The sequence below is a fragment of the Colius striatus genome, chromosome 20 (assembly GCF_028858725.1).
Source record: "Colius striatus isolate bColStr4 chromosome 20, bColStr4.1.hap1, whole genome shotgun sequence".
Classification (NCBI taxonomy): Eukaryota; Metazoa; Chordata; class Aves; order Coliiformes; family Coliidae; genus Colius; species Colius striatus.
The window spans coordinates 6,162,127-6,300,886 of NC_084778.1; the positions used below are offsets into that span (position 1 = coordinate 6,162,127).

At 45.7% G+C, this 138,760-nt stretch overlaps 8 protein-coding genes across 26 annotated transcripts; 6 read left to right on the forward strand and 2 right to left on the reverse strand.

Moving 5' to 3' along the window:
* Nucleotides 1–12,041: 12,041 nt before the first annotated feature.
* CA4 (carbonic anhydrase 4) lies at nt 12,042–30,348 on the reverse strand. Its single transcript, XM_062012608.1, has 8 exons — nt 30,177–30,348; nt 19,721–19,774; nt 19,069–19,239; nt 16,890–17,047; nt 16,347–16,439; nt 16,013–16,076; nt 15,396–15,559; nt 12,042–14,344 (listed from the first exon to the last, which is right to left on the reverse strand). Exons 1-8 carry the CDS (start codon nt 30,232–30,234, stop codon nt 14,159–14,161), a joined length of 948 nt encoding a protein of 315 aa, XP_061868592.1. The 5' UTR covers nt 30,235–30,348; the 3' UTR covers nt 12,042–14,158.
* Nucleotides 30,349–38,150: 7,802 nt separating this feature from the next.
* On the forward strand, nt 38,151–39,283 carry LOC104555358 (lysophosphatidic acid receptor 1). The gene has a single exon (XM_010198737.2). It carries the CDS (start codon nt 38,151–38,153, stop codon nt 39,117–39,119), a length of 969 nt encoding a protein of 322 aa, XP_010197039.1. The 3' UTR covers nt 39,120–39,283.
* A 1,613-nt stretch (nt 39,284–40,896) lies between these two features.
* ZNHIT3 (zinc finger HIT-type containing 3) lies at nt 40,897–42,331 on the forward strand. Its single transcript, XM_062012391.1, has 5 exons — nt 40,897–41,005; nt 41,287–41,318; nt 41,388–41,465; nt 41,547–41,627; nt 41,878–42,331. Exons 1-5 carry the CDS (start codon nt 40,926–40,928, stop codon nt 42,066–42,068), a joined length of 462 nt encoding a protein of 153 aa, XP_061868375.1. The 5' UTR covers nt 40,897–40,925; the 3' UTR covers nt 42,069–42,331.
* A 24-nt stretch (nt 42,332–42,355) lies between these two features.
* Nucleotides 42,356–67,925, reverse strand: MYO19 (myosin XIX). 6 transcript variants are annotated; one of them, XM_062012370.1, is made up of 25 exons: nt 67,394–67,925; nt 59,604–59,678; nt 57,646–57,790; nt 56,755–56,903; nt 56,414–56,527; nt 55,532–55,664; nt 55,274–55,343; nt 54,859–54,961; nt 54,568–54,664; nt 54,005–54,081; nt 53,561–53,651; nt 52,459–52,630; nt 52,072–52,145; nt 51,861–51,982; nt 51,138–51,251; nt 50,607–50,783; nt 49,600–49,746; nt 49,101–49,208; nt 48,239–48,309; nt 47,496–47,605; nt 45,476–45,639; nt 44,750–44,879; nt 44,511–44,596; nt 43,853–44,155; nt 42,356–43,164 (listed from the first exon to the last, which is right to left on the reverse strand). In XM_062012370.1, the coding sequence occupies exons 2-25, from the start codon at nt 59,613–59,615 to the stop codon at nt 43,036–43,038; spliced, it is 2,898 nt and encodes a 965-aa protein (XP_061868354.1). In that variant the 5' UTR covers nt 59,616–59,678; nt 67,394–67,925; the 3' UTR covers nt 42,356–43,035. The 6 variants fall into 6 exon arrangements, with proteins under 6 accessions (XP_061868354.1, XP_061868352.1, XP_061868355.1 ...); XM_062012368.1 differs by having other exon boundaries at nt 59,604–59,688; XM_062012371.1 differs by lacking the exon at nt 67,394–67,925 and adding an exon at nt 60,312–60,742.
* On the forward strand, nt 42,416–63,338 carry PIGW (phosphatidylinositol glycan anchor biosynthesis class W). 11 transcript variants are annotated; one of them, XM_062012382.1, is made up of 9 exons: nt 42,416–44,299; nt 44,527–47,103; nt 50,325–50,476; nt 53,580–54,682; nt 54,820–55,016; nt 55,147–55,391; nt 59,986–60,166; nt 61,358–61,594; nt 61,794–63,338. In XM_062012382.1, the coding sequence occupies exon 9, from the start codon at nt 61,808–61,810 to the stop codon at nt 63,326–63,328; it is 1,521 nt and encodes a 506-aa protein (XP_061868366.1). In that variant the 5' UTR covers nt 42,416–44,299; nt 44,527–47,103; nt 50,325–50,476; nt 53,580–54,682; nt 54,820–55,016; nt 55,147–55,391; nt 59,986–60,166; nt 61,358–61,594; nt 61,794–61,807; the 3' UTR covers nt 63,329–63,338. The 11 variants fall into 11 exon arrangements, with proteins under 11 accessions (XP_061868366.1, XP_061868370.1, XP_061868365.1 ...); XM_062012386.1 differs by having other exon boundaries at nt 61,358–61,413; XM_062012381.1 differs by having other exon boundaries at nt 44,527–44,655; nt 46,644–47,103; nt 61,358–63,338.
* Nucleotides 67,316–87,998, forward strand: GGNBP2 (gametogenetin binding protein 2). 4 transcript variants are annotated; one of them, XM_062012376.1, is made up of 14 exons: nt 67,316–67,377; nt 68,585–68,713; nt 72,525–72,605; nt 75,105–75,358; nt 76,307–76,405; nt 79,546–79,659; nt 81,290–81,499; nt 82,518–82,692; nt 84,093–84,287; nt 84,901–85,051; nt 85,222–85,347; nt 85,846–85,997; nt 86,365–86,607; nt 87,288–87,998. In XM_062012376.1, exons 2-14 carry the CDS (start codon nt 68,621–68,623, stop codon nt 87,489–87,491), a joined length of 2,097 nt encoding a protein of 698 aa, XP_061868360.1. In that variant the 5' UTR covers nt 67,316–67,377; nt 68,585–68,620; the 3' UTR covers nt 87,492–87,998. The 4 variants fall into 4 exon arrangements, with proteins under 4 accessions (XP_061868360.1, XP_061868361.1, XP_061868359.1 ...); XM_062012377.1 differs by lacking the exon at nt 67,316–67,377 and adding an exon at nt 67,437–67,459; XM_062012375.1 differs by lacking the exon at nt 67,316–67,377 and adding an exon at nt 67,580–67,663.
* Nucleotides 87,999–89,232: 1,234 nt separating this feature from the next.
* Nucleotides 89,233–111,824, forward strand: DHRS11 (dehydrogenase/reductase 11). Its single transcript, XM_062012551.1, has 7 exons — nt 89,233–89,364; nt 102,767–102,976; nt 108,652–108,746; nt 109,196–109,325; nt 110,251–110,343; nt 111,007–111,072; nt 111,668–111,824. Exons 1-7 carry the CDS (start codon nt 89,233–89,235, stop codon nt 111,707–111,709), a joined length of 768 nt encoding a protein of 255 aa, XP_061868535.1. The 3' UTR covers nt 111,710–111,824.
* Nucleotides 111,825–118,032: 6,208 nt separating this feature from the next.
* On the forward strand, nt 118,033–126,019 carry MRM1 (mitochondrial rRNA methyltransferase 1). The gene is made up of 5 exons (XM_010195660.2): nt 118,033–119,114; nt 119,563–119,656; nt 121,459–121,579; nt 125,155–125,274; nt 125,421–126,019. The coding sequence occupies exons 1-5, from the start codon at nt 118,390–118,392 to the stop codon at nt 125,468–125,470; spliced, it is 1,110 nt and encodes a 369-aa protein (XP_010193962.2). The 5' UTR covers nt 118,033–118,389; the 3' UTR covers nt 125,471–126,019.
* Nucleotides 126,020–138,760: the final 12,741 nt, after the last annotated feature.

The window sequence follows — 138,760 nt, forward strand, 5'->3', positions numbered from 1 at the left end:
CTATTGTTCTTATTTGATGGCCCTTGAGGGTGCCAAATGGATATTTAAGCAGGGATTAGCACGCATCACTGTCACCAAGGATGATGCAAGAGAAGCTAGTGTCCCTGTAAATGAAGCCATCTCTTACTATATTTATCAGTTCACTGGAGTGTTTGTGCAGCATTAAATGATAACACTTCTCAATGCAGTTGTTTCTGCTGCCTAGTGATACCTTTTCAGAGCATTCACAGTGGTCATTCTTCACAAGTGTGATAATTCCACAGTTCTTCTGAGTCATTTGCACGTTCTCAATATTGAAAACTTAATTTGAATCAAAGAATATTGATCTGTAGTTGTTCCTATGGTGACTTTCCTCTTTTAAGGCTTGTAGGTACTGAAAATGCAATTTATAAAAATTAAAAATTCTGATTACCAAAGATGTTCATACATGCAGTTTTCAGTAGTAAAGCTTTTATTGATTCAGCAGTGTACCAAGGGCCATTAAATAGGTGAAGGTATCATAATGCTGCCAAAAGACTGCAGCCATTTTCTGCTGTTGAATGCTTAATACTTCTCAGATCAAAACTGTGCAAGGCTCAGACAGGACTCTCTGAAATTAGCAGAGCTGGTTTGGTAAGACAGGAGCAATCGTGAAATGAGCTGTGCTGGAATTTTTATGTGTCTCTGAAGTGCTAAACATACGAGGCCTAAGCTTCAAGGTAATTACATAGTCAACCTTTAAACCTTGAGTACAGTCCATGAACTGAATAGTCTTTCCTCCTGGGAGGGATTGGGAAAAACACATCAGAGGAAGCACCTTCTTACACAAAAAACTCACTTCCCCATTGTGATGGGCAGCAGGGATGCACCAACTGCTGCTACCAAAAGGAGCTGACCAGAGTCTACTCTTAAAAATCCCTTCAATCTTAAATGCCCAATTCCAAAAGTATTTAACATCTCCATCCCGCTGTTTGCCTCTGTTTTGGCATTGCTGGTTACGGCCAGAGTGTATGCTCCTGTTCCCTGCATTCCATTTGGTTGGCACAAGAGATCTGTACCATAGGTTGATCCATTATCTGCAGATCAGGGCTGGTATGTGTCCTGAGAAAGCACACTGCAGGCAGAGCTGCCCCGCTGGCCCAGGGCCTGGACTATCAGCCTATGTATTAATTGCAGCTTTTGTTGCACTTTTCCCCTGAAGTCTAGTAAATTGAAGCAAGAAGTTAGTAAGACACAGTCATTTGTGCTTGCTGATTTATCGTTTCAGGAAAATAAAAGCCTGACAGAAGCTTGGAAGATTGTGCCTTTTGTTTGGGACAAGCCTCCAACTCCCTTGTTTGTGTGTAAAAGATTTCCTGTTTCTGAAGATTAAAAGTGATGGTTGATAAGGTCCCTTTAGTAAAATCAGCCACAAAACAGAAAATATATTAAAGATGCTTCTGGATGGAATATAAATGAAAATTTTCTGACCACATTTGTAGAATCTAGAAACACTGCTCTCACTCACCACAGATCCTCCCTTCATGAGAGTCTCAGCAACTCACAAACAAACACATGGGACACATCCTGTCTGGTTTATCATACAGACAAACAAGCTCATCTTTTGGAGATTAAATAATGTTTATCACTGGGAGAGGCTTTAGCAGTTTTCCTTTTTTCAATTCAGTCCTTTTGTCTGGGCAAACAAAATCAGTAGGCTCTGAGGAAAGAGAGCAGGGCATTGGGGTGTCAATAGGAAGGTGTCATAGGCTCATTCATCTCAGGCCATAGTTGAAAGGGTACTAGACAATCCAGTTTTCTAATTGTATTTCAAGAGCTCCCGAGTGAGATGACTTTGCTTTCTGGGTTTTGGAAATCATTTGAGGCAACAGGTTTTATTCAATCTTAACATCAGAGAGAAGTTTGGCCAAGTATTTCAGTAGCTCTAGGTACAGGGCTAATCTTGTTTGAAACTTGCTGAAATATGGTATAGAAAGCACAGTATCCATCTAAAGCTCCTTTATGTTTAGTGTATGGTGGCTGAGATGGTTTGCAGACTAAAAATTGGCCCTTCACTCAATGCAGCATTTTGATGGAGAAAATATTTATATGTGTTATAAATAAACCTTGGCCTCCCAATGAGAGACTGCAGGAAAACTGAAGAGTGCATGTTAGTTAAGAACTGGATATCAACAAAGGAAAGCTGCTCCTTTGGAGCCAGAAATAGGATCCAACACCACCAGTGGCAAATGATGTTTGTATTACGATGTTTGGAGTAAGGACACAATGCAAGGAACAATGTGACTACAGAGATTTGGCTCTTACATTGTTAGATAGATCCCTCCTCCAAAGCACTCCATTGACATTTTGACAGTTGCCCCTGTATACCACTCTCTGTGCCACTGCCACACAGGTGTGTGCCGAAGAGGGAATGCAGGATTTGTGCAGGGAGACTTGTCCAAGATAGGGAGGAAGAGCTCAGCAATGAGGATTGGATGGTCATAGACCTGTGCTGTCAAGTAGAGATTAGGACAGCAAGTGTGGCAGGAGCCAGTGGAGTGTCCTGCCAGCAAGGAAGGCAAAGAGCACTTGGAGCTTCATTAGCAGGAGCTGAGCCAGGAGTTTGAGGGAAGTGATTGTCCCTGCTCAGCACTCATCAGGCCACATCTAGAGTACAGCGTGCGCTTCCCCAACCCCCTCCAGGTCAAGGGGGTCATTGAGGAGATGCTGCCAGCCCCTTCGGTGGTGCAAGCCAGGAAGATGGAGACAACAGACTTCAGTAAGAGTGGTTCTGACCTGATAGGAGGACAAAGTTGCTCACCACAAGGGCAGTGCAGCAGCGACACAGGCTGACACAGCAGCTACAGATTTCTGTCCCTGAGGGTTTCGAAGAACCACCTGGATGAAGCTCTTGGCTACCTGGTCTGACCACATACCAACCCTGCTCTGAGCAGGACACCTCTGCAAGCCCTTCCAGCCTGATTTCTCCTGCAGTTCAGACACATTATCAAACTCGAAAGGGCAGACCTGGCTGAATTTTTAAGCTTTGATGTTCAGGTGTTCACATGGCAATTTAAATCCTGTCTCAACGCATCGAGATGCTGGTGGTTTTCTTTTGTAATCCACCAACAAACAGAACAGAAAGTTAGATGGAATTTTGTTAGATAATGTTTTTCCTTTTGATATGGGATAAAACCCCTTTGGAGACTTTTCAGTCAAACCCATTCCCATTGTATCCATGTGGTACTTCAAGGGGCAGGAAAGGATTCTACACAGGAAGGCTGGAAGGACACACATTGACCATTAGCGTATGTTTATGACCTTGTTCATAAGCAAGTGACTTCTGAATGTTTATTTGCCATGTGGTCTTCCCTTGTAATCTTCCTTTTTGATTATAAAAATGTTCTTGTTTAAAAGACACACACAAGGGAATAAATCTTTGTGCCCATAGCCTCTGAGCATTGGCAGCCCTGGAATTCTACTTATAGCAAAGAGAATTTTCATGGGAGCTTCTTGATAAGAAGTTGGCAGCATATCAGAGGGCGAATTTGACCATGAGATGCGAACAAAGATGTCACACGAGGTGTTTAAACTTCTTACCTCTCCTTCTAATTCTGTTTCCTTAAAAGATTAGGAATGTGAGATAAGCTGGAATGTAATTGCCCTTAGTGTATATGATGTTTTCAAATAGTAACTCAACTAAAGCAATGATTACATTTTGCATTTAGCATAATCCAGAAATTTGGCTGCTTAACGAGACATGAGGCAAACTGGCAGCAGTTTAAAGTAGCAAGAATTAAGAGTGACCTGAAGAATGATTGGCTTCTAGCACAAAATCTGGTGGGATAAGAGGCTTGGACTGTTGTTGAACCTATTTGATTTAACTGGGACAGAAACACTAGCTACATTTTAAGGTTGCTTTCCCTTTCCTGTGAGTGACAGGCAGTCTGATACTGCAAAAGACAACTTGAATGTGAGGAAGGGTAGAGTTCAAATAAATAAAATATACTGAATTGATTAAAAGAAGATAAGTGATAGAAGGCAGATGTGAGTATCCCCTCCTAATGCATTTCACTGTGAGCTGGATTTGGTCTTGTTTTCCTTTCACTGCTGGGCTTTGATGTTTCATGGTAGAAAGCAGACAAGTACTTTACCTGAGCTTTTGTGTTCGAGGCAACATTGACCCTTTGTCTAACAAATGCTCAGGCAGGTTATAAATCTGTAACATTGCACTTCACCTTTTGTGTCTTGCTTAATGATCTTTTAAAAATAAATGCAGAATAGCTGAAGGAAACAGAATCAGTGATGGAAAAGCTGACACGTACGCAACCTGAGCTCTGATTTTTCAGATTGCTCCAGTCTGTTAAACAAAACTTCTTTTTCTTTCCTCTGCAGTAAAATAAAAGAGAAGGGGGACAGGGGAGTGTTTTCTTAGCTGGGTTCTCTGAATTCAGCTGTAAACTGCTTATTGGAAAAATGCTGAACAGAGTTAGTAGCCTACAGAAATAACTTGCAGTCATTCAAATATGAAAGCAGATTCTTTGCACAAGTATCTGCTATTTTGTGTTCAGAAATCTGTGCAAAGCTGTTATTTTAAGGGGTTTTTGCAGGAGCCATTCGAACTGGAGCTGTTCATTCCTCTTGCATAAAAATTACCATTTAAGAGTCTCATCAGGCTCTTTTTCCATAACACTAAATTTAATGTACATAGCCTTGATATGAAAAAATAAATGAGAACTTTTATCTGAGTTCATGAAAACATACATTGTTCCAGAAGAATGTCTTACTATAAGATGTTCCTCGTCTGAATGAAAGGAAAACTGCAGTTTCCCACCATTTCAAACTGGTACAGTAATTTATTTTGGTGATGATTATAAGGGGTATTTTGGATTCGTGTAGACAATAGTAAAACACTGATATTATTTTCTTTTGTTTATGTATTTTGCTTAAAATAAAAGATTACTCCAAAGGAAGGTATTTGAGGAAGAATACTCACAGAGAGAGACCAGATTTATTTTGGCTGGCTGCTCTGGCCCATCAGCTAGATAACAACCTGCATAATTTACAATTACATTGTTCTGCTCAACCCACTTACAGTTGCCTTTAGCATGATTACTTTTAATGTAGAACATCTACAGTTGCTGAACTACTTAGGTTGACGTTTTCCAATAATGTTACTGCTTAGAGTACCCAAATAATTGGAATACCAAAAATTGAGTGTCTTATGGAGCAGGTCACTTGTACTATTTGTAGTTTTATCACATCCACAGTTGTATGTCCTGGCTCAGGGTGAATAGATTCTGTGTGAACCAGTTTTCAAGTATCTCCACAGCCTTTATTTCTGCCAAGGTTCTTTAAATGGTTGGTGCTATCTATTCTCACAGTTTAACCGAAAGCCTTGCTGTTTGCCTGTGTTCTTCCTCAAAGCCACAGCACTCTGATAAATCTTATAAACTCAATCTGAAAAATGTACTTGATACTTATCACAGCCCATGGTGCAGTTGCTGGCACGGTGACTGTAAAGCTCTGCTCTCTGCTTTGCAGGAGTTCATACCCTTCGTGTGCTACACAACTGTGTTAACTTCTGGGTCCTGTGCTGTACCCTCTAAAGGACTTCTAGGGAGAGCCTCATGTGGCAGGTTATTCCCTGGCTGTGCACTTCAGTCTATCAGGTTTGGACCTTTGGCCTTTATATAGATGATCCTGCCTGGGTTACAGATTCACACCACAAATCACTTTTATTTGCAAAAAACTCCCATCTTGCACATTGATTTGAGTTAAAGTGGTGCTGATGCATTAAGCCCAAATGCATAACTCTGGAAACATGAACAAAAGAGAGTAGCTTTCTAGAAAAGAGGTGGTCTGTGGGGAGCAGGGCCATTCGGTGTGATTTACAATGCTGTCTTTGGGTTCCTTGGGTATCTGCTGGTCTCAGGGAGAGAATTAGGAACTCTAGGAGTCCAGCACACATTACTGCACACCAGTAAAAAAGTGAAATTTCCATCACAATAATAAATCTCACTGGCTGTGAGTTGTTTGGACTGCCTGCTCTCTACCCCATTGAAGACTTCATCATCTTTTTGAACAAAAATTTGATTTGGGTGTCCCAGAACATCTTGCAGAGAGACAATGAACAGGTAAGACAAGAAGAACAAACACCTCAAAGCCCAGGATCAGGTGCAGAAAGTGTGGTGTGGTGTTGGACTGAACATAATCTATTTGCCACAGAGTATCCTGGGGTAATTGAAGGCTCTGTAATCTGTAATGAGGGCACGGGGTGTGTTAATCATTCCATTGCAGCTCTGGTGACAGGAACTTGGCAGCAGGTTACAGCGAAGCAGGCACTGACACTGAAGGTTTTATTACCACTGCCCATGCGACTGGCAGATTTTATTGTTGTACAGTTCTTCCTGATTTTCTAAATGAGAAACAAGTTACATTATTTCTTCTATAGGCTCTGCTGGGGGCAGCTATTGCAAAATAGCTTTTGAAAAGTGAACTTTTACTTTCTCATGTGCTGGAGGCTTTTTGCCTATACCTCTGGTTTTTTTTAAAGCCTCTTTAATCCGTTTAGACAGAAAGTTGAGAGCTCTAGGCAGCTCTGTCTTCTGGAAAAGTTAAGATTTACTTAGCTGTATATCTCTTAGTCAAAGGAGAGGGAGGTGAACTACTGGAAGAGTTAATTCCATCTTGCATAGCTTACTGCTCTTTTTCATCTCTAAATGAGTTTCAACTGTCAGAGGTGCTTCTGTATACACTTCGGCTGCACAGGCCTTTTATAAACTTCCCATGTGTGTTGCTTTGTGTTAGCAAAACAAGCCACCAGATTTCACCACGATGACATCTCTTTCCTGAAGCTAAATCTGTTACTGAGATTGTTCTTACTGAGAAATGATCAGATGGGATTTTTCTTTTTAATAAGCTTTACATGAGGTGTTTGTAAATCATGAACTCTGGTTGCCTGTTGCCCTACCAATTCTTTTCTGTCACAATCTCAAAACATTCCTATGGTTGCAATAGAAATTGTCCTGACTTTTAAAATGTATTTCCATGTAACATAAATATTTGTGTTTTATGAGTCTTAATAGCTGGGGTTTGAAATAAATTAATGTTACTCTGTAACATGTGCATTCATATCTGTGGGATCATAAGCTCAGGCTTCCCGTTTATGCTCTGGCACTGCAGTATTAACAATCAGGACAATAGGAACCCATCTCACTTTTTTTAAATAACAAAAATGTAAAATTTAAATGACAGTGGAGTCCTTTTTGCAGCGCTTGATAAAACCCTGTGTTCTCTGTCAATCAAACTGTTGCCAAATCATTAAAGTAAACACAGCAAAACTCCTTCTTGAAACACAGCGATCCTCCTTGGACTGGGACTGTCCCAACACTCAGCTCACAAAATGTTTTAGTTAGATCTGTGATTTGGGGCACTGAAATTTTCCAAGGACATGGAGAATGGTGTACAAAAAGCCAAACAGCTGTCAGTTACATTGAATTTTGGATGAAGGGACTGGAGGAAAACTTCAGCACCTCAGCTACTGACTTCATGTCTTTATCCTGCTCATTTCAGCTGCAGCTTTTCCTTTTACCTTAGGGATCTTACTGTTTTTCTCCCAGGGTTATTCGTAGGTTCAGTAGTGACTGCTGGGTTCCAGGACATAAAACATTATGTTTTACTGCATGTAAGAAAGCATTTTGTGTAATGCTGTTTCATGCACAACAAATTCAAATTATTCTAGGTTTTCAAAGATACAGCATTCTTGAAAGAAAATGACTATGATTTATTTAGAACTTAATCTCAACATCAGCACAATCAGCAAACGTAAAACTTCTGCCTTCCTTTCTCTCTCATATATTCTTCGTAACCACACGTATCTGGAAACTAATCAATCAAGATCTCTCTCTCCTACGTGCTGGGAACAAGTAGTCTTAGTAATGTGGGAAGTGAATGGGTGTTGACATTATGAAGGTAATTTCAGTTGATAGAAACTAATATGTTTTTATGAGATTTTTTTCCCTATGATAAAAAAAAGGCACAGAAAACTTTAGCTAGGAGAGGATAGATTATAAGAAAGCAAAACCCATATTTATTAAAATAATGTCAGCTGTTTGGATTTTTTTTCATCAGAACCGTACTTGGATACTAGATGTCTAAATCATTTCAGAAGATGTTAATTGGTAAAAGATAATAAAATAACCCAAATTGATTACAATCTTATACCCTTTATAATATAACTTTAAATGCAAATTGCATTCAACTGCAAGAAGGGAAATAATGTCCCAAAGGCATTTAAATTAATTGCTGTAGTTAATTACACTCATAATTTTACTTGTGTGACTAATTATAATCAGGTTTTATGGCTGTATATGGATTTATTTCTGATACTAAAAGCCCTAAACATTAGGTTATTTTTAGGAAATATATTTAAACTTCATTAGGATAACTGCATATTCCCATTCTCAGTAGTTGGCTTGTATGTGGTGTGTATGTGTTCAGAAAGAGTTTTGGAGGGCATCAAGGAGACAAGTGTGTTGGGCTCCCCTCAGCCTGACTGCACAGGCCCTCAGAAGATGGCGGCCAGAGCAGGCGCCCATGTGGATGCCCAGCCCCTTGCCTCCCACCTCTGCCAGGCTCAGAGGGTCTTTTTTTTCTTTTAACCTCTTTTTTAATGATTTCCCCCTTTGTTTTTCCTGTTTTCCCTCCTTTTTTTCCTTTCAGTTCATTTTCACAGTGGCAGGGCTGCCCTGCTTGGCACTGCGGCCTGCCTGCCATGCTGCCCTCAGACAGGCCTCAGCCTGGCCGACCTGCTGCTTCCCACAGCCTGCCACCAGCAAAGCAGTGAGTCAGTCCTGTCTGCAAGGAGGATTACGAATGGGCAAATAACACTGAGAAAAACAAGGTGCATAAAGACTTGCCAGCTGAGCACTGCCACGGGGGTCCTCAGACAGGTACCCCGGTTACCTCGGCTGCTTTCCTGTGGGTGCATTACCTCCTGTTGGAACAGATGCCTTCACAAGACTCTGTGAGGAGCAAAGGAGAGATGCAACGTATGATTGAGGTGGGTTTAGATGCTTCTTGTGGTAGAATTCTACAGGATTTTGTTTGGCCATTTCATCTTGTGTCTATGGAGAGCAGCCTGTCAGGCTGAGTACAGTGGCAGGGGTCTACCAAGTCTCAGTTTACTTCTGTATCAATGCATCTCAGCTAGAGTTTTATTGGCTTTTCCACAGATACACATTAGTTTACTAGTAAATCCCACCTTTTTTTCCCCTTCTCTTTTTAATTGATGTGGGTTTTTTTCCCATATGAAATATTTTCCACAGCCACCTCTGGCTGCACAGAGCTACCATGACTTCTGTTTATAATTGAAATGTCTCTAAATCCCATGTCATTTATAATACTTAATAGAAGAAAGTTTCCTTATCCACCTTTACTGAGGAGTGCCTCATGTCTCCAAACATAAGCGTCTTTTGGTGGAGATTATCCCCTGTGCAAGGTACAGAGATAGGCAAGGAGCCTTCTCTGTCTCTGGATCAGAAGTGGTTGATATTACACTTGGTATGAACATATTTATTAAACTTCAAAACCAGCCTGGGAGGCTAACTAGGTTTCTCTGTATCCTTTTTTTACTCCAGGTGGATTGTAGAATCATAGAATGGCAGGGGTTGGAAGGGACCTTTAGAGATCATCTAGTCCAACCCCCGTGCAGAAGCAGGTTCACCTAGATCAGGTCACACAGGAACATGTCCAGGTGGGTTATTGAAGTCCTGCAAGGAAGGAGACTCCACACCCTCCCTGGGCAGTCTGGGCCAGGGCTCCCTCACCTGAATAGTAGAATAGTTTTTTCTTATATTTAAATGGCACTTTTTGTGTTTCATCCCATTACCCCTTGTCCTGTTGCTAGATACAATAGAAAAAAGTACTGCCCCAACCTCCTGACACCCACCATTTAGATATTTGTAAATATTAATAAGGTCCTCCCTCAGTCTTCTGTTTTCTAGACTAAACAGCCCCAGTTCCTGCAGCCTTTCTTTGTATGAAAGATTCTCCAGTCCCCTGCGTATCTATTTTACATGGATTTGCTATATGACATCCATTTATCAGGAAGGCTACTGGCTAAGCTGACATATGCTGTATTCCCTGTGAAATCTGCTTCTGGAAGGGCAAAGGAGGAAGGAGAAAGCAAAAAGCTTTATCCTTTTCTCCAAGCAGTTGTGGCAAATTAATTCTGTACAGAAGTGCACTTTGAGCTCAGTTTGTCAGCAGGAGTTGATGACCATACAATGAAGATAACAAATTTGTTAGAGTTCTTTGTGGATAATATAAATAGATTTCTTGTGAGTAATGGCTAGTTTTCTTTGTCTCTTTCTGCTTCCTGAGTAAATGTTTTGCTGAAAACTTATTGTATTAAGATTTTTTTCTCATGCCTGCCCCTCCTGTCACCCCCCCTGCCGATTGTCAGATGACTGTAATAGCAGTGAAGAGTCTGCGTTGATGTGGTAGATGCTCCTTCACCTCTTAGCCCTCTAAAGCCTTGCACTCAAATCAAGAAGTGATCCAAAACTGGAAAAGGACTACTTTTTGGATGCATTATACAACATCATGTAATCTCAGCTTGGTATACTCTTAGAAATGGGGAGCATTTACTGACATCTGATGAGTCCCTTGTTGCTGATCAACCTTTTGGTGAATAGACTCTACCACAACAGCCATTACAGGCAAACTCAAAATCAAAATGCAAACTGCTCCCAAAGGACAGAGTTCTCATAAGCAGAGCTACATTCAAACTTTGATAATCTCCCAAAATGTTTTGGCCTTTGCCCTCTTGATCACAATCAGTTCATACACCTGGGTTTCTGCCATGCAATCTCCCTCAGTTTCCCTCTGGCTGATTCAGACTGACAAAACCCTTGTTTGTCTTTTTTGTTTTAAACCTCAAATATATATGAATTTTAGTTTCCAGTGTTGTTTCATTGTCTTTCCTACATGAATTTTCAGTCTCAGAAGCAAAGCAGTCTTCAACTCTGGCTTCAACATATGTGAAATGTATTAGCAGAGTTCTGTGTTAACTTTTCTGTACGTGGGAAAACACTGTTCTTTCTGGGTCTTTCTAAATGCCTCTGTTCCCTCCTCCACCCTTTCCTGTAATGTCACAGCTTGGCTATTAGTTCTTCAGGAGTTACTGTTGTTTCCCAGTGTCTTCCCAATATAAGTTTCATGCCAAATGTAGTGTAGACACAATTTTTGAAAATCTGTGCCTGAAGCTACCTGTGGTACAGTAAAATTTCTTTTCCATAACTGTCTTCACAAAAGAAAACTGAACAGCCCACCTAAGCCTTCCTGTCTTTTATTGTTGTTTTTCTTGTTAATTTAATAACTTTTGCTGTAGGTTTGTATTTATTCACTGCATTAATACTAGTCCTGTAATTGTCATGTCCTGCAACAGAACAGAATGTGTCTGCCTGGTTGCAAAGCAGTGCCTCTGACAAAGAACAAATTGAACTAGATCACTGACACAGATGCAGATTATAGCATTTCTCTTTTCTTTGTTGGCATAAAATTCAGATCCAGACAGTAAAAATGATCATACTTTGCTCTTCAGGTTTTATTCATGCTGAGATTTGTGTAGAAGAGTATTTACAGAGGACTAGCTACCTTTTCAGCAGACTTTTTTGCTTCTTCTTCTTAATTATGTTGTAATATATTTCATAGGAAATAAGGTTCTCCCACACCTTAACTAATTTCTATAAATGATCCTTCCTCTCTATCCACACAGTAAACTGAGGCACAACCCACTGAAAATTTACCCCCATGATTCACCAACAATAAATGATAGTTGGCCCATATCCTCCTTAGTTTCTTCCAATCATGTTTAAAAGAGCTGCCAATGAAACAAAGAGCATTTCTGCAGGAGGCTATTTTGTGCAAAAGGAATTGCTTTCAGTGGGGGCATCCTGAGGAGTATCCACATCACTGGTCTTAAAAACAGGAGCTCCCAGGTCTGCAAGACTTCTGGATGTGATTATGCTGTTTACCAGGTTGCTTATAAATCCTGAAAGAGCAATAAAACGTGAGCCTTTCAGAAAAATTCTGTTTATTGCATCTTGTAAAACAGTCTGGAAACAAAGCGTCTTTCCTCTTAATTTCTTGATGCATTCTCTGCTCGTTGAATGTAATGGAAATAGCTAACACAAAAATATTCAACAGGTAAGTATGCAACCGTTTATCCTGATTGACAAACTAGTCCAGTATTTGTACAGAGGTGAAGTTACACTGGCTGAACCCATGGTACCTTTTCCTTTATGGTAAGAAACCTGCCTGTCCTCTGCCCAATGGACTGGGTCAGTGCACCAGCTGACTATGTCATCATAATCATCTGACTAGGGGCAGGTTACTCATGTGAAGTAAAATCTCCAGATACCTGCTGACATCAGACATTTCCCAGTATATTCCAAATCCCTTCCTTCTCCACCCCTCTCACACCCAAAATGCAAAACTAACCCTAAACATTGAGAATAGGGAAAAAAGGTCACATTCCTTTTCTGAATGAGTGTTGTGTGGATTCACCTTCAGCAAGGACAAAAGAAATAAAACCTCAAGGCAGTGAAAATATAGGTCTCTGCTCAACTTTAATCTTTCATTTCTGTTTCCTTCTCAGAAGTTTTTCAGTCGGCTAATAACTCAGTTAAAGTCTGAAACATTCCACTAAACTTAAAAAAGGTGAATTTACTTTCCCATGTGTTTTTTTTAAACTTATATTATTAATTCTTAAATATTAAAATCATTTGCTCTCCTGCTCTTTCTCCTTTCGAGAGCTGTGGTTAGTCTGACTGCCATGAATTTCCTGAAAATGGCCATTTAGCTGTAGCATGAAGTCCTCTCTGCAAACGTTGCCCTAAAGCAAAAAATACAAGTCTGCTACTATGAAATCCTATTTTGGTGTGGCCCAAATCGACAATTCTAAAAGAAGCTGTAACATATTATATGGCATTATCAAAAGAAAACTGTTGTGTTTGTCTTCAGACAGAGAAATGGAATAATGTAAGAAAATCACATTTCCCAGTATATTGACCTATTCTCTCAGTAACGTGGTAAGAGCTGAAGAAATCAATTCCAATCACAATTTTCCAATTCTTGTAAAAACTGTGAACCTTAACCATAGGTGAATATTGCAGGTATATTATAATTTAAAAAAAACCCCAAAACCCCAAAAGGAAACGCTCACACTGACATGTTCCAACTGACATTTAGGAACTCCTAAAATGTTACACTTGAAAGAGCCATTTCTTGAGCTGTCCCATTTTATCAGGCAGATGAAAATGGTAAAGAATCATCAAAGTCTCATGCTTCAAACACAGCCCTCCAAAGAGAGGGATTTTCACAGATGTGCAACTGGTACGTGTGGTTGAGCTTCCTTTTTTTCTTTCTAGCACATCATCTCAGCCATGGGCATCCCAGAGGAGGATTCCATACTAGGATAAATAAATAGGCTTAATAGAGAAACTTTTATAGAGAAAACAGAGAATCCACAATCAGTAGATTAGATGAAAGCAATCCAGTAGCCTTATTCTAAAAATAACTTTAGATATGCTGAAGGAAGAAGGGTTCAAAATCGTGTTAACACAGAAGAAATTTGTCACATATCCTTCACCAGATAGAATGATGTTGTTCAATTGCATGGGAGCAGTTTTTCTTTGCTCTGTATTGTACCTTCATGTGGGACAATGCAAGGATGACAAGGATTACTTCATGTGCTACTTTCTTCCTGATTTGTAGTGTTGCATGTAAACATACTCCAAATAAAACCCTTCATAGGCACTTGAAAACAGACTCCTCTTGAAGGTCCTCTTGCAGAAGTGGCCTTCCAAGTGTTGTGTTAAAATCACAGGCTTGCAGATAATCCAGCCTAATGTTTTCTTGAAGTGTTGGGGGTGGTTTTTTTACTAATTTGAATCTTTGTGGTTTTATCTTATGGTTTCTTTGAATTCTTGTGATTTAGTGAATGGCTTTCATCTTAAATACGAGCAGCAACAGGAATCCCTGGTTAGTGTCTGGAGGAGAACAAGGTTAAATTCTGTATTGAGATATGATTCATGAGTTGGTATTTAGAGAGACTACTTGATACAAAGAACCAACAACACCAACAGCAAAACACCTCCAAAAATCTCAGAACCTTGAATGAGATGAGAAGTGTTCATTGGGAAAAAGAACTCAGGATGTACGTAAGCGCAAGGAGCAGCATTAAATGAACAGGAGGCAGGAGGATGCTGGCACTGGACCGGTACACCTGGCGTTCGTTCAGAAACTGGGCAGGCCGGAAATTTTCAACCATGTTAGTTGAGTTCTTCCCCTTAAAGTGGACTATTGAGAACTGGGAAATCTGCAGACAGCAAAAGAAACAAAAAAAAAAAATAGATCATCAAATCCTTTTTCCACAGAACACTGGAAATTGTGATATGATAAGCCTGCAGTGCCAGCCTTACTCTGTGGCATTGTTTTGAACTGGATGGATGCATTAAATCTTGCAGGAAATAATGTGATGGAGGCTACTGCCAGAGGTCACCAAAAGATGACTTCTTTTAGCCTTAGAAATCATGGGGACTTCCTTTCTCTGTGAGCCAAATATTTTGTCCAGCTCAAAGACCTGACTACACCATTCCTGACGCACACAGTCCTGTCCTCGTCCGTCACTTCACAGTAACACAAAGTAAGAGAACTCAGATTTCTTTTTTTTGCTTCAATTTTCTAACTGCTTCCAGCATGATGCTCCTGTGCACTGTGCCATGCTGTCTTGTGCGTGCTGAGCATCACCCTGTGACTGAAGCGATGACAAGTACACTGCAGGTAAGGAACTAAACTACAGATGCTGGCTCTCAGCCAGGCTGTGCTGGCTAGCAGCAGTGCTGAAATTCCACTCCAGGACATCTGAATTTTTTAATCATACGCTCTGTCAGAGAAACGATTTGTATTTTTGAGGTCGCCATTATTCAGTCTCCTGTTCTTCTCTATTTGCTTAAAGCTGATGCTGGTAACTTCAACGTTTGGATTTTGAGGTGTTCTGTTCTGCTGTCCTGATACTTGAGACAACAGGAGAAAAGCACTGAAATTTGAGAGTGTGTGGATGAGAGCAGTGGAAGTGCTGCAGGCAAAGCACTGAGTTAAGTGATTACCTGTGGGGGTTTTTGGCTTGCTTTTCACATCAGCATTTCCCCTTCCTTCCCCTTTCCTGCCATTTTTTGAAAGATGATTTAACAGTCAAAAAACCTGGCTCTAGGGACTATGTTTAGGCTGACATCAAGCCAAGTGTGTGTGTGTCATAGGAGAAAGCAGTGCAGCAGCCGACCAGTTTGTGCTAAATTGTGTGCACAAACAGGCAGTAGAAGTGGCAATCACCACAAGCAGACCTCCCAGGCTATCCCTCTGCCACTTACCTGAAAACTACTGAGCTCCACTGGCGTCTCAAACACTGTCCAGATGACACCTTCGTGGCAGTCGGGAGTGGTGAGGGACCCCTCATACCGATAGTACATTTTAAGTTTTTCCTCAGGTGGGAGAAGAGAACTCAGCGCCAAAGGCTCCATCTGAGCTTTTTGCCCTAGATAAACCACATGGAAATACTGTTTGTAACAAGTGTGGCTGCAGAGTTTGTTCATCCTTGTCTCCAAACGTGGCTGCTGCTCGTGGTTGTGCAGAGCCTCATCCCCTCACACCCGTCCTGCAGCGCCTGGGAAACCTGACTGCCAACTGCACAAGCTACACACACCTCTCCTGTTAACATGCTGCGTGGTTTTACCTTCTCAGTTCACTTCCTCCTGCAGAAGCAGGAGTACTCATTCTGCTTCTGGGGAGTTTTCTTCACTGTGAACAGGAAAACCAGATTTTCTCCCACCTGCAATGCTCTGAGTGCTTGACAAACTAACATGTGTCTTTTGACCTTCAGGTAACAATCTCTCCTATACTTAGAACAAGACTGAACCATGAACTATCTGGCAATATATATACTCAAAAGTAAATATATATTGTATTTTGAACAACACTAGTGTCTTACCTTTGTATCTGACATTCTGCAGCTCATTTACCAGAGTGACATAGTTTTTATTTTCTTCTTCAGCCTGAAATGGAAATATTTTTATGTGAAACCATGCATTTTTCAACATCTGCTTGCTTTAAATTAATTGTGAATAAAGCAGAATTGAATCACATGGCTAAAAGGTAACAGCAAGCAGAATATAGAAATGGGTGAAGGAACTAAGTGCTGGCACTGAATGCCTGCAGAAGATAGGAAAGCTTAGGTCTTGGACTACTGTAACATTGACACAATTGATCACTCACACAAACTGATGGTAGATTTGAGATGTGCAATTAAAGATTTGGCTACCTACCTTTATAAAGAATGCTAACACAGCCACACCATCTGGAACTTCCTTCGCTTCTGCTATATCTGAGACATCTTCTCTTATGTGAACAATATGAAGCTGTAACACAATAGTCAAGGCCGATTATTTGTTGGTTTTGTGCTACATTCTATGTGAGTGCAGCGTGGCTGCTGCTCTGCACCTAAGCTGAAATGGGGCTGGAGCTGCTTTGCTGCTCACAGGCAGGGGACAGAGAGCTCAAAGCCCTTGACCTGAGGCAGGAACTGTGCAATAAGCAGACTATAATTTGAAAATGCATTTATCAACAATTGAATCATTTTGTACATCTCCCCAGACAGTGTTTTGCTCTGTGGGCTGCTGCAGCCCTCAATTTTCAGCCTGTGCCGTGGAACAGGCATATTTTTCCATCATTGTTATGTCTGATGGGTGAGCAACCAGTCCTCAGTTTCCACTGTTAGGGTTTCACAAGAGAACTAGACAATAGTTTTTGTACAATAGTATCTTAGACAGAATTCCCGAGTAAGAGCTGTAATGCACAGTCTCACCTACCTCCATGGCTTGCTTTTCTCCATCTATGCTGTGCTCTGACCCAGGAAGGTATTGGTGCACATCTTGGACTCCCCAGTGTAAATGAAATTCTATTGCCTTGTATTTTCTTCTCAGACCTCCGCCTCCAATTTTAGGGAATGTGCCAAATGTTACTTTAACTGGAGGAGAAAAAAAAAGTTTAAACTTTAAAAAGCTCTAATCAGATCATACATTAATGGTGTGTGAGAGGAGAGATGCATGTTCACGGAATTCAAGTTTATCCTGAACGTCTGGCTTGGTTTTTCATATCAAGTGTTCCAGAAGTTCAACTCTGCAGAAGCAGAACTCTGACAAATGGATAGCTGAAACTAATTTGAAATGAAAGGGAGAAATATCATAGCCCAGTTCACAGTAATATGCAGCAGCTTTTGGGCATCTCTCTATGGCACAGCTCTGATCTCACTTCTACCCAAGATTTGCTCTGTGAACTTGAATGACTTGTGTACAGCTTCACTTGCTGGAGAGCTTACACATCACTTCCATTGAATAAATAATAGTATATAAAAATTGATGCTACTTTTGTCCTTTTGTAAAATGGAGGAAAAAGACAAAGCACTACTTTGGATTGTTCTGGGGTAAGTACTTTATGGCACAGTCCTTTTCTTTCCATAGGAAAGATTGTTTTGATCTTGATTGAAGCTCCAGAGATTTCATTTCTGTTTTGAAATCCAAATGAGCTCAAAGCTTGTGTTAGTCATTTAGTTACTTTACTATTTTATCTGTAAATGGATGAGTTAACATACATTTGTTGGCTTTTATTTATTTAAATTGTAGGACTTTGAGACACTGACCTTTGCTATCATTGAATATAATGATGTCTAATCTCGTGTAGAGCTTCTAATTGCAGCTGTATTTTAAACAACAGTTTCAGTGTTTGTACTTGTGGTTTAGGAATTGGTTGCCCTCAGAAGGAAAACGTTTTAAAAAGCCAGATTAAAAGCCTAATCCTTTTGCCTAGCTGGGAAAGATGAGAGTTCTGACCAATCCTTATGAATATTAATTTTTGTGTTAAAGATATTTCTACACACAGCAACTGTAATAGAGATATTCTAGAACATCATTCTGTAATGAGAAAGTCATTAACCCAGATACTAGTGAAAAGTCAAAATGATCTGTCAAAATGCTGCCGCTTTAAACTAGAATCTCTGGCTGTGAAAATCTACCCAGCTGTCTGCCTTCCTACCTTTCCATTTTAAGTTAGGAAAGTATTTGCCACTTGCTACTTTCCATGTCAGGTATTTGTTAGTTAATCCAGGATTATAAGGACTTTTTTTGCTAAATATTTTAAAGGTGAAAGAACTGAGCATAACAGTGTTGTAGCATCAACATTAATATTGCTTTTAGAGAAGGAAGTGAAACAGTGCTAAATTACTCTTCCCTGATTCACTCAGTTTACTGATTTGCTCTTCCCTGATTCACTGTTTACTCAATCAGTAGGTAGCTGATAACAAGCTCAGATTAAATCACTTCCCATGAAAACAGGTTGAAATCTGAGATCATTTCAGCTCGTTATTTAAAGAACTAGTAAGATACACACACTTCAAGCCACTGGTTGAAGGACCTTCCCAGGCTATGTTCCTCTTCAGCAGAATTCTTCTTTGTGCAGAAGCAGGGTCAGAAAAAGCAAGCCCAGATGTGAAGGGTATAGGAATATTCAGCAGAAATTATATACCTTGGCCAAAACCTTTGTGCTAAACCCCTTCACTCACATCCCTCCTAGTCCTAGAGGTTGTGGTTTGACTTAGAGGCTCCCTAGACATCTCAAACTCTCTTTCTGCATATGCACAGAATCAATTTATGCTGAGATGCTCAAGAACTACGTCCAGAATGCAAAAATTTAGACCATAGAATCATAGAATGGTAGGGGTTGGAAGGGACCTTTAGAGATCATCTAGTCCAACCCTCCTGCAGAAGCAGGTTCACCTAGATCAGGTTGCATAGGAACATATCCAGGTGGGTCTTGAAGACCTCCAAGGAAGGAGCCTCCACAACCCCTCTGGGCAGAAACTATCTCATTTTTGCTTCCTTGCTTTTAAATAGTGGTAGTGATATCTAACACCTTGCCCAGGACATGGAAGAAGTGAATGGATGGTTCCAAGTGACAACATAAATATACAATAACATATCTGACAGTACTTGCCTGTATGTCCATTATTTTCTATGTTCCATTTTGAAGATCCCTTCACATCATATCCTTCAAAATTCAGTGGCTTAAGGTTCTTGTCATAAACAGCATTTTTGGTGACAATATTGATAGGTGACTGTTTGTTTCCATTGCAGGCCATGTCTGTTTCATACCAATGTCGAGGATCTATTTAAGGATAAAAAAGATCATTTCCATAGACTGCAAATCATTGATAAAGCCAAATCACATAACAGTCACTATATTCTCACTTGGGAAACTGGAGATATCTTTGAAGGAAAGGCCTTTGGATGTTGGAGTTTAACAAAGGAACTTTCTTGGCATGTGTTTTTTTTTAGTTTTCAAAAGATAAATATGCTTCTAAAATGTTCTGTTACCCTTAACAGGAAAAAAATGCACATGCCAATGTCTGTCAAATAGAAAATAGACTACCACTGAGGCTGACTGAACTACAGAAACTGGGAAACTATAACAAAACAAACAAAAACCAGTGGTGGTGGTGCTGGAAGTGAAGTGCCTTCTCGTGCACTCACTTCCAGGGTAAGCTGGGCAAGACACTGGGGTGAGCAGGAGAGCAGGCAGCCTGGGAAGTTATTACTGGGAAAACAAAAGCTGCAGCTGTATGTAGAACATGAGGATTGAGCATTACCTTCACATTGTGGCTCTTCTTGCTTCTGTGACCGATAGCACCAGTGGCCTCCAACTGAAAAAAAAAACAATAACAAATCCCCAAACTATTAGATATTCAAAATTAGATTAATTAAAAGCTATAGAAATTATCCCTCCCAAAAGCAGATGTGTGGATTCACAACCTGCAGTCCTCAGGGATCAATAAATCACCACACAGTTTAGACAGCTTCTTGGTTTTGTCTGTGCGATTTTATTAGAGAAATGTATGTCATGAATATAGAAACAACAGTGGCTGGTAAGAGGTGACTACTTCAGCAGTAAAGAAATCTTCAGTTGCTAAAGATTCGTTAGCAGTATGGAGCATGTTACCCAGCAAATCTAGCTGGGTTCTAAGATCAAAGAATTCAGAAGAGATCATAAAACTCCTGCAGCCCTGTCCTTTCTCAAGATCTCTTCCTGGTCTTCAGTGCAGCAGCTTCTGCCAGGTAATATTCCCTTCAAAAACTATGCTAGCAGTGAATTCTAGAACTCTGCATGAGTGGCACTGCTAAATAACTTGGCTTTGGAACCTTGGCTTCAGCAGCTACTTGAGGCAAAATTTCCACATCTAAATATATGTAGTATTAAAATACATTACCTTTGATCAGTTCTGTACTTGCCATCCTTTCATATACTTGCAAATTTGCATATGCAGGATGACTTATCTCCCTCTGTTCCAGGAACTGTGTTTGAGATTACTTGGTGCAATAAGGAATTGTAAGAAATGAAGGATCTCATGTTCCCTGTTCCCAAATGTGTGAAGATTCTCTACTCTAACTCAGCTGTGATCCTATACAGATGGTTGTGGACCTTTTCAATAGCACATCTTAATCTTGCTTTTTTATTGTCAGAAGAAATATGAAATTCAGAGGAAGAGAGCTGATTTCACTTCTGTGGATCTAGTCAGGAAACTCAGGGCTGTTTTGTTTATTGCAGAATGCTTCCGTGGCTGTTTATGAGAGTTATAAAGTTCAAATGAACTTTAACGGGAATAATTCTCTTTGGCTGTTTAATCAACAGTTCAAAACTTCTTACGAGTCACAGGATAGCTTCTGTTTGCATGTGGTTACTAAATGATAGGCATTTTAATAAGTGGCTAATCAATTTTTAGGGGTTATTATGGAGGAGTCCTGTCATTAGATTGCTAATTACCATAAACTGTGATCTTTTATAACACATCTACAGGAAGGCTCTTAACTGCTTTTAATACCTTTATCTTCATATCACTAGGACAGTAATACCATCCATCTAGTAAGTATTTAGAAATAGTTATAAATAGAACCTAAATATAAAATGGGGCTGACTGTAATAACAGAAGGAGATTTGGATGAGCTCATGGCAATTAGCATAGTCTTGAAAGACTGGAACTGGCTCATCTCTCACAAAACTTAAGTGTATGCTGAACTCTGTAAATAATGATTAATTTTCTGGTTTAGCAAATGTTTAGTAATATTGAGAAGAAAAGTAAACAACTCTGGTACATTTGTATTGTAAGAACTGTAGGAATTTCTATGTTGCTGTTCCATTGATCTTTTGTAATCATTAAAAAATTGGTTTTGTCAAGGTGGTTTTGGGTTTTTTGACACACTTCTAAACATAACTGAAACTTAGCTTTAAGACTTGCCATTTCTGAAATGGATTGTTGCCTTTTTTCAGGCCTGGGTACACAAGAGAGTGGCCAGACTTCCAGCAGCACCGAGTCATTTCTCAGCTCCACTGGGAAACAGCAGAACCAGAAGTTCCAATGGAATATCTCCAGGTGCCTTAATCAATAATTTAATCAAGAAACACCTAGCAAATGCCAGGTGAACCAATCTTCATAATGCTTGGTTATGTTTCACGTGTGTTAGTGTTTGCATGGATGAATGACTGCAGACATATTTTTGGCAGCTCCTCTAGTCCAGTGGTCAACCTATTCTTTAACAATTGTGCCAGCACTCTGTGATTGGGAGTGGTCTTTCTTTGCAACCAACCTTTAGGAGGAAAAAAACTGGCACTGCAGGAATAACCTGGACACAAATGTTTAAAGTTTGTACCATCCATGTAGCATGAGAGGATAGTGACTTACAAACAGCTCCTCTCAAACCCTTTGGGATGTGAGTTAAGCTAGAAAGTTGTCAGGTGAGAAATCAAGGTCATTTGAGGCATTCTGGTCTGTTTGCCATAAGTTCTTAGAACAAGGACTACTGTTCTGGGTTTGTATAGTGCCTTGCACAGTGGGAGTGTGATCCTGACTTAACACATCAAAGCGTTACTGTTATGCAAATCAATTCAATACAATTGACAGTTATGAGTAAGTGCGGTAAGTTCATTGTCCCTTGGGTGTAAGGCCATGGAACTTTTAGGCTGTGACCACAAAAATCAGGGACAACCACAGGATACACTGAGGGAAGGTAAACATCATCAAATCATGTCAGGAGCTCTTATACGGTGTCTCTGTATCAGAGGAGTGAAACGGAAGTGGGTTATGGAGCCTTTCATTGCTGACTCTGACTCCAACCCTTCTCAAACAAGGCAACCACTGGCTCTACCAGTTGGTAGGTGTTTGACAGGTTCTCTTAAATAAGCCTCTGGGTTTCCATCACAGCTTGTAGATCGATGCATGAGCACACTAAATATCTTTCAGCCTTCACATCAAGATGATAGGGAGAAGTTTAAAAAATTAACACAGAAAAAATATCCATCCTTCAGGTGGCTGCTGCTGCCTTACATCCAGCACTCCTGAGTGATCTTCCTTCTTCTAGTGAATGCAAAGTGCACCAAATAATTGGCATCTAATTTTTACAAGGTTTCTGCAAAACTCCCAATGCCTACAAACTAACAAAGAAATAGTGGGTTCTTTAGCAAGTACTGCTCACAGTTGTGGTTTAGAAAGTTGGATGGTGTCAGTGAGATAAAACAGGATGTTAATTCAGTGATTCTTAAGAAAAAGGTCCTTAAAGGTGTTAAAACCTTAAACAATGAGCTAATCCAACATTTCAGAATGCCTGAGCAAACAACGAATCAATGTTTATTGTGAATAGGGTTTTTTTCTTTTTTGGTTAGCAATAATGCAGCGTTAGAGAACAGGCTCTTTTGTACATGTGCTGTTCAGGAGGAACCAAACTGCCATAACCTGTGCCACTTACAAGGAAAATTTGCATTTGGCTTTCATTTGAGCCCGATGTGATTCCTCTCTACCTATAGAGACCTTGCATTTACAATGGGCCTTTTTTTCCCCCTGGGCTTTCTGGCTCTATTTCTGAAGCAAGAAGGAAAGATACTTGTCACATCCAGTCAGTTGTCTGTGGTCTTAGGCATGATTATGCCCTAAGGTATGTTGCCTAATCTAGTTTTAATTGTCTGAGAGACTCCTGCCACTTCCCTTAGGAGACTTTTCCACAGTCTATTAGCCTTCACTGTCAGGAAATGTTTCCTGTTTGATAGCTTACATTTTCCACTTGCTTATCTGTATCCCATCACTTCTAGAAATATCACTGAACCACTCTAAACAATTCTTTTGCCTCCCTAGTGTTTATAGCATTCAAATAGTTCCTGCATATTCTGTAAGTCCTGTTCTTGCTTGGTCCATCCTTTGTCCCATCTCTTGACAACATGACCTTCACCTTTTCACCATTTCGACTCCAAAGCCTTTTGTGTCTCTTTCTCTGAAGCCCCTTTCCTACAGGGACTCTGTATGTAGCAGATCCCATCCTGCACTCATTGCACCTGACTGCTCTGTCAATCAGACCTCAGCCTCCTCATACTCTGCTGAGGTTATTTCATTGTCTAAAAAAAAATGCAGCAGAAAGTGGAGGTTTTGGTGTTTGGTTTTTTGGGAGGTTGTTTGCTTGGTTTTGTAACTGAGGTGCTGAAATCATTACTGTGATAGGAGCTGCCCTGAAAGGTTCCATAGTTTACTCCCATACCTTGCTACTACACATGAGTTAAGCCAGGAGCATCCACACTTTGCTGAGCATAGTATTAGAGCACAGCAGCCAAGATTTCCAAAAGCTCCTTGCCTAGCTGGCATTAAATAGAGACATTTACATTATTGTCACAATGGGAAGTAATATAGTTCAGTAAACCTATGCCTTCAGTATACATCTACACCTGGGCCACTGCATTATCAACTACATCTGGCTCTTCTGTCGTATCACAGGTTCTGGATTTAAGTGGCAATGCACCATATCATAGGTGTCACCTTGACTTTACTGGGTTTTAATTTAGAGTGGGGCCGAACTGGGCTGCAAGGCTTCCTCTTCCTTCACAAAGTTCAAGACAGTTAAATTTAGGGAGTCTCTGTTGGCAAGTAAACAGTCCTACTTATCTCTGTTTCTTCCTTGTCAAATTTACAACTGGTTTCCTGACCAAAGCTGTTTCTTGGCACTAGAATAGCTGGAAAACAATACAATTACGTATTGTTTTCATTTTATTGTAAACGTTTTCAATTGTTTTAGCTATCAAGCCCAGCTTGGAAACTTGCAGCACAAAAATTCCTTCAGTTGAGAACTCCCTCTTCTGTTCACTTACGCAGAAGGATGGGGGACAGTGCTTCTGGCTGCAAGCCAGGGCGTTAGCAGTTTGCCAACGGGCTATTGTGTGATCTAGGAAAAGACCCTTAAGCTCTTTGGACCACGGTCAGATTGCTTGAATTCCATAAAAGTTCCTAAATCTACTTTGTCCTAGTTGTTCCCTGCTTGCTGCCCTACTTAGACCTGCTGAGTTGCTGCTCAGAAGCCCACGTATCCTCTGACTCAGTGCCGTGGGACAGGTGGTACTCAGGCTAGCTGAAAGTTGCCTTTTTATTTTGTCCATCCACATAGAGTTACTGAAACAGGTTTTATCCTTCTGGATAAAGTGATTGGAAGTCCATAGATTTTCTTTGTTGATGGTTAGTTATTTTTATTAACCATCTCTTTGAAGTTTGAATGCCATTTATGCCACTGAAGTGCTCAGCCTGAAGTGCTCAGCCTGAAGTACTGAGACAGTAAGAATATCCTCAGTTGCTTTTTAGTTAAAAACCCTTTTCTCTCTTTCACTGACTGGCTCTTTTGTTTGTCTGTTTAGATCTCTTGTCACTCTCTTTCAGCCATGTCCTCACTGACAATCGTTTTCTGAGGCTCACAGCTGATAGTGCTCCACTGCATTGCTGCTTTTCAGAAAGCCTGAGCTGCCCTGAACGCTATAGTTGTCACTACTGCTCTGCTGCCCACTGCTTTCAAATCCATCCCTAAGCTCTGCTGTAACCATGGCTTTGCAGCAGAGGGAAGGTTGGCCCCTTCTATGAAAATGACAGCAGCTAGTTTTGCATGTGGTATATTTTTAGCTTTGGTTTGTATTGGGCTTGTTCTATCTTTAGCCTGCTTTGTGAAACTTATTATCTCCAGTACAAAAGACAAAGCAACTGGAATTTAAGTCTGTCTTTTTAATTAATGAGATTGCTGAACACAAACTGAGCATATATACTGAAGTCTATTTATACATTCTTAAGTATTGCACATCCTCAGGAAGCCCTGATCAACTACTTTGACAGGCAAAATCAGCTCCAAATGTTTACTTCTGGATTTGTGTATCTCTAATTATGTAAAAAGAGATGTTTGTGACCATTCACCACTCCTCTATTCATTTTTACCTGGAAAATTTACTTTTCATAATGATTTACATCTGTATGTATGTACACTCCAAGATATTATGGGGAGTTAACCTTGAAAATAAGCTTTTTTATAGTACTGAAGCATTACAACCACACCTGCTCGGAGCACAGAGTTTATAATTTACACAGGTATATATAGATCACATGCTCAATTAGGTCTTTGTAACACATATAAACTGGAAAAGGAAGTAAAAATACAGAGATTGGAAGATTCTAGATATGTCCTACAAGCACTTGCCAACTACTTCCTTTGTGTCAGAGAGTGAGGAAAAATGTTTTTAGCTGTGACTTGAGATTCTTTCGTAGCCTCTGTCATATATATATGTGTCCTCAGAAACTTGCTGTATCAAAGGAAGAAGCTGGTCTTTAACAAAAAATGAGTATCCAGGGCTAAGGTGATTTGCTTCTGTGAGGCATTTTGCTTTGCTTTGTTTACAGCAGAGGCAGCATCAAATACAATTCAGGAATCCTTTTTAAAGTATTTTTATATTATATTATATATTTTATAATTAAAACAAATTACTTTGTGGCTTTACTATCCTTTGTAGACTGTTTTGCTGGGATTATGATAACTGATCCTATGGCTAGAAATATAACTGAAAACCTAATAGCAAGTCATTAGATTCTGCAACATAACAAAGCTTCTCCCACGATGCTACAAACAGGGGGAAAAGCCTGTTTGTACAGACACCTACCTGAAGAGCTGGACCTTACAGTATGTCTTGGAGACCTAAAGGTTTAGGCTGTTTTTTTAGACAGCTAAGAGAAAGGTATTCCACAGCAGCCCTTGTCTCTGAAAATGCTTTTCTGATGCTAAATCTTCAAAACTAAATGTAAGAACTGGGAGAAACCATGACTCCAGTTTTCTTAAGCATCACAGTGCACAACTTGCACCATGTAAGGGATATTTCAGTTCTTATGCTGGCCCTTTTTGCTATAAAAGAGAGTAATTCTTAAGCTGAAGTAACATCACTTGCACCTGTGTATGGCTTCTGCCACACTCTTTTCCTTCCTCCAGACCCCAAGGGCAGCAGACAAGCACTCTGGCTTGGATGCCAGAGGATGAGGTGATACAGCACATTGCAGTTCTACATGAGGTCAGCTAAACAGAGAGTTAATACAAATTGATGACAACGGAGTGTACCCACACTAGTTAGGCTGGTTCTTAAATGAAGCATTAATAATGTGATTGGGTCCACTGTGTACGTGGAAAATTGCCCACTCGTTGCATGTCACCTGCAGAAACAGGCTGCAAACAAATGAATGGTGGTTTTTGAAATAAAGAGCTGTGATGCCCTTGGATGCATCAGCCTGGTAAAAAAACGCCTGCTTCAGAACCTCAATGCCACTTATACACAACACTCTCTCTGCCTTCCCCAATGAAATAGGCTGTTGGAGCAAACTGGAGAGCTGCTCTCTGGCTCCACTGCTTTACCTGCTGCTCTGCCACAAGTGAAATAATTAAAATGCCTTTGTGCCTTTACCATAAACTGTGGAAGGAAATAAGTATACTCTCAGATAACATGATCTGCAACCTTAGACAGCCTGGATGAGGAGTCTGTGTCCACTCCTCTCTCAGCCATAAACGCCCTCCACTTGTAATCTAAAGATGACAATGGATATGACAGTGACTAAACCTCTGTTCAGTGTAACAGTCCCTCTTGCAGAGTTCATTAGCCAAAATGTAATTGCAGCATCCACATTTAGTGGGAAAATTTATTAGTAAAAAATGTCAGAGTTTCAAAGCTATTTAGTACTAAGTGCTCCTGCTACTGCCTCAACACAGGTGATAAAGCTATAAAACCCTCTGCTGCCTGCAGCCTGCTTGTGCAGCTTCTGTAGCTGTAGGAGAGGGGAGCACACAGTGCGGGGTTAGTGGGTGTCTCTTGCTCGTGGTGCACACTCAGCAACCTGACGAATGTAAGCTCTTGTTTCTTCTTGCATGCAGTAGATCTGACAACGATGGCATGCACTGATATGGCTGGATGACAGTAGGCAGACTCAGATAAGGCTTTAAAGTTATGTTGGCAGCTTGAATGATTACACAGAAGACAGAATCTCTAAGTGATATATCCTGCATAAAGATCATAACTTGAGATCAAAAGTCTGTCTGTACTGAGATAGTCAAGGTAATTACTTTGAGATAATATCGCTGATAACTTACTATTTACATATTTAATCATGTATTGGACTAGGTGGGTGGAGAGAAGGAAATTTAGGCATACCTCCCAGAGCACCTATGGGCTACTAGTTGAAGCAGCTGTGGCTCATCACCTTTTCTGTATGCCAAAGGTCTCATATTGCAGTTCTTCTGTCTTAAACAAATGAAAATACAATTTTCCATCCCAGAGTGTATCTAAGTGTACCAGCATCCCCGTTTTGCCAAAGCTAAAATGAATTTGAAATACAACTATAAATATGTGTGCAGTCTTTAGTGTTAGAACTGGAAATGGAAAACACTACAGCATAGGTTTTATGCTGCTTATAGAGGTATCAGATATTGTCTTGTATTTGAATGGCCCTGAGAAAACACCAGACTGAGGATGAATACTGACAACATCAATGTTAGCATAGTTATGTGAATTTTAAGTTTGTGAAAGTTTAACGTATGTAAGTACTCTATATATAGAATATATGTAATAAGGAATAGTAAGTAATATATAGAAAATTAAAGGAATCATGTTCTATCAGTCTTTTGGAGCACTAGAGCATGGGCTGTGGGAGAATGTCTTCTCATGGCTGAGTCCTGGTCTGTGATAAAGAAAAAGGCTAAAACATTCCATTCCTCTTAAAAAGACCTGATTTTCAGTACCACTTAGAGCTCCCTATAGCCTCAGCACAAATCTTCTAGCTGGATATTTGTTACCATCCTCTGAAATTCTTGCTTTCTGAATGTCACTAGACCGAATTTAACATGAATAAAGCCTCTCTCTCAAAAGCTTTGGAATATTCCTTTGGAACACTGCAGAGATTTTGCCTCTCTTCTGCCTGTCTAATGCCAATACCAGAGGGTCATGGATATCTTGAAAGAATGAAGCAAGACATTTAAGGTGCATCAGTGCAGCTATTAATGGAATATGCCAACCAAGAGCTGTCTAAGCCATTGAATGAGGTGCTGGACAGAGATTTAAGCTAGATGGTTTCCCTTCCTGGTGCTGATTGATCTCTAGGCAGGTGGCTAGAGATTATTACTAAAATTTAAAAACATATGTGCTATGATATTAAAATGGGTGAAGGTTGAAAGCAATTTGAAAGACTAGTAATCAGTCATATTGAATGTTTAAGTGTGGTGAACTATGAAGCTGCCCAGATTACAGTAACAGCCCAGGTAGAGATGTGTTAAATGAGCTGATAAGTGGTTATTACTCCAACTAGTTCTGAGAAGTGGTGAGATGGAAAAGAAGGTGGGGGAGAGAGCAAGTTCCTTGTGCATTAATGTGCAGTTTGCCTCTACACTCACAGAAGAAAGTGGAAATAAACACGGTTGAGAGAAAACCAACAAAACATATTGCATACATCTCTATCTCACATCCATCTACTAAAGCACTAATTACTAATGCTAATCTAATAAAGCACATAAGGGTATTCTAAATAGTCTTTCCACATCCTGTAATAAATCTCTTAATAGAGCAGTAAATTTAGCAAAGTGTTAATCAGTCAGTAATCAATATCAAGCAAACACTGGTTGTAGACTTTGGAAGCACAAAGGTATTTGGAGTTTTTGTTCACCTGTAGGACATGTAGGAAGCTTCTGGAGAGAGAATATCTATAAAATATGTGCTGGAGAATAGGGAAGGTATTTGAACTGCCAGGTAAGAAGGAAAAGGCAAGCTAATGGATGCAGATACAGAGAATTAATTAAGAACAGATAAATAAAACGTGAGAAACACTCCCATTTCCCCAGTGTTCAGGCTGTGTTCCTTCAGGCACTTTCTGAGCATCTCAGACCTCTGTTACTTTAAGTCTGGCACCTGAATCATGATTTGCTTTAAAACCATGTCCCTTTAATAGGCTCTTGGTGCAGTGCTTCTCTCTGATACCTCTGATAATATAGTATCTCTTTTTTTTCCTTAATGCACTCTGTCTGTTTTAGTGCAAACAATAGACCCTTCATTACCATTAAGAACTGCAGTGTTTGTCTTTAATTTCGAGGCTGTGTGCTGGTATTTACATAGGAAAAGTGATTTATCCAATGTTATAGCATTGCTGGTCTGATAGAAGCATAAAACCCCCTTCTGCATTTTTCAATACTAATTATAGATTGCTGTTTAATCCAGTCATCCTAAGTGCATAGTGTACTTATGGACATAGTGCACAGAGTGCAAAAATAGATGGATCTCTGGGCTAATGCAGCAAAAGACATATTGTTCCTTCTCAGTAGGCAACAATAAAGATTTCATCTTATATCACAAGCAACAAAGTACTATGAGCAGAAAACTAAAACAAGCTATTTGAAGTCTTAAGAAGTTTACAGATAAAGAAATCATGTTTTTATTTTTAAAATTTGTGTATATAATTAACAAGAGAGATCAAGTCAAACCTCATTCATTTTGCTTGGAGAAGGAAGGCAGTTAAAATCTCTGAAGATGAAAAAAAAAACCCCACTCGTTCATTCATGAGGAAAAATCTGCACTTGATATTTTACCACAAATAATGAAAAACAAGGAAAGAAATAAAACACTCTTCATCTGTAGCACAGAAGAATTAGAGACTCTGTACTGTATGTACTGGCACTCAGGAACAAATAATAAATAAGAGTAACCTTAGTACATGGGGTTAGAAAGAGCAAGCAAGGACTTACCTACTGCCTCTGTCTTGAGAATGTGCAGAGATAACAGAACAAGGAACAGCAATTCCATTATTTATTTTAAATAGGCTCAGTGTTGAAACCAGAATTGATTAGACTTCTTAGTATGTGATCATATTTCTGCTCTCAGTTTTATACTGGAGTAAGTAGTCCTGGACTGACCTGAAAGCCATAGCCAGGAAGGTGAACTCCTCCCCTTTGTAATTTCTCCAGATTTTCCCTACTCCTGATTTGCCTAATGTTTTTTCATTTCTCCAAGATGAATGGCAAAAGGACTAATGTTTTCTGGCACTAAGGAAGTAGCCTGTCATGAGTAACTGGTACTTTGCAACCTATGCACATTTAGTAACCCATAACTAAAAAGCTACGGTTTTTCTGACAGCCTACAAGGCATTCAATCAATGCATGCCTTAAGGTTAGGGTTTTGTTGCAAAAAAACCCTGAGGAAACAAACTAAAACACAGTTTTTCACCCTCCCATCCCTACCTGGAAACCTCCAAACAGCTGCTTAGGGCTGGAGTAGATTTGTGAGACTGGAAAATGTTACTGTGTGCAGTAGCAGGAAATGTTTATTAGGTGGCATGCAATACCTTACTTATATGCCTTTGCACTTAGTGAAGTAATTGAGAGCTTTTTTGGTTTTTTGGGGGTTTTTTGGGTATTTTTTCTTTTTTATAACACTTTTTCTTAACTTTCCTGATTCTGGTATTATAGTACAAGAAATGCTGGTTTAATCTTTCTTATCTCCCTTTTGCTCTCTTACTTGAATGCTTTAATTCCACGTGTCTGGTTCAGTGACAGTTCATGCTTTATGTTCAACAAACAAAGCTGTGTACAGAGAAGTGGCATTTCTCCTTTTTGCTCCATAGTCTCTGTTATAGACACATTTTCATCTTTTCATTTGAGGGTGGATTTTGACACAGTTGAGGAAAACAAAAGAGGGAGTGCAAATTCTTCTTTCCTTTCCCTAAACACCTCTCTGTCTGTGAGAGTTGGGTGCAAGAAGAGTAGGATACTTGACCCAGTGCTCCTCCATGGGGGGGCAGAGTGAAACGACTGAATGGTCATCCAGAAAAGACTGAATTAAAGAAATATGCCAAGAAAGTGCTTCTTGCTGTCAACACGAACTGTGGGCTCCCAGGTGAAGAGAGTGGCCATTCTGCTGTTAGTAGCCAGGTCACGCAGGATCGGGACCTTTAACAACAATGGGAAATCAGACAGCAGACTTGGGAGACAGTCTTTATTCATAAAAAGGATGGCTATAAATAACATTCCAACAATGAAGATTTGCTGGGTAGTGTTTTTCCACCCTGGATTAGGTAGATTAAAGCACCAGCAGACTGTTATTTGCCTAGCACATGGTGCAAAGATAAATAGTTACTGCAGTGACAAGAACAATACGGGAATTGGTTGCATTTTTTAACTTCCTAGTTTGGCAATCTTGGGGGAGTTATCTAAGCAAGGTGCATGCTGAGCACGTAGGGAGTGCCAGGGACATGAACCCAGCAGGGTCAGGCATCTACAAGACCATCTACAAGACCGTCTACATGACGATCTTCAGTGGAGGAGATGAACCAAAGCTCTTTGATGCTTGGTTTGGGTGTTTTTTTACTTTATTTGTGTTTAGTTCTCTGAAAGCTAAGAGCCTGCTAGAAACCCTCCCTTTAGGACTGAAAAATCTGAGTTAGAAATTTTGATCTTGAAATTCAGGATTCTTGGGTTTGGAGTTTTTCTTTTTCATTTCATTTTTTTCCCTTCCTTTTGTAAATCTTCCAGCCTGTCATTATTAAAGTGGTAATAAACTGAACTGCAGTCATGTTAACTAAGTCTTTATTTGTGCTAGAAAGCAAAGGCAGACTTACAGAAAGATACTCTCCTTCTTTATAAAGTCTGTTATCTAAATAAACAGGGTAGATATCACTGGATTTCCTTCTTTTTTTTCTAAGGACACTTATCTGGTTATTAGCTGGGTTATCAGTCCTCAATGGCATCTGTGTACCTGGGGATATTTTTGAAAGGAATTGCACTGTAGTTGGGTTTTACATCAAGGCCTTTGGACATTGAATCGAAATACATTTGACAATCTAGGTCAGACAGGATAAGAGACAAAGTTACTTGGGGAGTCTGTGGCAGATCATTGAAATTAAGGCTATTTTTTTCTGGCATAATGAGAGAGCCACAACAGCAAAGATTTTGGAGATGTTCCCTCCAGGCTGGCAGTTTCTGAAATGCATGAGATCTGACATGAGCCTGCTGCTACTGAAAGGGCTTCATGGGAAGTTTGGGGGGGCTGATGTGATGGCTAATGAGGTTTGCATGTGTCTGAGCCAAATGATCCTGCCATGTGCTGATGAAGGAAGTCCAGAGCTGTTCCTAACATTCCAGCTGGAGTGGCCCTGTGTCCCAGCAGCACAAGCAGGAGAGGATGAGAGCAGGCTAGGTCTGACCCAAAAAAGGCACAAGAGCATGAGTCCCAGTCAAAGCCAAGCTGGTAGCACAGCTCTTTGTGCTGGGAGGCTGAGTTGTTGCTCTCAGAAGTCAAATCTAAGGTTTGTTGAGGGTGAGACTGACTGGAGTCCAAATCCTGTTCACCAATGAGCTGACCTGGGAGGAATCATTCCTGTAGTGAGAGAAGAAAGCACTTCCAAGGGACTTAACACACAGTCAAATTTCATGCTTGGGAAACCTACCCTTCCCAGTGAGAGTACACACTGCGCGCTCTTTATTTAATTGTGTGCTGTGATTGTCTTCATTAAACTTCCCTCACCACTGAATAAGAAATCTGGAATTTTGTAGCTCTTGGTGAATCAGAAACATTATCTGTCACATGAAAATGTGGGCTGACTGTGATTTTCTCTGAGTCTGCTCTATAGTGGACCTTTTTTTAATGCAAAGTCTTTTCCATGCAATAGTTGGAAATACCTGCAGTGGTTCTTTATTTGGTTTTCTGCTCAGTTCTGATGCATTAACTGCTTACTATCTATTTTAGGTTGTACATGGAGATTAGATCCTGTGTAGTGTGTTGTCATCATTAGTAAAGCTGAACTTCTCTCCTGTGCCCAGTATTGCTGTGAATATTCTTTATGTGGGTAAACAGTCTTCATTTGGTTGAGTGACAAAACACTAGTGGTGCATAATTCATCATTTCCTAGAATTAGGAAGCTGTGTTCTGCAGGACATGTGTGTCTGAGCTGTGTACTTAACTCTGTGTTTACAGCCTGTCTAGCTGCTTTGCCCAATTTTGAAGCACACGCATTCCGGCCATTGCTTTCTTGTAAGGAGTCCTCAGTGCCTCTTGCAACTGTTTAGTCGAGAAGGAAAATGCCCTTTGTTTAAAGGGATAAGATGAACAGATGGCCTTTTCACATTTAAATTATCAGTGGAAGGCTTTGTTTATCATACAGCTTTGGTTTCAGGTATTTATCAATGTTTGTCTCCCTTCAGATAGCATAATACAAGTTCCTCAAAGGTGAAAATAACAGTTCTGGCATCTGAGAGAAGCATTCAGGCTCTGCATAGGCAGAGAGAGGGCCTGCTTTGGGGCCCTTCTTACAACAAGCTGTCCTTGCCAGTATTTTGTGGCTTGTAGCTAACATAATGCTAAGCAGCAGTTGGAGACATTCAAGCCTGATAATTGTCTTTGCTTTATGTTCCTGATGAAAACCATGAAAGCATAGCTGGGATGTCAAATAAAACCTGTGAGACAAAAATTCCTCAAAGAGAGTGGGTGGAGGAGGAGCAGAGACCTCTGTTTTGAAAACATCTCACAAAAATATTGGAAGGAGATCATACATCCTATTTGTGTCTTCCTCTCCAAAGAGGAAGACTTTAATCTGCATAAATTGAAACATAAATTGGAGTAATAGGATGCTTATTTGTATTACTCCCTTTCCTGAATGTTCCTTATTTGTGGGCCTCATGATGCCCACTGAAAGACTGAGCAGATGGATGTTCTTGTCTCAAGGCTTTGCTGAAGTTCATGGCAAGAAGGAATTAATCTTCCTCAATACTTAGCCAAACTGCATGCGATTTGCCATTTTTTTTGGCTCGGGTTGTGTATCGGTAAATTGTACAGTTGGAGGGACAACTGAAGAGAAAATGGAACTGTTGCATTTCACAAGAAACATGGTCTGATGTCTCAAGGACAGGAGTAAGAACTGGCTGTGAGTTCAGCGAGAATGTGACAGGAAAGAAACCAGACCAGTAAAATCCCTTATCCTTCCAGTGCCTTGTTTTTCCTCATGTGTGCAGTGTATGTACGTGACTTTCAAAGTAATGACAAGTAGTTTAATTGTGCCATAGAGTTCTTCATTACACGGATGCTACTTTTTCTCCTCAAACTCATTACTCATTTCTTGGTGTATTATCAACATAAAGGACACAGAGCATTGGTGTTGCATTGCACTACAGTAAAAGTGTACTCTGCCCAAGGGTTACTGTACAGAACTAAGATTCAGCTCCTGAACCTAATTTCCTGTTTTGAAATCAGCCTCAGCATGTCACAGCAGGGGCCTGTTGTTCTGAGAGCTGCTGAGCACTTGTGATTCCTGCTAAAGTCTGAGAGCTGCAGGTTACTGATATTTCTGAAACTGCCAGCTCAGTTTTGTTCAGTTACATTTTCCACAACAGCCACTTGAAATGAATAGTCCTTAAAAATTCAGGCTGAAGCTTCTCATGTCTCTTAGTCTCTTCAACATGTTCAGTGATTGCTGTCTTCTCTGCAGGCATAGTTGTCACATAATTATTACTGAACTCTGTGGTTCTCTGTGAAATAATGCCATTTCTAACACAATAGCAATTTGGGCATTCAGATAAAGAAATATAAAACCAGCTATAGAACTAAAAAGTGTTGTAGAAGGTGAAATCTCGATAAACATCAATCAGAGGCTTGCCAACAGCTAGGTACAGACAGTGTTTGAAGTGTTAGCCTGAGACAGGGGAGATTATATTCTGTTCTCTCTGTACCAGGCTTCAGTGTGATCTTAAGCAAATAATGTGATTGTTCTTTTCCCACTTGTAAAACATAGATAACGTTCTTTACATGCAGGTGTGTTGTAAGCACAAATACAGCAAAGACTGCAGAATTTCCAGAAAATGGGAGTGTAAGAATACCTTTGAATTGAGAGTTACACATAGAGATCTGGCTATGTGGTAGCCCTCTGTCTCATACAGGGTTTTCCATTCAAACTACTTTTCATCTGGTTTTGAGAGGTCCAACTTTATTAAAGAGGGTTGGAATATACGAATCTGGGGTTTTCTGTGTATTGAAGCCCACTAAAAGTGTGGTTTCAGTAATAATATTGTCTCCTTTAATCTAGCAACGTTATGCAAGTTTTAATGCATTAGGGAAATCAGATTACAAGGTTTTTGTGAAGAGCTATTTATCCTACTTGATATTATTTTTAATTACATTTTGATCTCCTATCATTTAATGTTTCGTGCTTGAACATCAAATTTCCCAATTAGAGAAATTTCAAGTAGCATTTTCAGGAATATCTGGGGCACTTTGGAGTCCAAGCTGACAGATTTACTCTTCTTAGTAACTAGGATATTTTTGAAGATATTTTACTTTGTGGACAGCCTGCTGTTCACCACAGCTCTTAGTTCTCAGAACTACAGAAAACACAATCCAAAGAGATCAGGAGTGAGTGTGGCTCGGTCTGGTAACCTCTGCCACTCCTGACTGATGCTCACCTGGTCTTTACATTACCTGCTGACATATTTGCTGTTTTTAAAAGGAATTGCTGACTTGTGCTGGCACTTACAAGGTGATAGAAATAGTAGAGCCCTTGTTCAGCAGCAGCCTCACACCAAAGGTGGGGTTGGCAAGTCTGTGTGCAAGGTGGATTATAGGATGCAGGAAGAATGGTTTATCTGTGACACCTGGAGAATATTTTACAGGACATTAATACATCAGCAAACTTGAATAATCAATTCTCAGCCCTTACTTCTATATAGTCATTGTTTGTACTTCCTCATAATAATCTGAAATATGTATTATTTACTTGCATAAAGTACTCCTAGTATATAATAATTGTGTGCTGTTAATTGCACACTACCCTGAATATACTTTCATAGACTTCAACTTTAATAGAAAACAGAAGCCATAGGATTTTCCTTTATAAGCTCAGCATTGCAGTACAAATGTTGTACATTCTGGCAGAGCTATCACATAGTTCATGGATTTGCAGTTCTAGAGCTGGAGTTGCTGCTGTAACCATCAGATGTCAGTGCTGAATATGGAAATCCCATCAACCTACTGAGCTGCTTTGCAGTATCAAGGTACAAAATTGTTATTAATGCAAATGAATCCTTTATTAGGATAGCAGTGAAAAACAAATGAAATCAGGATTACCTTGTCAGTAACATGCCTTTACCTGGATAATTTTTCTAAAGGAAAGCTGCTTGGTTGCAAAGAGATGTCAAGTAGCAGCCAGAGTACATTGGAGATTTCTCCTTGTATGTGGACATTTTGAATAAAAAGTGGAGTGGCACAAATGCAGCCCATATTCAGCATTCACAAACAAAAGCAGCCACTTCTGGGGAGAAAAATAATCTCCGTGGTGCTGTTGATACTGAGGTTCTGCTCTCGCTGTTCGAAATCCCCGTAGCCCCACCACACTGCATTGCTCGTTCCAGAGGTGCCCTCTGCTGTCTGACAGCACTAGATGTATCTCCAAAGGGCTTTCTGCACCAAGGCTCAAGGATTTGAAACCTAGTTCCCAAAAATGTTAAAAAAGATGTAATGGTATTATGTCGTTTTGTTAATGTAAAAGTTACACATGAACTTTAAACAAGCAAACACAAAATATCCCATAACAAAGCTACAGGTATGAATGTCTGTCATTTTCTAGATACGTTCTCATCCAAGGATTAAGGTTGGGAAAAAGGCATTTTCAGAACTGCTTAGGCATCTTATATCTCCCATATGGTTAATGCACTGAAGGACTAAGCCATTCTCCTGTATTTCCCTGTTTGAAAATTAATTCAACAACACATTAAATGCATCTGGGTGTTTTAGCTTGTAAAGTATCGGTATCTTTGCTGTATAGAAAGAAAGGCCATACAATTCCAGGTGCATTGTGCCAACTTCTGAGTACTCCAGTAGTCAGTACAGAGGTGTTTCTGGTGGCTGAAGCACAAAAGCATCTGGAGAAACTGGGACTCTTACCTTTTTGGACCCCTTTTGAAGGGCTGCAGTTCACTGTATGGTTTTGCGTACAAGTTTGGGGTTTGTTCCGTAGCTATGATCTAACTGTGCTTAGAAAAACAACCACTGCTGGCTGCATCAATTTGTAATTGTAAGCAAGAGATATTGAACAACTAGGTTCTGTTGTCTCTTGCTCATTATTGAGCACTTTAGAAGTTTTTTGATGTCACTGGAGTTCATCTGAAGTTGAGACTTAATCCTCAGTGAACTGAGATCCAGGTTAGTGGCACAACAGGGATGGTCTCCTTTGAGTTCCATCAATCACATATTGCCCCCTCCAAACCCTCACAATTACTGCTCTCTATTTTCTCACTCTCATCCTTTATCCATCTAATTAATTTAGGAATTAAAACTGAATTCACATTCATTCCATTTTAGAATATCCTTAAAGACTTTTAAACTACCAATATGATAAATTATCGTCACAAGAACTGGCCAGATTTTGTTCTTGAGAAAGATGGCTTGGAGCGGATCGCCTGCATAGTAGTAAACATGTTTTCCACTTTGAGATATCCTAGCAACTCAAAGGTAATTGTCTATGCTCTCAGTTGGCAACTCAAATATTTAAAAACATGAGTGGTTAAAGTTTAATCCACCGTCATGGTGATGATGTGACAATAGAAGCTGTGTGTGTGTGTGAGGATTCGTTCTTTGCCTGGAGAACAAGGTGGCAGTAAGGCTCCTGTAGCACGGTCTCTTACGGAACATGGGATGAGTAAAGCTGACCTCATTAATGGTTGAAAACAGGATTTTCCACCATGAATGGATACTCAAACTGCTCTGCTAACCACACTGGCATTTGGAATCCTTACCTAGTACTTGCACTGGGCATCCCTCAACTGACCATTAACATAACATCTGTGATCTTCAACTGCACTGTCATCTTCACCAGAATCATGACAAAGGATCTGCACAAGCCTATCTCCATACTCTTCTGCAATTTGGCTCTTTCTGATCTCTTCACCAGCTTTTCTGGCTTCTGGATTTCAGTGCTGTTCATCACCAATCCTGACATTACAATCTTTGGATCTGAGGATATGCTTGCACCATATGCCTTATATACTGCGTCTATTTTATCCACCATTTATAACTTGGTAAGCATTGGGATTGAACGCTATCTGGCTGTGGCCAAAATCATGAGGACAAGGATCAGGGTTACTAGAAACCATTCCATAGCTGTAGTTTTAACCAACTGGGTCCTCGCTTTCCTATTTGGCTGCTTGCCATTGATGGGCTGGAATTGCTTACATTCAGAAAAATATAGCTCTGTCCTCTACAGTCCATTTTGTGTCAACTACCTCATCTTCATTGCCATTCCCAATGTTGTGATAGCTTTTCTTATACCTCTGTTCACTTACCTTAGAATCATTATCATCTTGAGGAAAAGAAAGCTGAGAATGAAAGCATGTGGACAAGCTACTGGCACCTACAAATCAGCTGAAATCCAGGTTGCCAGAACCAGTATTTTTATCTGGCTCCTGGCGTTGATCTCCTATGCTCCTTTTTTCGCAGGAGTCATATTAGATGCAACTAACTATCAGTGCCACAGTGACCTCTACCCAGGCATCTACATCTTTCGAAACTGCACGGCTATGCTGATAACCATTAACTGTCTTGGAAACCCCATAATATACACCCTGAAAAACAAAACTCTGGCGGCTAAGCTCAAGGCTCTGAAATGCATCTCTATCAACCGTCTCCGAGCCTGCACCATCGAGAACATCTAGAACCATCGAATGATTTAAGTTGGAAGGGACCTTAAAGCGCATTCCAACCCCTTGCCATGGGGCAAGGACACCTTCCACTAGACCAGATTGCTTCAGTCTGCCCTTGAACACTTCCAGGGACAGGACAGCCACCACCTCTCCGGGAAACCTGTCCTAGTGCCTCACCACCCTCACAGGGAAGAACGTCTTCTTATCTAAATCTCCCCTCGTTCAGTTGGGAGCCGTCTGCCCTATCCCCCGGCCCAGGACTGCTGCTGTGCCTGCTCGGGGCAGTGCGGAGATACCGGCGGGTTCCCGGGCGCTTCAGCACCGGGCGAGAGGACAGCTCCGGGGCGCGAAACCTGCGCGGGCGCGGGGCCGTGCGCGGGTCCGTGCGGGGGTCTGTGCGGGGGCAGCCGCGAAAGCAGGGGCTGGAGCTTTAAGACTTCTCTCAGCAGCTTTCACAGTCCTGGGCAGCGAGTGGCAGGGCCGCGGGTCCCCTGCGTGGGGCGGCCGGGAGCTCCGCCGAGCCTCCGGGGGCAGAGGGGTTTCGCTGGGAGGTGACGCAACGCCATTAACCACGTTTACCTTGCGTTTGTACGTAGCCTGCTGTCGTGCTCGCTTTGCTGCTGGGATTCACACCCCTCTTGTGTTATTTGTGCGGTTTTAAAGACGGTTAAATGGCTAGAAAACAGTAGTGTGGTGAAAAGTAATTTTACTTTCTCATTTACTGCAGTCAATTGTATGAGTATTTGATGAATCTCCTTATTACCAGGGGCTTGGGCACTCAGCACTGCTTTACTGTGGCAATTTTAACTGCCGTGTGTATCTGGTTTGCATGTTTTTGTGAGGCATTTGTGACTACACTTTCCATATTTCTGCTCATAAATAGAAGCACATGAGCCCACAGCTTCTGAAATTTGCACTGTTCTAGGAGAAAAATCTGACTTGAATTGCTTAGTGTCAGAACTGCAGCCAAGCTGCCTGTGTGAAACAAAACTAAATAAAAGTATCAAGAGCAAGTGTTTTGTAAAAGGAACGTTTTACCTGCTTCCTCTCCAAAAAAGAAGTTGGCTACTGAATAGTTACTGTCAGATCCCAGAAGAGCTGAATGCTGCATCTGAGTTACACAGGGATACTGTCCAGAAGAATTTAAATGCTTAAATCTCTTATCCCTTGCACTGTTACCAGTCTAGAAGCCTTGATCATGCCTGGTGGCATGAGCTCATCTTTCTGGTTTTAAGTTGTGCTTAAAGACTGCTCCGCGGCGTTACACCTGTGATAATCCATACCGTGACCGTGTTCCCACAGCCGTGACACTCCCCCACTCCTCATTCCCACACAACCTGCAGCTGTCGGGGGTTGCTTTCCAGTTTTTGCTTTGCTGTCACCGTTCCAGCGTTTCGAGAGGCTTGAGGGCACTAAGAACCAAACCCTGTCACGCTGCTCCTGTCGGGCACGAGAAAGGAGTGTGTTTGTGCCAGACACGGTCTCGGCCAGCGCCGCAGGGCACCGTGAACACAGTCACCGTGCTGCGGGTTTGTGGCCACCCGCCGCCCCGAGGGCGCTGCCGCGGGACAGCTCTGCCACAGCGTCCTTCGGCGGGGCCAAAATGCAGGCGTTGAAGGCCACGGGGGGCACTAAGCGATCCAAAATGAAGTGGATTGTTTAAACGGGTGACGTACCCCGGGCAGGATAAACCCGCCTCCACATCTTCCCCCGGCAAACTGCCGCGGGCGCACAGCGCCCCGAGCCCGCTCGGCGCTGGACTAGCGAGCCTGGGTGGAGGCGCTCGGCGCTCGGCTGCGCGGAAGCGGCGCGGGCGCCATGCGGGTGCCGCGGCCGTGCGGGGTGTGCGGGGCGGGCGGCGCGGCCCAGTACCGGTGTCCGCGCTGCGCCGCGGCCTAGTGAGCGCCGGGGCCGGGCGGGGTGTGCGGGGCGGCCCAATACCGGTGTCCGCGCTGCGCCGCGGCCTAGTGAGCGCCGGGGCCGGGCGGGGTGTGCGGGGCGGGCGCCGCGGCCTAGTGAGCGCCGGGGCCGGGCGGGGTGTGCGGGGCGGGCGCCGCGGCCTAGTGAGCGCCGGGGCCGGGCGGGGTGTGCGGGGCGGGCGGGGCGGGGCGGGGGCCGCCGGGCGAGGGGCCGCGTCCCACCCCGCCCGGCGGCTCTAACGGTGGCTCCCGCCCCACAGCTGCTCGGTGCCGTGCTGCAGGACACACAGGGGTGAGTGACCCGCGGGACGGGCACGGGCGGGCCGCGCCGCGCCGCTGCTAACGCCGTCTCTCTCCGCAGAGCGATGCACTCCGGAGCCGAAGCGGGAGCAGGAGCGGCCGGCGGCAGCACAGGCCCTCCCTGGCGGGCAGCAGGCAGGTTGGTCGAGCGGGAGGGAGGGAGGGCTGTGAGGGCGCGGGGCGCCCCGGCACCCTGCAGCTCCGCTGTCCTCGCCCGCAGACGGCCCCTGGTCGGTGGAGGACATCCTGACAGAAGATGACGAGCAGGACCGCGTCCCACTGCAGAAACTGGAGCTTTTAGGTAACTGTGAGAAATCAGAAGCCACCTGGGTGGTGGAGGAGGTGGGGAGGCCTTCAGCAGAGTGAGCAGAGACACAGTTCCAGGATCGCAGCTTATTACAGTTGTGGACTTCACTGTAAGACCTTAAAAATCTAAACATCAGCTACCTGGCCTTTCACCACATCTCTTTGAAAGTTCATTTGCAAAATAAGGATGGTCTGAACTGCATTTGTAACTGCTCAAGTACTGTGGTTTTGGTTTTTTTTCTAAGGGGAATCAGAAGAACTGAGAGCCTTGCTTCTGAATCCACATCTCAGGCAGCTGCTGCTGACAGTCGATCAAGCAGAAGATAAAAGCTCCCTGATGAAAAAGTACATGCAGGAGCCCTTATTTGTTGAGTTTGCAGACTGCTGCTTGAGAATTGTTGAACCTCCAGAGAAGGAGAACATTCTTCCTGAGTGAGCTACTTTGGAAACATTGTTATTTCCTTGAGGTGTTTTTCACTCTGACAGCTAAAGTTCAACATTCTATGCCTTTCCTTAAGGCTTGGTCACACTTTGCTCATGGTCAGTGCTCTACTTCACAATGTAGAGGTGATAAGCAGTGGGCATGTTTCTAGATACTAGGAATTAAACTTGGTGTTCTGTGGGTACAGAAGTACTGTCAGTCCTAGGAAATGTTGCTTCTCTGTGACAATATTAAATGCATTTCTTTTAATCTAAAAACTAATGTTAAACGTTGAGTCTTTTTAGCTAAACTTGGTTGCAGATGGTCAGACACTTTTACAGGGTATTTCATGGTTTATTTAAAAGTGGCACACAGACAAACTGAGGACCCATGTGAGCAAGGAGACAGTACAGAGTGCCTCTGAGGAGAGATTTGGGCCCTTGGTATGGGCAGTGCCAGGAATGCACAGCTGTTGTGAGAGTGCATATGGTTTGGTCCTGTAGGTAAAGAGCAAGAGTCCAGTCTCACTTCTGCCCATGGCATCTGCCATTAGTGTTAGAGCTGACTGCTCCTCACTTCCTGAGTCAGTGTCAGAAGTGTCACGGTGTTGCTGACCACTCCTGGTCTGTCAGAGCAGCTGTAGTTGTACCTCCCAGTGAGGATCCTGATTTCTCTCTCATTACCAGCCGCTTCCTGCTTCTCGCAGCTAGTGCCAGAAGTGTTGAGTCCATATTGCTTAAAGCACTTGATCTATTTGAATTGAGTGTTCTCATGGTACTGATATTTCCTCTAATGTGTGTGTGAGGAGGAATGGTCCCCCATACAGTCTGAATTTGGATTATATGATAGTATACATAGAATGCATCGCTATAGAAAGCTCGGGAGGTAGCAGCAGAGATGGACGTTGAGTAACTTGAAAGCAGCAACTTGCAGACAGTCCTTCCCTGAAGGAAAAAGTACAGTATGTGCAGATGGCCAAAACCTAAGTGGGAAGGAGGTTTTTTCTGTCCAATAAAATCTGGTTAAGTCCCTTGATGGAACAGGAATCCGTGTGGGGGCTGACGTTGGCGTAATGCAGAGGAGACTTCTGACAGTGGAACCTGATGGAGCCCTACGAGAAAGAGGTGGAGAGGTCAGTTGGTGTTTTTGACAGATCTTGAGCTAATTTTGCTATGCAAACTAAGTAGTGCTTTAGTATATAAGCAACTAGTGACTGTGAATAAGGGTAGAGGAATGTCTCCAAGGGAGTTCGAGTACAAATGGCCTGAAGAGAGATGATTACTACAAAGACTACCACTACAGTCATTGGAACTGGAAGTAGGTTAAATGCTGAAGATTTCAGTATTCAGTCAGTGCTGCACTTGGTGCTGCTTCTTCCTACTTGCAGTAACTGTGACCAGGCACAGGCTACAGTCTTAAACACCTCATTTTATGCAGCCTCAAAAAATTATCAATAACCCTCCAAGCAGAGGAACCAGGTGGTTTGTAACCAGAGTGCAAGCTCTGAGAGAAGCCAGTGTGGGCTGTGATGTGTTTGTAGGAAATGGGATCTAAGACTGTTCTGCAGGTAAGTAGGAGATGAAGTACTTGAGGGCTGCAGCCAGTGAAGTTAATACACAATTGCAGGGGTGTTCTTCATACTCCCAGTGGCTTTTCTCCAAGTGGAAAAATCCTCACACACCTAAACAGTGGAAAAGAGTGTAGCTAGAGAGCAGACTTGGTAGTTGCTCAGCTCAGTGGTCCCTCAGGTCCTGGCAGGTTTAACTGTGCTGCTGACCAGAGCACATGTGGTTTGTTACCTGGGGGAGGGCTCTGATGGAGGTGATGCCACAGCCAACAAAGCAGCTCTCCACCCTGCAGCCACTGCTGTGCTGGAGCACCCTGAGGCACGCCAGCAGGGACAGGTCTCTCCGAAGTCCTGTTACAGTAGTGGGTGCAGCAGCCAGTACGAGACCCAGGGGCCAGAACTGAATCATTGCATGGAGCGGCCAGGTTCCTTCCAAAGAACAAGCTGGTTTGGCTGAGATCACTCCAGGAACTGAGAATTGCTCCTTTTCTTCACCCTCATCCAATTCTGCTGCTGCTAACGCAGCCATTTTTGCCTGATGAAGAGATGCAGAACAAGGTTCTTGAACAAGATTCTCAAACATCTTGAACACAATTTAAAACTGCAAAACTACAAGTCTAAAAAAGAGGTCATCTTAAAGGCTGGGGCAGCCTGGGGGTCACTCTCCATGTTTAGCAAGGTAAGGAATGAGTTTATTTTGCAGCCTCTATGCTGCCACCCTCTAGAAGCAGCTGTACAGGACTGGCATCCACCTTCAACTCTACAGCTTGAGAAGTTTCCTGCAGAATTGTCACTATTGTTTTTCTGCAGTTATTTGACAGAGGTAGATGCTTCTCAAACACTGAAAAGCCTCAGCCACTCCATTTCAGTGCTTTCCTGTACCAACTTACTTTCCATTTCCTCCAGCCGTGCCCGATGACATTTGCAGCCCTGCGCATCCTTCGGAAGCGGCTCCTGGCCAGCCAGGAACGGACGGCTGGAGAGGCAATCAGAAGAAATTGAGTACAAAGAGCCTTGGAGGCTCTTGCACACAGTGTAAGAGATGGCATTTGAGCACTTCTGCCACTTCACACATCCACTGGAACTGTGACCTGTTACCCTGTGTTCAGCCACACCCTTGCCAAATTACCTGCTTGGATGACAGTTGCGGACCACCTCTCCCTCTCTAGTTTCTTCTGTTTAAATCTTCTCCAGCAACACTGAATGCAAAATGCTTTCTCATTTAGCACCTCTGTCCTTCTGGCTTCAAGCTGCTCTAGCTGCATTGGGGAAACGAGCACAAGCCTGCAGTTAGTACTTGAAGACAGAGTTGTGCTCACGCTCTTCCCTCTTCTGCAGTCTCTTGGTGTTTGTCAGAAAGCCACATAACGTTTCAGTGTCCTAAAACTGCTGGACTGGGGCTTAGAATTTGTGAGGGGACAGAGTTGTGGGGAGGAAATCTGGAGTCTTCCTAAGTCACAGTAGCAGCTGGCTTAAAACTAGCTCCATTGAGTGTTCTCTTAGGGCTGTACCCTCCAGTATGAACCTTTACAAAAGCGTTGTCTCCTTCAGCTCTTTCACAAAGCAGCTGCTCAGGCCTGTCAGGCTGAGTCTGTCAGCTGAAGCTGAGGACGACTGTCACGGTTAGCAGAACTTGGAGGAAACTGACAGCACGAGGCAAAGGTGCAGCTCCTGCCCATTAGCAGCAAGGACACCACTGAGCAAAGTCCTTCTCATAGCTGGACCCTGATGAATATTTGACTGGGTTTAATAATTTGAAGGAGAATGCCAAATCCTGGTCACGGGAGTACAACCTAAACCATGATGACAGTCTGTGCCAGAGTGCCCATGTGAGCCCAGGGAACGGCCCTCTTACCGCAGAATTGACCATAAAGACTTTGGTTTTGCCACAGTACACGGGGCTGTTTTCTGCTCTGTTCCCTGCTTGCTCAGCTGTAGTTTGTCCCGTGACAACATTCTGAAGGATCTCAAAAACGACAGAATGTGATGCTCTGTCATGATCCACCGCTGCAGTCTCGCCTGCAAGTGAAGCAGTGAGGAGAAGGTATCACCACACTTGGAAACCAGGGCTTTGAATTGTCTTGATGCTGAGACTTCTTGGCTGTTTAGGGGGGTACACCTACAAGAGGGGAGGGGGTGATGGCTGAGCCATCACTAGATCTGGCTGTATTTAAGGGGAAAATGTGACAGCATAGATTTCACCATGAAATTTCACCACCAGTAACTAGAAAAGCAGCGTGGTGTGTTTGATCTCAGATGCAGTTTGGGTGCTGCCTTATCACCTGCTCCATGCTGTCACTCGGTACCAAACCCCATTTTGGGTAGCTCTAAAGAATAAAGCAGACAGGGGGGCTCAGCTTTCTCCCATTGTTAATGCATCCTACATGGGAACATTGGAAAGCAACAGCAATGCAATTAAGAATAGTTTTGAGCAGTCCTACGAAAATCTGGTGAATTACAACTGAAAGCCATTGGGAACACAGAACAAAAAGGCATTAGACTTGTAGCCTTTATGTACTGAAAGATGCAGGACCAGAAAACAGATTCTACCCAATTCTAGAGCTTTCCCAGGGCAGCAGCAGCAGCTGCAGGGACACACGCTAAGCAGGAGTTTATTGCATCAATCAGAGGTCATTAAAACCATTTCTGGGACATAGTACACAATTTTTCACGTTATTGGACAAGCAGGTTAGGCAGATTAATCTATTTGGAAATAGGGGTGGATTTAATTCAGACCTGTCCTCGAAAGAGATTGTGTTGTTCAAGGCAATGCTGCATGAGCTTCTGCATGCCCAATGCCGGAACTTGATGGTCATTGTATCTTTCCATCCTGGATACTGTTTGCTTTTCTGCTATAAATATTTCTAAGGAGATGAGAGCATTTTAAGGCACTGAAAACAAATCAAAGCGATTCTTGCTTACAGGAAGACATCTGGTGACAATGATGGTGTTCATGGGGCTGGGCTGATAAAAGAACCAAAACCTTACCCCACATTTAGGAAATTATTTTGCTTTGTTTGCAGCTTATTACCTGCTGAAGATAACAAGGACGAGTAATCTATCACTGTGAGGTATTCTAGCTAATGGGTTTATAATTGAGGGAGAAAGATATGGTGTGTAAGTAATTTTCCAGCCTGTACTTGGTTCCATTTCTGCAAGGTGAAGAGATTTCCAGCCATTCTGTTTATCTGATGTAGGCTGGAACTTACTGGTCCTGCTTCCCACTCCTGCTGGTTACACAACACACCCGTGAGGTGAAAATGGGATTCATCTGGGAGGGAGAAGGGAGTTGCAGCAACTTCCAGTGTTAAATGTAACCACCTGAGGAGCTCCTCCTTTCAGGGGTTCACACCAAAGACGTTACCTTGTAGACTGGATTGTGGTTTTTACAGTCCATCCTCACTCTTGCTTACAAAAAAGAATCACATACAGAAGTTTGCAAAAGGCAGAAGAAGAAGCAGCAGAATCCAGGTAAGTGAGCAGGTCAGTGCATTCGGTAAGAAAACAGGGGATGGGGGGAAAAAAAAAGGAAGGAAGGAGAAGGAACAAAAGCAAAAGGTAAGTGGTTTTCAAGTCTACTCAAGAACCAAATCTATATCAAATTATATTGGGGGAAACCCCAAGCACTGTCATAACTAACTGTTCTACCCAAGAGAAACACAGAAAAACAGCAATCAGATGAAAGATTTGTACTTTTAAAGAGAAGTCAGTTGTAAGCAATTCAGCAACTCATCTTGGTGAGAGATTAGAAAAAGATTTTGGCAATAGTGGTGTCTCTGGTGCAGAGGACAGTAACTCAATGTGGTCTGTGTGACACCAGATGGGTGCAGGGATCATTTTACCTGATGGCAGAGGCCTCAGCTAAAGCAACGTACCTGTGTTCTCAGCACCATGACAGTTGCTTTTATCACACACTCTCTTTTTATTGGACCCACGTGGCTTTCTCAGAATTTCATAGCGCTCAGTGAAGCTTTGGAAAGGGATCCTGATAGACAAACATACAGTCAATTCCAGGCAAGTACCATTTACTCTCCTTTGAGGGGGTAGAAAGAGCAGAATGGCTTCCAAGGCCCAGTGCATAGTATGCAAACAGACCAGTGCCTACGTAGTCACCAAAAGGCAAGAAAATGTTACAGTGAAGCCACATCCAGTAAGAGTTTTAGTACATGACAACCCACATCAAAACCCCTATTCCCCAGCTTCTCAGACAGGACAGGCACAGTGAGCTCATGGGCCAGAGGTGTGTTACAGACACATCTGGACTTTGTTAGTATTTGGTATATTTTTACAAGTCCCACTGTATTGAATGGCAGTTGTGCAGCACTGCCTGCTGTGCTGTGACTGCACTTTTGGACTTGCTGAACAAGCAGAGATTCATTATCCAAAACACAGAACAGCCCAGATTTATGACAGGTATTTTTGTCTCCAAAACATAAAAGGGAGATGCTTAAATAAGCTTAAGAGTAAGCAGTGAGCAGAACTCTTCTGATACTTTGGAAGAATCAGTAGTTTTGTGGCCTGAAACAGACTGCTTATAAGCTTTTCTGCATAACCAATATGCCACTGACTGCCACAGAAGTAGATTAGGGAAGACATGGCTTGAGAGTTTGGGACTTACCTAATAGGGAAGCCCGCGGCGCTGATGGCGATGGCTTCCACTATCCCACACGCCTGAAGCTGACTCAGAACCTGAGGCATAAATGCAGATGGTTGAAGTTACCACTGCCAGGGGCTGCACAGGGGCTGCTCATCCCACACCAGCACCACACTGGCAGCTGAGGAGCAGAGGAGGGGTTGTGCAACCGTGGGCTACTGCTTTGGGGAGCAGCGTGAAGGCACAGCAGGAGCAGAGGGACAGTGCCTTCTCTTGTGTCCACACCCCCTGCACTGCCAGAATGCAGGAGAATGTGAAAAGCCAGTGTTGCTATTTGAATACTACTTGCAATCAGCATATTCTCTGAGTGTCTAAAATGAATGCAGCACTACTGAGGCTGCATGTTCTCTAGTTAGAGTTTTAGTGCCTGCTGCTCTGCTCCCAAAGACATACTTGGCTGATGTCATCTAGTTTGTTCTAGACTAGACTCCAGGAGCAAGCAAAGTTTTGTTGTGGGCATTCACCATGAAGATATTTGTGTGACCAGGACTGCTGAGCAGCCTGGTCACCTTTGGCTGTTTTGAAGGCTGAGATGGTGGCACCCTGAATAACCCAGGAGAGCTCTGCTAAGAGAGCTTCCCACACAGCAACAAATAAGTTGTATCTGGAAGAGCTGCTTAATAGCTCAATTTTAGACAAGGATCAGCAGTGATTCTGAAAGGACATTTATCTTGGAAGCTCCAAAGCAGAAAAAACTATTTCAAAATGTGCTGTGAAAAGAGCTTTGTAAGTGACTTAAGTTATAAGAGACACAATGCAAAGCCCCAAACAATGCCTCCAGGATGCTTCTCATTGAGTCAGTGAGGAAAGGCTTTTGAAAAGTTACCTCTTCTCTTTTAAAAGTCATTGCCTTGCAGTCAGGATTAGGCTTGATGCAGCGGATGTAATGAGGTGTGGTACTATTCAAAATCTGCATCAGATGTTCAAGTGAACCCTGCAGAAAACAAACCCAGGTTTCATTAGTGACTCCTCCTCCACAGGTAGTTCAGCTCATCAGTGGTCTTCCACAAAAACAATGAAGCCTTTTTTGCAAGGACAGCTTTACAGACTGGGTACTAGCAGAGCTGTTCTGTCAGGACAGCTTGGCCACCAGCTGAAGCTAACCCTTCCAGAGAAACAGAGGACACCTCCAAAAGGCATATATCTAACAGTTAGAGGTAAAAGCCAGAGCGAGTTAAAACCCAGAGTGTATCAGGAGTCTGAAGCTATTTCTGGTTTACAGCTGTTTCATTTGCATCACATTTACTGATCTTGGTCCAACGATACTGTTTTCTCATCTAGTTATGCAGACAGCCGTAGAAAGCAGAAACTTGAATAGGATGTACCTTGAACTTTGACACCACTGTAACAACAGCTGCTCTCTTCTGGGGTTTGATGTTATTTTGGTTTCTTTCTGTCACAGGAAATAATTTTTGAAGCAAAGGGTCCTTAGAATCCTGCAAAACATGGACCAGCTCTGGTGGAATGGGGTCCTGAAAACACAAACACAACTCGTTAGTATTTAGACTTAGGCAGAAACCTGCCTTTTGGAAATGACTAAAAATTCCACATACATAGATGGAACAGCGTCTCTGATACCAACTCTGACTTAACCACAGCTGTAGTTTCAAATCTGACATTCAGAGTCAAGAACAGAAAACAGCACTTGGCTGAACATCCAGCAAACGTAGTCAAACATACATCTGCCCCCAATGTTGTTCTCACTGTACAAGTGAAGGGAGCAATCTCAGGACTGTTTAATCCTCACAGGACAGTCTGCAGCAGATATTAGAACATCTGTTAGAACGTCTTCCTTTTAATTAAGAGATGGTGTTTTACTGCATCACCTAATATCACTTGCCATAATTGCTGGTGATGTCAGAACTGACAAGGGACCCTTCTATCTGCAGACTATTTCACTTATTCCCTGATGGCCCAACCAGGCCACAACTTGAGTTTCCTGCTATTTTCAGAACTTTCTTATGCTTATGTGAACTCTGGGCAGAAATCAAGTGCTGTATTTAAGGTTACAGAAACGCCCTGATGCCATTAACACTCTATGTTGTTTCAGGAATGGAAGAAGCTCTGATTTGGTGATAGATGGTCCACTCAGATGAAAGGTCTGCTAATAAAGCATCTGCTTGTACCAGCAATGGTTCACTGGCAATCAGACCACAAATATTACCCAGATTTACATGGCCTGAAGGATTTATTTGGAGAAAGGTATGTATATCCAGCAAGAATCACTGAATGTACTTGTTAGTGGTGCTTTGATTTAAATTGCTTTTGGTCTGTAGGACTTTCTGGGGTTTGGTTTGTTTTTTTTAAAACAACTCCTTCTGATAACACTTACCTTATTTTTCTCCACCATTTCTGCCAGCTGATAGCAGACCTTGCCAGCATAATGTGAAATAATAAAGTTAGGCTTCTTACTGAACTTGTTTCGACTTAAACATGGATTATTAGCCAGAGCTTTCTCGATCCGAGTTTGAAAGAGGTCAGTGTTAGAGGATCTATTCAGACGACACTCCTGCACAGCAAACAACACAAAACTGCAGCATCTCTTATTTGTCATAAAGAACTGTTTAAAAGCTGTTTTTAAAAAGACACTTTAAGATCACAGCCATTTACTGTTCCAGTTGCTTTGGGGAAAAAAAGACAGCAAAAAATGCAATTGAGGCTTTGATTTGAATCAGAGCAGTTGAGATCAGAAGAAAAAAGACAACAGAACAGGAAGCAGCAAGGTCCTAATTGTTCTGAGAAATAAGCCCTGGAGAAATTTTATAGCTGGCAAGTTTCCTACTAATTTAGTGCTCACGTTTTCTTTGGTGGCATGAGATGGAAAACAGACAACTCAACATTAGGAGTTTAGATCCACACTTACCTCGTTCAGCAAAGAAAAAATGCTGAGAGGATTGCCCTCTATTAGATCAAGGCAGTTCTGGTTATCCTGGTAGTTTATGAAAGACCACTGTAGGCCTTCAGCTGCATATTCTTCCTGAAGTCAGAGAGAAACCAGTTAATTCTGCAGCAGAGGGCACTGGAGCTGAACTAAGCATATGCCCTGTGCAGTCTGGCACAGTTAGTGTTTAACAAGTTCATCCCTGGCTCATCCAAAGCTCAGCTCAAGTCTGACAGCAATCTTAAAAAAAACCAAAACCAACCAAATGAGGACACTGAACCACAGGTACTTTTTGAGATGTAGCAGCAGATCCTGCTGGACCAATTTGTTTAAGTAGTTGGGAACCTCACAGATTTATTGGAGAGCTGCAAGGCAGTGTTAATGTGAACAAACAGGCTGCAGTCACACCAAGCCTCTCCTGGCTGTACTCAGCTTTGCCCTGAAGGGCAAGGAACACACAGAACTCCTTCCTTACACCACAGCCCTCAACCAAGCATTGCATGCCAGACTTTACTAACTGGGCTCCATTTAAAGCAAAGCCTGATCCAAAAGGAAGCAGAGAAAGATACTGGTTTCTGCCTGATTTCTGTGACATTATTTACTCACCTGAAGGTTGCAATCTGATCAGAAGCACAGAAACACAAAGAGACAAAAGGTGCTGTTTTAAAATTAGCTATTTAACATGTAATCTTAGTGGGGTATTACCTGTTGTGCCTTCAGATAGTGTGCTACAAAGTGCTGCTGCAGTTTCTCGTTGGCATAGTTAATACAAAGCTGTTCCAAGTTGTTTTCAGGGAAGGCTTCAAAACCATAAACATCCAACAAACCTAGGAGGAACATAAAAAGACAGTGCACTTGGGTCTAGGAGTAGCTTGAAGGACTTCTGGTTAGTCAGTCACACCATGAATGACCATACCTATGAAGCTGGTCCACACTGATGGATCTGCATAGATGCTTTCATTGATGACCAAAACAAGCCATTCAAACAATCTGCAGACAATGACAACTGGATCAGTTGGGAAGTGCACACTTAAAACAGAGTAGTGTTCTTTTACTGCTGTTCATACCAGTATCACATGGAAGTAACAAAAAATTATGACATGCTCCCTCCTGAGAGGAAAGAGCAGCTCTCTTAAGATCTCTGTATTGGATACTGTAGTGACTGAACGTAGGCTGTATCAAAAAAAGGAAGGGAGGGTTACACTGCTCCTGAGTCCAAGCACAAAGCCAGGCCAAGTAAATCTCTCACAGAGAGATTCCCTCACAGAGGTTCTAAGAATCAGCAGAGCAGCTCAGTCCTTACTTTGCATAGATGACTTTGGCCAGGCAGTCCCTCCTGGTCTCACATTCCGCCCTGGAGCAGGGCTTCTTGAACACTTGCTGTTGTTTTCCAGCAGTTATTGTTCGAATTCTTAATGATTCCAGTAGTTCCTCGACAGGTATCTTCAGCAAATCCCCAGTGGTCTTCAAACATTCTTGTTCAGGAATAAAGAAAAATGGCAAGGTTGTCTGGAGTGTCAAACGAGTGCAGCGCCTTGGAAGTTACAGACCGTCTCGAGATAGGATAGAAAATGACACCCATTGACTTAAATGTGGATTTGAGACTGTTTCACCCAGACCTGGGAAAAAGTTTTGCAAGACCAGGTTCTGAATTTGGATGTACAGTGCCCCTAGAATTTTAGCTACTCTATCCAAAATGAGACATTCCCAAAAAGTCTGAAGTTTGCCACACCCAAAGAGGCATTTCAGAGAGCGCTCTCTAGGTTTGTGCTTATTACTTGTTCACAAGGAAATGCAGAAGAATGAGTGTTTGCTAACAAAGCATTTAAGTTCTTGCTCACCCAAGCTCTATGCAAAACTATCTGAATATTAAGTAGTGTGAATTCAGAGCATAAGAGTAGGAAATGTCCCTGTTCAGGACAGTGGTTTAGTTCTGAACAAAACCTGCATCACAAACCCATGCAGGACAACCTATGTCCTGCCCTGCAGTTGAACAGATTTGCTGTTACCAAGTTTCAGTCTTTATCATGAAAACTTCAAAGCTCTCATTTTTAAAGCCCTGCTCTCCATTCTGGGTCAGATTTCTGGAAGTCTTACGATGTCAGCGTTAAGATTACAATCAAGAGCAACAGTTCTGCCAATACTACTTCTGAAATGACTGTCTCATGTTGCAGTTGCCTTGACCTGTAACGGAAGGATGTTATCTCTCAGAGCAGGGAGCATTAGGGGTTCTTTTGTTCAATACTTTGGAACCATGAAGTACCAAACAAAAACACACGTATGTTTTGTTTTGCTCGTGACCCTGACAGTCTCCCATCAAGCAGAGGAGCACAGTAATGCTTTCCATTAGGCACCTGCACTGACATTACATGGCTGTCTGAAGCATGGCATGCTTGTTGCCTCACCTTTGCTTTTGTCTTCTAGGTCACAAGGTTGAGATTCATCCACTGGATTAGAGAATTGAACATTCCCAAGATGGAGAAGGCCTGACAATACCTGAAATATAATCAGTCATGGGTTTTCTAAAACAGAACTCCTGCAAGGCAGTGCCCTCACAGCCTTCCCTTAGCCTTGGGAACAGGACAAGTCAAAACATTTCTGCACAAAAAAAAAAAGCAAGTGGATTCCAAGCTTCCATGTTAATTCCTAATGCTGCAATGGCTGAAGCAAAACTGAAGCTCATGGGAGCTGGTTTTTAGTTGAAGTCTAGTATTCAGCTATGTAACCTATGGGGCTGTAGGCCCCATGCTCTGTACATCAATACACATTTACTTCTGCAGAAATCCCACACTAAAAACCCATTCCAAACATCAGCAGCAGCCTCGTGGTGACAATGCTTTGTACCTGACCTTGAAAATATTGTTCTGCGTGGAGCGGTCAATGCCCAAGTGAAACATTGCATCTCTGGTCACCTCGAAGCAGTCCTCTGAAAAGCCAAACAAGTGCTGTTTAAAGGAAAGCCATGCACACAAACACAGGCAAGCAGAACACTCTACACCACCTCCAGTTCAGCTGCAGGTCTCAATGGAGATCACACAAGCCAGATGCTCCTTTGGTAATGCCAGAGTACAAGCTGGACAACCAAGTCATTGACTTAATACTGCCTCTGTGTTGCTCTGATGTTAGGCAGCACGTTGCTGAAGCACATCTGAAGACAAGACAGTTTCTAAACATAGCCACAGAGATGCAAATTCACTAGGCCAGAAACTGCTGGTTCAACTCAGGTGAAAACTCTTAATAGTGCAAACTGAAACTTAAGAGAATCACATCAACACAGGTGGCTGTGCAAAAGGTCTGCTGGTGGCTGACCAACTGTGGGTTATGGGATTGCATAGGACTGATACATTGTTTTCCTGCCTCCCTTTAAAGTTACAGCCATCATTAATGGCCAGTTTGTGAAACTAATCTTTACCATCTAAGTTTCTTTCAGAATTTGGCAGCCAGCGGTAGTCAGCTCCTTCTGGAAGGTTCCATGACAGCCTCTCCTCTGCAGTAGCACCTTTTGTGATCTGGAGACAGAAAATAAGGTAAGGACTGAATCTGCAGCTCACAGACAATGAATAATAACCTACTGGGAGCAAAATTTCATTTGGAAGCATGGCAGACAGGGAAAATGTTTCGTAAAGTTGCAACTGTGCTAAATCTAGTCATTTCATCCCCACAGGTTGTCAGAAACTTCTAGCAAAATTAACTGAAGACAAACCTGATAAAAAATATGAAAGTTTCTTTCATTGGGGGCCTGATAGGCAACTCTGGTCTTCTCCAAAAGGAAAGTCTGAATGGAAGCACTAGTCAGATGGTGGAATCTAGAGGGGAAAAAAAAAGCACAAGTATTTCAACAAAACCTCCTCCCAGAATCTGGTAGGTGCTGTGTTATGACAGCAACTGCCTGTGATTGCTCTGCACTTCACCCTCAGTTTGTGTAAACTTAATGTCATATTTTATTCAGAGTTCTTAACTGCATCTCTGGTTTTCCACCGTTCTCTTTTAGAGACCAGGGTGAGAGCTTGCAGAGAAAAAAAAGAGCATAAGAATGTAAGCTGCCAGTAAACCGAAAAAGGCTTGTAAAGATTTAAAGGAAGAAGACAACAGACAGAGATTTTCACGGTGATTGTTACCTGTCTAACTGAAGCTGGATGTATTTTCCAAACCGGCTGCTGTTGTTATTGCGCAGGGTACAGGCATTTCCTGTGAAAGTGCAGACACAGCATCATCACAGTGGTTCCACTCTTCCAGGTAGGGCATTAAGGGTGATTTGTACACAGTATTTGAAGAGTTTATCATCAAGCAGAGGACCAAGAGCTAGCTTTGACTTGTGTATTAACAAAGAAAATTCCCACAGTGGGGATTTTTGTCGTTAAAAAAGCCTCATTTACCAAATGCTTCCATGACAGGGTTGGAATCCAACACCCTCTTCTCTATCCTTTCCACAGTTTCGTTGTCTTTTGGGGAGACAACAGAAGCAGCAACAGAAGCATAGAATCTCATAAGGCAGCGAGATGTCCAGGTCTGCAAGACAGAGGCTTGACAATAAGTCTGTTTTTACCATGTTCTTAGTTATGTCAGTTAGTGAAACTGCTAACTTCTGAAAATGCAGTATGCAGCTGGTGATGATGCTAAAGAGAGTAATGTGTCAGGTTTATAGCTCTATTTCAGTGGAAACTTTTTGTGCATATGCTTATGTGCAACAGACATACATTTAAAAGCCCTTGGAGTGCTTTGCTGAATGGCAGTTTTATCAAGATGTAACCATCTGGAAGCTCAGCTAGAAGTATCAGCTGAATTGAATATAAATGGACTTTGAGTCATTAACACTCAGCAAATCATTTTGTTGTCAGCCTTAGAAATGTCCTTAGTATCTTCCTGAAAAGGGATGGACCATTCCAGAAGGGCCTAGGACAGGATCTGAATTCTTCACTTCTTTGAAGTCTCTATGTAGGGTCTGCCAAGACCCACACTGGCTCCCTAACAGCTGCACCTGAGACACTGACTCAGGTGCAATTCCTGTTGAATGATTCAGATCTAGTCCTCAGAAATTACAGATGTCACCTCAAGAGCAGCTATATTAAGTGGAGTCTATTTAACAAGAGTATTTAATGCTTTACATGTCATTCAAGCGAGTCGTGCTAGAGCAGTCTGCCTACGTGCTCTGTCACTGGCTTGTTTTTCTTCATCTTCCCCTCTTCACTGACATGTTTTGCACTACAAATCCCCAAAAAATCTCAAAACAAGAGCAGTGTCAGAAGGAATCTCCTTACCTTCCCAGCACCACTTTCTCCACTCACAATTATAGACTGGTTCACAGGGTCTAGCTGGCTTTGGACATTTCTGTAGGTTTGCTCAGCCACTGCAAAGATGTGAGGTTTTAAATCCTGGCAGTAGAAGAGAATATTCATGTTTAAGAGAACAGTAATTGAACAGTTCAACAGCAACAGGCAGAAATCTTCTCATCTTTATCTGAAAGCAGTACTGCTCTTTTAACAGAACTTGTATTTCACTCAAAATGGTTTTTAGCCTTTAGGATTATTTTGCTTATACAGATTTTGAAGAACTTGACATCTTGTTCCTGCAGGACAGTTATTTCAAACACAAGGATTACCTGAGGACGAAGTGCATCATGGTACTCTCTCATAAGCTCAGGTGAATAGAGGCAGGATATAGGCTGAAATGGATTTAAAGCCACCAGGCTGCAGCCAGCATTTGTATAAAACAAGTTTACTGTATATCTTGCTTGAAGACATTTCAGAACTGAAAGACACACCTTCTGTTAGCATCTTTTGAAAAGTGTATTTGTCTCTTCCTGTTCCTGTTTGTAACAAAAATCTTCAGATATGTTACCTATTAGGTTTAACAGAGAATGAGGTGATCACAACAGTGACAGAGGTCTAACATACACAACGTCTCTAAGGATTGCCCTTATTTTTAAGAATCTTAAGGGATCTGCTAACTGTTCCATTCAGTAAATCCTGTGCTTTTATGAGGTTTCACAAAGTCCTAGAAAACAAACCTGTTCACTTGCAAAACAGAGGCAAGAACTCCCCCTCTGCACCAGGAACAGGCCTCAGCTTCTCTTAACAGGGTCAGCTGTTAAAGTTGAGTGAGGAATTTACCTCTTAAAACCAATGTACTTTGAATCTAAGGTAGAGCCTCATATCAACACCCAACTGTAATCACAAGGGCACACGGGAGTCCTTCAGCAGCACTCACAGCCACAGCCTGGCTGCCTGAACCAACACCACAAACGCTGCTCTGCGTGCAGGGCTTGGTAAGGGCTCAGTGTGGCTCCATCTACCATCGATACAGAAAGGTATTTGGAAAAAAACCCTCAACCAAGCCAAATGTGACTTTCTAAGGCTCTGAATAGACTTTAAAAGGCTTTGAACCTTTAACTACTGTGCTCATGACAGTATTAATGCAATGAGATGTATTGGTAGCCACCAGGGAAAGTGACTCCTCAGGAGACACGTCAGGAGCCTGGCTGCCTGCTCACCTGTGGCAGTTGTCACTGGATTCACTTTCGTGAGGTCATCAAAAAGATGTAATTTCTCTTCATCACTGAGGAATGCTCTCACTTCTTCTTCAAATGACTCATGGAGGTCATTCTGGATGACAGAATCTTCTTTTTGGCCATTTTCCTGGAGAGGATGTCAGATTGGCACCAGTCAAAGGCTGAACAGGGCTGGATTTTCACCTCACCCGCTATAGTTTACAGCTCTTCTACTGCTTCCATGTAACAAAGTTCAGTGTCAGCAGGAGTTGTAACGTAGCGTGTTTGAGCTACTCTTCCTCCCAGTTGCCACCCCCATGTATCAATGGTTCCCATGGGGTGCTTTGTTTCTAGACCTTTATCTATACCTTTATTACCTAGCAGATGAGAGATGCCAGGCTTGACAACACCGTCTGTAAACCGAATTCATTGCTGGCAAGTCTGGCTGTAGGCAAAGGCACTTGGAAAGAATGTGTCCTTACACTCATACTATGTGGCCCTTGCAGTTTTGCAGGTTGTTGATCCAGGCACAATTACACCATGTTCTTAACTGGCATATTTCTAAGCCTATGGATGTCCTGCACCCAGTGCACACACTGCTGTGGGCAGAGGGGAGTAGCAGGACTGGCTTCAAAGGCCGAAGTAGAGCTGAAAGCTACTGTGGTCCAACACATGTTTTTCCCAGCAGAGACTTTCATTTTTAGATCAGAACTTGAGGGCCCCTGGAGTGAAGTTGCAGACTGCACACAATGCAGCCAGGGGAAAGAAATGGTGTTGTGAGAGCTGGCCTGCATTAGGTGAGGATTTGTCCCCTCTGAATCACTTAATATTAAATCTTAGCCTTTGGGCTCCTGTGTCCTTGACAATATTAGTTGGCAGGACACATTTGTTGGACAAACAAATGGAAAACAGCCAGAAGAGAGATTTCAGGTCATCTTTGTCATTTCTGAGTGAAAGAAGAGAGAGCCTAGAAGGGCAAATGAAGAAGGCAAAAGATGCCAGTCCCAATCTCTGCATTCTAGATATTCCTTTTCTGTTCCTCTTCTTGACAGAAAGTCCTCCAAAGTAACCCTACTTGTTTGTATTTAGTAGCACAAATCTGCAGTTCTTCACAAGGTAACCAAGTCACTGAGCAGGATCACCTTGTTTATACAGAAGAAGTGCTAAATTTAGTTAGCAGCATTCCCACTTGGATGAGTTAGGCTCATTAATAAAGGGTAAAAATATTGTGCAAAATCCCATTAACACATGTCTACTAAAAAACACAACAATAATTTCCTCATTCAGGAGCATTATCATCCTTTGCAGACAGCAGAAGTAACTCATTTCCAGTAATACAAAATTTTACCCAGCAAGGGGAAAAAAATTGCTTAGCAACACAGTTAAGCATTGCCATCCAAGTGATTTCTGGTCTCCTCTGAAAGAGCCCTAAGAAGCTCGCTGCTTTCACAGAGAACAGACATGCACAATTATGAAACACTCCACAGATGAGTTTCTGCCACTTGCCCATCCTCCCCGTGCCCTCTCGTGCCTTTGCACCAGCAAATCTATTTGTACAGCTGATACTGCAAGAAAAAGCTTTGTTTTGCTCCCCTGTTCAACCTCATTTCATGTGGAAGGGATGGTGATTGCTTAGCCAAAAGAAAAGCACTACTTGAAAATACAGTTGCTTCTGATTCCTGCACTGCACAGCTCTCCATTAATTGAACAAACACCCTTAAGGATGCACTTGCTACATGCATTAACACTTGCCCCGTTAACGCCAATGGCACAACGAAAATCACTACCTGGTGTTAGTAGCACAGCTCAAACCCACAGCTAGTGGGGCTGGTCAGTTTGTGAAGCAGGGCTGAATAGACAGTAGTAGTTACCTAATCTTGACTGCGTGGAAACAAGCCAAGAATTCCTTCCTGGCAGTAAAATTTAATTAGCACACACACCATTCCTGTTTTTCTTTTTACCTGTGTTGGCATCTTGTCCAGCCCTATGGATGGGATCGCTGGGGAGGTCCTTCAGGGCAGCTCATCCAAATCACACTGAAGAATGCTTAAATTAATACAATGTTTTGAGAAAAAGACATTTAGAACAAAATAACTCTGGACATGTCACTGTCTGAAGTAGATGCAGAAGTACTGATCCTGGTGAGGCCCGAGTAATGCCAGAGCTAGAAGCTACCTGCACTGTCAGTCACACATCCTGACAGCCCCTACAAACACAGCTTATCTGCAAAGAATAATGGATCTTTCCTTACTGCAGGAATAAACTGCTGTGTTCCTCTTGAATTGATAAAGCAAGGTTTCTTGGCAAGAAAATGCAACTTTTTTGTTCAATTTCTCCTGTTAGGACAAATAGACAAGATCAGTGGGTCTGACAGCATCTGAGAAGCTGGTGCTCTGGAAAAGGAGCGGCTCTGACTTTTGGATTGCAGCAGAAACAAGATCTGCTGGTGTGCTGTGCTGGTGTGCTGTGCTGGTGTGCTGTCCTCTTCCTGCTTCCTCTAAAAATCACTGGAAGCCAGCTCAAGGTGAGTCAAGTTTGCCCTCTCAAATTCTTTGACAAACACAGATTCCAGGCACACAGCCAGTGAGAATTCTGTTTTCTTCCAACAGCTGAAACTGCCATTACTTCCATTCCATTCTAGTTCTATTCTATCCTAAGCCCACTCTTACCTGGCACGAGAACACCATTTATGCGTTAATGCACGTGAAGCACACGGAGCTCGCAGCACACACAACCATCAGACCCTCTCTGCCTTGAAAGAGCTTCTGATCTAGTGGCGCTATTTTCCTTTCCTGGAGAGGCGTCGCTTCCAGCTGGCAGGAGTGCTTCGTGCCCGTTAAACCAGCTCCCGAAGGACACAGGCTACCGCAGCTCCCTGCTGATGCAGCCTCCCCCGGGCTTTGCCAGAGCAGAACCCGACATTCGCCCGGCCCGAAGGTCACTCTCAACGGGACTGTTCCCCCTGCCCAGGGCCTCGCCACGGGGCCACCGCAAGACCGGGAGTTCTCGGCACAGAGCCCGGGCCTCCCCCCGAGAGCTCTAGGAGGGAAGCGCGGCCGCTCCGGGACGGGACCCTCCCCGGGGGTTGGGGGCGGGCGGGCTCCCGGCGGCGGGGGCGCGCAGAGCCGCCGCGATCCCCGCGCTGTCCCCGGGCGCCGGGCCGGGCCGGGCGAACTCACCGCGGGCGGCAGGCGGGCGGCAGAGGCAGCGGGCGGCAGAGGCAGCGCGGCTGCCGGAGGAGGCGGGGCAGGGGCGGGGGCTGCCGGCGGCGGCAACGGCCGGCGCTGAATCGGCCGCTGCGGAAGAGCAGCCGCTTCCCTCTGGCGAAAGTGCGGGCGAGGAGCGCGGCCGCTGTTTACCTGCGGGCGGGACGCCGGGGAAGCGCTGCGGCACCGCGGCGGAGCGGCCCGGCCCGGGGGCTGCCGGCAGCCGCAGCGGGGAAGACACGAAGTGACACCGGGGCAAACTGTAAGCTGCACCTCGGCCGCTGAACGGGACGGCGGCAGGTTCGTTCCTCTCCCGGCAGCCGTCTCCATTCGGTGCCGCTGGGCTCTCCCGCCTCTGCAGGGCTCAGGGCTGCCAGGCCCTTGCGAAGCAGCGCGGTCAGCTGGCAGAGTCTGTGTGACTACCCATGCCCCGGTTAAACCAACAAACGGGTGATTTTGCCTTTATAATGAAAGTTTTTGTACAGTTAACATGTATTCTCCTGAAACAGGTCCCACAGGCAGAGGAGTCCATGATCGCTGCGGGACTCGGACTTTTTCTTAAGAGGTGCTTCTCTTGCAAGTGGGGATTTGAGCTGCTGATGTTATTGCATGCTTCACTGACCAGGAAACAGAAACTTGACGAGGGTCACATTTTCACACACCCATTTCATTGATGCTGTAGGGAATATGACTAAGAATGTCACCAGAGAAGGACGTACTGTAAGGTTATTCACTCCTGGGGCACGGTAAGATCTGTAACGCTGGGGATGGCTGAGCGGCAGCCAGGGCTGTTGTTTGGCACTCCTGAGATCGAGGAGTCACTGAGGAACAGATGGCTCTGATATCAGGGTCTGTTTAATGAACCAGTACCTAAGATTAATTTGTGATGAAGCTCTAAGAGCCCTGTTTTACAAAACTAACTCAAGTTCACGTTTGTGTTTTCAGGGGAAGGAAGAAGCATGTCACAAAAACATCTGAAAGAAGCCTTTATCAGCAACTTAAATGGAACTAGTTTGCTGGAAATTTCCCTAGGCATGTCTCTAGCTCCTCTCTGCCTGCTTTGCAGAGGACTCCTCTTGATTTTGTATTACCTGCACTATGGGAAACCTCTCCATTCAAGGAAATACTGTCTGCTGCTAGACTTCCTTGTGCTGGTATCTCCCCTCCTGTTCTCCTGTACAGTCTTGTCTCCAGTCATCTTTTTCATGCCAACTATCATTGCAGCCTTCTGTGCCGGGGTATTTTCTAAAATATACAGCCAAAGGAAGCAAGAGACCAGAGTGCCCTTGAGGCAAATTGTAAAAGACTTCCAGAAGATGTACTTGGATTCAGAATACATTCCAGCAATAACTGTGTTTCGTGTTTATGTCAACATGTTGACATCCATCAGCATTTTAGCGGTGGATTTCCCGCAGTACCCGAGGCGATACGCCAAAGCCGAGACTTATGGAACAGGAGTTATGGATTTGGGGGTTGGAGCTTTTATTTTTGGGAATGCTCTTGTCTGTCCTGAAGTTAGACAAAAAACTTGTGTGACACAATCACAATTTTCCAGCGTGGCCAAGCAGTTCTTTTCCGTTTGGCCGTTGGTTTTCCTTGGCGTTGGACGACTGCTCAGTGTGAAATCTCTCGAGTACCATGAACACACTTCAGAGTACGGCGTGCACTGGAATTTTTTCTTTACCTTAGCATTTGTGAGGCTTGCAGCATCTCTACTTTTAGCCATATTTCCAAAAACTAGTTCTTGGATTGTTGCTGTAAATCTTGCTGTACTGTATCAGCTTCTCCTTAACACCACCTCTCTGAAGACATTCATCTTGCACGGGAGTGACGGCAGAGACACCAGGATTGGCTTTCTAAATGCCAACAGGGAAGGCCTGCTCTCTCTTTTTGGCTATCTAGCCATATATATGGCCAGCGTCCAAGTGGGCCTGTGGCTGCTGAAGTGCAGGAGCTCAGTCAAAGGCTGGATGGGAGCAGTGCGTGTGTTGGTGCTGACCGTTCTCCTGCTCTTCGCGTTCCTTCACGCCTCGCAGGCCTACGCGGACCCCGTGTCCCGCCGGATGGCCAACCTGTCCTACTGCATATGGGTGGTCGCTCACTGTCTGACTTTGTTTCTCTGGTTTGTAGTGACTGACCTCATGCTGGTGTTCACCAAGCTTCTGGTGAAGGGCTCCAGCGTGCCCTGCTGCTGGAATGCTGTCGAGCCCCCTAACGCCAGTACAAGGCGTGAAGTGAAGGCCGTGCCCAGCAGGAGGGAAGGCAAGCAGCTGCCTGTTTGCCTGATTAGCGCTATTAATCAAAATCAACTACTGTTTTTCTTGCTAGCAAATGTCATGACTGGTACTGTGAATATACTGATAGATACAATCCACAGCAAGGCTGCATTTACGTTGTGTATACTACACTTGTATATGTTTTTTAACTGTTTAATTATGCATATATTGCATGCCAAAAACATAGTATTAAAGTTTTGGTGATTCCACTCTGTCTCAAGCAGCCAAGTTGAGCTTTGTTTCATAGAATCACAGAATGGTAGGGGTTAGAAGGGGCCTTTAGAGATCATCCAGTCCAACCCCCCTGCCAGAGCAGGTCCACCTAGATCAGGTCACACAGGAATGTGTCCAGGCAGGTTTTGAAGACCTCCAGAGAAGCCTCCACATGCTCCCTGGGCAGCCTGGGCCAGGGCTCTGTCACCCTCACAGTTTGCTGTTCACTTGTTTGCTGTGGCTGAATGATGCTATTTTAGTGGAAAAAAATGCAATACATTTTTACTATATTGCATTAATTCATAATAGCTTTTTACTCTTTAGTGTTGATTGTTTTAATGGTTTGTTGTACCAAATTTTACAGCCCACGCTGTTACCTGTTGGAGTCGTTACGCATTTTCCTAAAAACTTGGGGTTTGAGATGGCTAAAAACTCCTGCTGCTCCCATAAACACTCAGGCAGAGGAGTAACGTAGTTACAGTTAGTGAGTCATGTTCATACTCAAGTGCTGGTAGGAGGTAACAGTGTAGAAACCAGAATGAAAAGTAAGAAAATCAGTAATTATAGTAATTATAGCTGTGCTTACCTAGTTAAGGCCCTTGCAGAAATAATAGATAAAAATTCTTTGTGAAGAATGCATTGAATAAGTGGATACTTAAAAATGTTTTGGCCTCAGTTCTGCAAAGATTTATGCATATGCTTGACTTTGCTGGCAGTAATTGTATATGGAATGTTACTCATATCCTGACATCTACATTGGCCCTTGAATTACAGCTAACTTTTATTTTCATTGTCACTGATGAATATAAATGAAGACCTTGGGTAAAGTGTGATGCTCAGCAGTTGTTGAGACTAGTGATGCAGATAACAAGAGCACCAAAATCCAAAGATCCAACCCTCCCCATTCATCCCGGCTGCACACCAACACATTGTGACAGCTCATCTTTAGGAACGCTGTAAACTGGTCCTCAGCTCCACTTTCAAAGTACTTGAGGCCCACCTACTTGTCTATAAAACTATTTTAAACAGCAGCTCATTTAGTAAGGTATTTTGACAGCTGAGATGTTTTCAAGTGGGAACATTCCGTATAAATTTTTATTAGCAAACAAGAAGTGTGCAAATGGAAAGCAGCATGACACAGTGGGGCAGGGTACTGACAGGAGAGGTGCTCAGCTCCTCCATCACAGGCTCTTTGTTCACTTTCCTAACTGTGACAGTTCTTCCTGACCTCATTAAGTTGTTGACAAGAGAAATACACTTAAAAGATTGTGAGGAATTCCATAATGGGTGATATAAATACTTGAGTAGACTACAAATGGTAGTTCATGATAGATGTTTAATGTCAGTAGAGTTAGAGCAGTTAGTTTCTCCTATCCATTGTGATGAATCATAAAACCTATGGGGATTAAGCCTCTAAATCAGATTCCTTAAGGCAGACATTCTGTGGAACAGAATGTTTATGAGGTTCTCTTAGCCGCTGGCCAATGGAGAGGTGAAGTCTGAGGATTAAAGGCTGTAGCCATGCTGATTTCGTGCTTGCTTACTTCCAGGTTATAGCCATACAGTCTTCAGAACTAAAGAAAACCAGTCTGTATTATCCTGGGGACAAATGTAATTAATTGGCAGCAATGTCTTATGAACGGTTGTCACAGTTTATAGCAGTAACTGGTGTGTCTGTTTATTTTAGAACATTTCCTAGCCTTGCCCAGGGAAGGCAGCCTCCATCATCAACCAAAGGCACCACTCATTTATCCAAAATTACACACGGATATTAATTTTTGAAACATCTGAAGCACAAGACCTGCAATGAGTTCTGCCTGTGAGCACAAGCCTATTGTGTGATTCAGGACGAAGGCATTAACTGGGTGTGATGAAGCGGAGTTGTGTCTGGACAAGCAGCAAACCCTCTCGATGCCAACTCCATTTCATGAAGCAAGAACTGCCGTGGGAGGCGTGTGCTGTGTGTGCAGAGCCCCGCGAGCTCTGTGCAGGCAGCGGGCTGCCGGGCACTGCTGGGCACCGGAGCTGCGCCTCGCAGTGACACCGCCAGCAAACCTGGGGCACGGCGGAGCACAACCAACGAGAGTGAGAACAAACCACTCCTCTCACTGCTCCACATCAACTCCATTTCCCACTTGTAAAGCTCTGTGAAGTAAGTTGTTCGCCACAGAATTAATGACAGACAATTAATTCTCATTGCTTGTTGTCGATAACAAATGCAGCCAGCTCTGCCCTGAAGCAACCAGCACAGTTATTAAAGCTGAATGTTTAGACTATGAATAGATACAGATCATTTAACCATGCTTCTAGAAGAACCAAGAAATGCAAGCAAGCATTCTTTGATCAGAGTCTGTACAAGCAAACGGCACCGTAATGTGTCTGGAAAGATGTGACAGAACTTGACACTGCCACACTGCTGTAGACACTTTCTCCACATGCAGCTCAGTAGCTGTGAGCTCAGTGGCCAGCAGGCACACCAACACTGCATTTCATAGGATCAGAGTCCCACAGGGCCCTGCAGAGCTCATCCAGCCCAGTTCCCAGCTGAAGCAGGTTCCCCCAGATCAGAGGGCACAGGAACATGTCCTCTGACTAATAAGAATAGTAAAGCAGAGGACTGGGAAAACAGAAACTGTTTTGTCTTTGCTGACATAATTTCACCCAATGACCTTTCTGTACGGCTGCAGGACAGAGACAATATGGTGGAGAGTAGAGCTGACCACATTTATCCTTCACCTTGTTACTTGTTGAACATCAGTAGCTTTTTACCAAATGTCATTATTTTTAAGGGCCGACTGGCATGCCTTCCCTTCCTAGCCAGCAGGGTCTCTTCTCAAGTCAAATCTTTACGATACAGATTTCAGGAAGTATCCTATTTCAAAGCCACCAGGTCCTAAAGAACAGGTATTTCTCCCTGGTGAGAGGCATGGAAATGTACAGCACAGAGGGGCTGGCTGTTTTATCACCATTTCATAGATAACAAGCAAACTGCATGTTCTGCAACTTAGAAAACCCCACACCTCTTTTCCATGGATAAAACTAAAATGTAGTGGTGCTTTTCATGCCTAGTTTAGCAATGTACACCCTGAGAACGCCAGAGCACTGTGTTTGATCCAATGTGATCCAATCACACTCTGGGAGTGTAGGGGCAGAAGTGACACATGAGTCCACATGCAGAATGGACCCTGCAAAGACAACATATGCTCATCACAATCCAACGTGCTCACATGAGGAACCGTCCCTTGTCACAAAACGACAGCTTGTGCTTTTTTTTTCTGAAGAAGAACACCATGGAAGTACACAAACTGCAAACTGTGCAGCGATGTTTCCATTAGAGATGCTGCAAGTAAACGAACTCCTCCACTAAAGATGGTTTTTATGCTGAGATGAGAAAAAAACCAATCCCGCTCCCTAATTGCTTCCCTGCACTTTCTCTTGAGGACTTGAGTATCTATATACATAAATAACAAGAACAGATCAACCGTAGTATTTAATAGCTACAGAAAGTCTATGGGGCGGGGGGTTTTCGCTGCCTAAATTACGCACCCACAGGACTTCTAGCTGGTTGCACCGGAGAAGAAGCCAACAGCCTTAAGTGAGAGACCGTAAGTCCAGTGACCCGGCATGTGCTCAGGGCAGGGGAATCTGAGGCTGGCTGTGTCTGCGGCGCAGGCGTTGGATGCAGGTTTGCCAGCTCAGGCTGCCCGTCGCTCCGCGCTCGGCTACAGCAAAACCCGCGCCGTTTCCACACAGTGGGCCCCGCTACGCTCCGGCCCTGTCCCACTCACCCCGCCAACGCCTTGGGGTTAAACCCCGCCCGCTCCCCTTCACCCACCAACCTGCACCTCACCGGGCCGCTCGCACACCGCCCGGGGCTGCGTGTCCTTACGTGCCACCGCGGACACGCCGCTTTCCCGAGGCGGGGCTCAGGCTCGGGGACGGGCCTCCCCCGTCCCGCCGCCCCAGGAGCCCCCACCCCCGGCTCCCCCCCCCCGCCCCGGGGCCAGGCCTCTAAACCTTCCCCGCCCTCGGGCCCCGCGGTAGGTGTTTCCCCACCTCGGGCTGGCGGCGGATTGCGCCGCTGCTGAGCGGGCCCGTGCGCGGCTCCTCGGGCGGCTGCGGGTGAGCGGGCGCCGCCTGCGGCCCAGGCCCGAGGCCGGCGAGGCGGGGCCGCGGTCTCTCGCGAGAGGAGGGTGGCCCGGCCCGGGGCCACCGCCTGTGGGGAGGGCCCGGGGAGGGGGAGAGGAAGGAGGCGGCTCTGTGGCGGAGAGCGGGGTGTCCGCCCGCCTGTCAGAGCGCGCGGGTCGCCGTCTCGCGGAGCAGCCGGTAAAGGCCCGATGGGGACGAGGTGGCCGATGGGCCGCGGGGCAGGGCTGCGGCCCCCCGCGCGGCTGAGGGGAGGCGGGTGGAGGGGGAGGCCGGGAGCCGGCCCCTCGGCTGCCTCTGTCCGGGGATGTGTCCCCGTCGCTGCCGCCCCGACCGGGGAGCCGCGCCGGCTGGAGGCCGGGTGAGGACAGGGAGGAGAGGGGCGGATCTGCCCGCCGCGTCGCCTGGGCTGCAGCCCCCGTGCCTCGGGCTCTTCCCGGGCCCGCTGGAAGGAGGCGGCGGCAGGTCCCCGGGCGCCGCCGGTCCTGGGCTGGCCCCGAGGAGCGGGCGGGCGGCGGGGTCCCCTCGGGGCGGCCGCGGGGCGCGGCCCGCCAGCAGGTCGCCCGGGCCGAGCGGCAGCCCCGCTCCGCAGGTGGAGGCGCCCGCTGCCGCCGCTGCCGTCCCTCAGCCGCCGCGGAGCGGGACGGGGGCGGCGGAGAGCCGCAAACCCCGCTCCGGGCTGGGCGGCTCCCCCGCCCACCACCGGCCCAGACAGGCCGGCGGGGGAGCGGTGTGCGGCGGGGGAAGCGGCCAGCAGCACGGCCGGCTCCATCCCCCGCCGGCCTCCGGCCTTCCTCTGCGGGCCGTGCCCGGCGGAGGGCTCGCTGCGTTCCTCCCCGTCGTTCCCTCCCTTTCTTCCATGTTATTTGTCGCTTCCCAGCCTGCCCACCTCTCCCGTTCCCGGGCCGTAGTCTTTTTGAGTCCCTTCCAAGGCTGGAGCGGCGGCCAGGCTGCGCGCCCGGGCGTGGGCTGGGGTGGCGGGGTTGGCGCTTGGCGTGGTGAATCAGGCGATGGGGTAAAGCAGGCTGGTTCCCGGGCTGGTGAAAGTGTGCCGGGGAAGCGCGGCGAGTATTTACCTCCCCGGGGTTTGGCTGCTCGCAGGCTGGAGCTGGGAGGAAGCAGCAACGGCAAGCAGAGATGGCGCGGCTGGTCGCAGTTTGCAGAGACGGGGAGGAGGAATTCCCTTTCGAGAAAAGACAGATCCCCCTCTACATCGATGACACTCTTACGGTGAGTGCCCGCGCTCCGCGGAGCCCCGTGTCCGTGCACCGCCCGCTCGCAACGTGTGCAGGCGGCGTGTTGTAATTCCCAGGCGAGGCCTTTTCCCTAGATAGGCCTCCTCAGCTCCTCCTTTGCTCCTGCAGCGTTAATCTCTGGGACTTTGCAACACTTCAGGTTAACAGCGCTTAATGTGGCAACTTTTTTATCTGATTCCCAGCTCTAAAAACATGCAAACCGCATAATAATAGGAAAGTTATTGCTGTATTAGGGCCTCCACTTAACTTGTTTTCAAGTGACATGCATGTCTCGGTGCTCAAGCCCAAATGTGGAGCAAAGCCATTTTAAAGTTATTAAGGGAGGGAGCCATATTAAGGTTAAAACCCAACGAGATAATTACTATGCTCTTAAATAGGTAAGAAAAGGCTGAAGGTGTTTTTGGAAGCTCTGGCTTAAAGTGTTACTGAGCCTGCAATGTCCTGCTATGTCTATAGTAGCAAATCTGAGAGAGTTTCCATTTCAGTGCATTATTCTGAATTGAAAAACATGGAGGCTTTGCTGTTTCCAGAAGATTCAGTGTAGAGATGAATGAAATGCAACTTGAAGGCTCTCCAAGTCTCTCTTCTTTCTCAGAGGAAACTTTTAGACCTCAGGAATTGCACTGTAGAGTGATCACAGAACAAATAGCAAAAGAAATATTAACTAACCAATTTTAATCCATTTTAATTCTTAAGGTGTGAAAAAGTTGGATTGAAAATGAAGCTTGACTTGGATAGTGTAATTGGGTGTCTTCATTATGCATTTTTGATTTCTGTTGCTGTCAGTGATGTGACAGTAACCGCTGTTACTTTAAATAGTGTAAGATGTATGTGCTTTAAATACCTAGTGTCATGTTTTGGTATGGGAGAATGCCAGACTTGCACCAGCAAGCTGCCCTGATGAGCTTCATAACATAATTTCTTCCATCTTCCAGAAAAAAACAATTGTGGATCTTCAGACAGTCTATTACCCCCTCATCCCGCTGCTAAAGACTATCCAGTTCAATGCCATCAGTTGTTGCTACATTTGAAGAAAGACTGCTGTATTGTAGTCTTGCTTGTTTTAAACCAGAGCAGATTGTTAATTTACCAAATATCATCGCTGGTTTTGGCCTTACATTGTCATCTCTGGTCAACTGTACCTATACATTAGGCAGAGCTTCCCCTTGAGTTTTCCAAAGCAGTGTCTGCCTCTCCTAGAGTGGCTGATAACCTGGAAAACCCTGCACTGTGTAGGAGTAGTGTAAATTTGTGGGATTTTGGTGTCTTGGTCATGCCTTGAAAGTAATTTTGTCCCTCCATTCCCTGAGCAGTTTTGAGATCTTAGATTTTCTTTTCTCTCTTTTTTTTATTTTTCCTCCCCCTGGACTCCATTGTAAAAATTACTGCTTAGATTGTGTCAAGTAGAAGACTTACCATGCCCTTGTTAACTTTGTTAAAAGGTTGAGAAAGAGAGGAAAATTCAGCTATTCCAGATGTCAGGTAGATTGTCTTCAACTGACCTAAAATTCCATCTGTGTTCCAGAATTTAACACCAGGCCCAAACCTTGTGCAATTGCATTATGTTGTCACTATCCTTCTACTTCTTACGCCAGAGGCAAGCCATACTCATGATTGAAGAGGTTCCTCTAGCTGTAAATCAGTTTTGTATCCATCTGGCTGAAAGGCATTTATGCAAGTGCAAGTCATCCTCACCATGAAGAAATCTTATATTGGGCCTATTTTTTTTTCCTCTTCTGTTGTTACAAAGTGCTCAGATTTCTAGGTGGTTTCTGGAGGCTTTTATTAAGTAAATGTGCAGAAGCAAGTGAATGAACTCTTAGCTTCCTTGTCTCAGTCTTCTATAATTAATGTTTTAAATTCTTAATGAGAGCTATTGCAAGACACAGTTTTCTTTGAAACTCAGTTTTACCACTGCAGCATTATCGCTGAAAAATAGTTTTGTTTATTGATAACAACTGGCTTCTGTTGTCGTCTTTTACAGCTCGAGTTTTGTTTAAAAACGGAGCTACTTAATTTGTTAATCACCTGGAAGACTTAATCTAGAAATAGTGACTCGGTGATTGCAAATTAGCAAGTGAATGGCCTGCAATGCTCTTCAGCTTGTTTCATTGCTTTGTAGTAGCACAGAAAGCTGTTCAGGTGCTCCTCCAAATGAATTGTTCACTATCACAATTTTCTCTTTCTTATGGCTCAACGAGAAATTAAAGGAAATTAAAATATTTAACCCTTTTCATTTCTTAAGCAGCTTTTATGATTTCTAGAAGACATTCCTTTTGATGTGGTGCTATGGGAATTTTTTCTTCCAGTTCAGAGTATGGTGGTGGTTGATGTTTAACCACTTAATAAAATCTCATCAGACACGTGAATTAATGTAGTCTTTGATAATTTCCCTTGGTTGTACAAAACACCAAAGGGCGTTGTCTGATAGTGGGAGATGAAGGTGGGGGGAAATAAAATATGCAGATATATCTCTTCTCTCTGTTATTAGCAGGTAGAGCTTTTACTTTTTCAAGTAGCTCATTCCCTGCAGAAATATTAAATTAACAATGTAGGAAACATGTAATTCAGCAGCACAAAACTTGTGCTGCTGCTTGGTGTGTACAGATCAGGGGCAGGGGAAACTGGAAATATGTGAAGAGTCAGAATTAGCACTGACTATGGCACTGCTCTGCACCAAGGTAAGGCAGTTGTGCTAATGTTCCAACTCTAACACATGTGAGATGAAAATATTGCCTTGTTTTCTGGCCTTAGAGGTTAAGTGTTTATTTTGGAGCAATGCACAGTGCTTGTTAAAGTGAACGTATGTGTTCTCTGGAGGTAGTGCCAGCAATTATCAAGGCAGCAGGGAGTTCTGTCTTTGCTAGACAATTGAGGGAAGGCAGAGGGAAGAAAAAGGATGAATTGGAGAATTTAGTTTGGTGTTGATGGGTGTTAGAGTTGCTAACTAAAGGTGTAATTTTGTCTTCAGATTTTAAAGTGTTCAGTATCCATATTGATGCTTTCTGTCTTTCTCAGTTTGGACAAAGGAGACCAGCTCAGTCTTCATACGGGTTTTCTAGTTGGTTTCATTTTTCTCTGTGATTTGTAAAGTTGGATTTTTGACTGAAAATTATTTTACTGATTTCTGCTCCCTGCCCTCTCCCAATTCCCTTCTTTGTTGCTTAGTAATTTGAGGAGAAATATTATTAATTACTTATGAGTAATCACATTGTTCTGTAGGCTTAACATTTTACGTTGAGCCTCTTGAGAGTTATAGCTGCAATCATACAAAACAAAGTATACCTCAGGAGTACCTTGTTGGGTTAATGTGGTTTAAAATTAGCCTTTGAAGGAGTCAGCTCAGTCATTAAAGCCTTGAGACTGTTTCTTCATAGATTTATAAATTGAGTTAGGCTGTTGGATCACTTTGGATCTCAATGTGCTGAAGTACAATTTTTCTAACTGAAATGGTGTCTCCAGTTGAGTAGACAGTGTAGTATAAATACTGATGTTTCACTCAGCAGCTTTTGCATTCTCTGTACCAGCTATTTAAGGGTTGCCATTTATAAACTGCCCCTAGAACATTGTATTACTGAAACATTTAGTTACTTTGCTGAAATACTTTCTATCTTAAACTCTTACCTTTTTCCTTTCCCAGGTTTCCAACAGCTATGTGAAAAGAATGAACATGTAGCAGGATTTCTGTCTTATTTCCCCCAAGAAAGTAAAATAAACTATCTGTCTGTATATGACACTTTTTTTTCTGAAAACTCTACTCTTTTTTTTTTTCCTCTCTTTTATAGATGGTGATGGAATTTCCTGATAATGTGCTAAACCTTGATGGACATCAGAATAACAGTGCACAATTAAAGCAGTTCATTCAGGTACGTACATCCTGCTGGTTTTTAAGGCAGTCCTTTGGTTCATGGTTTTGCTTCTCTAGGAGATTATCACTCCTGGAATGATTTAAATGACACATCAGCACCCATGTGCAGTTAGGTATCAGTACCGAAGTACACTGGTGCATTAATTTTCTCCGTTTCACAGCATTTATACAACCTTGTCTCATCAGGAAGCAGTGGAGTTGAATACTGCTTTTATGAGTTTATCTCCTGGTCACTGCCAGTTTATATGTAATGGAGGCTACAGTTTCTAAGTGCTTTTGAACTGTTTTTCAAGTGGAGGTGTGCATTGCTGAAGATACAGTTCTTATGGCTGGTACCATACCAAGGTAGAATTAATGTGCCAGTTTATGGATTATATGTAGTTGAACAGTGAGAGATGGTTTTGTGGCACCCCATAAGCTTTGATAATAGAAGCTTCTCTGCTAACACTGGCAAATAACATAGCACTAAAACACCTGTAGCAACTGAGAAATTGTGCTACTTCATGTCTAAAGGAACAGGATGGTTTGCTGGTATGCAGGTTGCACTTCTGTGCTTTGACAGCAGCAGTTCAGATGTATGCTGTGTATGGAGCGTAGCTGTGTTGCGAAAGTAGCTCATTCCTGCTGTTGGGTGATTAGTACTATTCATTACAGGAAAGAGGATTATTGCAGAGTGATATTACTTGTCAGATTATTTAATGTGACTGCCTTTAAGGGCACAAACTTTAAATGTTAGCTGGTAATAGCCTTGCCTTTTGTAATATGTATTACATAAAGTGAACTGAAAATACTTTCTGTTTTCAATTGATGTTTTCACATGTTCCGTGAGATTGATTAGTTTTGCTACGTTGTATGGTCTTTTCTTTCCACAGAAGTTATGACAAGTCATTTCTACGTTAGGGGGGTTTAAATGATGTGATATGACAATAATACAGAAAATATTATTGTGGCAAAACGTCCCCAGTATAAACAGATGACATGGTTTAACTCCAGCCAGCAGCTCAGCACCTACTTACTCCTTCCTTCCTCCCAGTGGGATGGGGAGGAGAACCGAAAAGAAGTAAAACTCAGGGCTTGAGACTGAGATGAGAACAGTTTAATAGCTAAAAAAGAGACAATATCTTAAATAAAAAGGAATATAACAAAAGGATAAATAAAACACAAGACAAGTGATGCACAGGGCAATTGCTCATCACCTGCTTGAGTGATGCCCAAGCAGCAATCCACCCTCCCTGCCAACTGCCCCCAGGTTATATATTGCAAATTATGTCCTGTGGTCTGGAATATCCCTGTGGCTAGTTCAGGTTAGCTGTCCTAGCCATGCTCCCTCTCAGTTTGTGCACCTGCTTGCTGGCATACCATGGGAAACTGAGAAGTCTTTTACTCAGGGTAAGTGCTACTTAGCAACAACTAAAACATCACAGCGTTATCAACGTTATTCTCACACTAAACCCAAACACAGTACCAGCTAGTAGAGAGAAAATCAACTGTACCCCAGCAAAACCAGGACAATATTACTATGCTTAGAAAGCTGTACTTTGTGTAACCCAGAAAAATGGCACTCTCAGTTAATACACAGGACTCTGCTTTTACAGGTGATGTTGCATACAGATCAGTAATGCTGATCTGTAGATGTGTTGGTGTGTGAGGAAGGGACTCTCCCTTCTACATAGCTGTACTGGTCGTGTTTCAGTGTTGACAAAGTCTAAGCCAGTAATTTAGCAGTTAGAAGAAGAAATAGCAGTCTGTGCTTTTTGTGTATGTGTGCTTGGATGTGTTTGACAGAGCAACTAGGAGAAGCTCCTAAAATTGCTTATTGACGTAAGAAATACTAGGAGGTGTTCTCTATAATGTCCTATTGTTAGCACACATGTTAAATGTTCACTACCCAAATACAGTGTTTCACCCTGAATAGCAATGTGTGCTTTTTGTCATTTTGGGTATTAGAATTGTAATGAGAAATGGCATTTAGCTTTCCAGGAAAAATATTGCTGAATTGTCTTGGTCTGAACAGAACAAGTTTGTTGTGAGATTAGCAATATTTGTCAATTAGCATCCAGGAATTGCCTTTCTGTGTGTCAAGGGTAAAATGAATGCAAGTAGAAGATGAAAATAGAGTTATATGTGAGACTCTTTACTAAAACATTTGTGCTGAGGTGGAGAAAAAAGGGCTTCTGATAAGGACAGGGAGGTGAGCTATTTGTTTGGAAAGAGCATATGCTGAATTCAGTGATAGGAGGAGGGAACAAGAAGAGAAAAACGTGAACTTCCTTCCAGAAGGAGTAGACTGTAATCTGTGATAGTAGCAAGTGTGGTTTTGTTCATACAGTAAGTATTTTAAGTGATCTACGGCAAGATGGTGACCTGAGACTGTGAGCATTGCATACAGTTTCCACAAGTACACTTTGGTAAGGAAAGGCTGTTGGAGACAAATCTTGAACAATTTAAAGTGTGGGTTTGTTGGTTTTTTTTAAAATAATTTCTTATTCTTTTTTAGAGACACAGCATGCTGAAACAGCAGGATCTAAATATTGCCATGATGGTGACATCGCGGGAGGTTCTGAGCGCCCTGTCCCAGCTGGTGCCGTGTGTCGGCTGTCGGCGGAGCGTGGAGCGGCTCTTCTCTCAGCTTGTCGAGTCTGGAAATCCAGCCCTTGAGCCCCTAACAGTAGGGCCAAAGGGGGTTCTTTCTGTCACTCGAAGCTGTATGACTGATGCAAAGAAGCTTTATACACTGTTTTATGTGCATGGGTATGTGTCTCGGAACCGCTGAGGTTGTTCTTCTCCAGGGAAGCAGCAAGCTGACTTGTGTGCATTTCACTTTGCAGCTTTCTTGGTGATACCAAATTATCACAAGCTTGAATCTTATAGTACACACTGATCCTTAACAGCCATGTGAAACTAGTTATTGCCTAAACTGGTAAAAAACAAACCCAAAAGATGTAATTTTTCATTCTCAATTGCCATGCCATAAGTGCAGTTGAAAGACAGCAATTCTGAAATGTGTAGTCATTAATCTGAAATAGGCACTGTGGGTTTTTCATGATGTCTGGAAGAAGAGTGTTTCTTTGCTACTTTGCATGTAGAAAATAATTAAAACAAAAAAGTCAACGTCTCCTCCCACAAAAGCCTTTGTGCTCTTGGGTAGAAGGGTAGCACTGAGAAAGTGAAACCTTCTGGGTTTGACTAGCACAGTAAATAGCCTTAGTGCCATTTGTTTCTCAGCTGTCAGTGGAGAAAACAGATGACTGCACCATGATGTACCTTTGCCTTCAACTCATTCTACTTCTTGCTCCAGTTAACAGGCCAGTGAGAAGTAGGAAAGGTTAGTACAGAGCTGAGCATGTTGAGGTTTGAAGTGTGAGGTAGTGTAACTTGATCATAGTGGTTCCCTACACTTTTAGAAGAGGTGTCATTGCTCGAGGTCTGTTACTTATGAAGTTATTCAATCAATAGCTTTTTAGGTATGGGTTATGTTTATCTTCTTTGTTAGGATCTGTCTGGAAAATTTACATTGTCTTTTCCTTGTGTGCTGCAGGATTGTGTGTCATAACAAGTAGAAATAGGGGACAGGAAGAAACTTTTAGATTGAAGGTTCATTAGCATACTTGTTTCTGATACATGAGCTGAATCAATCCATTCCAAATTTTTCTGGGTAACAGTGTTTTCAGAGTACTAAGTGTCTTTCTTTTTCCATAGGTCCAAACTGAATGATATGATTGATGCAATTCCCAAAAGTAAGAAGAACAAGAGATGTCAGTTACACTCCTTGGACACGCACAAACCAAAACCTTTGGGGTAAGTTTGTGTTTAACATGCAGGCTTCACTCGAAAATATTTTAAGGAATAAAACTATTGATCTTAATTTAAAGTACCAAAATCAATTCTTATGCTGTTACCTGTTTTCCAGGGTAGTAATCTCCAAGGTATTTGCATTATAGAAAACCCAGATAGTTGTGGGGAAGAACAGAGGCACCAGGAATTTTAGACAACATGTAGGGTATAAGCCTCTCTCCACAGGTTTTCCTAAGAAGATAGCATTTCTTTTTGCAGTAAGTCTTACCAGTATAAGGTGTTTAATGCTCTCCCCACAGCACTTGATCATGCTTTATTGACTGGATGAAACTAGTGGTATAGTGTCTTGTGCCCTCCCAATACAAAGTCTGCATTTCCTCCTGAGGGTGAGAGTTGTACCTCTACCTTTGGTGAGAACTTTCTAGGGCAACCAGTGATGTCTTCGTGTCAAGTTTAAGGCTACTATATGAAATCAGCTGTTTCCCAAAACTTGCTTGTTAGTTCTAGCTGTTCTGGTTTTGCCTCGTGGCTTGTTGGGTCTCTTACTTGGTCATGGGGTGTTTTGTTTAGGTGGTTTTTTGAATGAAAATATCTACATTTAATTTCATAACCAGTTGCCAAAATACAGCTTGGCCATGACAAACCAGTGATCTCTGGTGTGCTTTTCATATCTTGTCTGCCATAACTTTGAAATATAGCCTGCTCAGGGCATGGATGGCTTCTGCATTGGAACACAAACAGTGCTCTAGAAAGACAAACTGGTTTTTGTGCTCTACACCAAAATGATTGATCAGCCGTTTTTTCCTCACATGGAGGTGAAAGGGTACATGCTAAACAAATACACATCCTTCTGCTTGGGATGATTAAAAATGCCTTGCACCACTGGTGATGAAGGGCTTTATTGTGGTGGGGCCACAGGGTTAAAACTAAAACTCTGTAAAATATATTTTCTGAAAATGTGACGGTGTGTTTTGAATTCACCAGTGAAAACGATGTGCTTATGCCTCTGTCTTGAAGTTGAAACGGCTTATTCCAGCTATTTAACCAGAAAAACACACCCTATAAATCTGGTGTGCATTTTGGAGGATCTTCTTGTTGTGGGGTGGTTTTACAGTTTTTTATATCATGACCAATGCATTAGGGTACTGTGCTCATTTGGAGTGTTCAGGACTTAGTTTAGTCAGTTATGTTCTGCTTCTGGTTAAGTGTACAACCTGTGAAAGCTTGACTGTGATTTCCAGTTACAGGACATGTATTTTTCTGTGCAGACCTTAGTCTGTTTGGATTTAACTAAATCCCCTGAGATGTGGAATTTGACACTTGATTTTTTTTCACTTGTGCTGCTTGAGAATGGTGGCAGCTAATCTTTATCTCCTTTTATATTTTGGTTACAGGCCTTCCATATAATTAGTTTAAATATAATTTCATATAATTAGTTTAAAGCTTATGTTACACAAGCAAAAGATCATTGAGGTGTATATATGTTTTAAATGAAGCAAATTCAAGGCATTGTGAGAGTGTTCTCTCTGTTTTTAGTAAGATGAATCTTTTCTGTTTAAGAACATATATCACAGAACCTGCACTTACTGTTTTGGCTAAGCAGAACAATTGTGAAACTGAATGAACGGAGGAAAATGCTGCCTTTATTGCCTCAATTTGTGCTGGAATAAATCCCCTTAGTACTTGGAATGCTGTCAAGTTAATAGTGAATATGTGGGAGAGGAGTTTTAATATACTGCAAGTAAAGCTTTTGGCTTTATCTGGTAACATGGCTTGTGGACAATTGGTGTGGTTTGCTAAAGAAGCAGTTTGCATGCTGCTTGCTTGTCGATACCTACTTTTTTTTTTAGGCTAGAGAACTGATCAGGCTGTACCAGTACTGATATTTCTCCAAATAAGTCTGCTGCCTTGAGTGGAAGTAAATCCACTAACTGCCTAGATGTGAAGGCATCAAAGAGAGTTGTCTTACAGAACAAATGTGTTTATCAACTTAGAGCTTTTGCTGGACTTCATTGCAAGAAACTTCTTCAGATGCCTTGCATCTGTTTGGTGCTTTATACATACAAAAAGGACTTTCAGTTGTAATTGTGTGTTTAATTACACAAGTTGCGTAACTAGCTAATACCACTTGAGAGTTACTTGACGTCCTCAGTTTCAGTGTGCCTGGTTTGTGGCTTCTCAGTTCTATTTGAGGCTAAGGAGCATTCTAACCTCTCATAAATGCAAGCCAGATGATCTGGCAAACTAGATAATAGCACATTTAAGTACTCTTTGAGGAGGTAATTATTAAATAGGAATCCTTCTTCCCCTGTTTTCATGCTCTGTTGGATCCATACGTGTGCTTAAACAAAAGTGACCATTCTGATAAAATGTCAAGTGTAGACAAGCCTGTGGGTAAACATGACTTACTATTTAAAGTTTGTTCTTTGTTCTATAAGTGTTCTTTTAGCATATCCAAGTGTGTGTTGTGAAGTTGTTCTTTTTTTAGCAACAAATTTAATGTAGGGAAATTTATGTTTTCTTATGGAGGCAGATGTGTGGAAATGTGGGGGGTTTGTTTTGCTTCTTTCTCTGGGCTGTTGGATTCTTACGGGTCTTTTAGTAAGTTGTCATATGAAGTGTAATCTACCAGAAGTATCAAAACTTGTGTATGTTTATAATTAAATATTTTGAAATATTACTACTGGCTTTCAGCTGTAACTTTAAAAAGTCACCACAGATTTGGGTTTGTAAACAGCCAGCAGCATTTCTCTCAGAAACCCTCATGTCTGGTGTCTGACCCTAACTTCACTGGAAGTTAAATCTTAGACTCTCTGAGATTCAAAGTAAATTAAGGAACACAACAGCATTTCATAGCATTTGTTTAGGAAAAAATAACTAGTTCATAATATGTATGGCATAGGTTAAAAAGAAAAGGGGTTTTCTGCTATCTGAGAGTGGAGGGAGCAGTAGCACACAAAGAAATCACATGCAAATAAGAAAAGTAGTGAAGACAGCAGGAAGGAGGAGAGTGAGTGTAGCATCACTTTCCACTTCTTCCCATGCTTCCAGGGAGCAGTCAGGTAGCTAACAATGCTGTATTTGGCTTCTTTCTAAATCCCTAACAGAATAATGTGCAGTCTTTTTTAATCTTTATTTTGCAGGGGTTGTTGGATGGATGTATGGGAGCTCATGTCCCAGGAATGCAGGGATGAAGTAGTTTTAATTGACTCCAGTTGTCTTTTAGAAACGTTAGAAACCTATCTACGAAAACACAGGTATGTTGAAAGAACAAAGACACCTTCTTTTCAAGTAATACATGGTAGGTTTTTTTTGTGAATCACAATGGGTCCACACAATGTTTAAAAATGCAGAGGATTCTTCTGATACCCTTCTAAAACTTAAGATCAAAGCTTCATGGTGGTGGACAACCTTGCCAGATTGCTTTGTAACAGTTGGGACGAAGATGCATCCGTGTGTTACCCGTTGTTCTGGTCAGGGAAATGTGGAGAGCTCAGATGAAGCCTTCTTCTTGTCTTATTTTTTTTGTTAGGATTGAATTATGATTTACAAGTTGATGTATGAAAGCTGTGTACTTCATTTGTTTTCACAAGTAGCCTGCTCTGGAGCTGTGCTGCCTTAAAGCATATGTGCAATTTAAAAGTATAACAAAAGCAGATTTTGGGCTTGATGTTACTTGTAAATCACTTCTAAAACAGTTGTTTATGACTTAATAGTGCTCATGCTATTAGACTTCTCTTGCAGGGGGAAAAATAGGCCACTAAATTATTGTTGCATGTGTACAATATCTACCATGCTGGTTAAAAATTCTAATTTCTGGTAGTTTCAAGGTTCTGATAGAAACTGGGGGGGGCACAGGTGGGTGTGGTGGTGCTGTGGAAGTGACACTTCAGAAACATCATAATTTTAATCTCCTGTGACATTAAACATGGTGTTGGCAGCATTCCTCAGGCTAACCTGCAACAGTGGTACTGTTTCCTTTCCTCTCACCGCAGAAAGCAGCCAGCTGCCATAGTTCTGTCAAACATCAAAATATTCTTGACTTAATGTTGTCAAGGGACTGGACAAATTAGGAAAGGGAAAAACACCATCCAGAGATGGTGTGAAGAGACAGCTTTTCATGCTGAAAGCTGAAATGTGAGCAGCTTGTCTGACTTGCATTTTTAGAATAATACAGCAAGATGTTTTGTAGCTTCTTGAAGATTACTCCTCCTGTAAAACAGGATGAGCTTACTTTGGTTGTATTTTAGTTGTACAGACTACGTAACTATATTCTTCTGATATTAGTTATCTGAGCTATCACATGTTTAAATTGAATACTTTGTGTTAAATAAACCTTGTTTGGCTATCTGTGCAGTGCTCTAATAATTCAAAATCTGTTTAAAGGTGCTTGTAATGATAAAATGGCTCTTATATGGCAGGCAACAGAGGAAGCATTTCTTTATTGCTTATCACTCACTTAAGTATGCTTTAAATAATTGCTGTAAAGTAACAAGGAGGGTGTTACTGGAGAGGAATTTTCTTCTGGTTTGTGCTGATGATTCAGTTTGTTCACTATTAGATTTCTGTTCCTTGAACAAATACGAGATTGCATATCCATATAGGAATTTCTCATGTTAACGATTAACTTGATTTGTGCCTTAGAGCATGCAAGTTGATATCCAGACCTGTAATACAGGGTGGGCAGTAGAACACTTACAGTAAACTTATGTGGCTTACAGCCAAAGTCTTACTATTCTACCTTTTGAAGTAACATAAACCTTCTGTGACCTAGTTTAAATATAGCATGTGCTGTCAAATAGCTCAGTGCGTTATAACTTCGACGAAGCAAGTGCAAACTTCAGCTCGAATAAGAATTCAGTGTTGTCACGTTGTGGTTTAACACAGGTTTTGCACCGATTGCAAAAACAAAGTCCTTCGGGCATACAACATCCTCATTGGCGAGCTGGACTGCAGCAAGGAGAAGGGCTACTGTGCTGCGCTGTACGAGGGGCTGCGCTGCTGCCCCCACGAGCGCCACATCCACGTCTGCTGCGAGACCGACTTCATCGCGCACCTCTTGGGCCGCGCCGAGCCCGAGTTCGCAGGAGGGTATGAGTATGTAATTTGCTAGAGTGGGCTATCTAGCGCTTTGCTTCTTTATTTTTATTACCAAATGTGTGTTGCAAAAGTGATTTTTTTTCCTTTATTTTTTTTGCCTCCTTGCTGCACAATGAACGTCTGAACAGAAATACTCACCTCCAAGCAGACTCTCAAGATAGTGCTGCAGAGTAGCAAAGGTTTTATATCTGCTTTCAACTTTCAAGTGCATTTAACTCTGCAGATTTCTGAAAGAAATTGCCAAGTGGCTTCTGGTTCATTTGTTCACTCCCTAGGGCTGCCTGCTTCTCCGTTGAGGTGTTTGAAATATGTGAAATAGAAAGAGAACCTTGCTTGATGGTTTTATCAAAAGTGTTCCATTTAGTTCTGTTGCCATTGGTATTTCACAGTATTTTCTAAACCTGTTTTAGCATCTTAAAAATCTCTCAATGAGAGACACAGTTGTGAGCCTAATACCTTTTAGAACTCGATCATTGATTAGGTGGGTAAATTATTTTGTATTGATTTTTAAGAGATGGTAGATGCAGATCAATACAAAAATATTTTGCTTTCTGTGGTAAGTAGTGTATAAACTTGTGTGTGTGTGTGTTCAGCTCCAGCTAACTGATGCATAAATGTCCAGGAAGCTGAAGTATCTGCTATATTAAACTAAATACAAATTCCAGGAAACAAAGGAATGACTGCATCTCTTTGTCATCAAAAACTCTGCTGATCCCTCCTAGTAGGAGCAAGCAGAAATCCATGAGGCAACGCTTTCAGAAGTCACAGGTTGGAAGGCATAGTGCAGATTAACAGTCCTGGGCACATATTGTTGTGTCTGGAATGTAGTGGTGGTTTTGACCTGGTCCTTTCTATTTTGCATCTGCATGCAGCACAGCAGAACTCAGTTGAAGCTGTTCATGCAAACCTATCTTGTTGTACATAGAGGAAATATGCCATTGAACTGCTTTGATCTCTTGGTAGGCTTCCATTTGCTTTAACCATATTATGCTTTGATTCCATTCTCTTCCTTTAGACGAAGAGAAAGACATGCTAAAACAATAGACATAGCCCAAGAAGAAGTTTTGACCTGCCTGGGTATTCATCTGTATGAAAGACTACACCGAATCTGGCAAAAGTTGCGGGCTGAGGAGCAAACGTGGCAGATGCTTTTTTACCTCGGTGTTGACGCTTTACGCAAAAGCTTTGAGGTAAAAATCCAATTTCATCTACCTTGTGTTTGAACTGCTGTGGTGACTGTGCATGTTCACTAAATGATCTGCTTTCTACTAACGTTGGGCTGGAAGGAGCTTGAAGGGTGTTGTGTTCAATCCCTTGTTCACTGCAGGCAACAGTTGTGTAATATCAATGCATAGCACAACTGAGCTGCATTCCCACGTGAAATCTACTGGAACATAAAAGACAGACTTGCTTTTACTTTTCAAGCTGCATGTTGCAGTATGCTGGTGGTTCTGGGTTTAATTTAAAGTGAAAGTATTTCTGGTAGCATTTAAAGTAGCTCTGGCTACAACAGTTCTATTTGTTCTTTTAGTAAAAATGGAGTGTAGACTTTTATGTTCCAAACACAACTGCTGACACTTGCACTCAGTGTGTTACAAGTGCACTCTGTAATCCTGTGGGAGCTTGAACTTCAGACAGAGCTCCATGCAGTTCTTCCATTTCATAGTGACTCTTTTCTCTTAAAAACCTCTGAAACGTCAGAGGAGGAATAAAATCAGTTTGGGAAAGGTCACAGTGGAACCTTAATTAATTAATTCTTAGTTTTTTACAAGTAACTTTAAAAAATACTCTTAATGCCACAGAACTGGCATTGCACTGGGCAAATGGTGGCATTTTTGTCAGGATTTGTCTTGGTGGGGTTTTTTTTGATCTGGTAAAGTGGTGTTGAAAATTCATTGACATAGTAAGACCTGGGTTATATTTGTACTCGTGGTTGGCTGTGAATTTGAAACACAGAACTGTTAATGTCTTTATATGGGGTCCTTTTCTAAGGTGAATGGGAATGATGATGGCTCATTTTGGCTTAGGGAGTTCCCAGAGCGATTTGAAGGGGGTGGAAGTGACTTTACCATTGATCCAGAATAGTTAACTACATTCTTGCAACCTGTATGTAGATGTGCCATTATGATACTTGCTTTAATGTTAAGGAACATATATTGATACTTGTTATATTTTGAGATTTGTCTACACTTCAAAACTGGACTGCCTAGACAACCAGACTTTTCCAGACAAAGTGCCACAGGAGTTCTGTAGCAGTAATTCTAATGTGCTCTCTGTGCTGCCATGTTAGATAATGAGAGTATCTGCCATGTAAACCAGGTCCAAAAATGCACTGAAGTCCACAACTCTGCACTGAAAATGGAGAATTTGGGCCATAAGTTTAATGCAGTGCTCCTCCATACATATTTTCTCCAGCAATCTATATGTAGTGACTAAATCTGGACAGGTGTTTTTCTTCTGTAGTCAATAGTTGTGTTGCTCTAACTTTATAATAGAAGTACTTAGCAGCTACTTTCCTCTTCCTCTTTTATAAATGTGAAAGCTTGAGTTGTGTTACCATCTATAAATAGACCTAACTTCTTATAAACAGATGGCTGTGGAAAAAGTGCAGGGTATTAGTCGATTGGAACAGCTCTGTGAAGAATTTTCAGAAGAAGAAAGAGTGCGAGAGCTTAAGCAGGAGAAGAAGCGCCAAAAACGAAAGAACAGACGGAAAAATAAGTGTGTGTGTGAGATTCCTACTCCTCTGCAGGCCACAGATGAGAAGGACATCAATCAAGCAAAGGTAAACACCGATAGCTGTGGCTGTCTGCTGGTGTTAAATAATAAGGTTTCTCATTTGGTGCTTCAGTCATCAGCTCCTTATTCCATATTTTGAGAGGTTTGTGCTTTATTTCAGCTTTGGGAGCTAGTTTTTGATTGCTAGTGGAATTTGACTACATTTTCAGGTTAGTTCAGTCTTTTTGTACAGTACTAGCCTGAAATTCCTTTTGCTTTTGGGGGTTTGTTTTTCTTTCAGTCTGGTATCTTGGGGGTCAGGTTATACAAGAGCATTTTTCAACTAGTTTCATAAAGGTTGTTTAGAAAAGGGGAGTTCTAGCTGCAGGCAGCTACTGTTAAATTTTGGGGAAGGAGAACACTTTAATTGTCTAAGTAAATGCAGTTGTTACTCTAGATCTCCTGTCTGAACTAGATGAGCTGACTGTAGGCCATACTGCTGTGGGGAAAGTACTGGGCTGGTTTTGGTTTTAGTTGTCTTGCCCTTGTGAAGAATTACAAGCAATGCTGTGCCTGTTAGCAGTTTGTGTCAGCTGTTTCATCTTGTGGAAACAAGTGTCCTTTACAGAGGTGCTGCTTTCAGTACTTGCAAGTATTTTTTTTCTTGTTTTTGTTTTAAGGAAAAATCAAACTTCACGGAAAGTAGTTGCAAAGCCTGTGGTAGCACTGAAGAAGCCAACAGCTGTGTAGAAGTAATTGTTACAAATGAAAGCACCTCTTGCACCTGTCCTAGTAGTGGTACCCTATTAGGTTCACCAAAAATCAAGAAAGGTGTGTGAAATGTCATTCTTCTTTTTAACAACATGTGCTGTTTGTGGAATAAACAGTGCTCACCTTTTTGTTAAAGTGACTCTTTAAAATGAGTTCTTCCTTGTTAGAGGTGTAAGTGAAAAATATGCAGTGCCTGTTGTAGATGACAATGACTTTTGGTTTTGTCTCAGGTTTATCTCCACATTGCAATGGTAGTGACTGTGGCTATTCATCTAGCATGGAGGGCAGTGAAACGGGGTCTCGAGAGGGATCAGACGTAGCCTGCACTGAAGGCATCTGCAACCACGATGAAAACGGTGGGTTCAGTAAGGATCACAGACTGGTGAGGGTTGGAAGGGCCCTGCAGAGCTCCTCCAACCCAACCCCCTGCTGAAGCAGGTTTCCCTCAATCAGAGGGCACAGGAATGTGTCCAGGTGGGTTTGGAAACCTCCTGAGGAGGAGCCTTCACACCCTTCCTGGGCAGCCTGGGCCAGGGCTTTCTCACCCCAACACCAAACAAGTTTCTTCTCCTGTTCCAGTGGAACCTCCTGTGTTCCAGCTTATGTCCATTACCCCTTGTCCTGTCACTGGACACTACAGAAAAAAATGTGGCCTCATCCTCTTGCCACCCACCCCTGAGGTATTCGTAAGCACTGATTAGGTCCCTCCTCAGCCTTTTCTTCTCCAGGCTGAACAGCCCCAGGTCTCATAGCCTTTCCTTGTAAGTAAGAGATGTTCCAGTCCCCTCATCTTGTAATATTGGTTTAGTCTCCTCAGAACTTTATCTGAGACGAACATTCCCCATGTTTTTCAGGAGAGGATTCGTGTGTCCATCGCTGTGACGACAAAGAGGAGGATGGTGACAGTTGTGTGGAATGTTGGGCAAACTCAGAAGAGAGTAACACAAAAGGCAAAAACAAAAAGAAGAAAAAGAAAAGTAAAACTTTAAAGTGTGAGAATGAACATGTAAGGAACATAACTATTCCTGAACACTTCATTCAGGGTGTACATTTGAAAGGAGTTAAAAAAGTGTTTCAAATTTCATGTGTGCCTAGTGCTATACATTGGGTACAAGGATCTTATCTCCTCATCCAAGTTGGAAATTGAGGTCCTTCCTAGAACAGCTGGTGGCAGAAGGACTCTCCTATGTTCCTCAGCATGTGCACTCAATGAACTGATGTGGCATTTCTCCCTCAGGCACACAGATTTGTTTTTAAAAACACATCTCTGCTCTGTTCTTGGACCTTTTCATTTCCTCTTTCCCTCCAAAACGTGACTGTTTCAGGTTTAACATTGCTGCTAGTGGTTCCATATGGGCTATTTTCCTTTTCAGATTCAGAAGCTTGGAAGCTGTATGGCAGATCCAGGTAACAGAGAGACCTCAGGAAATATCATGCACACAGAGTTTCATCGCGACAAGACCAAAGACACACACGCTGAAAGCTGCTGTAGCTCAGAAAAAAGTGGCCAGCAGTTGCCTTGGTTTGAGCACATGAAAAACACATCACAGTTTGCAGAACCTACAGAAATGTCATTTGATACTGGAAAAGGTGCCAAGAGCTTAGTGGAACTCCTTGTAAGTAACCACTTACTTTGAATTATAGATTGTAACACATAACTCTTAAATCCTTGGGATTGCAGACGAGGTTTAGAACTCCAGTCCCAGTGAAGAACTGTTACAAGAGAACCTAACTTGAACCTAAGATTTTTAACTTGCTCTCTGCATGTTTCATTTGGTTTTTGGTGTTCTCTGTAAAGTACATAACTGAGATGCTTTGCAGAGGAGGAGAAATTACATGTCACTGGAATGCAAGTGACAGAACTCGTATTATAACTTATTCATTATCAAGGATTCTGTTATTCCATAAAGTGAAATGTGCACTATTGCTGCCTCTGTGCCTCAAATATGATTTCCTACAGCAGGCTCCTTGGACATCTTTCTTCTCTCTTCCTTCCCTTCCCTCTCCTTTCATTCCCTTTTTCTTCACATCCCTTTTTAATTTGTTTTTTTAAAGTTGTGACAAAACCCATCCTCTTTCCATGGAAATGTGCTCAGGTGCTGCAGCATGAGCATAGATCTTGTGACTATATAGGCTGCCTCTTACCCAAAAGATAGCGTGGTGTGTGGCTGGGGCAGCCAGGCAGATGTCATGGTGTTGGGACACAAAGGCTCTGGCATCCCTCAGCGCAGCTGTAGAGGACGTGCACGATCGCAGGGCAGGTGCTTGGGTCCTTAATGCCTCTTTTCATTTGTAGGACGAGTCTGAATGCACTTCTGATGAGGAAATCTTTATCTCACAAGATGAAATACAGTCCTTTATGGCAAACAACAAGTCTTTTTACAGCAATAGAGAACAATACCGACAGCATCTGAAGGAGAAATTTAATAAATACTGCCGCTTAAATGATCACAAGGGGCCCGTTTGTAACGGCTGGTTGACAACAGCTGGAGCGAACTAAACACGAGGAAACGGCTCTGTCTCTCTCACTGAAATTCTCAAGATGACTACTGCGCCTTCTCTTTCAAAAACTTAATTTAGTGACTTCTGGCAAAATTTTACTTAAATTAATGTGATTCTTTTTTTTTTCTTCCTTGTTTTGGGGAGGCTGGTGGAGGTGATTTCATTAATTTTGTTTCCTTTAGGCTTGTATCTTTAGTTGAGTAGCTGTGCAAGCCTCTCATAATTTAAGCCATCTCTTTTCATTAAATGTTTCTCTTACTGTGAGACTTACAAAAAAGCAAACTAGTGGCAAAGTAATGTTGTACCTATAATTCTGTACAGAATGACAAGGAGCTGAATATAAAATTTTACAAAGTAGACATCCATTTGCAAAATGTTTTGGATGTGATATGTTAAAGCGCAATGTGCAAAATTTAAATAAAGAATATTTATTAATATGCATAGTAAAAGGTGGTGTACATGCTCCTGCTTCCAACCCTCCTTCCTGCCGCTCAGGGAGGCGGCTGTTGCCGCAGCCTGCGGGGCTTCACAGAGGTACTTGAGTAACGTGTCTTGGGACAGTACCATTGCTTCCCTGCTGGGCTGGAGACTCGGCCAACAAGGGGCTGTTCCACTGCCAGGCTCTCGGGTGATGTTCTGCTGTGTGGAGCTGTCTCTGATGTCTCTGGGCACTCTTCTACTGCCTGGTCCTTGCTGTACAATTCTCAGTGTTGCTGTGATGCCCAGGATTGGCGCCTCCACGTTGATGGTCCCAAATTTGGTGTGATCATGCAGCCTCTACCACCTTTGGGGCTTCACTTATTTTTTTCATCAAGACAATTCTGGATGCCAGAGAGTTAGAAGACTGCTCTCCTTGTTCTCCTCCTTCCCCAACAAAGCAAAACTTCAGCCTTCTGCATGACCCATCAGAACACAACCAAATGAAAAAGCAGATTTTTCAACACACCTGGATGTTTCCATCATGGAGTAATGTTTTTGTAATGGAATAACGAGCTCTGTTCAGAGGCTGGAAGAGCACTTTTGCATAAATATCCTTTCAGACATATCTTGTTCTTACAAGTAGGGTGTTTAATGGTGCAGTCTCTTTGTAAGAGGGTGATCTGATGAGTGGTGAAGATATGGTATGTGGGAGACTTGAGGGAAAAAAAAGCAGTTTCAAACCTACCAAGGCTGCTCAGAAATAAAGGAGAGTCAGTTCATTGAGAGTAAGGGAGAAGCTGTACAGACGTTGTGTTTGCAAGTCCTGAGTGTGATTGGGAAATTTAGCTTCATTAAAACAAACCTCTACCTTCCTCTGAAGCCACAGGCTCTGGTGTGTTTGCTAGGGCAAGAGGCTAATTTTGCAGAAGTTGTTTTCGTCTTTAACAGGAGGCAGGAGCGTTTTTCTGCCGGTGTTTTGTTGGTTTTTCAATCAAATCTCACTGCTCAGCTCCAGGGAGAGCCCAGTTCAGGAGTTAAAGCGGCAGCGCTGGAGCCCGCGCTGTGTGTGCCCAGCCTGCCATGTGACACAAATCACATCCCAGCGTTTCCCCCGTGTGCTTTCAGCACTCGCATTCCCACGAGGGGACGTTTTGGGGAGGAAGGTGCCCAAAGCGCGCCCCGCCGAGGCTCCCGTTTCCCGCGCTGAGCGCTGCCGGGCCGGGGGCGGGGGCGCGGCGGGCGGGCGGGGCCGGGGCGGGGCCGGGGGCGCGGCCAGCGGCGGGCGGCGCATTGTGCGCGGCGGCGGCGGGGCCGGGGACATGGAGCGCTGGACCGGGCGCGTCGCGCTGGTCACCGGCGCCTCCGTGGGCATCGGCGCGGCCGTGGCGCGGGCGCTGGTGCAGCACGGCATGAAGGTGGTGGGGTGCGCACGCAGCGTCGACAAGATCGAGGTACCGGGGCGGGGGCCGGGGGGCACCTTTCGGCCGCGGGCAGCCCCCACGGCGGCAGCGCCTCACGGGTGGGCCGCTGCCGCCTCCACACGAGGCCTCGTCGGGGCGGGAGCGCCGCCGGCAGCCGGGCCGGGCCCGTGGGGGCGTGAGGCGGGGGCGCGGCGGGCCGTGCCGGGGCTCCGCGGGGCCGCGCTGCGGGCGGGGGCCGCTGCCCGCTCGCTCCGGGGCGGGCGGGGGGGATCCCGGGGCGGCCCAGCGGCGGCTCTTTGCGGGGTCCCGTTCCCGCCTCCCCGAGGGTCTGGCAGTCGGGCTCTGGCCAGAGGGAAGAGCTGGGCCCAGCTGGGGCGCGGGAGCCGCGGGGGGCTTTTCCTCCCTCGGAGGAGCGCGGATGGTGGGCTGGGAGCTGCCCTGGAGGAGCAGATTCAGTTTGGATTTTGGGGGGGAATTCTTTCTTATTGAGCTTAAAAATAGCACCTGGCTTGGACCTCTGCGCCTCGAGGAGCGGGTCTGAGCTGGGGAGGGTCTCAGGCTGGTTAAAGCCGGCTCGGTGTCTGTGCAGTGTTCAGCTGGGACACGCGTAGGAATTAACCATGAAACGGAGTTTCAGCCCTCGGCGTGTTGGTTATCCCTGTGTGAGCATCTCTAGAGCCAAGTCAAAAACCTCGCGACATTGGCTTAAAAATAAAGCTGCTTAAAAGAAATAGTTCCAGTAGGATGCTCTTTTTTCTGTAGCTGGATGTATTTGCCGGCTTTACCTCATAATAGCATGAGCTAAAGCTTATTTACTTTTTAAGAAGTTTCCTCTGAAGGAGGAAGGAAGGTGATAGACAGCTCCAGTATTGCCATTTTGGGAGTTTGTTGCCTGCTGAGCCACAGCAGACCTGTAGGAATATGCAGCCTTTGTATTTCCTTAGCGAAGGTGATAAGGGCTCGCTCTGCACAGCTGACCACACCAGGAATAAACTGTCCAGAAAAGTGATGGAGAGTAGAGCTTGACATTGCTGGTATTGTTGAGAATTGGGGTTAAATAAAGCAACACTCAGAAGAAACAAAACATTGTTCCATTCGCCGTTGGGAATCAGAAGGATGCCACTTTCAGAGAGGAGAAATCACACCAATGTGACTTAGTTAACTGGCCTTTGGGACTTGCTGCTAATTTAGGATTTCCCAACGCTTTGATACGGCGGTTTGGGGGGGAAGCTGAGCTCTCCAAAGGCGTTCCCACGTGTGGCTGAGGCTGCTGTAACCTCACAGTACCTGGTGAAGGGTACAGGGAAGGATGCTGTTCTTTCCCATACCTTTCCAAAAAGAACAGAAGAGCCATTTCTAATGTTGCTGTTTCCAATATTGCCCTTTCTTTGGATTTTTTTAGCAAATCCTGTGCTTTTATTTGTTGAAAAAATCAATGAAACTGAAGGTTTCCCCTTAGAGCCACAGAGGAGTTTCTTTCTCTGAAGCCTGAAAGCCTTCCTTACTGAAACTCTATTGGCAAAAATACAGTACAGACTTAAGAAAGAACAGTTTTTTAAAGGCTCTGCCTTTTTATTTGAATGTGCACAGAATGCAGTCACATTTTTCTATAGGTGATTTATCTGGGTGCTGTGGCAGGCACATGCTGAGCGTTCAACATCTCTTGTTACTATCATGTTCCAAGCACTAGTGTTGAACACCTCAGCTGCTGTTTGTCCTTGTTTCACTCTTTCTGTCATCCTCTCTAAGGACCCGACTGTGTTTGCAGCACAGGGTCATTTGTTTTGGTAGGTGTCTGGACTGTGTTTTGCTCCGTTGCTATTCTGGTTTTCTGTATTGCGAAGCATGTTTCCTTAAAGAGGAAGAAAATCCCAGAGGTGCAGCTCGCTCGGGGATGGGAGGTGGTGGAGCACGAGGTGATCCAGGGTCACTCTGGGAACGGATCCATCACCTCGGACTGGCTGCCAGGGACACTTGTGTCGGCACAGATGAGGCTTCTTACCGACTCCTGCCATGCCTTCAGAGCAGAACTGTTTACAATAACTAAGCTTTCTTCAGGGAGCTTCACCTTGTGGGGGTTTTGTCTTAGAAAAAAAAGAAAAGGAGGAAGATATTCAGGCTTCAGACTAATTGAGCTCACGCTGGGACTTGGGACTTTGGCCGTGGCAGTAGGAAGCCATCTCAAGGAGCAGGAGCTGGTGTGGTGTGTGGGGGGTGACTGTGCTGGTGCTGGCATGGCAGCTCCAGAGCCCGTCCTGGGATCTGCTGGAGGGGTTCCTGCCCGCTGGAGGGGTTCAGGTGCTGTGGGCAGTAGGAAGGTAGCAGGAAGGTCCATGCTGTTGGTGCTCTGCGAGTGAGTCGTTACTTTGATTAGTCATTGTATAACCAGATCTATCCACAAAATGCACTCATCTGTTCTCTGTGGCTGCTGGTTTTACAAGGTGGTGTTGGTGAGGAGCTGGAGGGGACAGCATCCTTGCAGGGAGCCTTGGTGGGGGTTTGAAGAATGTGCTGATATGGGGAGAGCTCACACTACAGGGCAGGACAGGGAAGCAGTGCTGATGTTCAGGGCCGGGGCACGATGATAGAGGGATGAGAGGAGAGAAATATGGAGTGGAGGGCTTGGTGTGAGTGAAGGAGAGGTTAGAACATTGTGGCCCTAATTACTGCTGGACAAATCTTGTTGCTGCATTAAAATGCAATAATTTGCTCCACACCCCTGTGGATAATGGTGCACGGAGGAGTGAACCCCAGAAATAAATCAAGGCAACTTGAAATGGAAAGGGTGCAAATGGTACAGTTGAAAACCAGGAATACAGTGCTCGTTTCGGAGCACACAAGCATCTGTTTTCATTCATGTTGTACTCTAGTCATCCATTTTAAGGTAAAGTGGCTGGAACCACTCTACATGGTGGTTTTATTACCCGCTGCCAACTGGTGACTGAAAGAGCATGTTGTCTGGTGGGGAGTTTAACTCGGGCAATAAATGCTGTGTCAAGATTTCTTGATCTCTTGGAAAACCAGATAAGGGCTTGAGGCAAGATAACAAAGGAATTGCAAAGCTGTGGCTTTGGTATCAAACCTGTGTCACGACTCCCATGGTCTTTATTTGACTTTTGAAATAAAATAGCAAAGAAAAACTCCTAAGCAGCCTCCTGTTCCTCCCTTATGCCCCTGGTGAGTGGAGGTGCTTTGTGAGGGTCACCCAACAGTAACAGACTTTGAGGAATGAAGTATCATTAAAATGCCTTTATTTTACTTTTGCTTGCCAGGAGGTAATTTGGGTTGAAAGCTTGTTTTGCATGAGAATCCCAGAGGTGCTAACAGCTGTCACACTTTTTGCCATGTGCTCTTGCTGAGTGTTTTCTGCTCCTCAGGTACATACATGCCTTCTGAATCAGGTGCAAGCATCAGTGTTTTCATGAGTCAGCGATGAGTTTTTAGCAGCCTGTGGGACCAGGTTGTGGTGGGAGCTGCCCCCTGTTAGCTGATCACCTTCACAGGGACCCCCTGGCTGGTCACTGGGGTCTGCAGGCTGCGAGAAGACCTGCTGTGGTTTAGTGACTTGCTGCTGGTCTGCAATAGCATGTTCAGTGTACTGCAGGTACTGCAGTGCTTTTCTTTCAGAGCATAGGAAGGTACAAGGCAGGGACCTGGTTGCAGTTGACACTTGGTCTTTTTTGTAATAAAATCTAATTTCTTTTTATGTGGAGAATGGCAAAAGTGCTGGCAGGAATTCTCCCTCCAGCCCCAGCACTGGAACACTGGATCCATCCATGTGTTGTGGCTGTGGGGCCGGGGCCATCACCAGTGGGACAACCTTTGCTTGGGACAGTCCCACCTGTCTCGGGCAGGCAGCACCTCACGCTGCCACACTCAGCTTTGCTAGAATCTTTCAGCAGCTCCTGCATTCCTTTGATGCCTTGCTGGAGGGAGGCCAGGGGCAGCTGTCACTTATTTTGTGGGGTTTCTAAAAGTTTATTCTTTTCCCGGAGCAGTGAGCCCGTGCTGGTGAGTGAGGGGCTGTGGGGGCCCTCAGGCAATGACCTGCTTCAAGGCCTTGCAGAGATTTAACCCTGGATGTCATGGTCTAAGAAAAAAATAAGTATTCCTTTTCTTTGTTGGAGTGCAGAGAGTGAGCTGTGCAGGAAGCAATAAATGTGATTTAAAATATAAGGTTTAACCGATGCATTCTAATGCATTTGTGACAGCTATTGATCAAAGGTAACATTTATAACCAGGGACTGCATTGTCAAGGTTAGATCTTGCTCAAGAAAAGCCTTTGATAAGCTGAGCTATTGATTGCAGATTTGAGCAGTCCAATCTCTGGAGAGGTTAGTGCTCTCTTCGTCAGGCAGCAAGTGCAGTGCTGGTGTGGGAGGAGGAAGAAGCAGCTGAGCCTTCCTCCCAGGGGCTGAGCATCCTGAGTCGCTGTTTGCAGGCTGGCTGATGGCTTCCATCCATTGCTGCGCTGGCCCTGAGGTGCTGGGGAGGCTCTCGACCCCTTTGGGGCTCCAGGGTGGTTAATTATCGGCTAAATTGGTTTGTAGTACCTGAATGTAGGGTTTAATTACATTGGGTGCAATTTGCCTTGATGGCTTAGAGGTCAAGTGGGTAGAATTCTGTCCTCCCCCTGTGGATGTCTGTCCGTGGGGTCGAGCTGTGGGTGTCCCTGTGGGGTCTGTGCTGGGGTCTGCTCCTCTGCCCTCTGCAGGTTTCACCTCTGTGCCACAATATCTTAATCTTGTGATTTACAGCAAGGGGCTCAGGGCTGAAGAGCAAATTTTGGTGCCTGGCTCCTGTCCTCCGTGTGCCAAAGGTGGATGAGCTGCTGTCCCCAGTGGACATCATGGACCTCGTCACTCCTCATCTCCTGGGCCCTTGCACTCCCTGGTGCAGGCTGCAGAGCTGCTGGGCTGTGCAGGAGCCCAGTTAATTACTTTTTTGAAGTCAGGAGGAACAGCTTCAGGCAGAATAATCCCAAGGCACAGTCCCTGTGTAAATGAATGACCTTCAGGATCTCCTTGGCCTCTGGAAGGGCTTGTTTTTTTGTTTGGTGAAGGCCTTGCCTCAGGGATGGTGGCTACTCAAGGTCTCTGAGGTGCTTTTAGTGCTATTTGTCCCTGAGCAGATCCTTTCCTGATAAATATGAAAGAGATCCTATAATTGCTGTTCTGAGTAGTGGGGTCTCTGTCCCATGGGGGTTTTTTTTCAGCTTTGAAGCTCAGGAGGCACAGGGGGGAAGAGTTGCTCTTAAACCTCTTCCTTCCCCTTAAAATGTGCTTTAAAAATGTCTCATTCCAGCAACTCCCTCCGCTATTTCTTTTCTATTCCCTTTAGCTTTGCAACAGAGCAGTGATACCGAGGTATGTCATGCTTGCAGCCCTAAAAATAAGCAATAACTGAGTCTTTCCTGGTACTTTGGAGATGTGGTGGGGTGCCTCTGCCTTCCTGTGTAACAAGGCAGATCAGATAGCTGTCCTGTGCCTCAGATTCCCTGTGTAAAACCAGGCAGCTGCTGCCCCGAGGAGGTGGGAGGGTTGTACGGGACCGATGTTCAGACACAGAGGGGGCTTTGTGGCCTATGTTTTGGGTTTACAGAGTGTCCTGGGGCACAGGGAGGTCTGGACGCAGCCAGGACAGTGTTGGGGAGTAAATACAATGATGGTTTTCCTGGGACTTTAAGCTCTGCAGAAAGCAGTGGCTGTGCTACAGTGGAGCTTTAACTCCTGCTCCTGCCGAGGCCTCCTGGGAGGTGTTAATGCTCATTTCTTGGCTGATAGTATCATTGTTTTGCCTCGGTCCTGGTTGGGTTTGCACCTACCCTGGTTCTATGGGGTGAGGGTGCTGCAGGGTTGGGGGACCTGCAGGGCCTAGAGTCTTGCTCCTTCAGCCAGACTCCTCTCCCTGTGAGGCTCGTGCAGATCAGCCGCAGCTGCCCTCAGCTTAACAGGGGATTAGCATCGGCGTGGACGTGAGCGGCGCTGAGGCGTTACCGCAGGTGTTTGATCACGGCACCTGCAGCTGTGGCACCGTGACCCCGGCTGCCGGGCGGGCTGCGGCCCGCCGGAGCCTCCCTCCCACTGCTCCGTGGCTCCTACGTCTGGGGCAGATTAAAACTCAGGGCCTGTATCTGAGTTGTGGTGCTGAGGAGCGTTGGGAGCCAGCGGGGGACAGCCCAGCGTGCGTTAATCTGCCCGTTGAGAAGAGGATTCATGGAGGATTACAGGGGCGCAGGACGGGAGCCGATGAGCAGCGGCGCGTGGGGCCCGCGGCTCCAGCCCTCGCCTCAGTGCGGATGGCGCTGGGGGACAGCGGGAAAGCACTCGGCTCTGCCGGCTCTGGAGAGAAGCCAGGGCAGCGTGCTGAGGGAGAAAGGGCGGATCGCATGGTCTGATGGCAGGGACCCACTGTTCCGGGGCAGCTCTGTCGGTGACAGCGGCGCTGACAGGCGTGTTGTGTCATGGCCTTGGGCTGGGCCGAGCGCTGTGAGCCCAGGGGCCACGCTAACCAACACTCAGGTTTTCCTGGGCTTGGGAGTAAGGGGCTCAGAGCTCACCAGTGGGTTATCTGCTGCTGCTTTGTCTCACAGGTGGGGAGAGGGGCTGGGAAGGGGGAAAGGCCCTCAGTGAGCTTGTAACAGAGCTGGGAATGGGTCCTGGCTGCCCTCAGAAGCACTTCTGAGTCTCACCCTCAAGGTATGGGGATATACTCAGTTACAACATATGTTATTCAGTGTGAGCATGTGTTGATGGTTCCCACATGCCTCTGATCACACCCTGGATCTTCAGGACATCGCTAGGCATCTGGGACCTTCCCTGCTGCAAGATGAGGTGCAGTTTGAATGAATGAGAAGAAATAACTAACTCTCTTTATTTGTCTTTTATTTGTATGAGAACAGCGAAGGTGTGCTCACCTGTGGTGCAGCTGACACTGAAACCATGCGCTGTTGTCTGAGGGTGTCATGCTGAAGCTCAGGCTTGGCTCAGCCCTCCCAGTGGTGTGTTTGCAGGTTGCCTTGGAAATCTGCTGCTGGAACGGGCTGCAATCCAGCCTGTGACACGTGCACCGTTGGGTCTGCTGTGTGCGGGCATTTGGGTATCTTAGAGCTATATGGTCCTTAAATACTGCTCATGAAGGCAGCCAAGGGCTGGCAAAGGACTGTGGGTGGCTGCAATACAGCAGCTTCAGTCTCAGTAAGAGTACTGGGGTTCTTTGAGGAAGGAAAGCATCTGCATGCCTGGCTGCGTGGGAACCTGCTTGAGGCATGTTGGAGCTGAAGAGCAGGCAGACACCTATGATGCTTATTTTAGGACAGTCATCCCTTAGAATAAGCAAGAGATATTGCTGTAATGAGCTGTCATGGCAGAAGCAGTGTATTTATTTCCTCCTCCCCCACACCAGGCTGTAGCAACGTGATCTGAGCAAGCAGTTAAAGAAAGGAGCGATTGATTGGATGCCTTGAGGTAGCAGGAATGTTCAGGGCAGCTCAAATGGGGAGGTTTGGCTTGTGTGTGTGACACTGGAAATAAAAAGTGAGGGAAGGGAAAAAAATAATCTAGGTTGTTTAACTACTGAAGAAGTGCAGGGAGCAGAGAGGGCTTGGAAAAAAGCAGCATGAGTCTGGAGCAGTCTGGGAAGACAATTACTAGTACTCAGAAGACATGACTGCTCGAGCAGCCCCCTGTTTGGCAGAGAGCCTGGCTTCAGTGCCTGGCATGAGACCAGCCGAGTGGCTTCCTGGGCCAGATTTGGCCATGGGCAGAAGCCTGTGGCATGGGTTTGTTAGATGAAGGGTAGGTACCTTGTTGATGTTCAGTGCCCAGAGCCTCAGTAACATCCAGGAGATGTCCTGAGCAGTCCTGACCCTGATGCCAAGGATATGCCAAGGTGTAACTTTGCATGGTCTCTGGTGGGCACTGTGAATTGTGCCAGCTCCGTGGGTGTGAAGAGCCTGGCAGGAGGAAGGGCTGTTGTGCTGTGCCGTGCTGTGCTGTGCTCCTTAGCCCTGAGAGTGACTGTGGTCACAGCCACCTGCCTGGGACTGTTAGATGCCTCTCCATCGTCTCCATATCTCTGCTGGAAGCTGATAAACAGCAAAGAGGCCTAAGAGGTTCCTTAGGGCTTTAATCCCTTCTCTTCCACAAAATGAGATCTGATTTTCCTGGATGGTTTATGAAACAAGTGCTGATTTTGTGTGCCACCTGTGAGTCTTTGCAAGGCCCGTAAAGTTGGTATGTTGAGGATGACACAGGGTGAAAAAATACATGCAGGTCCTTAAATTTTGTGCAAGTTTTGATCACTTTCTCCTTTGCATGTGCCAAGAGGTGAGTGGGTTTCTGGAGCAATGTGAAAGATTCAGGCTCCTCTAGGAAGGGGCTCAGTGTGATTATCTCAGTTTTACAGACGAGGAAACAGCTCTGAATCTTGCCTCTGGTTGCAGAGCACACTGTGGAAATAAACCCCAGTCTAGTCCATTATTCACTATATATCTCTTCTGTTATTATGCCATTGCACTGCTATTAAATCTTAATTAAAAGAAACTTCAAACTTGCCAATCAGTAGAATGAAAGGATTTGTAAGCCCCTAGTTTTCTTTCACAGCTGGGATACTGTTCGTTAGGATTTTTCTCCTTCATTTCCTTTAGATAGCAAAAGTAATTGGGGTGACTTCAGTTTCTCTCCAGTTGGTTTCTTGGTACAGCTATGTATTTAAGCCTAAGCTGAATCAGTAGGATGCAAGTACCTGTGATGAATGGCAGGTCAGATTAAAAATTACCTAATGGTTTCTTCTGGCTTTAATCTCTCTGAACTAAATGTGTCTGAAGTTAATAGGATGGTTTGCCAAATAAAGCCCCGTGTGACTCTCTCCTTTTTTCTTCCTCCCCTCCCCATAAGACTCCCCTTAAATGTTTATATCAATTAATTTTGTAAAACCATTTTACCAAGACCAAAACTAAATGTGTGGCACTGTGCCCTTTGTGGGCACAAAAAGCATTAACCCCTTCTGGGGAGAACTGCAGTGTTCCTTAACATGTGGAGAAGGATCCATAAATGCCAGGCATCCTTTTCAAGGCAGACAGCTAAACAGTAAGCAGCATGACCAGGTATCATTCTTTGTCTTTCCTACACTTAGGTAGGTGCTAAGTGGGGTTTTTTATTTGCTTGCTTATGCATTCATCCAGTGGTGCTGGGAGTCGAGATAAATCACAGTGATGTCAGTGGAAAATTGGCATCTAAGCAAGAGGCACATGGCACATCTAGTGCTGGCTCTGTATCACACCAGTAGCTCGGGTGCCCTTTGGGGAAAGCTGGTCTTTCGTGGCTGTGGCAGAGCTTGCTGGGTGCTGTGATCATGCCGTGTAGCCTGGCAGCATTACAGGGGCAGTGAGCAGCTCCAGGTTAAATGCTTTAACACACAGGTAATCTGTTTCTTTATGTTGCATTATCCCAGTTTGTACCAGTAGCTGTAGCACCTGACTCTGCATTGCCCAAGTAGACAGTGGTTATGGTGTGGTACAGAGGTGCTCAGAAAGGGCATTAACTGATTGACTTAACAGATGCTCTGGAAAAATATTGTAAGCTCCCTGATTCAGGGGAGTTGCTTTACACGAGTCTTCTCTTGCAAACCTGCCTGCAGTTGATGTTTCTTTGAAGAGCCTGTGATGACTCTTTATCTAGAGATGGTTGAAGCACATTCAGCTCTGCCTGGATGTCAGTGGTGCTCAACACTTCATTTTCAAAGAGAATTTGTTAACACAAGTGTAGCCTGAGAGATGAAAGGATCCACATTCAGCCTCATTTGAGTCAGTGAGACACCAGACAGGAAAAGAAGAATCTTGAGAGATACTTGATTTCTCTGGTCAGTTGTGGCAGAGAAGCTTTACTCTGAGTGAAAAAGAGTTTTCTCTTGGTGTATCTAAGGTGTGAAGCCAAGGAGATTGACTGGGAAAACAGGATGAGCAGCTCCACCACGACAGCCACTGCTGTCCAGAGCACCCTTTGTTTCATCTGCTCCTTCATCTGGGTTGCTATGCTGCAGCCTGTGGTGTTTAGACCCTGTCTGCCTCCATCGAGGAGCTGTACTCAGAAGGGAAAGAATTCCCCAAATAGTGAAAAGTGACAGCTGAACATGGAAAGGGAGATATTAAACATGGCGTTTCCCTCTGGGCTCGTCTGCCCTTTCCCATCCATGCTGATGGGCACTTCTTCCTCCCAGCCAGCTCTCCTGACATGAGTCCTCTCTTGGGAAATTCATCCCAATCCCTTGTATTTGCATTTGTCATCTTTTAAAACAATTAGCATTGCCTGATTATTGTTCAGCAGGGCTGAATGTGGCTGGAGCAGCTCCTGCTGTGAGCTGCCAGCTTTCCTCCTCACAGCTCTGGGATGCACCATGATGCCCAGCCTCAGGACATAGTGGATGTCCTGCTTTCCCTTTCTGCATGTGAGTATGTGAACTTTGAAAGACAGCACCCTGCTTTACCTGCTGCGAGCGCCCACACCAGCAGTGAAACCTGGAGGCACCTCTGGAAAAGTAATTCAAGTCAGCTCTCATTCAGGCAAACTCAGTGCAGCCTGGGAATTACAGGAGGTGCCAGGACACCAGCCCTCTTCCAAGAGCAAATTGAGACCGTGCTCCTGGCCATGGCCTGGTGAACTACGAAGGAAAAGTGCCAGACACGAGCCCTGGTACTTTACAAGTAAATACCAAACGTGATGAGTCCTTTAGTGGAGTGCTTGAATTTGGGCAGTGGGATGGAGATGGCTCCGAAGCTGTCACCTTGGAGCCAGGCTATGAAGAACTGAGGGCCTCTTGTCCATTCCACTATTTCCAGGAGCAAGGCCCTATCCCTGGGGTGGTTTAGCACCTTCCAGCAGACCTTCATGCTGCTTTTAATTTTCTAGATGCTGCTCTTGCAGGTTTTTCCCTCCCCCCGTTTTCTCAAGCGTGTACATTGATCTTTAAAATGTATCTATTTTTCTACTATTATCAGCGCATAATCAACAAGATTGCAGGTATAGCACAGTGAAGCAGCCTCAGGAGGGGGAGGAGAGGCACAGTTCCCTCCCAGGGGCACCTTTGTTCTCTGTTGGGCAGAAATATTGTCTTGCTCAGCCCAAGCAGAGCTCTCCAGAGAGCACGGCGCTGGTGGGATGTATTGATCTCCGTGCTGAACTCAGCATGTCCATCCCCTTCTCTCTTGGTGCTGTGAGAGCAAGAGTAACAATCCTTGTGTGACCTCAGCACCTTCACCAAAGCAGTACCCAGGAAGGAGAGCGGCGTCTGGAGCAGAGCGTCACACCTGGGCTGGTTCTGGCTTTCTGGCCCATGGGAGCTGCAGCTTGCTGTGAAAGGCAAATCAGAAGAGCTTAAACGCGCTGTTCAGGGCCTTGGACCACCTCTGCAGCTGTCTTAGGTATTGGAACAAGTTGAAAATCATTTACTAAACAGAGCCACTTGCCCCAGACTAATTAAAATGAGCATGCTTGGGGTGCAGAGAGGGACTGGGAGGTCCCGGCTGGTCTGTCCCTCTCTCAGGGAGGATTCTCAGCCCTCTCTGTGTAAAACTTGGCTAGTAGGAAGTTGGTCACTGAAAAAGCTGCTGACAAACTGCACACTGTGATTTGGAGTTGGGAGCCAATTCACATCTTCAGGTGGATTGTTTTCCCCCTTTTTGGACTTTGTGGCGTGTGACTGAGCTGCTGGCGCTCCGGGTTACCCCGACGCACACGCTGCCCTGGCTCGTGCTGGCTGGGGAGCAGGGCTGAGTCCTGCAAAACTTCAGAGGCCAGGATGGGCAGGTTTCCTGGGTGTGCTGACATCTGATTTGCAGGGTGGCACATGCTGGAGGCCCACCTGGGTGGGAGTTGGACCTTTGCTTTGGTTTGGCATTCAGCAGGTCTCAGGGTGCTTGTGAACTGCTGCAGCCTGATGAGCTCTCCTGCCAGCCTGTGCTGGGGAGCCCCTGTCATACTGTCTCCAGTTTTTCTTCTCTTTACCTGTCATGCTGTCTTTCTTCTCTTTTTTCTTCTTCAGTTTTTCTTCTCTTTATTCTGTGGTTGTCTTGCCTTTTGAATTGTCTAATGTTTGTTTTGGAATTTGGCCCTCTCTCGTGCTGACAAACTGCAAATGCCACGGATGCTGGGTGTTTTGGGGAGCAGCTGCTACCTCTGTGGCAGCTGCTGAAACACTGCCTCTGCTAAATGAAAGGGGCAGGGGATTGATAGCTTCTCCTGTGAAAAAGACACCTTGGATGCTCTGGTTTGTCACTCCTGCTTTCATTAGAGCGAGCTGTGACTGAGGCCAGCGTGGCTCTCCAGGCAGCTCCCCATGTCAGTATGGATGGTGGGGCTGGTTTCAGCATTGGCCAAAATGTGGGAATTTCCCATTCAAGAAGTGGGAATTTCTCCATGTTTCCTCCTGGAGGGACTGGGCCAGTCTGGGAGGTGATGCTGCACTTCATAGCAAGTAAACACAGTCCATGTCCCACTGGTGTGAGCTTGCCTGGGGTGTTTCAGGTGCTGCAGCTGGTGCCCTGACATCCCTGTGTCCCTTATCCCTGTCCTGAGTTTGTCTGGGACCAAGTGTTTGTCTTCCAGCCAGGCATCTCCTTTGCTGGGCCTCACTCCTCCTTTTATAAAGGGCTGTGAATTGCAGTCCTTGGTATGCAGGGAGGAGCTGGGAGGAGAGGGGAAGCTGCTGTGGTAGGAGCAGAGCTTTATTGCACCCGCTGAAGTGTCACAGGGGTGGAACCGCCGTGGGCGATGGCATCGGAGTGATTTGGTGGACGTTTGTAGCCCGAGTCCATCTCTCCACAGAAACCAGACATCACGTGGCTCTCGCCCCGCGCTGGAAGCCGTCGCTGTCGCTAATATGACACATCAGAGATGAGATGCTGCTTCTCATTAGTGTCAGGGGGTAAAGGGCATCCTCTGGAGGATTTGGTGCCGTGGCTGCCACATCATTAACAGAGCTCTTGGCCTTTCGTTTGCTCTGCATCATCTGGTCTGGTAAAAGACCTGGGTGCTTGGGATAATTGTTGGTAATGGCGAGTGAGGAGCTGCCTCCTTTGTCCATGCAGCAGTGTGGCAGGCGGGCAGCCTGGTGCCACAGCAGCATTGGTTTGTGTTTTGCCAGCACCTGCTCACCTTGACTTGTGTTGCCAGGGCTGATGGATGAGCACAGAGTGTGTCCTCAAGTTTAATAACTTAGACTGAAGCTCTCAGACTCGTGTGTATTGATACTTTTCGTGTATATCGATATCGTTTATTTTCAGCACTAACAATTCTTCCCCAGTGCCTGCTTTAAGGGCAAACTTAAGCCTGCTGTGTTCCCTTAGCCCTGGGGTGTGTTTTTAAGCAAATGTCTGGATAAGCTGCTCCATGAGGAGAGGAGGCTGATAGCTGTTTTCTTCCTTCCTCTCCCCTAGAAGTTGGCAGCTGAATGCCAGAGCGCCGGTTACCCAGGGACCCTCATCCCCTACAAGTGCGACCTCTCGAACGAAGAGGAGATTCTGTCCATGTTCTCTGCCATCAAGACCCTTCATCAAGGAGTTGATGTGTGCATCAACAACGCGGGGCTGGCCCGCCCAGAGCCCCTGCTCTCGGGGAGAACGGAGGGCTGGCGGACCATGATAGACGTGAGTAGTGCTGCTGGGAGAGCAAGGACTCTGCCACGTTTGTATTGCTGATGGCCAACAGCACCATTGTCCCCCTCTACTTATTTGACATGTGCAGAGCTGAGAAACTGCTTCCCATCTGGCCCTGACATGGCTCAGGTTTGCTGATTGGGAAGTGGAAAGACATCATGCAGTGCTGAGCCACATGCCTTCACCTCGGAGCATGAAAACACTCAATACCTTCAGTGGTGTTTTTTCCTTTAGCTCAATGGATTTCTAAAGGGTGATGAGTCTCACTGATTTTTTAATTCAGTAGAATAGGAAATTGAATGCCAAGCACAGGTATAGCTAATCCTGATAGTTGTAGCAATGGGTTGTAGAGTGGGCAGATTCTTTTGACTTAAAAAGCTGTAACGCGTTTTGTCTTTATAGCTTAATTTTCTGCCCATAATCTGGTTAGAGCTGGTTGTGAACAGGGCAGTTTTTGTGCTGAACCCGGAGTTAGTAAATGGCATGGCCAGGCTGTTTGCACAAGCAGTGCTCCCTGGGACTTGCTGTCCTAAGGTGAGGCTGTGCATCTCTTGGGGACTTCACCGTATTTTGTCCTTATGTGATGGCCCTTTTCTGCACACAGCAGAGGCAGCCACAGCTGTGGGACCCCAGGCCAGTGTGTGTGCCCTTGCAGTGGCCCTTTTATACTGGCTTTGCTGCAGTTCTGACTGGTGAGATGCTGCAACAGGAGCTTTTCACAAGGGAGATTTCCCCCTCCTCTACTACCTACTTCTGTTCATGAAAGTATTATCCCCATAGGAAGAGGAGTTTGCGTAAGCCCTGTAGCACCTCCAGCAGCTATGAGAACTTGTCCTAGTGAAGGAGATGTGTCTGTTTGAAAAGCTACTCAAAGCTGTAGGCTTGAGGCCACTCTGTCTGACAGCAGAGTGAGCCAGGATCTGTTGGCTCCTGTGGGTGTGGAGGCTGTGCATACAGCAGTAGTTTCAAGGGCTGTGTAAAGCAAAACAGAGAGGGACATTGAGGCCTCAGACTCCTGCTGCCAGGGCAAGAGCTGCTGTATCCTGACTAATTAAGTTCTTGTTAGGATTTTGCCCGGTCTGCTGGCTGCTGTGACTGTAGCCAAAGCGAGCTCAGCTCAGCTTTGTCAGCCCAGCCAGGCTTTTGTGGGTTGCCCAGCCTGGGTCACTGCACAGCCACATCTTGCCATCTTCGGTTGCCATGGAGTCCTTAAAGAAAATCAAGTGAAGTGTAGCTGAGGCTGAGCTGGCAGGGTATTTCCCAGCATTGCCTTGCTGCCAGCCTGGCCCCTTGTAATCTCCTTGTCCTAGTTGCTGTGATTGCATCTTGTGTGGATGCCTCTGTGGATACTGCATGTCCCCCATGCTACTTTGTTCTTCTGACCTTTTGTTCTTTGTAAGGTGGGCAGGCTGGGGAGAAGACACTTTGCTTTTGCCAGCTGAAGGGCTTTCCTCTCTCCGTGCTTCCTTTCTTGTCTGCTCAGGTGGGAATGCTCCCTTTATCTCTCTTTCCACCACTTCTAGGGAGAAAGATTTGGGAACAGAGATTGTCCTGTATGAGACACTACAGCATTGGTAGTTAGAGTGGCTCAAAGTTTGGGAGCCTGTGACATTCTCTTCCTTGCAGATGCTGCAGTGTGCACGCTTTGGAGCTGCTATGGGGTGATAGATGGGGTGGAAGGAGAGGCAAGGTGTTGACTCCACTGCAGTGGTGTTGGGAAACCAGGCTGGGGTTATATTTTGTCCCCAGAGGTGATCTGCTCTCATTGCTTGGCAAAAATGCTGTTGTAGCACCGAGAACAGACTGAGACACTCATCCTTTCTTCCTATAGTGACAGATCGTTTCCCCTCACCAGATGCTGGGTTTGCACTTGGCTTGTGTGTAACTGGAAAACACTCACACCTTTAATGCTGAAGTGAAGCCCTGGGACACTCCAGAGCCAAACACTTCACCCACCTCAGCCTAGGCACCCTGACAAGCCTGGCTGTCTCTCCCAGTGTGCCATGGCTGTGCCGGCGCCAGCATGCCAGCGGGGTTTGGGGGAGGATCTGCAGTGACAGCTCTCCTCACTGTGCCATGCCAGCCCCAGGGCAACACTTGCCAGACTCATTTCTCCTACATGCTCTGAAGCTCTCAGAGGGTCAGGACAGGGGAAGGTTGCCAGCGCCTTTCACGGGCCACTGGGCTTTGTAGAGCTGAGTGGGAGCAGGAAGGTTTCTTCAAAGGTCCCTTGGCGAAAGGTGTTAGAGAGCAGCATGGTTTGAGATGCTGTTGGGGAGCTGCAGTGTACTTCTGGACTGAAAGACAGGAAAAGTTTCTAAACAGCCATCGATCTATGATTTTAGGAGCCATTAGGGCCTTAAATTAAAGACAGTTTTTTCTTTTGGGTAAATCAATGTTTGTTTCCATGCATTTTTCATGAGCTTTGAGGCTCTGTCTCCTTCCAGGCTCCCCTCTCAATGTACTTATTCCATAACATTTTCTTGCAGTCAAAATCATTTTCTCATTTACTTATTTCTCCTCTTTCCAGTGTTCCAGTTCCTCATTGCCTGGTATTTATTCCCAAGGCAGGGAGCTGCTTTTCCCAAGGCTGCAAAAGAATCTCATGTTAGGAATCCTGTCTATGTTGCTTGACAGCAGCACAACCATCTTTTGGTTCATTTCTCTCTTTGTTTCTGAGGTTGTGCTTGACATGAGGCTGGAGCAAAGTCCTCCAGCCGTCCCTGCTCTGCGGGGAGCTGGGGCTGGGTGCTGTGTACACACTGACTCCAGGCTCTGGGATTTGAACAGCTCCTTCACGTTTTACCTACTGACCTTTTCGGTCAAGAATTCAAGCTGAACTTTCCATTTGCTCTGTTCAGAGCACAAAGGGCTGCAGCACACATCCCCTTGCTCCTCTAGACACTAGATGGGTTTGATTCTTCATGGCATTATTCATTGATCAGCGAGGCTCTCTTCTTCTTGCTTTTATATACCATCTGTGCAGAGGTATCTTTTCTGGAGCCTGCCTTTTTATATGTGCTTTGGAGCTGGGACAATCATTTTGTTGCCTTAGAAAAGGCTGATTCTGCGAAGTTAAATGTTCAGTGCTTCCAGGAACAAGATCTTTTGTGTTCTCCCAACCTGACAATTGGAACTCATTAATTACTAGAAAATGTGCTGTGATTGCTTCTGTTGCATTAGCACAGACACAGGGCAGTGGCAGGCCTAGTGTGCTGTGCAAAGGCAGAGAGCAGATGCTTTGGCCATCATTGCTACAGCACCTTTCAACCTTTCATTCTTAGACTACGAATGAGGCTGAAAAATGTCTCATGTGGGTATTGGTAACAATGGCCTTTAGGGGCCAGTGATACAGCCCTAAGTCTTGCTCATTTCCAGGTATGTTTTTAGGTTCCTGAGTGCCTCTTCTGTGTTTTGAAATGGGGTTTCATCCCAAAATCCTGTGGGTGTTATTGGGAGGAGGCAGGTGAAGCAATCCCAGGTCAGCTGCCTCCCAGCCAGTTGTTTTGCTATGCCAGGGTATCTTATTGTACAGACTCTGGACTTTCCCATGTGGCTGTTGATTAGTATCTTGCTTTGCCAGGAGTTGTCAAAACATGGTAACTCTGCCCAGGCAAGGAAGTGAGTCACAGCACTGGGGCTGGTCCCAGGCTTTAGGCTGCTGTTACCCTCTAGTGGCCTGCAGAGAGGGAGTGGAGCTGGAGCCAATGCAGTGCCTTGTGGGTTCAGGGCATCTTGGGGCAGGGAGGAAGGCAGGGATGGTGCTTGTCACAAAGGGGTTTGTACTAGCAGTTGCCCAGATATGTATCTGAAAGGACTGGCTTCTCACTTGACCAGTAGATCGGGCTGGAGTAGGTTACTCCCACTTCCCTTGACCACCTTACAGTGAAACCTAAAAGCCTTCAGGTGCCCTGCCTGCTCTGGGCTTCACTGCAGTGCTGAGATGCCACTTCTGCTGCTATGTCTGCTAACCTTCTTCCTTGCACAGTCAAGGTAAATCTTCAACCTGGCTCCAGGGAACTTATCTCTGTAGTTCCAGGTATGATGACTGAGATATCCAGGAGTGACTCAACCAAAGTGCACTTGAATGAGGATGATGACTCTACCTGTTGTGTTGCCTGGGTACTCCAAGAACAGATAAACATGCTATTTATCCATCTCCAAGACAACTCACAAGTGTGGCCTCTAGTGATGAATAGGAGATAATGTCTGAGACTGAAGCAGTGACGAAGATCCTCCATCTGACCCCACTCGTGTTTTGTGTGCTGCTCAGTAATTCAGTCTCTCAAATCCATCCTTTTCTGCCTTCTGCTCTCTAAATTCATGTTTCTCTTTTGCATGTCCTTTTGTGCTAGCAAGTCCTAATTAGTCTGCCCTGTTCTGTTTATGACTTCCACAGTGATAATTGCCAGCCCTCTCACAGTACCCAGCCCCCTTGAGTAGCTTTTGTCCTGTCTACGTGGCCTTGACCCTGCTGCTCCCCTTTATCATTGCACCTCATTTCTGATTCACCAGAAATTTAGTTCTTCCTGGATGTTTGGTTCACAGCAGTGTTTTCAGACCTTTTTGGCCAGCTCATTCAGTTAGCAAAATGACATGCTGTTAGGTAGGACTAGCCAGCATGTCCTGCCTTGGAATGGTTACATCCTTTCTGGAGGGCTTCAGCAGATACTTTCTGCCTTTCAGCTACTTTTCCAAATCTAAACCATTACAAACTTGAGCAATTGGACCTGCTATTGAGATAGCTTGCTTGTCAGTCTTGCACACCCCTCTGTCTGCTTTGTATTCCAGCTGGAGGAATTTCTGTATCTCTGTCTTCCTGAGAACTTTGACTCTGTGTTTTAAGGTCAGCAAACGCTCAAGGCATCTGCACCTTAGCAGTGGCACATTGCAGGGGTGATAGGATTGAGTTTAACTAAGCCACAGTGTGCTGAGAAGTGCTGGTCCAAAGAGCAAGAGCCTGGAAAGTTCTGGATCCTGTGCTAGAGGACCAGGGGAATTGCAGTGTCCTGTCTTCCTTGGCTTATCTAGTTAGGGCTGAGGGCAGTGTCAGCAGGCAGAGTGACAGATTGGTGGCTTTCATACCTGCAGGGCTGTTTGCCCACTCTGGCCTTCCCCATGGCATGATGTGATCTCTGGCTTCATTTGTGCATGGGAAGCCATGCTGGCCATGCAGTTTGCAGTGCTTCTGAGTGCCTGGCTCTCCAACAGGCAATATCTGGGGATTTCCTCATCAACTGGCTGACCTAATTATCTGCTGTTAGTGTCCTGTTGGTTGCTCAAACATCAGTGTGCTCACTGTGTACATCAGTGCTGTACAAAACACACACCTTTGTCTCCTGGACAGAGTACTGACTGGGGAAGTAAGTTTGTTCCCCTTACTTTTCACTCTATCCTCACACTTGCCATAAAACGATGAAGTCCATTTATTTCTAGCAGAGGCCAAAGCTGTCTCCCAAAATTGGGTATTTGTGTCTCTCCTGCCCAGATCCCTGGTGTCTGCCCTCCCCAGCCCCTTGATGTGGGATGTGCAGCCGCTGTGCCGTGTGCTTGCCATAGGTCAGGGACTGGAACCTGGATCCACAGCTTTGGGTGTGTGTGGGAGAGCCACAGGGTGCCAGGCAGGGCTGCTGGCCTTACCTGCTGCTGCTTTTCTCTCCCTTCAGGTCAATGTGATGGCTGTGAGCATCTGCACACGAGAGGCCTACCAGTCCATGAAAGAGAGAAACATCGATGATGGGCATATTATTAACATTAACAGGTATGCAGGGGAACATCAGCCACATGGGCTTCCTCCTGCCCACCTCACAGAGAGGACTGAAGCAGAGGTGCTTGGACCTGGGGGTGGGCTGATGGTGCCCAAGAAGAGGTTTTGCAAAGATTGCAGTGGCCAGTTTTTCAGACCACTTTTTTTAACTTCTACTGGTCTCAATGGAAGAAGGACTGAGCCAGGGAGAAAAGCATAATGCCAACCACTTGTAATGGTGTAAGGTTGCAGACTGAAACTACTTGAGAAGCTCCAGAAATGAGCTGTGTTGAGAGGAGCCTCTGTGTTCCTTCCTGGCAGGAGAGGGCAATTCCTCACCTGGCTGCACCATGTCAGTGTCTCTTTCTGCATTCATTATGGTGGTTTGAATATCCAGTGGGTTTCTTCCTGGGACTCTGCTTGCCTCCCACCTCTCAGCACTGTCCTTTCTGCTCTCTCCTCAGCATGAACGGCCACAGCGTTGTGCCACAGTCGGTGGTTCATTTTTACAGTGCCACCAAGTACGCGGTGACAGCCCTCACCGAGGGACTGAGGCAAGAGCTCAGAGAAGCAAAGACTCATATACGAGCTACAGTGAGTACTGTGGGCTCTCTTCCTCTCTCCTGCTGTTGTAGATGTGTGCTGGGTCTAGCTGGGATGGGGTTAATTTTCACAAGGAGGCTGTTCCATACCATGCTGAGGTCATGCTCAGTATATAGCAGGGGAGCTGGCCAGACCCTTCAGGGTGGTGAGCAGTTTGTGCTTGTGGTGTTCTATTAAATTGCTCTTAGCTCAATCCACAGAGTTTCACCTTTTCCTCCTGATTTTCCTCCTCATGCTGCCAAGGTGGGGAGGAGGGAGTGAGTGGCTGCATGGTTTGGTTCTTCCTGTCTAGGCTCAAACCACAACAGAGTGGTAGAGAGCTGGCAGGATTTATGGGGCTGAGGTTTTCCCCATGGAAAACTGGCAAAGAAATGCAAAAATAGGGCTTAGCACACTGGGAACGTTCATGTCCTGTGACTAGCTGTTCCTGGCCACCTCTCTTTTCCAGGCAGAGAGAGTCTGAGGTGCAGAAGGCACAGCAGCAGTAACCCGTGTCAGGGAATAAACTTTTTGGGTGCATGAAGTGGGCTTGTCTGGGAACGAGCTGATGGCAGCAGAGGGAGGCAGGCAGCTGGGCTTTTTGCCCTGAACTTGTATATCAGGAAGGATGTGTCCAGAAGTTTCTTTGTATTGCAAGCTTTTCCATAATTTTCTCTGCTTCTGTGTCCCTTTGGGGCTCAAAGGGAGAAATACCCATCAGCAGTTCCCAGAGGATCCTGCCACAACAGTCATTAAGGCAGAGTCTGCTCTCTTAAACTATTCCCCTAGAAAAAGGGTGGGGAAGGAGAACAATGGAAGGGGTGGTGTGTTTTGGGGCTTTTTCAGTGCTAAAAAGTTTTCACTCCTTTTTTGATTCCTTTACTGAAGAGGAATTACAAATCCTATTAGGATGTGCTCTGCTTTTGTTTTTTTCCAGTGTATATCTCCAGGACTGGTGGAAACAGGATTTGCTTTTAAACTTCATGATAATGACCCCGAGAGAGCTGCTGCAACCTATGAGAGCATTCGGGTAGGACATGGAGAATTGGAAACGAAGGGAAGTGGCTCTGAGTATAGTTGAACAGTCTCTCTCTCTCATGGGTAATTGCACAAGGAACTAGTTCTGCAGAGTGCCCAGTGCTTTCCAGGATGTAATCAGCATCCCCAAAGTCTCAGCACCCAAACCTCAGATTTTGCAGTGGTATTTACACACTCTGTAAACTCTCAGTCAGGTTCAGTTTTTGACTCCTTATGTTTTTCCTTTCATTTCAATGTTCCTGTAAATAAATATCAGCCAGCTTTGACATTTGGCAGGCTGTGGCTTCTTTATGGAAGAGAAAATAAAGCAAACATGCCTACACAAGAAGAAACGTGAGAACATCATGTCTTGCAGGTGGCTAGCACAGGATTTCTTGTGCTTCTCTGCTAACTTTTGATAAGGATAGCAATGCCTGACCTGGCAGAATTCCTGTGCCAGTAGTAAGATTATTCACAATGGAAGGAGAATTATCAGCAGCAGACATGTCCTTTGTTAAATTTTTAATGGATTCTTTTTTTTCATGCTTGCTTGCATCTTTCTGACATGCCCCAGTGACACTGTCGAAACTCATTATTGATGGTTAGGAAAGGAGTGATCTTGTGGTTAACTTTCTAAGATGCCCTTTGACTGAGAATCTCTTTCTTGTCCTTCCAGTGTCTCAAAGCTGAAGATATGGCTAATGCTGTCATATACGTCCTCAGTGCCCCACCTCACGTACAGGTAGGCTGCAGTTGGGTTGGAGAGGACCCCAACTCCAGAGGACTGTGCAAGGCAGGGGAGTGGGAGGGGTATGGGCATGTTCTGTAACAAGAGGCCAGCTTTGAGCTGGAGACAGGAGCAGTGTCAAAGTTCAATATATGCAACATAAAAGCTCCTGTTCCAAAAGCAGACTTTGACCATGAGAGTTTTAGGAGCCTGTCGCATGACCTCTGCTCCTTTGGAGCAAGACGTGGCTGTCTTGATGTTGGATCAGTAGTGACAGTTGGCCTTCTTGTCAAAGGGGAGAAAAAGCCCTGCCCATGGCTGATGGAGCAGTGTTTCTGCTTGACCCTCCATGAGGAGGATCAAACCCAGGACTCAGACCATGGGAGTTTGCAATCAGTGTCATCTCACACTCTTCTCTGCACGTGTTTGTGCCTTTACTCCTGCTAAAGGCAAAGCAAACACTTCCACCTTTATTTCTTTCTAGTATCTCTGTTAATCAGGCTCATTTCTAGTCACAGGAACTTTCTTTGTGTGGAGCATGGGAGTGCCTAGTGTAGGATTTAAAAAGGATTTCTGTGCTCCAGTAAAATCCTGTGTTGGTCTCTCCTAGATTGGAGATATACAGATGAGGCCCACAGAGCAGATATCATAGTGAATGAAGAGGACTGTGAGCAGCACCGTGTGTCCACTCCACTTGGAACCCTCTGGCAATGCAGGATGTTGTTGGCTGGCTAGCAACGTTTCAATCAAGTACCAAGGAACATGTTTGAAGAATTCTTTTTCTCTCCCTCTCTCTGAGCTGGTGCTGGTGCTGAGCCAGCTTAAAAAGAAATAGTAGTGGGTCTCTCTCTCCCCTACTCCTTTCTGAAACTGCTTAAGAGTAAAATGTATTTGAAAATAATGCAGGGAAGTGGTTTGTGGAAGATTGTTGTCTCTAGGCTGGTCTATTCTTGCTTTTTGCTTTCTTTTCAAGGTTTGTTTGATCTTATTTGCTGTGTCTGGACATAGGTGAAGTGGCACAAGATGTTTGCTGCCTTCAGTGTGCTTAGGGTTTGAGATTTTCAGTGGTTGTCACACATGAATCCATCTAATTTTGGGGTTTGTTTTCATCAGATTGATTACTGATGGTAATGATGCATGTGATGTTTTCTACTTCTTTTATACTCCACTGCCCTAAACCCAGTGTAAAATCTCACCCACCTCCCCAAACTCTCCTTTCACATGAATCATGCCTGCCAAGTTTGAGGAAGTATAAATGTGTATGCTTGCTATTTCTCTTTCTTTCTAGGTAGGTAGGTAAATAGTTGGGGGGGAAAAGTACCTGTACTTCTGCAGGTTAGAATGATCATCTAAGTGGCATAGTAACAGTAAGGGCGAGTCATTTGGTATTTTGAATAAAAACTCCATGTGTGCTGTCTTGTGATCACCTCTATCCTTGGTATCATCTCCCAGCACTCTTGATGTTTTTGGATGTGATATTTGCATGCATTGACACTTTTCTGGAAATATTGATTGGTCTTAGAAAGATGTATGGTGCTGTTTCAGTGCTGAGCTGGAAATGTTGAAAGTTTGTTTATATGGAGATACACAAACTCGGAGAGAGAGAGTGAAATGAACCATGCTGAAGCTGTCCAAAGTGAAAAGGTATTAGTAAGGGCATTTGCCTAGGAAGCAACAGGGGAAAGATCTGCTTCAGATCTTGTAGTTATTCTCCGCTGGTGCAGCTCCATTGTTTTGCTCTGGACTTATTCTGACTTGAGAGAGAAGAGAATCAGTCTCAAAGCTGATAGCATGCAGAGCTGGAGACCACTTCAGTTGTCTTAAGACTCTTGCAGCATGGCAGAAACACATCTGTGTGTAGTTCAACCTGCTGCAGAGCTGTGGAGTTGTTAACATATGTGTTGCCTTAAGATTGCAGCCTGGCTCCTGCTGCACTCTGGACTTCAGTGCTTTGGAAGGTGAACCATTGGTTTGGGTGGAGCAGGTACAGTCAGTTGATCAGAGTGGAGGATTGGCAGCCAGAGAAGCTTTGGTTGGATTGTTTTGCTGACACCAGTATAGCTCTGAGGGAGTTCATCTGTGTTACACCACCGTAAAGGAGACCAGAACTGGGCCACTATGTCATCAGTTTCAACTCCCTATAAAGCCTTGGGCAAGTCACTTTACCTCTCTGCCTCAGTTTCCCCATCTGTAAAATGGGGATAATAATACTTACCTACCTCACAGGGGTGTTGTGAGGACTCACAGACTTTTGTAAAGCACTTTGGGTATGAGAAGCGCTATGTAAGTGCTGAGTGTTGATATGAAGTATTATTATTAATTAAATCTTGTGATATGTAGAATTCCTTCTGCCAAAGGTGAGCAACAGTAGGATACAAGGAGAAAACTGGTAAAATATCCCTTTTGTAATAGCAAAACAATGCCCCTCCTTTTTTCCCCCCTCTTTATAGATACATGCTCACGGTGTGTTCTGTCCATTCCTCGCCTGTCAGCAGTTTCTGCTGGCAAGTACTCACAGATTTGGCCTTTTACTTGACCATCAGTGAAATTCACACCCTGTGGTGCAGTCTCACACCACTGTAATGCACTGCCCTCCTCTGCCTCACCAAGGTAGTGGCTTTCCATGGGTTCTTTGCACAGAGATGGGTTTCTCCTGCAGCACTGAGAAAGATTCTGCCCTGCAAGGAGCATCCAGTCCAGGTCTGCACACAGCTAGCGATCCTCACTGCAGCAGAGAGCCTGCACCAACTGGAAAAGCTCTTCAGGCTCCATGCCCCTGTGATCTTCGATGTGGAGGCACTTGGCTAAAGAATGTTCAAGCAACTGTCCTTTTTTATAACACCTCTGTGATATCCAGTTAGATACGACAGGGAAACTCCCGGTGTTCTCTGTAGGGTTTCTATTGCAGGAGCTTGTTGAAATTCAGCAGATGTGCTGTGCAATGTGTGCCTTCTTTTAAAGAGATGAACCTGGACCTGGAGGCCAAAAGAAAAAGCTCAGAAATTAGGAACTTCTGAGCAGAAAACAAAATAGAAATGAGCAGGGATGTGGGTAGCACTGGTGAAACATCTGAAATGGTGGCTGCAGCTGTGTACAGAGTTAAGTGGATGATGAAACACATGGCTGAGGAGGGATCAGGTCCCTCTCGTATCTTCCTGCTCATAAAAGGAGGCTTCAGAGAGAATTGCTCAAGATGTAGGGCCTTGAAAAAGGGCCACTCTGGGTTGTTGCCCCCTGCAAATATAACCTGGTTGACACACAGCCCTGGAAGTTGGGGTTTTGTCTTTCCCCCAAGAACATCTGTAACATTTGCAAGTCTATAAAATAACCTTGAAATTATATCCAGTATATTTTTCCATTTCAAATGTGTTTTTAAGGGATAATTCCTGCTGCCTGTTAACTTCCCATGTGAAGCACAGCCCATGGAAGGGGTTACAGTGGCAAAGCAACCCACCCCAGCCTCGTGTAACCTGCTGACACCTTGAGCCACGATGCATTAAGAACCCCAAACAGGAGGATGAACTGTGTAATTTATCAATAGGTTTCTAATTGTGAACTGTAAAATAAAGAAGGAAAAAAAACCAGGCACAGTGTGATTCTTTTTTCTGTGTATACAGTAGGTTTGTTGTGTTAAAACAACATCCTTTTTACTGTTCACAGCCAAACTTCTCTTTCTTGAAGACCTCAAACAGAATGATGTGGGTTTCCTTCTTCATGAGGAGCAATAAAAGGTAATTTGCTCTCTAGAGCAGAATGGCATCGAGTTGTCTCAGATGACCTGTGGAGGCTGGACTTGCCCATCCTTGTTCAAATGAAGCTGCACTCCACGGGGGTTTGCTGAAATCCCCAGGTAGGCTGCTGGACACGGCTGGCTTTGCTTAAACTATGCAAGGGATGAGCCACTGTTGCTGCTCAGACTGGGATGCTGAACTGGTTCAGCCTCTCCTGCTTTGCCCTGAAGCAGGACAGATTGTCGTCTTAGTTAAGGCATTTTTGTTCCTCGGTCCTCTTTCAGCTTGTCCAGGCACAGAAGCACTCTCCTGAGCTCAGGCTGGCCATGGTGGAAATACAAGGTGTTTGCAGATATGGAATGAATAGCTGAATTAGCTGCCATTGCTGGATTTGAGGCAGGTATTTTGGATACCTTGTAAATAGGTAGAGAGCATCTGTAGAATGAAAACCAATGGGGTTTTGCTATTACTGTGCAGGGGTTTTTGTCATACATTATTATACATTATTAGTTATGTTAATGTGTTTGCAGTTGTATCTGGCAGTTACATGATCTCACAGGACTAGTCTCAAGGCTCGTTTATTGGGGGAAGGAAACAATAAACACAGTTGGCTCTGCTAAGCAGCAGGAAAAAACCATGATTTTACTTCATCTCTAAACCTGCAAAACCAATTTAATTCTATTTTTGAGGCCTGATGGGAACACCTCAGACTAACAGTGTAGAAAAGGACTGAAACACTTTTGGTTCCCTCAGCAAAGTCCTTCCAAAATAACATTGTGGTTTGTCCCCCCAGGAGTGCTTGCCTGAAGGATAAACCCCTGGAGTATTGCTGTGAATGACTCGGTTCCCCGTTTGCCTGCTCCTTGTCTCCTCATTTATGAAATTAAAAGATGGATATAAAATATCAGGTAATTGGAAGAGCAGCATTTTGGTGTAAAGTTGCAGCTTGGGAGCAAGTCAGGCTGTGTGGCAGCACCCAGGGCCTGCCTGGTGCTCTCTGAGCCCTTTCTGACTGTATTTGGAGAAGCACGTTGCAATTACCGTGCCTGGGCAGTGAATAGGCCGGGAGGTCACCCTCAGAACGCACGTTTCCAGCCGATTAGATGCTGTTTGGACGGTTTCCATTGTCTGTGGGGCTTTACAGCCCGCCTGAGCACACATGGCCTTTGGGAACAGGGTCAGAGAGAAATCCCCACTCCCTGGGGTAGCTGCAACTCAAACACTCAGGGCCTGGGCTAGCCCAGGGCCGGGCTTTTCCAAAGTAGTTTTATTGGTGGACCTGGATGGTGCTGGTTATTTGGGCTGGGGTCTGTGTGGTGCAGCCCTTTGCCCAGGCCTTTGTGAGAAGCCCTAATGAAGTGGTTTAAAACTGTTTTCTGGTTAATGAAGGGCCTGGCAGTGCCAGGATGGGAGTCAGCTCCTCTTTCTGTGGGCAGCACCAGCCTTGCCCTTTGCAGCCATCTCTGATGGAGTGAGCTGACTGGGCCCAGGGATGATGGGAGAAAGATGGCCTTCTCTTACTGTAAAAGTCAGTACTTCAAAGAACCCTCCAACACTTTGTTGTAAGTTTAGAAAGCAGGCATTCTTTGTTCCAGTGCTGGGTGCATGGGGGATTGTTCACCTCATGTGCATTGGTCACAGCTTATGATGCCTATGTGTGTAGGGGGGCATATATTTCCCAGAATAAATGTATTTATTCTTTTTCCTGGAACTAGTTAACATACTTGCATAGACATAAAGCACGTGGCCTGGGTCTCTGAGGCTCCTCCATGGGGCTTTTGGTGGTCTCTGGTGGTTTGTTGAAGAGATGTCTTAAGTGTCCTTTCCACAAACTCTTAGTTCCTTCTTCCATATGTGGTCTTGCTCTCAGCTCTCAGGTGGTAGAGTTGTCAGGTTTTTCATCTTGATGCTCTTGAGCTTGGAGGAGACTGAGGGACGAGTTCATTGATGTTTACAAATGTGTAAAGGGCAGGTGTCAGGAGGATGGAGCCAGGCTGTGCTCAGTGATGGCCCATTAACGACAGGACAAGGGACAACGGGTATAAACTGGAACAGAAGAGGTTCCAAAGAAACACAAGGAAGAGTTTGTTCCCTGTTGAGGTGAGGGGGCACTGGCAGGGGCTGCCCAGATGGGTGTGGAGTCTCCTCTGGGGACAATCAAACCCACCTGGGCGAGTTCCTGTGTGTCCTGCTCTGGCAGGGGGGTGATTCCACCTGCACCCCGTCCAGCCATCCCAGACACGGAACCATCTTTCGTGAGCCCCCCGTGACAGGTGTGAGCCAGCCTTGGTCTTGTTTCCACTTAACCGGCTTGGGTTGTTTCTGACACCGAAGCTCAAGGTTTCCTGAGCCCGTTCTGCACTGAGCCGGCTGTTGCTTCACCCACACGAACTCTCGGGACTGTTCGAGCGCGCACAACGCCACCTCCACCACAGGCCGAGCGGATACGTCCGTGTTCCAGCCATCCCCCCCTCCTCGCTGGCGGCTGCGAGTGCTGCGGGGGGCGGGCAGCGCCGCGTGCCCGGCGCCGGGGCCTGGGGCGGGCTCGGAGCCGCCGCCGCCGCCGCTCCAGGGCGGGAGCGAGGCGGGGCCGGGCCTGGGCTGCGCCCCCGCCCGCCGCCAGGCGGCGCTGCCGCGTCTCCCCCTGCAGCGGCGGCCGGAAGCGGCTCCAGGGCGGTAGGAGCGCGCGGGGCGGCGGAGCGCACGAGGGGCCGCGGCTGCCGGTACCGTGCCGGGGCGCCCTTCCAGCCCCCCTTACCGTGCCGGTACCGCGCCGGGGCGCCCTTCCAGCCCCGCTCACCGTGCCGGTACCGCGCCGGGGCGCCCTTCCAGCCCCCCTTACCGTGCCGGTACCGCGCCGGGGCGCCCTTCCAGCCCCGCTCACCGTGCCGGTACCGCGCCGGGGCGCCCTTCCAGCCCCGCTCACCGTGCCGGTACCGTGCCGGGGCGCCCTTCCAGCCCCGCTCACCGTGCCGGTACCGCGCCGGGGCGCCCTTCCAGCCCCGCTCACCGTGCCGGTACCGCGCCGGGGCGCCCTTCCAGCCCCGCTCACCGTGCCGGTACCGCGCCAGGGCGCCCTTCCAGCCCCGCTCACCGTGCCGGTACCGCGCCAGGGCGCCCTTCCAGCCCCGCTCACCGTGCCGGTACCGCGCCAGGGCGCCCTTCCAGCCCCGCTCACCGTGCCGGTACCGCGCCAGGGCGCCCTTCCAGCCCCGCTCACCGTGCCGGTACCGTGCCGGGGCGCCCTTCCAGCCCCGCTCACCGTGCCGGTACCGCGCCGGGGCGCCCTTCCAGCCCCGCTCACCGTGCCGGTACCGCGCCAGGGCGCCCTTCCAGCCCCGCTCACCGTGCCGGTACCGTGCCGGGGCGCCCTTCCAGCCCCCCTTACCGTGCCGGTACCGCGGCCAGCCCCGCTCACCGTGCCGGGGCGCCCTTCCAGCCCCGCTCACCGTGCCGGGGCAGCCTCTCCAGCCCCCACCGTCCCGGTAGCGCTGAGCTTGGTGTTCCCCCCTCACTCAGGGCCTGCGCGGGTGCCCGTGGGCTGGCTCAGCCGCCGCCCGTGGCCGCGCTGCTCCCGAGGGCGAGGCCCTTCGGGGCACTAATGGAGCAAGCCCTCAAGTACAGCGTCCGCAGGGCCGTGGGGCTGTGGGCCGCGAGCCCTTGGCGGTGTGGGGTGAGGCGCAGCTCCACGCGGGAGCGGCCGCCCCTGGCCCCGCCGGCCGCGGGTCGGGCTGGCGGCGGTCAGCTTCCCCCAGCAGCCCTCCCCGGGGGTCCTGGGGCCAGGGCTGCTTCCTCTCCGTCCTCCGAGGGCCTGGCCCCGCAGAGGGCACAGGAGCGACAGCCCAGTCCGGGCGGCTCCTCGAAGGCGAGGAAGAGGCTGGCAGGAAAACCTCTGGTCGTTGAGAGGACCAGAGGCTCGGAGATCTTATTTGGGATCGCGCCGTGTTCCATGGCCCTGTCTCAGTCAAGAAGGGACCTGTTCAGGTTGTTCCTCAAGCAGAACAGCGGCTCTCGGCAGCTGGTCATGAGTGAGCTTGTCCTTCAGGCCATGGCCCAGGGAGTCCCCGTGCACCACGTCCACGGGAGAGAGTTGGATGCTCTTTGCAAGGGTCGGGTCCACCAAGGAGTTTGTTTGGAGGCCACTCCTCTCCCTTTCAAGAGTTTGGAAGAAGCTGAAAAGCTCGATTTGGGACATGAAGAGAATCCAAAGCAACAGCTGATTTGGCTGGCGCTGGAGCACATCCAGGATCCCATGAACCTGGGGGCAGTGCTGCGCTCTGCCTACTTCTTAGGAGTGGACAGGGTGGTGACCACCCAGAGCAACAGGTAGGGGCTTGGTTGTCTGCTCCTTCAGCTTTTCTTATTCTTTCCCAGCTGGCTCCCAAAGAGCTTTCTAGCCTGCATTGCTCAGCAGCTTCTTCAGAGGGCTTTCTGGGGCTGAGCTCTCAGCTGAATTTGCTTTGTGCAGCTTTGCATTGCACTCTACAGGGAAGCTGTGGGAAGTGGTTTTCCAGGCTGGTGAAGAACTTTCCTGTGTACTTTTTGTTTTAACCCATTTTGTGTTTCAGTTGTCCATCTGTGCACAAAACTGCTGTAGCCTGTTTCCTGGGTTAATTTCTGAGCCTTCCTATTCTCCATAGGAAAATATAGCTATATAATGAGTGAGATCTTCAGCAGACTGGTTAAAAATGGGTTGCAGAAACAACAGAAGGAAAAAACTCTCCCGGATTCCTTTTTTTTCCTCTTATGTGATAGTTTTCATTTCTCCTTACAGCTGCCCCTTGACTCCAACAGTGAGCAAAGCCAGCTCTGGAGCTATGGAAGTCTTCGATGTCTACAGCACAGATGATCTCCAGAGCTTTTTGAAGGTAGAATCACCTACAGGGTTTTTTTTCCCTGCTTTCCTTTCAAGAAACCTCAAACTTTGCATGTGTTGAATAGAGGAGGCACAGGAAAAGAATTCAGTTCCTTGCAGTGTCCTGTGCTCCTGTTCATTCTTGTTTGCTGCCAGTGGTCTGTGCTGTGGGACCACTTCTGAGGGGCATGCACCCCCAGTTCCATTCCACCGGGTGGGGTGACAGGTCTGAGAGGTGGGTCTTTTACTGGAAGACAGATAGACACAGCGTTATCCTGCTCTCTCCTGCACTTGAGTTGTGAGCTCGGTAGAATGAGCTCTGTCTCCCTTTCTGGCTGCTGCCTGCAGCAGGTCTTGGAGCAGCATCCCAGGGCCCAGGCACACGATGGCAGCATTGGGCAGCCTTTGGAGCAGGAGAGAGAGGAGAAACCAGGGCTGGTGTGAGCTGCTGATAGTCTTTTGATGCTGTACCTGTGTGGTGAGGTGTGATAGGACCCTTTGCAGAATGTACTGCAAAAGGAAAGGGAACACAGATGGGAAAACATGATTTAAACAAACACAGGGATGTTGTTTGGAATTGGCAGAGTGTGTCCATCCCTATGTGAATGTCCTGGCTCCTCCTGGAGATCTCCTGTGCTGGGGACTGGCTGAATATTGTGTGTACCAGGAGCAAGGAGCTGCAGGCTCTCATTTGCCCTCCCTTGTTCCTGTAGGATCCCCCAGAGCTGGGGGAGCAGTGAGGTTGGAGGGTTCAGCACAGGGTGGGAGGGCAGAGGCTGCAGAGCCTCAGGGGGATGGAAACACTTGATCTGCACTCCTAGGATGGCTGCCTGCTGTGTCCTGTTGAGGAAGAGCTCGTAGCCTGGCCTGGCTGTGAGTCCAGGCTTATCTCTGCCCGGACTCTTCCCTCTTGGTTTTAGAAAACCCCTTGTCCCAGCTGCACAGTAGGTCTGTGGCAGCTGGAGCTCTAGGTGATAGTGAATTGAAAGATACAGAAAACACTTTACTGTTTAGTTGAAACAGCTGGAAGAATCCCTTTGTTACTGCAAAGCTTGAATTGGTAACATTTTGAGGCATTGCAGCAGTCGACTTAATTGGGCCCTGATTCACTGGCCTAACCCAGGGCATTGCCTGGCTGGTGTGAGTTTGGTATAACATCAGGTAATAAGTGCCAGTTTTGGAGGAAATGAAGCTGGCAAGAAGCAGCAGCTCTTTTATTATTGAAGTGGATTTCTAAGACAAATACTTCAGGCTCTTTTTCCTAGGATATAGGAGGGAAGGCTGGTTCTCTGGTTATGGAGGCACTGGGTGTTGAGGGCCCTGCCTTTTGTGTGAGCTGCTTTTTGGCGTCCCAGTTTGAAGACATGTACTTGTGTTGGAAAACGTTCCTGTGGGCTTCTGATGACTGAGCCTGCACTTGAGAACTTCCATTGCATTGCCCTGTGGATTAGCCTTATGTTAATTCATTTAACACTACTCTTTTTGTAGGCTTTCCTGGCAAAAACCTTCCTAGAACAGTTGTATGGGCAAAAAAAACCACCCACAGCCTTTTCAGTTGCTGTTTGTTTGCTGAACTGGAATAAATGCCAGAAGGAAAATTACTTTTATTTCTCTTGTTTTTTCTCTGAAATCAAGGGATTTGAGCTGGCACTGAGAGGACTTTGGTGGTAAAAGTTCAAAGGATGCCAAAAAAGCCCTAGAAAAGCCAGTCAGCTTCACTGAAAACATGAAAAGAAGTGTGTTTGTACACAGGACTTACTTTCTAAGCTTCAGCAATAAGCAATTTTGAAACATTTGTTTCCTTTCCCTTTCTAGGCTAAAACTGCAGAAGGCTGGGAAGTGGTGGGGACTGTCAGCAAGCCTCAGGATGTGGAAGATGTTCCTGTCATCAGCTGCTCGGAATTTCAGTGGAATAAACCTATTGTTGTAGTAATAGGTATTTGGATTGACAGCTTTGGGCATGGTGGAAGGGTGTGTGTGAGGAGATGGTATGAGTGATGTTTCACCCCAAAGCTGGTTTGTTGGTCTGCTACATCTCACCACACTTTGTTCTGGAAAACAAAAGCTGAGCAGGAAGTGCTAGAGTGATCTGTCTGCAAATGAAATAGGGACCCAGAAGAATAGGAGGAGCTGAAGTGCCTCCCAGTAGGAACTGCAAGAACAAACCAGTTTGCGTAGATGGAGAGGGAGGTTAGTAGGGTCTAGATTGCAGTTTTTGGTGCTGGGCAGGTCTGGGTCAGTGTAGCCACAAAGTGTTGTTTTTCATTGTGTTCTGTGTTGCCTTTGATCCCTGTGGTCCTGGATTGTCTGTGTTGGGGAACCACAAACCCAGGTGAGAGACTCAGGAGGTCCATGTTTGCTCTGGCTGTGCTGAGACTGTGATGTGAGCTGTGCTGTGGCTTTGCTCTATCATGTTTCCTCTTGAAAAAACAGGACTGAATCTCTGTGCTTAGGATTGGAAAGAAGCATGAGGAGCTGTTGCTGGAGCTGCTCACATCTTTGAACACAAAGTTGGGCTGATTGGACCCAATCGGAAGGCAGGAGCTGTTGGCAGGTGTAACCTCCTCCCTACCAGTGATGCTGCTTTCCTGAGCACCTGAACTGGATGATTCCTACAGGGCTCTCTGCTTCTGTCCCCTCTTTGTGCAGGGGATACTTGCAAAGGATGCTGTCTTTTATAAGGTTATGCAGCCTCCTGGAAGGTCAGGAGAAGGGGAGTAACAGCCTCGTGGCTGCTAGAGAAAGAGATTCACCCAGCAATGCCGTTCTAGGCCCCCTTGTGTGGCCATGCTTTAGCCCCTCCACTTTGTGTCACCTGGCACAAGAGCTGGTTTGAGCTTTTACACTTGGAAGTAGCATCATGCTGGCAATGAGCTGTCGAGGGGCTGTAATCCTGCCTCGTGCTGTGGTTGTCTTGGCACAGAAGACATTCCTTTAATTAAAATGTTTATTGAGCTCCCAGAAATGCTGACTAGACAACACTGCAAATCTGGCATCTCTACAAGATGTGTGGAGCTACGTTATAAAGGGAGTAGGGAGACTGGCAGTGCTGCTGATGGACCACAGAGAAATGCATCCCAGAAACATAACACCACCAGGAGAAGGGAAGGGAGTGAAAGCAGCAGCAGTGTCGTTACCTTGAGTTATGAGAGATTTCGCCAGGAAAAAGCCCAAATATCCTTTTGTCAAGGGAGATTGGAGGCTGATTGGTAGATGCATGAGGAGAGCTCCAGGTCCTTGCAGCAATAATGATTTCAACTCTCTGCTGAGCACTAACTCTTCACTGAAAAGAAAATTGAACATTACAGTCATCTGATGCTGAGGCTGTTTGAAGAAACATCCTAGATCTGAATATGTAGCCTACCTGCAGCTGCAGAGAGCAGCAGAGATAATTTAGCATGGTAGTGAGCTTCCCAGCATTGCACAGATTGTCTTGTACGTTAAACATTTGCAGACTAGAATTCACCCTCCTGGCAGAGAGGGATTTGGATGGTCCAGCTTGTTGTCTGCTCTGGGATCAGTGCTGAAGGTGACAGGCAGGCTGGCTGCCCAAAGGAGAGGGAGCCTGGGCAAACAGGAGCAGATTGGGAGCACTCAGATCTCTGAGCAAGAAAAGTTTCTGGGTAATTTGTTCTTCTTACACAGCTGAGTTGAAGACTGTGGAGTTGGTGGTTTTATCAAGATGCTCATTTTACCTGTTTGTCTGAACTGCCACTGCCTGCTGCTGCTTGGGTTTGAACTTCCTGCACTGGGGACTGCTCTTGTTAGAGTGGTGTTAATTGTAAACGGGGCAGGAAACCTGGTTTATCATTTCAGAGGTAGGGCCTGGCTGGTCTTTGAGGCTTGTCAGTGAGGACCAATGCCAAAGATACGAAGTAGGAAGTATTTTGTTCACTGGTATAAAGTAGGTTTTAATCTGATTGAGTCAATACTCCCTCCCTCGTGTCACACTCTGCAAGTCTTTTTGCCCTGAATTTACGATTCCTAATTATTTTAAGCTGCCAGAGCCATAAAAAGCTTTGTAAAAGCTGGAAGCAAAATTGCTGCCTTTATTAGAAATCGTAAGACCCTTATCAGGGAGAGGAGGGGAGTGTTCCTGGAGCTGGCACAGCCCTGGCAGTAGCTGCTGTCCCAGTTGGAGAGTCCCACAGGTCATTTGAGAGGCTCAGGAGTCAAATGTGACTGTAAGTTGTAAAACTTCTGTGTTGAATCAGTAAAAAACAGGATTTCTTGTATATGTTTGGTTGGGTTTTTTTTTTCTTGAAGCATCCCTAGAGAGCCACAGGCTGGTGATGAAGAGGCAGAAAAGGGCTGTGGGATGCCTGGCTCTGATTCCTTGTGTCACCCAGGCTTCCCCTGTGACTTTGGATAACTCAGGTCTTGTCTGCTCTGCTGGCTTAAAGAAAGAAGGAAGAACATAGTGGTGAGGGTGGGATTTGGGTTTTCTGAACGTTCACTTACCTCAGCTACAGGATGCTTTTGCCAGTGTGGCTGATTTCATGGGGGAAGGTGATGGAAGGTGCTACCCAAACCATTCTTTTGCTTGCATAAAATGTGTCTTGCCAGTTAGATAGGCCAGGGGAGGAATTTTATGGTGACTCACCTGAGCAAGGAGCACATTTGCCTTCTGGAAGAACTTATCCCCAGTGGCATCAGCAGTGCCTAAAGCATCTGACTGTGCTGTTAAAACTTGAGATGGTTGGGTACATGTAGGTGAGAGCTCTGTTGACACAAGCAGAGGCAGTATGTGCCCTGCAAGTCCTGTCCCAGAATGAGTCTGGGCTCTGGCTGGGGATGGGGGTGGCTGCTGAGGGGGCCTGTTTGGCTTCCAGCGTGCTGAGCCCGTTTAATCAGAGGGTGAGCACGTCTTTGGAATGAGCTGGGTATTCTTGCAGCTGTGTAGCTGTCTGTGCAGCTCTAAATAATGAATGTGGAGGAATTCTTTGGGGAGCCAAGCGGGCTGGGAGGTCTGGTCTTCTGCATTTTCACTTGTCTGCGCACAGGATTGTTTAAAGCCTCTCCCTTTCCATTTCCCTTTGTGACAGTGTGAGTCAAACAACTACTAATGACCTAGGATAGATTTCAACTCTGTTTCACCAGTTGTATCAGCCCAAACATATCAGGGCTGTTGGATGGTTTAACAACTAATCAATTGAAGCCTCTGGTTAAACTGTCTGCATTCACAAGTTGCACCCAGCTGGTGGTACCGTGTGCTGAAAAGGCTGAACCCGTCACTATCGATAGGGATGTTGGATTTGCTGGATCAGATCAGGCCTGTGGCCTTCAGACACTGGAGACACAGGATCTGGGGAGGCTGGAGCACGCCAGGAAGGGGAGGCAGACAAAGTGCCTCTCTCACCTCTTGGCCACTGCTGCGTGAGAGCTGTTGAGGTTGCTGGTGACCTTAGGGGCAGGGTGTCTGTGTGACAGGGCTTTGGCAAGAGCTGTGCCTGGGAGGGGAAAAGAGTTCTTGGCAGTGTCTGTGAGCTGACCTGAGTGTTTGTTCTGCAGGTAGTGAAGGAGATGGGCTTTCCCTGGAGACACAGCTGCTGTGCCATCAGATGTTGGCCATACCCCCTGGCAGAGCCCTGCACCCCGGCATCGAGTCACTGAACGTCTCTGTTGCTACTGGTAAAAACCAACTCTGAGCACAAAGGCATCACAGCCCCAGTTTCTGTCTTGAAAAGTCAAGCCAACATCCAGACTTGCAGAATGAGTTTTCTTGTGGTTTAAAAAAAGTACTTTTGAAAAACTAACCTATTTTTCCTTCCCTACAGGTATTCTCCTGCACTCCATCTGCAGCCAGAAGCTGAGGCACAGGGGCTGAATGCTGCTTTATTTGGTGGGGGAGCTGCTTGATGTTCCATGGCTGTGCTCTGCTGCTCTGGGTATGGAAATGCTCTTTCCAGGATCTTCACTGTTGCTGCAAGTTACAGGGAGAGTCCTGGTGACCTGAGCTGCATCTTGGCTGACACACAGTGCCACCAGAACCCTGGTTTAAGGCTCAAGTCAGCCAGCCACATGTGCTGGGTGGCAGAACTGGAGTTTAAAAGCAAACACTCAGATCTTTCAGTTCTTGCAATCAAGTGCCTGGTGATGGCTGCAAGGGGAGAGTTTGGGCTGTAGGTACGAGCAACCGTGCCTGAGCCCACCACTCCCTCAGCAGCCAGGTCTGGCTGGGGACTGCTCAGTACCAAACTGTTCATGATGAGGTGGTTTCTGGGTTCCATGTGCTTGAATCATTAAAAGCACCTCATATTGCATCTGGTTGCCAGCCAGGTCTGCAGCCCTGCTGAAGGATGGACAGGAGCTGTTAGAGAGCAGCTGTACGTGGGGAAAAGCACAGCCCACTGCAATAAAGCCTCTGTGAAACCTGGCTGTGGGCTCAGATCAATCCTTTGTGTCTCATAGATAAACCCAAGTGCATTGAGTGGGACAGGGCACTTCTTCAGGTGGGAAGGGGAATCAGGAGCTTGTTCTCTTCTTCCAGGGAAGTTTCCTTTCTGTGGTGGGCCTGATCCTGTGGGATGCTGGGCTGCCCCAGCACCACCGTCCTGCTGATGGCATGGGGTGAGGGTGGCTTCATTTGCAGATATCCTGGCTGAAAACCAGCCTGGCTAAATTATTGAGAACCAAATGAATGTTATCACTTAGCACCTTAATTATTTTATTTAGCTACTGTGGCCCTTTGCATAGGATTCCTCATTAACACTTAATTTACAGTGCCCTTTAGGGATAATTTCAAACAATTCAGCTTGGTCTGCCCCCTCCCTCCTTCCAAATGAACAAGTAAATCTCTCAGAGTGACTTTTCTTTGAGCTAAATGAAGTCTGTAAACCACTCTGTGGATGTGGAGGTTTTTCAGATGGGTCCCTGGGGGTCCTTGGCCTGTGGGTGCAGTGGTAGGGGGCTGCAGGGCTGGGGATGCCCCAGGGTGGGAGACAGATCAGGACATGGAGCTCCTAAAAGGTGTTGAAAGTTGTGATGGAGAGATGTGTCTGCCCCTTGGAAGAAACCCAATCCCCTCTGGAACCCCTGTGGCACAGGCAGGGCTCCTTGCCCGAGGCAGATGGTGAGCTAACCCAGGGGCAGTTCCTGCATTTGGTGTGCTGAACGTGTCCTGGCTTGTGTGTTAATGCAGAGAGGAGGAGGCTGTGGGCCAGGGAGGCTGTGGGCAGCTGGGGGTGCCCCAGCAGAGGGGGCCCATGGCTCAGGTGCTCATTTTCAGAGGAAAGATTCAGCACTTGGGGCCAACAGAGCCCTTCCTTCACAGCACATGGGTGAGGATAAAGTTGTTTCTTTATTCTTGCTGTGTGGGTAAGGATATATTGCTGGTTTCATAGGAACTGCAGTTTCTCCTTTTTCTTTAGATGCATGTGAGCAGTGCTTCACCAGAGGAGGCACTTCCCTGTGCTGGGGGAGGCTGGGTGCGCTCAGCCTGTGCTCAGCCATGCCAGCTCACCCCCTCTGATGAGGAGGCAGGTGAGTAACGATGGAGCAGCTGCTTTACTTCTGGAAGGCTCCCAAAAAAGCTTTGGAACAGCTCCCCAGAAGCTTTGTACCCCCTGTGCCTGCAGCAGCTCTGCTGATGGAGCGAGTGAGGGGACTGAGGCTCCTTCAGCCCCGCAGCCATCGCCATGCAGCCTCTGTCTCCACAGAGCACGCTGACCTGGCACTGGAGTGGCAAACAAGGCTTACTGGGACTTGCAGGAGGCTTGAAATTTGAGAGACAGGAATCTTGAGCATGTAACTGGGGCTGCAGCTCAGACTTTTTCTGCCAGAGAGCTGCAATAAAGGCTTCTGTGAGTGCAGTGACCACCACTCCAGGTAGCTCTGCTCTTCACATCAGCCTGTTTCCCTCTATGCTAAGCTTTGCCCCCCCTTTGTTTCACTGGGATGCCCCTCTGCCAGCATTTGGATCTGTCTGCCAATACTTTCTTTCTCCTTGAGACCCAGCTCCATCCTGCTCTAGGCTGAGACCCGTGAGGAGCACGGGGACCTCTGCACAATCACACCTTTGCAGAGAGAGCTTTGTGCTGTGTGATTTGCCCTGTATCTCATAAATGCAATCCATTAATTGGATCATTGCCTGTTTCTCCAGTTAATTTCCTGGATATTTTTAAATGTTAAAATGTAGTTTTTATAGTCTTTCATTATTTTTAGCCTTAAGCTCAACTGTAATCGTCCCTGCAATGTAACTGGAAAAACTCCTGGCTTTATTTCATAAAGGAGGACATGAATTGTAATTTTTTTGTGTACATCAGCAAGATCAAAACGTGCCTCCTGATTACTTCTGTTTGTACATAGAGTCTCTTTGATATTTAGATATGAGTAAAGTGTGTGTGTGTTTAATTTGAAAGCCAGTTCTTCCCTCCCTGCTGCTTGGCATGGATTCCTTTCAGAGGCTTATTTACCAAATTGATTTTAAAATTTAGTAATTGCCCTTCCAAAATGATTTCTCAATAATCAAAGTGTCTGTGAGCACAGTGGCAAAATATTTGTCCTCCTTGTTCAGAAGATGTGCTCTGTGCTGTGGCTCCTTTTATCATCAGACGAAGGCAAACATGAATCTTCTCATCCCCTCAGATCAGCTCCAGGGAGCAGTGCCTGTGGGGACACTCAGCTCCTGCCCCAGATTCTGCTTTTGTGCTCAGATTATCAACATCAATCCCCTTCCATCAAATCCATCCCTGTGTCCCAGGGAGGTTTCCTGAGGCTGGAAGGGCTTTGGGACAGAGAAGCCCTTTATCTTTGCAAAGCTTGAGGTGGTGCCAGGGTTGATGGGACAAGGTGGGGTGCTGCTGGGCTGGGCTGGGGCTGGAAGTGCTGCCCAAGGGGCACCTTCCCCTCCAGCAGCAGGGAATCCTCCACTGAGCTGCAGCCCTGAGCCGAGTTTGTAAATGTAATCAACCTTGAGGTCTTGTTACTTCCACAGGTGCAATTAACATTACCATCTGCTAATCCGTGATTAACGATGTTTACAAATATGCTACAACATGTTCCAATGTGCTGGCACTCTTTCTTCCCCTCCCTTTCCTCCTTCCCCTCTCCCTGCTGGCTGAGGGAGGGCTTTCCCTGCACAGGGCTCCCCGTACCCCTCCCTTCACTCACTAACATTCCCTTTTCATTATTGAGAAGTGCTGTTAAAGCTCCAAACCAGCTGTAGGAAGGACGAGTTCAGATCAGCAGGTCAGTGCTGCTAAATGGGATTTAATTGCAGGGAGGGGTTTGAGGGACCAACTGATGAATCTGAATAAAACTTTGTGGGGAGAGACATATGGTGCAGTTTAAAGTAAGTTTGTATTGATCATCCCACACCTGATGTGTTAATGGGATCAGTCTTTGCTTTGGGTTGGATATTGATGTGGAGCTTTAATAATGTCACCCAGGAATATTGTGGAGGGGTTTATTTTATGTACATACATAGAAAGTGTTTTCTATTAAGTGCCTTTTTCTTCCCAGGGCAGACAGGAATACATTATATCACTGCTGTGTGTCCTCCACATCTGGGTTACATGTAATTGCACAGTAATTGGTAGAACCATGTAAAAGCCATGGTATTTGCCAGTAAACCCTTCTAAGTTACCATGAAATTGAAGTGTGATATTTATTCTCCAGGAAAGTTGCTGCCCAGACACCGTGTCCCACAGTGCCTGGGCCCTGTGCTGGCTCTGCCATGTGATGCTGCACCATTGCTCAGGGCTCTGGGTGGGACATTAAGGGCTTGTTTTGCCTCGAGGGAAGATGCCCTTCCCAGGGCTATGAAAGCTATTTCGAGGCCCAGCTGGAAATGATGGAGGTTTGGAGGTAGCTGAAGAAGTTCTGGTGTTTTCAGGGGGTCTGGGAACAGTAATTACACTTTGGGTGGTTTTTGAAGGTACAAAAACCTCGATGCTCAGGTCACCTGGATTTTTAGCCTCTTGTTAAGCAGGATGTCCAAAGCTGTTCCCACCTTGGCAATTGCCATTATTTAAACACAACTCTGGTGTAGAGCCCTCCAGGCCTGTGTGTGTACATGGGCTCACATGTGAGGAGCCTCCCCTTTGTGTTTCCCCTCTGATGGAGGTTTTTGCCCCCTCCTGTGCAGTGGCTGTTGGGTTCAGTGGTGACTCCTGCCACGTGGCTTTAAATATGAGCAGCAGTAATTGCCTCACTCGTGATCAATAGCTATATGTACTTTAAAAGTGTAACAATATGCTGTGAATTGATGCAAAGTTAAACCTGCCAAGATCTTTTGCTGCCCTGTTTTAGAAGCTGCAAACTCAGCAGTGTTTGGCCTGTGCTTGGGAAGTGGTACCTCAGCTGTTTTCTCTGAGGATCTGAACGTGGCATCCTGTGTGTCCCACAGACCCAGCCCTGACTCTGCCCTGTCCCCTCTCACTTTGCAGTTGGGTGTAAATGTCCTTTTCTAATGTTTTTTAAGGCTGCATTAAAAAGCTTTATACAGCAGACAAAATACCTTCCCGGCCCTGTGAGGTGAGGGTCCTGGTGAGGTGTTAATGGAATGTCCAAGCACCAAACTGGCCAGGGGAAGTGGGCAGAAGGGACACTCTGAGCCCCATGGAGCAGCTCAGGGCCACCAGCACTGCTGAGGGTTTGGAGGCCTCAGGTTGCAGCCTCCATGCCTGTGTCAATCATTCATATATTTAACTAATTGTAGGAGCAGTTGCTGCTTCTCCTGCAGGAGGCAGTGAATAGTAAAAGTACACTTTGCTTTCCCTCCTCAACTCTTTCCACTACCCAAAACTGCGACTGCTTTTCCCATCTGCATGTTGCTGCAGATGTGCCTTTTCCTTTGTACTTCTGAGCCTCCCTGGGGTCAGGGTGCTGCAGGCCAGCACCTCTGCTTGCAGGCTTGGCTGGGCACACTGGCACAGCCCCAGCCCCACGGGCACCTCTCGCTGCCACCTCAGCTTCCCTCAGGTGCTCGTGCTTTGGGAAACGTCCCCTCTCCCCACGCTGCAGGGAGGGCTCAGAGGGTTGGGTACCACAATGGGGCTGGGGCAGTGGGGAGCTGGAGGGGATGGTGGGAGTGAGAAAAGTAGTGATTGGTGAAGCGATGCTGCAGGCAGTGCAGGCTGGAGGTTGTCCCACCAGTGCTGCAGCCAAGTCAAGGTGTGGGATAGTATCATGCTTTAAATATCCACGACTTGGAGTTACAGCAGAGTTAACCCTTTTCCATCAAGATCATTCCGGGCACATGAGCTCCATCCCACAAGGGGCAGCTGGGGGGAACTGGGGGGGTTTGCTATCCTAGACACAGCTGCCTCCACGTCCCTGTCTGCTGAGGATGGAGCAAGCTGGGGCCATAAAACCATCTTGAGTGGAAGCACAGTTGCAAGGGAGGAGGGTGCAGGAGCAGGGTTTGCTTTGCCCGGTGGAATCAGCGAGGGGGCAGCGGATGGCGGAGCCTTCAGCTTTGCCAACCCTCATTAGCACCTTGCAGCAAGGCAGAGCTTACTCAACCTGCATCACAAGTCTTTTGCTGGAGATTGCATCTGTGCCTAATATGCATTTTTATATAAACAAGGGTACTAAATGGCCTTTCAGTTCCCTCTGTAATGTCTTTTTTAATGGAAGGTCCTGAATTAAGAACATATATATATATGACTCTAAGAATTTTCTAAGTGATATTGAAAACCTATTGTAAAGTAGGATTTCTCCTTGCAAAATTATTTTAATGAGGTTCCAGTTTATTTTCTGGCTATATTTTACTTACTTAATTCTCCAGAGGGGCTTTCCAGAGGCAGCATCTCATTTTCAATGCAACTATTCTTAACATTAGGGAAAACTACCTTTCTGAAATGCATGAAGAGGGGGGAAAAAAAGAACCAGAGGAAGATGTACGAGATAAGAATAAACTTGAAAAGCTTTGAGGTGGTTTATGGCTTCTCTTGAAAGAATAACAGTTCATGTATTTTTGTTATGGTGTGGTTTAATGATGCTTGCAGAAAAAAGATAAGGTAGAAATGGAAATATAAAATTAAACCAGCAAAGTGAATGTGATTATTTTAGTTACTAGTATTACCTGGGGAAAACGCTCCTGGGGGTTTTTTATCTAGACTAAATATTTGCTTTTCTGAAAGGGAAGGCCTGCTGCATCTCCTGGCATGAGGATGGGAAGTGAAATATTCCTGTGGCCCAGCATCTATGGGAGGATGGAGATGCCTCTGCCAGAGCCCAGCCCTGGCCACCCCGCAGCAGGTCTGTCCCAGCCCCACATGGGTTGTCCTGGGGATGAGCTTTGCAGGGGGCTGGTTTTGTCAGGGTTGAGCTGGATGCCACGATGGGGAGATGACCCCAAGAGGGGCTTCAGAGCTGCACCACAGTATCTGTCACCACAGGCACTCCAAAGAGGTGAGGATGGAACGAGGGGGAGGCACGGTGGGACCCGGTTCCCAGGGGCTGGATGCGACTGGGGCTTTGTGCTTTCTGGAGGGCTTCCTTTCACCAGGCTCTGGGCATGGCTGATCCCCAGGGCAGCATGATCTCTTCTCATCCCATCCCACCTGTGCCATGCCATCCCTCTCCTTTCACTGCCCCCATCCCCAGCTGTGGGTGCAGACCTGGGCACACCTCACAGCAAAGTGCTCAAAGGCCATCACTGCCCCAGCCTGGGAGCTCTTGCCTTCCTTGAGCAGCTCTGCAGGTTTCCAGTCTCTGGGGTGTTGTGGGATTGTGCTGCCCATGCAGTTTGATGGGGGCTCAGCAGGATCAATCAAATCCCAAGTGAACTTGGGGTGCCCCAGGACTCCTCTGAGCCCGGCCCTGAGATCCCACTCCAGCTGCTGGGTGGTGAGAGGTGAACTTGCCCACGACTGGAGCCTGACATGTGGCCTTGAGCTTCACTGGCTACTTAATTTTTCAATTTCTTTCCTGGATCTGGGATAGCAAAGAGTTTGTTTATAATTAAAGTACTTGGAGATTTCTACTTTAATTCAAATAGCTGAAAAGAAGCAGTTTCTGTGTAGGTTTCTTCACTATCAGAATCTAAACCAGATTATTATGTAAATTTTTTCGATCCTAAATTCATTATAATATTCAATTTCAGGGAATGCTCTTGACCATCTGCTGCTGCTCTAAGAAATGAGTCTTGGAGATTGTTTACTACCAGAGATATTGTAGGTATTTCGGGTAGATCACAGTGGAGTTTAAGGGCAATGTAAGTGATTTTGGAGTCTGGTTATATAAACCTGTAGCACTGATGCTGTGAGTTGGGAAGTGCATCAGGAACAGTGGCAGCTTCTGCTCTGCCAGTGTCCCAGCCCGTCGCAGCTCACAGTGCCAGTGTCATCCCCCTTCCCATCTGCACTGGTGTCCCATCTGTGAGCAGACAGTACCTGTCCTTCTCTGGCTCAAACAGAGGCCATATGGATTAATTCCTTGTCTTACTAGAAGTGGTCTGGGGTCCCTGGGATGGGAAGTACCGTGCAAATGCCATTTGCCGTTTCTTGTGGTGAGGTTTTGCTCTTGCTGATGAGGTGATGGGAGCCCCCTGCTACCACCCTGCCGTGCTGAGCAGTAATCCGATTTCTCCTACTGTATTTTACTACCAAAGCTGGTATGTGCCAGTGTCAGGTGCAAGGGACGAAGCCCAGGAGAGGCGACCACCGATGTGCTGCAGGACATTCCAGCCACGGCCCCTCCTTGGTCCCGGCACCTCCCTCACTGTCTCTATTCGGACTCCACTCCACACAAGTTGTTGCCGTCCCCCTGCTTGCTCCTACACACTTCGGCTTGGCTTTGCGCGGAGGAGAAATAGATTACATGTGATTTCTCCTCCTTCCACTGCATCCCCGCTCAACAAGTGCCGCCCCCGCGGGGCCGGCGGCTGCGCCCATCCATTGCGGCCCCTGCGCACGCTGTTGACGATGGGAGCGGGGACAGGCTGGGAAGCAGCGGCTGCTGGCGGGGAGCAGGAGGGGACCGCGTGGGGGCATCCCCAGGGCTCGTGCTCCCGCTGAACCGGCAGCCGAGCATCCCCCGAGCATCCCACCGGCAGCGGGGACGCGGCTCCGCGGGGCCGGGGTGAGCGCGGAGCTGCGCGGAGAACACTCGTTTACATTGAGTCGCTTCTATTCTCGGAAAGCTGAGCCGTTGATGTAGTGGAATAGAGCTCCGAAGGGCTCTGGTGTCCGTGTGGCCGCACAGGGCAGGGGTGCCCGCATCAGGGGTGCCGGTGAGGGGTGGCAGCGTGTGCTGTGCGTCTGTTGGTTTCCACAGGAGCATGTGCCAAGGGCTGGCAGCAGGAGCCTGCCGGCCTGGGAACCGCAGAGCCTTGCCTGAGGCTGGGCTTTTGGCAGCCCAGTTGCACTACTACTGGTCTGTACATCAGCAGTGTGGAAGAAGGTGGGTCTGGGAGCCAGGGACTGCTCAGCAGCCCTTGGCTAGACAGCAGAGGTAGGGTATGATGGAGGGGGCTTTTTCATTCCTGTTGTTCATTCCTGTATTAAGTGTGAAACCAGCATTTCCTTACCTGGAGCTGTCCCAGGCTTCAGTGGCCAAACCCCTGTGTAGCACTTTAAGCTGGTAATAAGATGGGAGAGAGGGAAATCAGTGGCCTCATCCTGCCCCTTCCCTGGTTGAAAACTGCTGCAAAGTAATGAATTAAAAAGGTATCCATTTGCATCCAAATTATACTCCTGCTGATGAGGGGGTTCAGTTTTAACAGGGTGCAAGGGAAGGTGCAGACACCTAGTGCCCCGGCCCTTCCCTTTCCCTCCTCTCCAAGGCTCTGGCAGCCCCTGTGCTTTCAGGATGGGCTGCTGGGGACAGGGACCCTGCTGTGCTGGGATGCTTCCCCCTGCCCAAGTCCCTGTGGTTGCCCAGAGTGGGATCTCTGCAGCCAGCAGCCACTCTGGTGCCTCCTTCCCCCTTGAGTGCCCTAATCCCCATAGGTGACACCTACCTAGGGGGTGAGGAGGATGAATGGCCTTCCTCCATGCACTTAGCTGGGGTGTAAGTTGGGGAGGGGGGCACAGAGGGGGTTGTGGCCACAGTGGCCTTTGTCTGCCTGTACCAAACAGATGTGAACAAACCCAAGTTCGATTTCTGAGAGCGCCTGGGGAATATTGCTAACTAATTATAGAAAACAGAAGATGCACTCCCCTCCTCTTGCATTTTTTGACAAACATTGTCTCCTCTCAACAGCTGAGTATTTAATTAGTGTTGATTGTTGTTGGTGTATTCAATAAGCACTCATCAGGAGGGGGGTCTGCTGGGGCAGCGTGGCCTGGAGCACAGAGGAGCGGAGGGTGTTCATAATTAAGGATGCAATTTATTTGAGTAAGTCATGTGTACAGCACCCTGTGTTTTAGGGTAATTTTCAAGGTTAAAGGGTTAAAAAAAAAAAGAGCTCACAACTTTGGAGGGATGAGGAGCAATGGTTGGCAAGTCAGCATTGAAAGCTATGCAGGGAGTGGGTTTAAATGTGTTTACATGTACACATCATGCATCTGAACCTCTGTGTGTGTGTGGATGTGGCAGCACGTGTGCTCCCACTACAGCCCTCCAGGCCTCTCAACAGCTCCCATCCTCTTTTTTCACCAAGTTTTATCTGGAAAACTCTGCCATATGGGGTTGGCCTCTCTGGCTGTGGGAAGGTGCCTCAGGAAGCAAGTTTAATAAAGAGAAAAAGCAGCATTTTCTGCATGTGAGTTGGGCCGAGGGTCACTGTCAAGCTGGGTGTATCACATCCTGCCATGGTGTGGCACGTTCTCAGCCATGTGTTTGCTCATGTTTTCCTAAGGAGCACCAGAGCAGGACAGTGAAGGTTGGGATGGGATGTGTAGGAGCATCCTCGTCAGTGGAGACATGAGCTTTTTTGGAACATCACTATTGTTTTGTGTGCCCCTCTGCACCAGGCAGGACTCATCAGGGTCCCCCATGCTGCCAGGAAGGTTGTAGCCCAGGGGCTGAGCAGGGTAGGGGCAGTGGGCTGGCGTTGGCACAGCCCTGTTTCCCCGCTCGGCCCCTTTCCTGCTGACAGGATGGTTTGTTTGTGTCGGTGTGGGGGAGCAGCAGCTAAAATAGTAAATAAGCAGATGTCTGTCTCCTCCCTGCATGGTTTCCCCTTTATTTATTTATATGTTTGTTTGGCTGTGCCTGTGACACCGGTGATGGAGCTGTCATGCTTTGGTGGCCACCGGCTCACGATCTGGCACCTGTTCTCCGTGCTGTAATCTCCCCGCTCCGCTCGTACAGGGAGTCTGTACATAACCCCCAGCCAAACAAAACGTGAAGAAAAAATCAAATCTAATTACATGCCATCGATTTCTCTCCAAATTTGCTTCTAATACACTTTTTGACTACTCCCTGATTATGGTTTTTTTTAATTCCTTTTTCCCGCTTTCCCTCTCTCCCTCCCGTCAGCTCAGGCGGCAGCAGCGAGCGGCTGCGGGAAAGGCAGAGCCTGCCATGGTTCCTTTGCTCTCAGTAGGCAGTAGGGATGATCTGTGAGCTGAGCCTCTTCCTAAGGGACAGGTAGGACCCTACAGCTTCCTTCATTGCTTTTCTCCTTTCCCTCCTTTTTTATAAGCCTGACCTTTGTTTTCTGTGCCAGCATCGCTGTGGCAAAGGCTGGGGACAGAGCTGCTGGCTACCAGCATCTCCTCCAGCTCTCTGGGTGCTCAGGAGTGGGCGATGTGGTGGGATGTCCCCATCCTGGGGACAGTTGTGCTGGGTGGCAGGGGAGGCTGGAGGTGCTGAGTCCCACTCGGGAGGAAGGTTTAGAATGGAGCTGAGGCAGAACTTTTTCCCTGAGAGGGGTGTCAGCCCCTGTGCCAGGCTGCCCAGGGAGGTGGGCGAGTCCCCAGCCCTGGAGGAATCCCAAAGCTGTGGAGCTGAGGTGCTGAGGACCATGGGTTAGTGGTGGGTTTGGCAGGGTGAGGGCAGGGCTTGGACTCCAGGAGCTTAAAGGGCTTTTCCAACCAAAACAACTCTCTGATTCTATAGTTCTGTGAAGGGTTAAAGGCAGTGGGATGCAGAGGTGCAGGTCACTGGGCAGCAGCTTTGGGAGGAGCTTTCTCTTGCACATCAATATATTGAATATCCTCTGATCTGGATCCCCAGGAACCGCGTGTGACCCGTGTAGAGCTGCAGCCACGTCCTGTCCTGAGGGTGCCATGGGATGGAAGGGCTAAGCAGGGCTGCCCAGAGGGAGGTGAAACAATCCCCTCACCTTCCCCACTTCCCTGGGTATAATCTGACCACTCTTTGCAAACCAGAAGCCTGAAAATATTCTCAGCTATGAAAATTAAGAAAAATCCCAAAGAGACAGAACCCCAAAGACTGCCTCATCCCTTCCTTCTATTAGGGACCCCAAGGCCACATCCCAACCATGGCCACGAGAGCCACTTGTGCACAGCCCCAGTGCCACCGGTGCCAAGGGGATGCAAACCCACATCTGCGGCTCCCCTGGAAGTGCCCACTGCCAAGAGAGTGGCCAGATTTATAGCATGAGGAGATGTATTTAGGCCAAAGACAGTTCAGTTGTGTTAATTATGAAAATCTAAAGATAATCTATATTTAATGTCAAATTTTTCTCAAATTTACTAAGGAGTGAGGAGCCTCTGTGCACATGATGACATTTAAATGAAGAACAAGGTGCAATTAAACTCCGAAATGTACAGTAGACTAATTGGGAGAGGATGACAAATATAGTTATCATCAGCAACTAATTAGGGACCTGCTTTAGCTTTGCCTGCTTGATTAATCTTGACTAGGTGTTAATAAGTTACAGGGGCCCGGCTGTAAGTTGTGAACAGGCTGTTTGTTGCTCCGTCTGGCGTGGCAGGGAGGTGGTTTGTGTTCTGGCCCCACGGGAGGACGCTTTGTGCTGAAGAGGGATGGTGGTGTGAAGTGGGGTTGTTTCAGTGCAGGGATGGTGAGGGTGTCTGCAGTCCAGGTGAGGCTGTTTGGCCCCACCTTAGTCACGGGGACAATCCCCCAATGAACTGAGGCTCTGTGGACCGAGGGAGGAGGACGAGCCCCCACATCCAGCCCCGTGTGCCGGGAGTGCTGGCTCGGCTCTGTTGACACATCCCTTGTCTCCCAGATTTACACTCTTATCTTTTTGCATTGAAAGGTAAGAATAATAGTAAAATGTTAATGCTGTACTCTACATATAATACTGTACATAAACGGATGACATGACATGGGAGACAGATAAATCACGGCTGTGTTCAGACAATAATCTGCGGGAGACAGAATAACACATGAGTTCTCTGAGCAGAGGAATGTGCTTGGGAAAACAAGGGTTTACAGCCCAAACCCTCTCTGAGTTTTTACTAGTGTGTTTATTGGAGTTCCATTTAATGAAATTTGTTGTTAAATAGGCTGTTCCCTGCTTGTAATGGTCACTCGGTGCTGTACAAGTCTGGTAACGCTCGCAGGTGGATGACTCGCTGCGGCTTGGTGCCCATTAAGACGCCAAATGCGTTCACTGGAGCTGTGTGAAAATGGGGAGGAAAATGAGTTTCTGCCAGGAAAACATCTGGGGGCACATCTCTGGTACAGCTTTCCTTGTGGGCTGGCAGTTTGTCACAGTTCCCCAGGCAAGCTGCAGCCCCTATCAAACCCTGGATCCCCGTGGGAAGGCGTCGGAGGGCAAATTCCCACGGCTCATCCGTGTTCCTACAACCATCCTCCAACTGTCCTGGGCTGTAGCTGCACCAGAAGACATGCAAAGCAACCCCTTGTGCTGGTGCAGCTTGTTGAACACCATTCCCACGTGGAGAACATTGGGTGGGTGCAGTGCCACAAGCCCCCGACGCCGAGTGGCCAGGAGGAGGCTGGAGGGATGGAGCTGTCACCCTTCAAACGGGGCCCTTGTGCAAAATGCACCTCGAAAGAGCCCGGGGCGAGGGGGTGTCTCCGGCGCCGTCCCCAGCGGGGTGCGCTGAGGAGATGCCGCTGACTGATCGAAGGCTGGTTTTTTTTTCCCAAGAAACAATCCCGAGCGGTGGTGGGAGAGCAAAACCATTACCGCGGAGGATGAACTTGGCTCAGTCGCCATGGAAACGCTGGCCGGGCCCCGGCGCTGCTGGCGTGTGCACGAGTCCCGTTGACCTCACTTAGAATTATTACCTTTAGCCAAATAAAATAATTTGTGTTAATA

Excerpts from the sequence above, each read along its gene's own strand:
- CA4 (XM_062012608.1), bottom strand. The coding sequence starts at position 30,234 with ATGGAATTGCTGTTCCTTGTTCTGTTATCTCTGCACATTCTCAAGACA. Across the intron at positions 19,775-30,176 it reads TCTCAAGACAGAGGCAGTAG|TTGGAGGCCACTGGTGCTAT; the intron begins GTAAGTCCTTGC and ends TTTTTTTTTCAG. Across the intron at positions 16,077-16,346 it reads TGTTAGCATTCTTTATAAAG|GCTGAAGAAGAAAATAAAAA; the intron begins GTAGGTAGCCAA and ends TTTCCATTTCAG.
- MYO19 (XM_062012370.1), bottom strand. Across the intron at positions 51,252-51,860 it reads ACTATCTGAAGGCACAACAG|GAAGAATATGCAGCTGAAGG; the intron begins GTAATACCCCAC and ends CTCTGACTTCAG. Across the intron at positions 47,606-48,238 it reads GCCGCGGGCTTCCCTATTAG|GATCCCTTTCCAAAGCTTCA; the intron begins GTAAGTCCCAAA and ends TTTGTCTATCAG.
- ZNHIT3 (XM_062012391.1), top strand. The coding sequence starts at position 40,926 with ATGCGGGTGCCGCGGCCGTGCGGGGTGTGCGGGGCGGGCGGCGCGGCC. Across the intron at positions 41,466-41,546 it reads CCCTGGCGGGCAGCAGGCAG|ACGGCCCCTGGTCGGTGGAG; the intron begins GTTGGTCGAGCG and ends CCTCGCCCGCAG. Across the intron at positions 41,628-41,877 it reads GCAGAAACTGGAGCTTTTAG|GGGAATCAGAAGAACTGAGA; the intron begins GTAACTGTGAGA and ends TTTTTTTCTAAG.
- GGNBP2 (XM_062012376.1), top strand. The coding sequence starts at position 68,621 with ATGGCGCGGCTGGTCGCAGTTTGCAGAGACGGGGAGGAGGAATTCCCT. Across the intron at positions 72,606-75,104 it reads AATTAAAGCAGTTCATTCAG|AGACACAGCATGCTGAAACA; the intron begins GTACGTACATCC and ends ATTCTTTTTTAG. Across the intron at positions 85,348-85,845 it reads CTGCAACCACGATGAAAACG|GAGAGGATTCGTGTGTCCAT; the intron begins GTGGGTTCAGTA and ends CATGTTTTTCAG.
- PIGW (XM_062012379.1), top strand. The coding sequence starts at position 61,274 with ATGCCCCGGTTAAACCAACAAACGG. Across the intron at positions 61,299-61,793 it reads CCGGTTAAACCAACAAACGG|GGGAAGGAAGAAGCATGTCA; the intron begins GTGATTTTGCCT and ends TTGTGTTTTCAG.
- DHRS11 (XM_062012551.1), top strand. The coding sequence starts at position 89,233 with ATGGAGCGCTGGACCGGGCGCGTCGCGCTGGTCACCGGCGCCTCCGTG. Across the intron at positions 89,365-102,766 it reads GCAGCGTCGACAAGATCGAG|AAGTTGGCAGCTGAATGCCA; the intron begins GTACCGGGGCGG and ends CCTCTCCCCTAG. Across the intron at positions 109,326-110,250 it reads AGACTCATATACGAGCTACA|TGTATATCTCCAGGACTGGT; the intron begins GTGAGTACTGTG and ends GTTTTTTTCCAG.
- MRM1 (XM_010195660.2), top strand. The coding sequence starts at position 118,390 with ATGGAGCAAGCCCTCAAGTACAGCGTCCGCAGGGCCGTGGGGCTGTGG. Across the intron at positions 119,657-121,458 it reads ATCTCCAGAGCTTTTTGAAG|GCTAAAACTGCAGAAGGCTG; the intron begins GTAGAATCACCT and ends TTCCCTTTCTAG. Across the intron at positions 125,275-125,420 it reads GAACGTCTCTGTTGCTACTG|GTATTCTCCTGCACTCCATC; the intron begins GTAAAAACCAAC and ends CCTTCCCTACAG.
- LOC104555358 (XM_010198737.2), top strand. The coding sequence starts at position 38,151 with ATGAATGGATACTCAAACTGCTCTGCTAACCACACTGGCATTTGGAAT.